This window comes from Erpetoichthys calabaricus, assembly GCF_900747795.2.
Source record: "Erpetoichthys calabaricus chromosome 1 unlocalized genomic scaffold, fErpCal1.3 SUPER_1_unloc_25, whole genome shotgun sequence".
In the NCBI taxonomy this organism is placed as follows: domain Eukaryota; kingdom Metazoa; phylum Chordata; class Cladistia; order Polypteriformes; family Polypteridae; genus Erpetoichthys; species Erpetoichthys calabaricus.
This window is the reverse complement of record NW_026261591.1, coordinates 2,137,599-2,255,469: the sequence shown is the minus strand read 5'-3', so window position 1 is coordinate 2,255,469 and position 117,871 is coordinate 2,137,599. Positions and strand designations below refer to the sequence as shown.

The 117,871-nt window shown below is 42.1% G+C and overlaps 1 protein-coding gene and 1 long non-coding RNA gene across 2 annotated transcripts; one reads left to right on the top strand and one right to left on the bottom strand.

Annotated features, from left to right (window-relative positions):
• Positions 1 to 21,642: 21,642 nt before the first annotated feature.
• Positions 21,643 to 85,127, bottom strand: LOC114644830 (NACHT, LRR and PYD domains-containing protein 3-like). Its single transcript, XM_051921813.1, has 13 exons — positions 84,976 to 85,127; positions 74,466 to 74,632; positions 74,091 to 74,265; positions 73,150 to 73,215; positions 69,160 to 70,885; positions 59,266 to 59,439; positions 53,426 to 53,599; positions 48,767 to 48,940; positions 43,975 to 44,148; positions 38,623 to 38,796; positions 32,668 to 32,841; positions 27,518 to 27,691; positions 21,643 to 26,165 (listed from the first exon to the last, which is right to left on the bottom strand). The coding sequence occupies exons 1-13, from the start codon at positions 85,058 to 85,060 to the stop codon at positions 26,057 to 26,059; spliced, it is 3,546 nt and encodes a 1,181-aa protein (XP_051777773.1). The 5' UTR covers positions 85,061 to 85,127; the 3' UTR covers positions 21,643 to 26,056.
• Positions 28,491 to 50,750, top strand: LOC127526401 (uncharacterized). Its single transcript, XR_007933973.1, has 3 exons — positions 28,491 to 29,521; positions 40,729 to 40,992; positions 50,549 to 50,750. It is a non-coding gene; the product is annotated as an uncharacterized LOC127526401 (long non-coding RNA).
• Positions 85,128 to 117,871: the final 32,744 nt, after the last annotated feature.

The window sequence follows — 117,871 nt, the reverse complement described above, 5'->3', positions numbered from 1 at the left end:
TACTACAGTGGTGTGAAAAAACTATTTGCCCCCTTCCTGATTTCTTATTCTTTTGCATGTTCGTCACACAAAATGTTTCTGATCATCAAACACATTAACCATTAGTCAAATATAACACAAGTAAACAACAAAATGCAGTTTGTAAATGGTGGTTTTTATTATTTAGGGAGAAAAAAAAATCCAAACCTACATGGCCCTGTGTGAAAAAGTAATTGCCTCCTGAACCTAATAACTGGTTGGGCCACCCTTAGCAAGCAATATCTGCAATCAAGCGTTTGCGATAACTTGCAATGAGTCTTTTACAGCGCTCTGGAGGAATTTTGGCCCACTCATCTTTGCAAAATTGTTGTAATTCAGCTTTTATTTGAGGGTTTTCTAGCATGAACCGCCTCTTTTAAGGTCATGCCATAGCATCTCAATTGGATTCAGGTCAGGACTTTGACTAGGCCACTCCAAAGTCTTCATTTTGTTTTTCTTCAGCCCATTCAGAGGTGGATTTGCTGGTGTGTTTTGGGTCATTGTCCTGTTGCAGCACCCAAGTTCGCTTCAGCTTGAGTTGGACGAACAGATGGCCGGACATTCTCCTTCAGGATTTTTTTGGTAGACAGTAGAATTCATGGTTCCATCTATCACAGCAAGCCTTCCAGGTCCTGAAGCAGCAAAACAACCCCAGACCATCACACTACCACCACCATATTTTACTGTTGGTATGATGTTCTTTTTCTGAAATGCTGTGTTCCTTTTACGCCAGATGTAACGGGACATTTGCCTTCCAAACAGTTCAACTTTTGACTCATCAGTCCACAAGGTATTTTCCCAAAAGTCTTGGGCAATCATTGAGATGTTTCTTAGCAAAATTGAGACGAGCCCTAATGTTCTTTTGCTTAACAGTGGTTTTGCGTCTTGGAAATCTGCCATGCAGGCCGTTTTTGCCCCAGTCTCTTTTCTTATGGTGGAGTCGTGAACACTGACCTTAATTGAGGCAAAGTGAGGCCTGCAGTTCTTTAGACGTTGTCCTGGGGTCTTTTGTGACCTCTCGGATGAGTCGTCTCTGCGCTCTTGGGGTAATTTTGGTCGGCCGGCCACTCCTGGGAAGGTTCACCACTGTTCCATGTTTTTGCCATTTGTGGATAATGGCTCTCACTGTGGTTCGCTGGAGTCCCAAAGCTTTAGAAATGGCTTTATGACCTTCACCAGACTGATAGATCTCAATTACTTCTGTTCTCATTTGTTCCTGAATTTCTTTGGATCTTGGCATGATGTCTAGCTTTTGAGGTGCTTTTGGTCTACTTCTCTGTGTCAGGCAGCTCCTATTTAAGTGATTTCTTGATTGAAACAGGTGTGGCAGTAATCAAGCCTGGGGGTGGCTACGGAAATTGAACTCAGGTGTGATACACCACAGTTAGGTTATTTTTTTAACAAGGGGGCAATTACTTTTTCACACAGGGCCATGTAGGTTTGGATTTTTTTTCTCCCTAAATAATAAAACACCATCATTTAAAAACTGCATTTTGTGTTTACTTGTGTTATATTTGACTAATGGTTAAATGTGTTTGATGATCAGAAACATTTTGTGTGACAAACATGCAAAAGAATAAGAAATCAGGAAGGGGGCAAATAGTTTTTCACACCACTCTATCTATCTATCTATCTATCTATCTATCTATCTATCTATCTATCTATCTATCTATCTATCTATCTATCTATCTATCTATCTATCTATCTATCTATCTATCTATCTATCTATCTATCTATCTATCTATCTCAGTATATCAACCTTCATTCTCTCCATCATATCTGCTAACTTCTGGCACAAGGAAACAAACTGGTTTGTGCATCCCCAGTGGCTGGGATGTAATAATGACCTGGTGCCGTTCCTTTTTTTATAACAATTACCTCACTTTCTAATGTCTTTCTCCTAATAATAGTGAATATTTTCACAACAATCATTAGGACTCAAAGGTTTTACTGTCGGCCTGACCTGGAGATGACCATCATCGGATCATGTTTTACATTCCCAATCTTGAGCTAATAAAAATTGGAGGCCTTTTAATTTATCAGCGCTCATCATTAAGTTGGATACAGGATGACCCACATATGAAAAACTGAACTGTTCAATTAATACTTGCTTGTTGCACCAGCATCCTGTAAGACTAAAAGCATGCAGCTTTATTGATAGGAGCTAAGCTGCTGCAGCTGGAAGCAGGCAAAAGGACTTGAGTTAGCAAACACAGTGTTAAAGCCTTTATGAATGAACCCTTACATTTTTATATTGCTCAAAGCAGGCTGATATATTATGGGTTGTTTTACCTTGATTAATTAAGATATTGATTCATGAGGAAGCACTGACATAGGAACTTACATGCTATCCAGAATGTATGTACAGTAATCCCTCACTATATCGCGCTTCGCCTTTCGCGGCTTCACTCCATCGCGGATTTTATATGTAAGCATATTTAAATATACTGTATATCGCGGATTTTTTGCTGCTTCGCAGGTTTCTGCGGACAATGGGTCTTTTAATTTCTGGTACATGCTTCCTCAGTTGGTTTGCCCAGTTGATTTCATACAAGGGACGCTATTGGCAGATGGCTGAGAAGCTACCCAACTTACTTTTCTCTGTCTCTCTTGCGCTGACTATCTGTGATCCTGACGTAGGGGGTGTTCACACACCTAGATGATAGGGATGCTCGTCTAAAAATGCTGAAAGATTATCTTCACGTTGCTACCTTCTGTGTGCAGCTTTTAAGTGTGCTGCATGGTGCTTCGCATACTTAAAAGGTCAAAGGGCACGTATTGATTTTTTTATCTGTCTCTCTCTCTAACTCTCTCTCTCTCTCTCTCTCTCTGCTCCTGACGGAGGGGGTGTGAGCTGCCACCTTCAACAGCTTTGTACCACGGTGCTTCGCGTACTTAAAAGCCAAACAGCCCTATTGATTTGTTTGCTCCTTTGAAGAGGAAGATATGTTTGCATTCTTTTAATTGTGAGACTGAACTGTTATCTCTGTCTTGTTAAACTTTTGAAAAAGAGACAAATGTTTGTTTGCAGTGTTTGAATAACGTTCCTGTCTCTCTACAACCTCCTGTGTTTCTGCGCAAATCTGTGACCCAAGCATGACAATATAAAAATAACCATATAAACATATGGTTTCTACTTCGTGGATTTTCTTATTTCGCGGGTGGCTCTGGAACGCAACCCCCGCGATGGAGGAGGGATTACTGTATACAGGCCAATGTTACAGCCTGAGAGCAAAGACTTTCCAATACAGGGGCTGACCATTTCATCAATTCTTAATGCTTCTATATAATTCAACTAACTAATAGAATACAGCTTGCTTTTAATCTGATCATCTAAAATGTTCAAAAGCCCTAATAAATAAATTCAAATGCTAAAATGTTTATATGTTTAAAGTGTTTATATGCTATCATACAAGTTTACTTAGTTACCCCTAAGTTTACTTAGTTACCCCTAAGTTTAAGGGAGCTGAAGGTTTCTCCAAAAAACTTTAGATACTGGTTAGTCCAAATGTCCATCAGAGTCGCCTGGTCACAAAACAAAAACTTTCTTCAGTTCCCTCAAAAACACAGCATCCTCAGTTCTTAAAATTCAAGGCCAGTGAAAAACATGCCGGCATGCCATATTAAAAAATGCAGCGGCCCGTAATTAATAGTGCCTCACTAAGCCACTTAAAGAGAAGTCAAGCAGCTCCTTTTAATAATCAATCATTCTAAAACCAATAACAAGGCATATAAACGTAAATGCTGTCAGAATTAAATATAAATGTGCGTGTTAATATATGAGCCCAGTGCTGTTAAGTTATGGCATGCAGCTGCACTGTGGTCTGACAGAGGCCAGGCTACTGCTTACATCATGGGCACATGTTCAAGAAAAAGTCCCTAACTTTTGACAATCAACTCTTAATTCCATATAGTGCTCAAACTAACTAATATCATAATATACAGCATTGTGTTTTAATCTTATTGCCTAAGGAATTGAAGAACCCTAAATGCCATTTGAGTGCTAATATGTTTTATGCAATAGCAGGAGCGCTTTCCCCTCACTCACACAGACAAAGGTCCTACTCGCAGTTTGTTTAGTCTTCTATCAGCACTTGCATCCTCAAGACAAAATATACCTGCTTGCTTCCTAAAAGAACATGATGACCTTGGCTCACAGCTTGATTCACAGAAACTCAAAACAAAGCAAATGTGAAGGACAAGAGGCCTATCTAACAAAATAAATGGTGTCTTTTTAAAGTTGCTCCAGGCCTAGGCTTTTCATAGCTGGAAGCACTAAAACTAATAATAAAGCATATTGATCCTTAATCAAAATTCTCAACAGGTAGTGGCACCAAGTGCCACATTTGAGTACCGAGAAGAGAAAAAGAATAGGTGAAGGTTAGTAACAAGATATAACTATCACATTACTTATGTTTTAGTGCTAATGACTAACAATAGAGAATAAGTCTGTTCAGTTAATCAGCAGCTCTAGTCAGGGTGTGCTAAACTGAAGTAGTGAGTTCTCAGCCAGGATTTAAAACATTAGACCAAAGGGGCATCTCTTATGGTAGCAGGCAGACCATTCCACAGTTTAGAGGCCCTATAAATAACAACTTGACCTCCCACTGTTATTTTATTAATCCTTAGAATCATAAGCAGACCGGCATCTTGAGATCTTAATGTGCGTTCTGGTTTGTAAATAATGATTACTTCAAATAAGTAAATTGGACCTTGACCATTTAATGCTTTATATGTTAAAAGGAGGACTTTGAAATCTGCCCCATAAACTTAACCGGTAGCCATTTTAAGGATTTAAGACTTAGAGTTATGTGTTTAATTTTTTTAAAACAATTTTATTGATTTTATTGTATTCATTCCATACAAATAGATCAATTTTTACAAAAAATAGAATTGAAAACAAATCAACCCCCACCCCTGATAAAGAGAGCATGGCCAATGGAGTAACACTTAAAGCTTGTAAAAATACCTAAATTGATGAGTTTAATAGGCGGATAAAGATAAATGGAGATGTAAAAGAAATGCGAAGAGAATTACTTCCTCAGTGATTTAAGAGCTTATTCTAAAATATTATTGATTAGATCCTGCCAGGTTTTGAAAAAGTTCTGCACAGATCCTCTAAGTGAGAATTAGATTTTTTCCAATTTCAAATAATATAAAACATCAGTTACCCACTGACTTAAAAGAGGAGAGTTAGGATTCTTCCAGCGTAGCAAAATAAGTCTGCATGCCATTAGTGTAGTGAAGGCAACCACAGTTTGTTTGTCCTTTGTCACTTTAAGCCCCTCTGTGAGCCCACCAAACACAGCTGTTAATGGGTTAGGAGGGATTGTGACACCAAGGCTGTCTGAAAGGCACTTAAACATTTTGGTCCAGAATGATGTTAATTTGGTGCGCGGCCCAAAACATGTGACACGGTGAGGCTGGGACTTGATTGCAGAGTTCACATGTTGGATCTTGCCCTGCAAAAACATTTTGGACAGTTTTAAGCAAGAGTGATGTGCTCGATATATAATTTTGAGTTGAATAATTGTATGCTTTGCACATATGGAGCTCGAGTGAATTCTCTGCACTGCTACTTTCCACTCCTTTTCTGATATGTTGAGTGAGAGATCTTTTTCCCATTGCCCTCATAGATCTTTGAAAGGGAGGAATTGTAAAATATTTTTATATATTGCAGAAATGCTGTCTGAGTCCTCAAAACTGAGCAATATTTTTTCTAGCATAGAGGAAGGTGTGAGATGAGGAAAATTGGGCAGGTTCTGTTTAACAAAGTTTCTAATTTGAAGATTGTGAAAGAAATGTGTTGCTGGAAAGTTAAATTTGGAATGTAATTGTTCATAGGATGCAAAGATGTTCTCTATATAAAGATCTCTAAGCAATTAAATCCCAAATGTTTTCCAGATATTAAAAACTGCATATGTTTGTGAGGGTTGAAAAATGTGGTTCTCATGCAGAGGTGCCACAGATAAGATTCTCCATCTTGAAATGTCTTCTATATTGGTTCCATATTCTGAGTGAGTGAAGCACAACTGGGTTATTAGTATATTGCCAATAACTTGTACTTATTGGGGTACAAAGCAAGGAATATAAAGAAGTACTGCAGGATTTTACTTCTATTGCAGACCAAACCTGTGTGTGCCCATCTATTTGTGTCCAGGTTTTTATAGCTTGTATGTTTGCTGCCCAGTAATAACACTGAAAGTTGGGTAGAGCCATGCCACCTTCTACCTTAGGTTTTTGTAGGGTTACTCTTTGGATATGTGGATGTTTTGAGTTCCAAATAAATGAGGTTATGGTTGAATCTAATTGCTTAAAAAATTATTTGAAATAAAATAGAAGCTTAGGAAGGATATTTATCTTAACAACATTATTTCTTCCAGCTAGAATGAGATGAAGGGTTGACCATCTATATAAGTCTTGCTTAATTTTTTCCATACAGACGGCAAAATTTTGTTGATAAAGAGCTTTATGTTTACTTGTGATATTTACCCCTAGGTATTTAAACTGATCTGCAATGATAAAAGGGAAGGTTTCCAATCTAATATTGTATGCTTGAGAATTCACTGAAAAGAGCACACTTTTATTCAAATTAATTCTGAGACCAGCGATCTTTTGAAATTCTGTAAGTGCTGTTAGGACTGCAGGCACAGTATTTTGTGGTTCTGCTATATACAAAACCATATCATCTGCATATAGAGAAATTTTCTGTTCCAGTCCTTCTCTGATAATCTCCTTTTATCTGATAAGCATTTCGACAGTTAACTGCCAGTGGTTCAATGGTGATTGCAAATAGCAGTTGTGACAAGGGGCATCCTTGTCTGGTACCATGTTCTAGTTTAAAGTAGTCTGAACAAATGTTGTTAATACAAACTGAAGCTTCTGGATTGGTATAAACTAGTTTGATCCATGCACAAATGTTCAGGCCAAACCCAAATTTCTCTAATGTAGTGAAAAGGTAGTTCCATTCAATCATGTCAAATGCTTTTTCTGCATCCAACGATAATAATACCTCTGGGTTGTTTGACTTTGCTGGTGAATATATTACATTAAACAGGCGTAGAATATTGGAAGATAAATGTCAGCTTTAATAAATCCAGTTTGCTCTTGTGATATTACCGAAGGCAGCACTTTCTCCATCCTTCTAGCTAGGATTTTTGGGAGGTTCTTAACATCATTATTCAGAAGTGAAATTGGCCTGTGTGATGCACACTGTAATAAGTCCTTATTTTGTTTAGGGAAGACTGTGATTAATGCTTGGCTAAAAGTTTGAGGTAGAATTTGATTGTCTTTGGCTTCTGTAAATGTTGCTAATAAGAGGGGAGCTAGCTGAGTGGAGAATCTATACTAATAAAAGGCAAAGCCCTCATTGACTCACTGACTGACTGACTGACTGACTGACTCATCACTAATTCTCCAACTTCCCGTGTAGGTAGAAGGCTGCAATTTGGCAGGCTCATTCCTTACAGCTTACTTACAAAAGTTAGGCAGGTTTCATTTCGAAATTACACGCGTAATGGTCATAACTGGAACCCCTTTTTGTCCATATACTGTAATGGAAGGCAGCAAGATGGCCGTAGGAGACGGAGTTGCGTGTCGCGTCATCACGCCTCCCACGTAATCATGTGAACTGACTATGAACTCAGTACGTAGAAAACAAGGAGGAGCCCCAAAGAGCGCTGAAGAAAACATTCATTACACAATTGACAAGGCAGCGAAACAATAAGAAGCGAGTGAGTGACGCATACAAGCATCTTCATAAGACACGAGGTATAAAAAAGCACGGTGTAAACCGTAAGTTTAAATTAAGTTTATAGAAACGCTCCCGCTGCCGTTTGCTATACCATATTCGCGAGATACAAGTTTAATGAGAAGACACGAGGTATAAACGAGAGTTTGGATCACTTTGTAACAGAGTTAAAATTGCTGTAGCGAGAAACTTTTAACTGCCGGGTCTTAGCTAACATTAAATAAACCCGTGGACATCGCAACATCACACAAGAGAGTGGCTCATGTGAAGTGACTGAACGCAGCAGGAATGATCACTTTGATGAATCAAACCTGTTCAAAAAACACATTACACAATTGATAAGGTAGGAAAAGAATATGAAACAAAGCACGGTATAAACCGTAACTTTAAATTAAGTTTATAGAAACGCTGCCGTTTGCAATACCATATTCGCCCCTGCGAAGCGCGGGGATTTTGCTATATATATTAAACTATTTCAACCATTCTATGATCTGCTTCTCGCAACTGAAAGAGGGCACCGTGGCAGAAGTTAGCCGACTTGCTCACCAACCACAAGCGTTACCTGGTAGGTAACCATCCATACAATCAGATTGTGAATCAGACTACGAATGCCTGCAATGTAATTACCCCGATCTACATGCTGTCAAATGAACGAACCACATGCCGTGGCACAACGTTAGGGGCTTCGCCTCTAGCGCTGACGTCCGAGATTCGATTCCCGTAAGGGGGTGCAGTGAGTGTGTACACCTGATGAGCCCACAATTACGGCAAAACATGTGTCGCGTACTATGCATCTTCAAAGCACGGTGTAAACCGTAAGTTTAAATTGAGTTTATAGAAATGCTGCCGTTTGCAATTCCATATTAGATGACTTTGTAACAGAGTTAAAATTGCTGGAGCGATAAATTTTTAACTGCCGGGTCATGTCGCGTGTTCTCCGGTAGGTACACCAAAAAATGTATACATTTATGCATGTAATGGGCAAACAAAAAATGTACTATACCCGAAAGCACTACAGTAGTACTCAATGTATCTTTACTTCTTAAATGTTAATGTTTTACTGTTTAATAATTTATACGCTTCTTATATGTTGTTCAGATTCTTTTATCAAAATACCAGGAACAGCGCACTGCGCGATAACGTGGAGTGAATACACTTGACATGAGCATTCATGTTATTTATCCCCTTTCTCTGTACGTTTACCATTCGTTTGCTCAGAGGTTGATGCGCTTGCTGCTTAATGAGCAGCTCTTCACCCTAGCGTCCCGCTGCTTCTCTTCTTTCATCAGCATCTTTCCCCGTTAAAACTGATTTTTTTTAAAACTTAGTATGTTTTCTTTAATTTTTCAGTTAAGCTGGCACTTAAGTCTTCAGTCTGCCTCAAGAATGATTAGCAAAGGTGGTAGGGAATGAAAACGGCAGCCGTACGCATCCGCCACGGACGCACTGGTGCGCGCAGTTGTGAGTTGATTCTACAATAAAATAAAATAAAGATAAAAAGAGTAATAACTTTCAGCACCGCTATTCAATTACACTTGCCTAACGCCTCTCCTAAGGGGAAATACTGTGGGATCTGGGCATCCGTCAAAGCACCAATCACAGGCCCGATTAGAAAGCGGGAAGCTGTGATTTGTTGTCTCTCTCCCATGTAACAATCACAGCCCGTGTTGCAACGCACTATGTATGTATGTGTATATATGTGTATGTGTGTGTATATGTATGTGTATATATATATATATATATATGTTGTTATGTGTGGGAAAGCGAATAGTAGACGTGACGTAGTATATGTGTACCAAATTTCAAGTCAATAGGTGAAACGGTTTGCGAGCTACAGGTGATTTAAAATCCCGGACAGACGAACGAATAGCCACGGTAACGTATTATAGAAGAAGATTTTACTGTTTAATAATTTATATTTATATGCAATGTGCTTCTTATATATTACTTCATATTCTCATATGATAATGATGTTAATGTTGTTTATATTGATTTCTGTGTTATTGTAAGTGCTCTTTATTTGTGGAAAAATAAATTTGGCAATTAACAAACTTATTTTATACATACTACATTTTATTTTTTTCTCTTGCACTCAGTGAGCGAATCCACTGGGTAATCAGCTATATATATATGTACATGACAGCAACACTCATAACAATAACAACACAATTACATTGACAATCATGTTACGTTATTTTTAAAATGTTTCCTTTTCTTTTTCATAACCTCTTTAACACACTACTTCTCCACTGCGAAGCGTGGGTATTTTGCTATATATATATATATATATATATATATATATATATATATATATATATATATATATATATAGATATAGATAGATATATAGTGTAGCAGTTGAGGCGTGGAGCCACCTCTCGAACCCTCAGGTACCACTCTGATGACTAGGTGAATGTATAATAATATTTTATTATAATATTATACTGTGCACAAAGCACCCTCCACTCCACACTCATTAAACAATAAACAATTCTCTAATTAACAATCCTCCACTCCCAGACACGTCGCCACCCTACCTCCCAGCTCAGCTCAATGTTCTGGGCTTCCCAGAATCCTTTTATAGCCCCTGACCCGGAAGTGGCTCCAAGCCAAACCCACAAGTCCGTTTTCCTTCCGGGTCAGGGCAAAGTCCTTTTCTTCATCCCGGGAGCACATCACTTCTTCCAGTCACGTGACTGGGATGCACTCCCGGGTTATAGGGCATGCCAGAGCCCACTAGCCCCCCTACAGCGACTCCTGGCGGCCCCCAAGGTATCCAGCAGGGCTATGTCAAAACACTACAAAGTCCATGAGGCCCTGCTGGAACTCGGGGCACAAATATGCTGTCCGGAGGGCTCCTCCTAGCGGCCTGGGGGTGATGACCGGAATCCCTAGCCGGTCGTCTGTCACAATAGATAGATAGATAGATAGATAGATAGATAGATAGATAGATAGATAGATAGATAGATGTGTATATATGTAGATATGTATATATATATGTGTATATATATGTAAATATGTATATGTATATATGTGTCTGTATGTGTGTGTATATATATGTATGTGTGTGTATATATATATGTATCTGTGTGTGTATGTGTATGTGTGTATGAATGTGTATATATATATATATATATATATATATATATATATATATATATATATATATATATATATATATGTATATATATGTATGTGTGTATGTATGTGTATATATACAGTGGGTAGGGAAAGTATTCAGACCCCCTTCAATTTTTCACTCTTTGTCATATTGCAGCCATTTGCCAAAATCATTTAAATTAATTTTTTTCCCTCATTAATGTACACACAGCACCCCATATTTTCAGACAAAAAAAAGAATTTTTGAAATTGTTGCAGATTTATTAAAAAAGAAAAACTGAAATATCACATGGTCCTAAGTATTCAGACCCTTTGCTCAGTATTTAGTAGAAGCACCCTTTTGAGCTAATACAGCCATGAGTCTTCTTGGGAAAGATGCAACAAGTTTTTCAAACCTGGATTTGGGGATCCTCTGCCATTCCTCCTTGCAGATCCTCTCCAGTTCTGTCAGGTTGGATGGTAAACATTGGTGGACAGCCATTTTTAGGTCTCTCCAGAGATGCTCAATTGGGTTTAAGTCAGGGCTCTGGCTGGGCCATTCAAGAACAGTCACAGAGTTGTTGTGAAGCCACCCCTTCGTTATGTGCTTAGGGTCATTGTCTTGTTGGAAGGTAAACCTTCGGCCCACTCTGAGGTCCTTAGCACTCTGGAGAAGGTTTTTGTCCAGGATATCCCTGTACTTGGCCGCATTCATCTTCCCTCGATTGCAACCAGTCGTCCTGTCCCTGCAGCTGAAAAACACCCCCACAGCATGATGCTGCCACCGCCATGCTTCACTGTGGGGACTGTATTGGACAAGTGATGAGCAGTGCCTGGTTGTCTCCAAACATACTGCTTAGAATTAAGGCCAACTCTCGCATGGAGTTTGCTAAAAGACACCTGAAGGACTCTGAGATGGTGAGAAATAAGATTCTCTGGTCTGATGAGACCAAGATAGAACTTTTTGGCCTTAATTGTATGTAGATATGTGCATATGTAGATATGTATATATATGTATATATGTTTATGTATATATATGTTTACATAACCTCTTTAACACACTACTTCTCCGCTGCGAAGCGCGGGTATTTTACTAGTTTCTTATAAAATTCTACAGGGTAGCCATCAGGGCCTGCTGCTTTCCCGCTCTGAAGTGACTTTATAGCATCTAGTAATTCTGATAGTTCCAGAGGTTTATCCAATTCCTCCTCACTAAAAGTATCTATTTGTGGTATCTGTAATGTATCCAGAAATGCATTAGATTGTGTGTTATCTTCTTTAAACTCAGTAGAATATAATGATTTATAGTAGTCTCTGAATGTGTACATTATATTTTTATGGTTAATAATTTTATCTCCATTTGTGTTGGTGATTGCTGGGATTGCATTGTGAACTTCTTGCTTGTGGATTTGTTGAGCTAAGAGCTTATTAGCTTTCTCTCTATGTTCATAGTAATGATGTCTTGAGTTACAAAATGAGTTGTTCAGTTTCTTTGGTTGTTAAGAGGTTGAGTTCTGAATGCAGAGCCTGCCTTTTCCTATGAAGAGCCTCACTTGGACACCTGGCATGTTCTTCATCTATTCTAGTAATTTCGCTGGTTAGCTCTGATACCTTCTTGGTTTCTAATTTATTTCTGTGGGAAATATATGACATAATCTGTCCTCTTAAGAAGGCCTTTAGAGATTTCCCAAAATATTCCTTCTGAGACCTCTGAGGATGTATTTGTCTCTAGGAAGAAACTGATTTGTTTTGATATAATATCTGTACAGTTCTCATCTGCTAATAGAAGTGGGTTAAGACACCATCTGAGAGATGAGTATGTGGGGCATAATGATTTCAGCTCCAAGATCAGAGGGGCACGGTTGGAAATAACAATAGCATCATACTTGCAAGATTTAATCTCAGGCAAGAAATTATTATCTATAAAGAAATAATCAATGTTGAGTAGCAATGATGCACTGGTGAGTAGAAGGAATATGTTCTTGAGTTTGGGTTTAGAAACCACCAAGGGTCTGATAGGTTGTGTTCAGTTGAAAACTGTATAATTGTCTTTGCAGTGTTAGATGTCATCATCTCTGTGACAAGAGACCTATCTAAGAGTGGATTTAAAACACAATTAAAGTATATAGCCATTATAATTTTATGAGTGTTGACATTGGGAATGGATGAAAATACATTTTGCATGAATTCCCCCTTCATCAACACTGGGTGCATAAACATTTATCAAAATCACTTTATAATTAAATACGTTGCCCATGACAATCACATATCTCTCTTTAGGATCAGATACTACATCTGATAACACAAATGAGACTGATCTATGTATAAGAATTCCCGCACCTCTAGTTTTCTTTGTAAAGTTGAAATGGAACATTTGGCCAGTCCAGTCTTTTTGCAGTCTCAACTGATCCTTGCTTATTAAGTGGGTCTCCTGTAAAAATACTATTTTAGCATTTAGACCTGTTTAGATGAGAGAATACTTTGTTTCTTTTTAATTCATGATTCAGGCCTTTAATATTTAAGCACATTTGAACCCGAAGCCGATGATTATTGCCGAGCGACCCGAGTCAATGGCGGACTGTATTGCTAAGCTAAGGCGGCTTGTCATTATGGTGAGGGCTCGTGTGCGGGCTTCACAACGACAGCAAACACAAACGGCTCCTCACAGAAAGAGATTTAACATCACAGCGTACAGGAAATGGCGATTTCAATGGAAACAACGACAAAAGACGCCTTAGGATTTTAGAGTAAAGAGACTCCACAGTGCAGCCTCAATAAGGTCGTAGAAAGCACCTGAGAAAATGCCATCCTGTTTTAGATGTGGAGTAAAATCGCATGTTTCGACTGAATGTTGGTTTAAAGATAAAGAGTGCAGACAGTGTAATAAAAAAGGGCACATCCAGAAAATGTGCAGAATGAACGAAAATAAAGGGAAGCCACATAAAATGGGTAATAAAGGCAAAAATATGCATGAAATTGATGAAACCAACACCAGTGACTCGGAAACTGAACATTTGTCTTGTCTAGAGCTCCATTCCATTAAACACATTGACCACAGAATACTATGGGTGACACCCAAAGTGGAGGGAGTGACATTAAAAATGGAGTTAGACACCAGATCAGCCCTGTCAATTATTTCAGAAAAAGATTATAAAGAAAAACTTCCAAATGTGAAACTGAAAGGCACTTCAGTACTAAAAACATAGACAGGTGAAAAGATTGCTGCCATTGGTAAACTTAAGGTGACAGTTGTGTGTGAAAGCCGGAGACCTCTGCTGGATTTATATGTGCTACCAAGAGGAGGTCTTCCCTTATTTGGACGTGAATGGCTAAAAAGTATCCAGCTTAACTGGCAGTCCATAAACGAAATGCGGGTCACCTCAGGACTGAGCACATGTCCTAAGCAAGAAAAGCTGAATTCACTATTGGTTTACTATGCCCAGGTGTTGCAAGAGGGAATTGAGGGTCTCAAACACATCAAGGCACACATTGCAGTGGAAGAGGATGCACAGCCAAAGTCCCATAAGGCTCGCCCTGTGCCATATGCTATTCGCATTCCCTAAGGTTGAGGCAGAGCTGAAGCGTTTAGAAGGGCAGGGTGTCCTCTCCAAAGTCAATTGGTCTGAATGGGCAATGCCCATCATACCCATGATCAAGAAAAATGGTGCTGTACGCATCTGTGGTGACTTTAAAGTCACAATCAATCCTGTACTACATGTCGACTGATATCCTTTACCACGCATAGACGATATCTTTGCCTCACTTGCTGGTGGCGAGTACTTTTCAAAGATCGATTTGTCCCAAGCATATTTACAGATGGAATTAGAGGAGTCCTCACTATTAATACTCACAAGGGACTCTTTCGTTATAACAGACTGGTTTTTGGAGTTTCGTCTGCTCCTGCTATGTGGATCAGGTGCTACAGCGCATCCCTGGTACTCAGTGTTACTTAGATGACATAATTGTGACTGGCACGGATAACAGTGCACATCTGACAAACCTTGAAGAAGTCCTTACTAGGCTGTCAGAATTTGGACTGAGAGTAAATAAAAGTAAATGCCAATTCTTTAGAGACTCCTTAGAATACTGTGGACATACAGTGGTGTGAAAAACTATTTGCCCCCTTCCTGATTTCTTATTCTTTTGCATGTTTGTCACACAAAATGTTTCTGATCATCAAACACATTTAACCATTAGTCAAATATAACACAAGTAAACACAAAATGCAGTTTTTAAATGATGGTGTTTATTATTTAGGGAGAAAAAAAAATCCAAACCTACATGGCCCTGTGTGAAAAAGTAATTGCCCCCTTGTTAAAAAATAACCTAACTGTGGTGTATCACACCTGAGTTCAATTTCCGTAGCCACCCCCAGGCCTGATTACTGCCACACCTGTTTCAATCAAGAAATCACTTAAATAGGAGCTGCCTGACACAGAGAAGTAGACCAAAAGCACCTCAAATGCTAGACATCATGCCAAGATCCAAAGAAATTCAGGAACAAATGAGAACAGAAGTAATTGAGATCTATCAGTCTGGTAAAGGTTATAAAGCCATTTCTAAAGCTTTGGGACTCCAGCGAACCACAGTGAGAGCCATTATCCACAAATGGCAAAAACATGGAACAGTGGTGAACCTTCCCAGGAGTGGCCGGCAGACCAAAATTACCCCAAGAGCGCAGAGACGACTCATCCGAGAGGTCACAAAAGACCCCAGGACAACGTCTAAAGAACTGCAGGCCTCACTTGCCTCAATTAAGGTCAGTGTTCACGACTCCACCATAAGAAAGAGACTGGGCAAAAACGGCCTGCATGGCAGATTTCCAAGACGCAAACCACTGTTAAGCAAAAAGAACATTAGGGCTCGTCTCAATTTTGCTAAGAAACATCTCAATGATTGCCAAGACTTTTGGGAAAATACCTTGTGGACTGATGAGTCAAAAGTTGAACTTTTTGGAAGGCAAATGTCCCGTTACATCTGGCGTAAAATGAACACAGCATTTCAGAAATAGAACATCATACCAACAGTAAAATATGGTGGTGGTAGTGTGATGGTCTGGGGTTGTTTTGCTGCTTCAGGACCTGGAAGGCTTGCTGTGACAGATGGAACCATGAATTCTACTGTCTACCAAAAAATCCTGAAGGAGAATGTCCGGCCATCTGTTCGTCAACTCAAGCTGAAGCGATCTTGGGTGCTGCAACAGGACAATGACCCAAAACACACCAGCAAATCCACCTCTGAATGGCTGAAGAAAAACAAAATGAAGACTTTGGAGTGGCCTAGTCAAAGTCCTGACCTGAATCCAATTGAGATGCTATGGCATGACCTTAAAAAGGCGGTTCATGCTAGAAAACCCTCAAATAAAGCTGAATTACAACAATTTTGCAAAGATGAGTGGGCCAAAATTCCTCCAGAGCGCTGTAGAAGACTCATTGAAAGTTATCGCAAACGCTTGATTGCAGTTATTGCTGCTAAGGGTGGCCCAACCAGTTATTAGGTTCAGGGGGCAATTACTTTTTCACACAGGGCCATGTAGGTTTGGATTTTTTTTTCTCCCTAAATAATAAAAACCACCATTTACAAACTGCATTTTGTGTTTACTTGTGTTATATTTGACTAATGGTTAAATGTGTTTGATGATCAGAAACATTTTGTGTGACAAACATGCAAAAGAATAAGAAATCAGGAAGGGGGCAAATAGTTTTTCACACCACTGTATTATTGATAAGAATGGCCTCCATAAATCCAGGACAAGACTGATGCTGTCCTGAAGGCACCTCAGCCTGAAAATGTGACCCAGTTATGTTCTTTCCTGGGCCTTGTAAATTACTACCATCAATTTTTGCCAAATCTTTGAAAAGTGTTGCATCCACTAAACTGTTTGCTACAGCAGGGCAGTAAATGGGAATGGTCACGAGATTGTGAAGAAGTGATTAATACTCCCAAGCAACTGATCATGTCTGATGAAGTGCTGACACATTTTAATCCAAAGTTGCCATTGCGCCTGGCTTGCAATGCATCACCGTGTGGCATTGGTGCTGTTCTTTCTCACAAGGTGTTTGATGGCACAGAACAACCAATTACTTTTGCATGAAGGTCTCTAAGTCCTGCTGAAAAGAATTCTGCACAGATAGACAGGGAAGGTCTAACCCTGGTGTGGGTGGTGAAGACATTGAATCAATACCTATATGGTAAACATTTCACATTAGTTACTGATCTTTCAGCCCTTAGTTGCTATTTTCAATCTTCATAAGTGTGTTCTGACCATGGCTGCAGCACGCTTACAATGATGGGCTTTGTTTTTAGGCGGCCATGACTACCAAATTGAATTCAGAGGCACAAAACAACATGCGAATGCTGATGGACTTTCCCGTCTACCTTGTGAGTTTAAGGGAACTCAAAACCTTTCCGATCCAGCTGAACGTTTCTATCTAACACAACAGGAGCCCTTACCCATTACAAGTGCTCAAATTCAGAAAGAGACAAGTCAAGATCCCACTATGGCCAAATTATTTGACTTCATAGTAAAAGGTTAACCTTTTGGAAATGATGCTGATCATACTGAGTACTCAAATCGATGGGAACAGTAATCAGTTTGTCAAGGATGCATTATGTGGGGCACAAGAGTGATTGTACCACCCAAACGTCATACACAAATACTTGAGGCACTTCATAAAGGTCATCTAAGTGTTGTAAAGATGAAAAGCTTCGCCCGAAGCTACATATGGTGGCCTGGAATCGACCTTCAAGTAGAGAATCTGGCCAAGTCATGCACAGGATGCCAACAGACTCAGCGACCGCCCCAAAGCGCTCCCCTTCATACCTGGGAATGGCCAAGCTCTGTCTGGCAACGACTTCACATTGACTATGCAGGACCTTTCCATGATCGAATGTTTCTGGTTGTGGTTGATGCACATTTAAAATGGCCTGAAATTTTTGCAGTGAAAAAGGCAACATCTTCTAAAACAGTAGATATACTCCACACCTTATTTGTACATACAGGACTTCCAGAACAACTGGTCAGTGACAATGGAACTCAGTTTACTTCTGCTGAGCTCCAGGCATTTGTAAAAAGAATGGCATTAAGCACATCACCTCTGTTCCTTACCATCCTGCAACAAATGGTCTAGCTGAATGTTTTATTCAGTCCTTCAGACTATCTATGAAAGCCATGGAAAAGGAAAAAGAGTCGCTACAGAAGAAGATGGCAAACTTCTTTCTAGCCTATTGAAACACAGCTCACTCAACCACAGGTCAGACTCCAGCACATTGAAATGTCAACAGTAACAAACAGCAGAATGTGAGCTCAATGAGGCCAGTGATTAAAATACAAGGCAGGACACAAACCTTTTAGTTTCTTTTCATAATTGGTGACAAGAAATGCCCCCCAAACAATACCTTAGCATGTTAACCCTTGCATTATGTGCACACCCTGCAATACTCACCCCTGGGACCCTCAGCAGTGACAGGCTGCACACTTCTGGACCTACAAATTACAGTCTGGACCTTACGTTTGGCTTCACCCAGTTTGTCCACTACTGTGAGTGCCACACAAAGATGACCAACAGGACGTGAATCAGATATTAAAGCAACCGCTAATGTCTCTGCGACTTGTGTCATTGAACACAAGGTTGTGTCAGTGAGGAAAAAACAAACTTTATTTCACCTTAACATGCACAGGTTTGTTCTTCAGAGAAACAACTCTTATCAAACACTAGGACTTCATTAAATGAAATAATTTCATTCACCTGAATGGTTCAAATTAATGTCTACACAGCAGGCTTCGTGTCAGGTGAGCTCCCTCGAGCAGTTACAGAGCTAGGAGTCTTTTCTTCTTGAGACAGCCAAATTGCGTTTGATTGCTGGAACGCTGTTGTAAGCTTAATAATGTCCAAAAATAAACAGAAAAGAAAAAGTGTCCCCAAAGCCACTCTTTTATAGAGTGCCTTGATTATGTTAGAAAAGTCCTGGTAAAGCGAGATGACACAGCGAGTCACCTATCTTACATAAACCCAGAGTTACACCCTACTAAAATCAAGCAACAGATCACCTGTCACTGGTCGTGTTCCTCATTAGTGAGACCACCATGAGATATTTAATACAACAAAGATTATAGTCATCCTCACTAGATGACACTCCAGTCACTTGTTTTATATCTCCACACAAACACACACAATGGTGATTTATTCTGAGTGTTCAGCTCAAACAATCTACACTCCTGGCACTATATGAACATTTACTCTCGATGTGCGTAACGCCCAACAGGCCACAGACAGTTCACCATCTGCTGACATTCCTGTCTACAAACACTTCAGCTCGTGTCAAACTCCTGTCAGATGTAACGTCACTCACAGAGTCAGCCATTGCATTATGAGCTCCACGGTCTTCTTTACATATTTTATCAATATACAAGCTGCATCTCATCTACAGTAATAATCTCATCTAATAATATTATATTCACACCACACGCATTTTAATATCACAAGTCTTTGTTTGCACATAGTGTCAAAAACATTATTCTAAACCTTTTATACCTTGTCATGTAAAAACACAGAGCATCAGTATGCCCTTATAATAATAATATTTATGTTTCTGTTATTTATTTTTCTCAACACAAATTTGACACCGTTGTTGCATTACAGAGAGATTTAATTTCTGTGGTATGAAAATATAATCGATATTCCCCCCAAATCCATCTCAAAACCTGTGAAAATAATTAAAGTAAGGTGACATTTATGAGAAAGGTGACATGGAGAGAATGCCAGAGACAAGATTGTGAGGAGAAAGGACCACAGTGCTAGTCTTAAATGTTGACATGAAAATAATGAACGTGGCATAAGAATTTGACCATTTTTCTGACTTTTGTGTTTGATGAAACAATAGAGTGAGGTACTGTATATACTGTATAGTGCTTTGGTGGGCTTTTATGCTAAATGTGTCCATGAATTCTTTCATTTCTATCATTTTTGCATTCTCCATTAAACACACATTGGACTGTGACTACTTGGTGATAACGACTGGACATTTGCCAGTGATGCTTTGACTCTTCAGTTCTTTTTGGAGATAACCAGACGTTAAGTTGATAGTACAACTCAAGCAATTGCAAACACTTCTCCAAATCCAAGACATGAATTGTGATCCACAACCTGCAATGATTGATGAAGGAAACTGATGTAAACCCATAAAGGTAGTTTTTAGGGGGAATGAAATGAACGTATGAAGAAAAGTGATTAACTACTATCAGTAAAGATGTAAAACTCTTAGAAGGAGACAGATCTGTGATAAAGTCCATAGAAACATTCTGCCGTGGTTGAGATGGACCAAGAATGGGCTGCCATAACTTTACTAGAAAACCCAAACTTTGCTAAAACATCATCTCTTGTTTCTTTACACGTATTTTCCCATTTCCAAAAACTCTTTAAAGTGGCCAAGCCATGGTGAAGACAACTCTCTAGGGGAAGAACATCCCAAAATCAGTGTTCCAGGTCCTCCAGGTGCGTTGAGCACAAGGCTTACAACCCAATCTCAGAAAACAAAAGTTAACGTAGCAAAGTCAAATAATGTAACAGGTGGGATGGCAGATCAGAAATGAACCGAGTGTAGGTGAGAAACAACGTGTGGCTGCTGCTATAATTTACACACGTCCAGTCCTTGGGGCTTCACATTCATTCACTCCATTGTTGTGTAAATCAAACAACGTTTATTTTCTAAGTTATATATTTTCACAGGCATAATATGAAACTTTAAGACAGACACGGTAAGAAAACTGTGTGCTTCTATGGCTTTATTAATCCACACGCACCAACTTATAAAGCTTTCTGTTCACATTAACCCCTGCAACCCAGCATCCCATCGTAAAGAAACAATATCCCATTAAAACAGAATCATTATCGACCCCTACTCTTAACACAAAAGCTAATCTTGAACTACAAAGTAAATTCAACTTAACAGGACATAACAAACATCAATGCAAAGCCTGACTCACACATTCCTGGCCCCTGATTGTTTTCTGTTCCTAGAAACAATTACCATAACACACAAATCAAAGTCATTAGAAAATTAAGAAATATGTCTCACTCTGCTTCTTGCAGAAGACAGATCTTAGTGATTTGTCTACCAAATGTCATTGTCATCGTCTTCACACAAACTTTACAGACAAATCCATGTTCATCTGGAAGGACTCTGTTTCTAGGTAGGTCCGCCATTAGTTGGTGACCAGTTGTGCTATGCAGCCTGCGACAAGTTTTACACTTAGACAGGACTCTCCTGTTTCAGGAATTAGCATCGGGAATCTGGGACCTTTGACACAATTGAGAAGTATATGATAGCACCCATTGTGACATATTTCTTTAGGAATCTCTTGTAGTATTAACTGTGACACATGATGGTCTTTTGCCATGACAGCAGGGTACTTGGCTTTCTCTGGCATGGCCGAAAACTGAGTCTCCCTCCAACACAAAGAGTTCCATCTTGAGGTATCAGATTTAGATTGTAGATGTTACGTCTATCAGCACATGCTCCCAGCTACTCTTCTTCATTTGTAGAGCTGAGATTTCCTCTTTATACTGACAATGATGGATCATTTCCATCTCAGCTTGCATAAGCTCCTCAGTTCTTCTTTAGTCGCATTTGAAAAGACAACCTTCCTTGGTGCAGCTGGCGTTGTTGTGGAACTTTGTCTGTTTCACTCTGTGCTCTGTTTGCACTTAGCTCCTCTCTCATTTTGGAGTGGTTAAGTAATATCATTTTTAATCTAAAGGACCATGCCACTGTTCTTTAAGTGTCATCCATAAGAAGAAGTACTCTATCAGTGGATTAACTCTATCTACCCTTTCATTAGCCACAACTGAATTAACCAGGACACTTCTCTTTATCTCAGGGTCTGTTGTAGTCAGGTCTGCCAGGGGATCTCGACATTCTGCCCTTCATTGGTTGGTTTGGTATGAAAGTCGGGCCCAAACAGTCAAACCTTGTTCTGCATAAAGACATCCACATTTTGGTCATTAGATGCATAATCAGCAGGAATGATTTGAGAGCTCACATACTTCCGTTGAGACCCCTTTGACGTTTGTAGAATAGCTGATCCCTTATTAGCCACAAATGTGCAGAATCTTGTTGTCTCGTTGTTAATATATTTAGTTACTGTCTGTCCAAAACACAGAATGTTGTAATGGCAGCTGTAGTTCCTTCCTTAGCATTCTGTCCATGCGTACTGCTAAAGTTGATGATGTTAATTCTAATCATGGGATGGTTATGAGCTGGACTGGCCCAACTCTAGCGTTTTCACTAACAAAGTAGTTTGCTACAGTTCTGTTGAAGTAGACATGTGACTGTGTCATACCCTACTTGACTAGCACCAGAGAAATGATGCAACGGAGCAGAAACCGCTTCACCAAAGCATGCTGGCTTGAAACATCCATCAAGTCCAAATTCACCTAACAGATGGAGATCTTACATCCACCTGGACCACTGCTGAGCATATATTGTGGCGGACAGCCGGGACCTATGCCAGGTTGGGAAGCCCCTTTAGTACTGGATCTGGGGGAGAAGCCATGGGATGCACACTACGTCCCCCAGAACACTTGCTGGCAGCCTCCCTGGGTTACATCAGGGCCACAATTGTGTAACACCGGAGCTCATCCCTGTTGGACTCCGTGGCCACCGCCAGGGCAAGCTGCACAGCTTCCTGAGCACATCTGGGCAGCAATACAGTCACATCGGGAGTGCAGCCTTAATTAGGTTAATTATCACCTGACGCACTTCTGGGTGGGCTATAAAAGGAGCCTGCAGCCACTACTTGGAGCACCAGAGTCGAGAGGAGGAGGACAAAGCTGCCTAGGAGGAGAGGAGGAGAAAGACAAGTGACATTTGTGGTGTTTTTCTTTTGTGTGTGTTTTGGGGACTCTGTAGGGCCTGTGGGACACGAGGAAGACAAACATAAAATCTTTCTGTTCATTTTAATATGTGCCTCCATTTCAGTCTGTGTCGGGTTGACGCCAAGAGAGCGCTTTTGCACAATACATAAAATCCATCGTCTGTCTGTATGTCCGTCCACTCTTCACGAGAGAACTACTTAACGAATTTAGATCAGGTTTTTTTCTAAAATTTGCTTCAACATTCCTGTTGATTTTTTGACATCTCTCATTGCACTAAGTATCACAGTTCACTTGCTGTACCGATTTATTTGTGCAAATCCGAGAGGAGAGATGCGGGGCCCTCCTCACTCACGTGCCAGCCTCTGAGCTTACCTTACCTCCGCTTAGCTAGCGAACGAGAGAACTACTTAACAGATTTAGATCGGGCTTTTTTCTACAATTTGCTTGAACATTCTTGTTAATTTTGTGACTTGCCTCATGGCGCTAAGAATCATAGTTCACGTGTAGGAGGAATATATTCTGCTAATCTGAGACTGAGGCTGTGGGTCGACGGTGGGGGGATACGTGACGTCAGCAGTGGGGAGCCAGGCGGGGCCCTCCTCACTCACACACCAGCCTCTGTTCAAATCTCTCTTCCTCTGGTCACGTTTACGAGTGTACCTTACCTCCGCTTAGCTAGCGATACCTGTTTGATTTTTAAAGTTAGTCCTGTTTCACTACAACACTCATATATATATGTAGGTTAAAGAAGCATTTAAGTTTATATGTTTGTGCCTCTTTATGAATAATAATAAAGTTACAGAAGTGTATACTAAACCAGTTTTAAACTATGTAAGCATTAATTGTTATGGGCCTGTGCTTTTATTTCAAGTAGTCAAGAGGCACCACGCCAAGCTGTCCACAGCGTAGTCCTTACCAGTGAAGCTGCGCACTGCCACCTAACTGGCATGGCTATCCATTATGTCAGCCATAAGAGATGCTAGTGCAATGAGTAAACATTAACTGAGTTATTAATTAAGCAGTCCAGTTTACACAGGTGGGTTCTATGGAGTGAGTGGTGAGAACTAATTAACTAAAAGCCATCAATCTTTAACAGCTCAGGATTAGGGAGGAGTGATCAGGTGACGCTCACCTCAAAGAGGTAAATACGTCTTATGAGCCAAAGGGATTTTAATGAAGAAACAGATAGTGAAGGGTAAATTGTTACGAGAAAGTTTATGACGGCAGGATATTGTTATGAGAAAGTCGACAACATCTGGTGATTGTTATAAGAAAAGGTGCTGAGCGAGGTCATCATCATGAGAAACCCTGGAAAGCAGATGATGGGAATCTGTGTGAACGGGAGATATTTTGTGATGAGAACTGTAATAAATCTGAAGCTCACAGAATGCTCAGGTCTCAAGTCATCTGAGCTGAGTTTGTATGTGCGCCGTACAATAAAGTCTGATTCTGCTGCCTGTCCTGAGACTCCGAGTGCCTTCTTTTGGGCTGAGGGTGCCCGAGCTGCCTGATCTGCTTCAACACTTTAATGTAGCATCAAATAAATGCCTGCTGTCCTCGGCACATTGTCTGAGAGCATAACTAGCACAGCTTGGTGAGGAGGTGGCACCAAACAATGGAACTTGCATTCCTTTAATGTAACTATCTGGCCACCATAAGAATTGGAGTAAATCAGCATCCTCTGAAGGAACACTAACCTGGAGGAACATGGCTTCCACATCAGCCATTAATGCCACAGATTCTTGACGGACCCTCATAATGACACCAATCAGTGTGCTAGTAAGGTCTGGCCTCTGAAGAATCTGCTCATTTAGTGTGGTCCTTTGAAAAGAAGCTGCACAATCGAATACCACATACACCTTGTGTTTCTTGGGCTGGTATACCCCATGATGCAGAATGCACCACATATTCCCATCTCTGCGACTGCGGTCTTTATTTGGATCTTTTTACTGCATAACCTTCAATGGCTATTAAATGTCATGGATTTGCTTGAACCACAACTGAGGCAGAGCAGAGTCTTCTTGTCCACAAAAATCTTCAACCTTCTCACCACAGAAGTGGGTGCAGATGGCCATCATGTCTCCTTCAAGGCCGCTGACCTTGGAAAGAAAAATTCTTTGCTCCATTCGGATGTGACTCAGCTTTTCCTTTGTTTCATTTTAAAATGGCCTCTTCCTTCTCTCCTCCATTTATTGTCCCCCTCTGTCCTATTTGACTCTCCCCTTCTGTCCCCATCTGTCCCCTATCTCTCCAGTCTCTCTAACCATCTTTCTCTTTGTAGTTCTTCTTCATGCACCATTGTTTGACTCTCTGTATTTTCTCCTCTGCCACACTCAAAGTCCATCGATCCAAACTGTGCTCTTTGTCCAGCTTTCCAGGAGATGCCCACCTTCAAGCTAAGGTCTCACGCTCCATCATCCAGGCCCACAGCAACTGGACTCTAATCCCAGTTCCACTCTTATTTCTTATTATGTGTTTTGTGTCCTCCATCCCTCCATTTTCTGAACCCACTCAGTCCAGTTCAAGGTCAACATTGGGTTCAATACATGAGATTCAACCCTGGGTGGGCCTACAGTCCCTCACACTTTCTTCACCAGCAGGCCTGAGTTCTCCTCGTCTTGTCGATTTGTTCTCATTTCTTTTAAAGTGGTTCACTTGTTCAGGCCACTGCTCTCTAAAGATGACATGAGTGGAGGTGACAGCGAGGTGACAATGAGGGAGTGACAAAGAAGACAAAGAGACCTGAGCCTTGTGTGTGTTAAAGTGTCACAGAAGTCCAAATCAGCACATGGTCGTGTCTTTTCAGTCACAAACAGAAGATGACATGAATTGTATATAAATGGACAATTGGACAAGGAGTGGAGCAGACACGGGTTCAAACAACACCACATGATGTTGAGGAGCAGTGGGTTTATGAGGTTTCAGCTCAGAGGACCATCAGCTTGACCTGTGATGGCCTGGTGCCTGTCCAGAATTTGTCACCAATGCCAGGATTAGCCTCACTCTCCATCACCCTACAACTGGACTGTCCACCCGTGTTTGCTCCTGCTTCTCCCCTCGGTGGGCTTTGTGACCCCCGCTGGATTCAGATGACAATTCCCACTGTGGTACTCTGGCTGGTTTGAACTTGTGGAGTTTAGTGACAAGTTCAGGGTGACAGGATGGAGAAGCACAAGTGAGTTTAAAGAAGAAGCACAGAGGGTGAGAAGAATTAAATGTGTAGGAGAGCTGAGGAGATTATAAAAGAATAAAGAGAAGAATTCAGAGAGAGTGGACGAGGGGCACTGTCACTGGGGTCAGTTGATCAACATGTTCAGTATTCTCCTGTGTAGATATTCACCTGCCGTCCAGTCCTGTTCAGCTCCTCCTGTAGTGACCTCAGGTTTTTCTTCTCACTCTTACTGATCTCATTAGGCCACAGCCTGTGAAGGACAAAAGTGTGAGTTACAAACATAAGAGGACCCCACCTCACACACTGTACTATCACAGTGACACGCCCACTCAGGTCAACTTCCCAGAATTCTCCTCAGTGTCCCTAAGTCACATGACATGTGTGTCACCCTGCTGGTCGCTCAGTTCACTCTCCAGTCACGTCACCATCTTCTGAAGGCCTTTTGGTTTCATCTCATCTCAGTGAAGGTGTTCTAGTCAGGCCGGGGGTCCTCTCACATTCCTTAGAATTTTGTGGTTTGATCCCAAGACGCAGGACCACCTGCCCCCCAACTCTCTAAAGGCTGCGGCTCATTTGACTGCTCTGGTGATTGGTGGTCTTTGTGAGTATTTTGCTCTTTTGTTTTTAATTCTGATTATTGTCTTTGAACCTTTGGATCTTGAGTTCAGATTCTCTTACAGTTTGTGCTTTTTGTATGTTGTTAGCTTTGGATTGCCTTTGGCAGCCCCTTTGGCTCTTTTGTTAATAAACCTCGTCTTTTATAAAGACCACTTGTGGACTTGTCTCTGCTCCAGATGGAGTTTTCACAGTTCTCCCTCTGGTCAGACTCACTTCATGCCTCTGAGACTCTTTTTGATTTCATTTTGAATTTAAAAGCCTGAGCTCCTTTCTGAGGCCTAGTCGGGCCTGAAGCCTCCTGTTTGCCTGGGGTGGGCCTGCCTGGGGGTGACATTTGTTTGGTGGGCTATTCTAGAGGCCTCACCCCTTTGTTATATTGTGCTGTTAGAGCAATCACAACAGAAGGTGGTCTGTCCAGGTGACATGCTGGTGACCCCTCTGTGGTCACTTCCTGTGTCCTGCTCTATTAATTAATGTCCAGTCTCTCTTTCTATTATTTTCTTTCCCACTCCTCCTTACTCTCCTGTCTTCTCTCATTTTCTGTCCTGTTGTTTCTTCTTGTTGTCCCCTCATCACCCTGTCCACTGACATTGGTTCTTCTCTGTCTTATTAGTTCCAAGTAACCCCTATAACCCTGTCCACCCTCTCCTCCTGTCAACTCTGCATGCTGTCCTCATCCTGTCACCTCTCCTCCCTGTGTCCTTGTCCCTCTGTCTGCCCACCTTTTCTACTATTCGTTTTCTCAGCTCATCTCACACTCCTCCTCTTTGTTGTTCTCTTTCCATCGTCTCTCATTATCTTTCTTGTCCTCAAGGTCTGTCACCTCTGTCCATCTCCACTTGTCCACTGCTCTTTGTCCTTCTCGTCCCTCTGCCTGTCCTTCTCCTTCCTTCAGTCAGTCCATGTGGTGTTCTGTGATCAGTCCGTCTATCAGGTGGTCAGCTGTGACTACATAACCCCACACACCTCACCCTGTTTACTCACTTCAGTGTCTTTAATTTACAGTTTGGGGTCCGCAGACCCTCACACAGCTGACGAGCTCCTGAATCTCCTAGTCTGTTGTAGCTCAGGGTCAGTTCAGTCAGCTGTGAGTTTGGAGAAGATAGGACTGAGGAGAGAGATGAGGAACATCTGGAGGTGAGACCGCATGAGTTCAGGCTGTTGAGATAAAGAAAGAGAAGTGAGGACATGAGGATGGACAGACAGACAGACAGAAGGCCACAGAGCTCAAAAGCTCAATGACTGCTGGCATTTTTACTTTTTACTGAGCCCGTTTGAACCCGAGACCACCTCTTTTCTTATAAGTAAGGCACCAAACACCTGAGAGGGTCTCCTGTATTCATGCTGTACTGACAGGTGAGAAGTCATTGAAACGGACACATGGATATTAATATTAGACATGAACCTCAAAGAAATGAGACTGACAGTGTCCTGCACTTGAGAGGCCACATGGACTTGAAGAAGGTGACAATGGGATGGGGGGGGTGACAAAATGGGATGTCTTGTGTCATTCAGGATGTGTAGACATTTTGTGATTTGTAGGACATCATGCAAAGACAACTGTTAGACATTCTGGTTACTGCAGAGCTTAACACTCAGCTGTTTGTCACGATGGACTCTCCTCACGTCACAGTAATTAGATGATGACAATGACACTCTGTTGGTTTAAAAGGACAAACACTGGACCTGACTTTAGGGGTGATGACATAATGGACATGGAGGACAATACTGACATGTGACACTTCTGTCCTCGGCCATTCAGACCTCACATACTGACCAGTGACATTGACTAGCTGACCTTTGTCCACTAAATACCTCAGTGGTGTTGAGCTCAGTTTTCTTATTCCTTCTACTAATTTGTAGTACTAGGGTGTTGTGCCGTGTTAGCCATTATGAATGTAGAGAAAAGCCAAGCAAAATAAAAAATTAAATCTTGCCTGAAGAAGGGGCCTGAGTTGCCTCGAAAGCTTGCATATTGTAATCTTTTTAGTTAGCCAATAAAACGTGTCATTTTGCTTGGCTTTTCTCTACTTCTACTAATTTGTAATAAAGTAGGAGGACGAGCTTCAAATGGACTGTCAGTGTCCCAAAGTCCAGTCCAGTGGGCACAGAGGTGGTCTGAATGGTCTGTGAAGAGACCCCCATGTCTGCTGACCACTGCTGTCCATTCACAGCTCTGTCCATAAGTGATTTGATCAAAATGATGACAAAGGAAATCCACAGGACTTTATCAGCTGACTTCACAGGACGTGTGGGGGTCACATGAGTGACATGTTTGTGTCCTCAGTTTGAATTTGTCACAACAGCAGCTCATTTCTTTATATCCTGCCTTTTCAATGACGTCTGTTTATAAAAGTCAGGACAGGACAGTGGACAGTAAGGGGGTGGAATAAAGATGGTGGGTTCTTTACAAGCTTTTATTAATAATATCAGAAATATTCAAACAAAATGTTAAAAATGTTAAAATCAATGGAATTTGGTTCAAATTGTCAGTGAACACCAAAGGCTATCAGTCACACAGACGTCACCAAACCTGCAGGTCCCCAAGTCCTCTGCTCTGCTCAGCTCTGCTCTCTGGTGGTGACACCCTGTCACTTCTCTCATTCTATTTATTCCCAGCTCTCACTTCTTCTCCTTTTTCTTCTCCTCTTCACTTCCAAGTCCTGAGTCAAGTCAGGCAGTTTTGAGTCAAGTGTTAAATTTGAAATCCCAAAGAAGTCATAATGTGTTTTACACCAAACTTACATTTGCTATTTCTTAAATTTACAAGAATCATTTAAGACATTTATTATTACATTTCCAAACTATCAACTCCATGTTAATACAAAGATGAACAAAAATGAAGTGCAAATAAACATGTAATGAGAATCAATTCTCAAAGTGCTGCTGAATACAACAATACAAGCAGTACAAACAAATGAGCAGGCCAGTTCTATGTATTGTCACACATGTGTGCCCACCTGGAGATGACCTTCCTGTCTCTGTGAGGTAAGTGATACCACTCTGAGACGAGAGGGGGCGCTCACACTGACTGTCTCTCCTTATCACCTGCAGCTCTGAGAGGAAACAAAATGAGGGGAACTGACTCAGCCGCAGTGCCCAGAGCTGCCCCTGTCCTTCTGGGTGGGACTCTGAAAAACTGCTGACCCCCAGAGGATGGAGTCTGCTGTTGGACCCGGAAACTCAACATGAAGCAAGCGCCATCGTGTTCACACAACTGCAAAGGAAATTTCTCTTTTGGGCTGAAAAGATGTGTTTTGTTGGGCCATCGCGTCCAATTTTGTTTTGTTTCATTTGACTTCATTAAAGGGGGACACCCAGTTGGTGCCCCGACATTAAAAAGCAACTTGTGCAGGTCTGTCCTCCAGTCACCATATCAGCAGAACAATATTGTCTGTTTGGATTATGTGTATTGTCCTTAATTATGTCCATTATATCTGTTCACCGTTGTAATTATCTATCACTTTATATAAAGTGATCAAGTGGGGTAGCTTGAAGAAGAGAGATGGTGAGCGTATTGACAAGCTGATCAGGTGCGCAGGATCTGTGGCTGGCATGGAAATGGACTCTCTGGTGACGGTGACAGAGAGAAGGACACTGTGTAAGCTGCTATCTGTTATGGACAATGAACATCACCCACTATACACCACCATAATTAATCAGAGGAGTTTGTTTAGCGGTAGGCTGCTATCACAGAACTGCAATATGGACAGATACCAGAGATCTTTAGTCCTCAGAGCCATTAGACTCTTTAACTCTTCATTACAGGGGGTGGTGGTTGAGTTCTGGGCCTGACGCTCCTTCTCTCCTCCTAAGCTGTATTGACTGTATTAGCTTGGCACCACATCTGATATCTCACTATTGGATCACTGCTCTAGAAGTTTGATTTTGTTTTTTTTTTGTTGTGGGTCACTTCAAACATGTTATCATATCAGCATAAGTCATGTCACTTTATTTTATTTTACTTTAATGATATGTCACTTTAATATTTGTAACATTAATATTATGTTTAATGTCATGTGCCACCTGTCACTTTGAGAGTAGTATTATTGGCACAATTCTCACTGCACTGGCATTATTGTATGTAAAAACAACAAGAGTTTCTGTGCCACCTAAAACTGACATCTCCTCTGCTTACCATTTAAGTTCTCCTCAGGAAGCCAAGAGACCACCGGCAAGGGCAGTCATCCTTCACATCAGCTTCTGCCCCAGCCACCTTAGCTGGTCACCGCTGAGGACCCAAAACTCAGCTTGTGTTCCCACCACAATCCCATGGCCTTCAGCAGGGGGCCTCGTGAGACCTTCTCCTTTATCCTAACGCCATCCCTCAGCCTTCAGCAGAATCCCACTCGGTGCAATTGGTCACTCTTGGTCCTTGGACACACAGTAGGTTTTGACCTCACCCCTCGAGTGCCATGTGCTCACTCCTCTCACAGCCACTTCTTCTCCAATTCTGCATTTACTTTATTTCTCATTTAACCTCCATCTCCATCTTTTCCTTTTTCTTTCCTGTTCAGTTTTGTTCTTGACTATCTTGCTCAGTTAATTTTAAACTCACTGGGGTACAGGTGTCTAATTCCACACCCCAGAACACTAATGAGGACACTGGCTGAACCACACGTGTCTGCAGGTGTAAAGTGCAATCCGCCAATTCACCACCAACACTCCAGGGCTGCTCTGCTCCCCCACACTACCACATCCACCTACGCCCCTCTGAGTCCACCATTTTAATTTAAAAACCTGCACACAACCACTGACCCCTGACATGTGTCACCACACAGCTTTGTATTTAGTAGTAAAGAGAATCACGCAGTGACCAGAGTGACCAGTGGAGCACAGGACTAGTGTGACAGGTGTCCTTAGTGACGTCAAATTATTCACATCACCAGTTGATTGTTTGATTGTCTGCTGGCATTGAGGAAGACCATGACTGAGTGAAATGACAAAAGAAGGATTTGTGAGGCAGAGGGTGTGGACCTGTGATGACATCAGTGAAGACCACGTGTGTATAAAAATATCAAAAAGGCTCTATATACTGGATTATTGAGAAAGTCATGTGACAGCCTACACTGATCATGTGGTGAGATTCTTGTTTTAATGTCCCACAAGAGACACAAGTGTGAGTTACAAACACAAGAGGGCGCCACTCCTCACACTGGAGTATCTCACTGACACGCCCACTGAGGTCACCTTCCCAGAATCCTCTCAGTGTCTCTGACGTCTGCTGCACATGATGTGTGTGTCCACCTGTCGGTCACTAAGCCCACTGACAGATATATGTCGATGTCCCATGTAGACCTGGGGTCATGTCTTGTAGAATGATGTCGGCCTGTTCAGTCCACTTGGCTATAATGGCGGTCACTTCCTGTGTCTCCCACCTTACTGTCCACACTGCCTTCAGTCCTAATCCTCTCCTCCCTGTCACCTTCTCTTTCTGTGTATGGCTGGCTGGTCATTTCTACTGCTGCTGTCCACCTTTCCTCCTGTTCCTCTATCTGTCCTCCTCTCTCTCCTTCTCCTTATCCTCTGCCTTGTCCTCCTCTTTTATTCGTCCTTTTCTTCATTCTGTTCATCTCCTTCTCTTGTCTCTCCTTATCTTTGCTATTCTATTCTCTTTGTTCCTATCTGTCACTCCAGTCCAGCTCTAGCTGTCCACTCCTCTTTGTCTTCTGTCACTTTAGTCGTCTCTTTTCCTCACACTGATTGTGTTTCTCCTCCTTATTCTATTTTAGTGATTTTAACAAACTTTATTGAGGACATCAGAGGAGTGTAAGGGGGAAAGTGACAATGGAGGACAGGAACAAGTATGAGATTAAAATAAACAATGGACAGCGTGGGCTTGTGGGACAAGAAATAAAACAACAGTCTGGACAGAGAGGATGAGGAGAGTGACCAGTGTGGTGGAGGGGCTCAAGGTCACAATGCTGTCTTTATGAATTGAATTATTAAAAGGAAATCTGCAGTTGTGTCACCTCACGTCCATCTGTCTGTCCATAAGGGACACTGCAGTCTGTGCTGATTAAACACAGCGTTTGTGTTGTTGGAGTGGAAAAGTCAGAGCGATAATGTGACAAGAAATAAAATTAATGAGACACACACACACACACACACACACACACTTGTTGTTCACTCACCTCAGTTTCTCTAATTTGCAGTTTCCACTCCTCAGCCCCTCACACAGCTGATCCACTCCTGAGTCCTCCATGTTGTTGCTGCTCAGGTTCAGTTTAGTCAGTCGTGAGTGTGGAGAAGAAAGAGCTGAGGAGAGAGCTGAGCAACATCTGGAGGTGAGACGACAACGATACAGGCTATGGAGAAGAAGGGAGAGAAGTGAGGACATGAGGAGAGACAGACAGACAGACAGAAGGACAAACAACACAAAGGTTCAATGTCCACTTGTATTCTGACTTTTCACTGAAGTGCATTGTGAACACGAGACCACTGCCATTCTTATAAAGTAAGGCGCTATATACCTGACAGGGTCTCCTGCCTTCACGCTGGACTGACTGGTGCCAAGTCATTCAGACTGACATGTGGACATCAACACTGGATAAGAACCTCACACACATGATACTGACGGTGTCCTGCACTCATGTGACCAGATGGACTTGTCACAGGTGACCATGGGGTGAGGATGACAAACTGGAATTCTGGTCTGTCATTCACCACTCAGGACTAGCAGCTCTAGTGGTGACCAGCAGCAGGTCTGTTTGTCTCTGTCTTTGCTGAAGTTTGTTTTAATTTTTTGATTAATTTTTATTAACAAGTTCATATTCTGAAGAGGAATAAAGGAATATCTGTGTCCCTGAAGTGTTATGGACTCTACTCTTTTATTTGTTTGTATTATTTTGTGATACTTTTTCACTTCACTTGCTGTCGTCCCGATGCGTCTTCTATTCACCTGAGTGATTCAGTTCAGCCAAATATAAATACAAAATGGGAGACACTGAGCTACAGGAGGAGACCTCTGAAGAGCATTTAGGGGTTTACGTTGACACAACATTGTCATTGACTAAGTAATGTACAGAAGTAATTAAAAAGATTATTTAAAATATGAGGTTATATCACAAAAACTGTTGAATTTAACTCATGGGACATTATACTCTTACTATATAATACACTATTGAGAGCACATCTGCTGCAGTGGTCTGGTGTCCTACCCAAGGTTTGTTTCATGCTTTGCTCCTTGTGTTCGATGGGAATGACTCCAGCAGACCCCCATGACCCTGTTGTTATTATATAGCGGGTTGGATAATGGATGGATGGACAACATCTGAAGTACTGAGTGCAGGTCTGGTCTCCTCAGTACAAGAAAGACATAACAGCACTTGAAGATATGAAGAGCTGAGCAACCAAGTGCATTATGGGACCGTCATCATCAAGTTCTTCCATATGAACCCTGAATACCACGAGGACTGACTGAGGTCACTGATGTTAGGTAGAATGTCTAAGGGGGCTGGGTGGTCTCGTGGCCTCGGACCCCCAGCAGATTTTTTTTTTTTTCCAGCCGTCTGGAGTGTTTTTTGTTTTTTCTCTCCTCCCTGGCCATTGGACCTTACTTTTATTAATGTTAATTAGTGTTCCCTAATTTTAATTCTTATTTATTTTGTCTTTTTTTCTCTTTCTTCACTTTGAGCTCCATTATTTGTATGAAAATATGATAAAGAAATAAATTTTGTTAGGTAGGTTTTGAGTCAAGTCTTACATTTCAAGTCCCAAAAAATTAATGTGTTTTACACTAAATTTACATTTGCTATTTCTTAAATTTACAGGAATCATTTCTTACATTTATTGTTACATTTCCAAACTATCAGCTCAATGTTAATACAAAGATGAACAAAAATGAAGTGCAAATAAACATGTAATGAGAATCAATTCTCAAAGTGCCGCTGAATTCAACAATACAAGCAGTGCAAACAAATGAGCAGGCCAGTTCTATGTATTGTCACACATGTGTGCCCACCTGGAGATGACCTTCCTGTCTCTGTGAGGTAAGTGATACCACTCTGAGACGAGAGGGGGCGCTCACACTGACTGTCTCTCCTTATCCACCTGCAGCTCTGAGAGGAAACCAAATGAAGGGAACTGACTCAGCCACAGTGCCCAGAGCTGCCCCTGTCCTTCTGGGTGGGACTCTTGAAAAGCTGCTGGCCCCCCAGAGGATGGAGTCTGTTGTTGGACCCAGAAACTCAACATGAATCAAGCACCATCCTGTTCACACAACTGCAAAGCAAATTTGTCTATTGGGCTGAAAAGGTGTGTTTTGTTGGGCCATCGCGTCCACTTTTGTTTTGTTTCATTTGATTTCATTAAAGGGGGACACCCAGTTGGTGCCCCGACATTACAACGCAACTTGTGCAGGTCTGTCCTCCAGTCACCATATCAGCATACCAATATTGTCTGTTTGGATTATGTGTATTGTCCTTAATTATGTCCATTATATCTGTTCACCGTTGTAATTATCTATCACTTTATATAAAGTGATCAAGTGGGGTAGCTTGAAGAAGAGAGATGGTGAGTGTATTGACAAGCTGATCAGGTGAGCAGGATCTGTGGCTGGCATGGAAATGGACTCTCGGGTGATGGTGGCAGAGAGAAGGACACTGTGCAAGCTGCTATCTGTTATGGACAATGAACATCACCCACTATACACCACCATAATTAATCAGAGGAGTTTGTTTAGCAGTAGGCTGCTATCACAGAACTGCAATATGGACAGATACCAGAGATCTTTAGTCCTCAGAGCCATTAGACTCTTTAACTCTTCATAACAGGGGGTGGTGGTTGAGTTCTGGGCCTGACGCTCCTTCTCTCCACCTAAGCTGTATTGACTGTATTAGCTGGGCACCACATCTGATATCTCACTATTGGCTCACTGCTCTAGAAGATTTATTTTGTTTTTTTTGTTATGGGTCACTTCAAACATGTTATCATATCAGCATAAGTCATGTCACTTTATTTTATTTTACTTTAATGATATGTCACTTTAGTATTTGTCACATTAATATTATATTTAATATCATGTACCACCTGTCACTTTGATAGTAGTATTATTGGCACAATTCTCACTGCACTGGCATTATTGTATGTAAAAACAACAAGAGTTTCTGTGCCACCTAAACTGACATCTCCTCTGATTACCATTTAAGATCTTCACAGAAAGCCGTGAGACCACCAGCATGGGCAGTCATCCTTCACATCAGCTTCTGCCCCAGCCACCTTAGTTGGTCACCGATGAGGAGCCCAAACTCAGCTTGTATTCCCACTACAATCCCATGGCCTTCAGCAGGGTGCTTCGTGAGACCTTCTCCTTTCTCCTAACACCATCACTCAGCCTTCAGCAGAAGCCCACTCGGTGCAGATGGTCACTCTTGGTCCTTTGGCACACAGTAGGTTTTGACCTTACCCCTTGAGTGCCATGTGCTCACTCCTCTCACAGCCACTTCCTGACCTCCACTCCACTGTATCAGCTCAGCCACAATTCTACATTTACTTTATTTCTTATTTAACCTCCATCTCCTTCTTTTCATTTTTCTTTTCCTGTTCAGTTTTGTTCTTGACTATCCTGCTCAGCTCATTTTAAACTCACTGGGGTGCAGGTGTCTAATTCCACACCCCAGAACACTAATGAGGACACTGGCTGAACCACACGTGTCTGCAGGTGTAAAGTGCGCTCCGCCAATTCACCACCAACACTCCAGGGCTGCTCTGCTCCCCCACACTACCACATCCACCTACGCCCCTCTGAGTCCACCATTTTAATTTAAAAACCTGCAGACAACCACTGACCCCTGACATGTGTCACCACACAGCTTTGTATTTAGTAGTAAAGAGAATCACACAGTGACCAGAGTGACCAGTGGGGCACAGGACTAGTGTAACAGGAGTCCTTAGAGACGGCAAAGTTATTCACATCTCCAGTTGATTGTTTGATTGTCTGCTGGCATTGAGGAAGACCCTGACTGAATGAAATGACACAAGAAGGATTTGTGAGGCAGAGGGTTTGGACCTGTGATGACATCAGTGAAGACCATGTATGTATAAAAATATCAAAAAGGTGCTTTATACTGGATTATTGAGAAAGTCATGTGACAGCCTACACTGATCATGTGGTGAGATTCTTGTTTTAATGTCCCACAAGAGACACAAGTGTGAGTTACAAACACAAGAGGGTGCCACTCCTCACACTGGAGTATCTCACTGACACGCTCACTGAGGTCACCTTCCCAGAATCCTCTCAGTGTCTCTGGACGTCTCCTGCACATGATGTGTGTGTCCACCTGTCGGTCACTAAGCCCACTGACAGATATATGTCTATGTCCTGTGTAGACCTGGGGGTCATGTCTTGTAGAATGATGTCGGCCTGTTCAGTCCACTTGGCTATAATGGCGGTCACTTCCTGTGTCTCCCACCTTACTGTCCACACTGCCTTCAGTCCTATTCCTCTCCTCCCTGTCACCTTCTCTTTCTGAGTATAGCTGGCTGGTCATTTCTACTTCTGCTGTCCACCCTTTCTCCTGTTCCTCTGTCTGTTCTCCTCTCTCTCCTTCTCCTTCTCCTCTGCCTTGTCCTCCTCTTTTATTCATCCTTTTCTTCATTCTGTTCATCTCATTCTCTTGTTTCTCCTTATCTTTGCTATTCTATTCTCCCTGTCCTTATCTGTCACTCCAGTCCAGCTCTAGCTGTCCACTGCTCTTTGTCTTCTGTCACTTTAGATAGATAGATAGATAGATAGATAGATAGATAGATAGATAGATAGATAGATAGATAGATAGATAGATAGATAGATAGATAGATAGATAGATAGATAGATAGATAGATAGATAGATAGATAGATAGATAGATAGATAGATACTTTATTAATCTCAAGAGGAAATTCACTTTCTCCAGGAGCAGCATACTGATAAAAAAAACAATATTAAATTAAAGAGTGAAAACAATGCAGGTATACTGACAGACAATACCTTTGTATAATGTTAACGTTTACCCCCCCAGGTGGAATTGAAGAGTCACATAGTGTGGGGGAGGAACGATCTCCTCAGTCTGTCAGTGGAGCAGGACGGTGACAGCAGTCTGTCGCTGAAGCTGCTCCTCTGTCTGGAGATGATCCTGTTCAGTGGACGCAGTGGATTGTTCATAATTGACAGGTGTCTGCTCAGCTCCCTTCTCTCTGCCACGGATGTCAAGCTGTCCAGCTCCGTGCCAACAACAGAGCCTGCCTTCCTCACCAGTTTGTCCAGGCGTGAGGCGTCTTTCTTCTTAATGCTGCCTCCCCAGCACACCACCGCGTAGAAGAGGGCGCTCGTCGCAACCTTCTGGTAAAACATCTGCAGCATCTTATTGCAGATGTTGAAGGATGTCAGCCTTCTAAGGAAGTATAGTCGGCTCTGTCCTTTCTTACACTGAGAATCAGTATTGGCAGTCCAGTCTAATTTATCATCCGGCTGCACTCCCAGGTATTCATAGGTCTGCACCATCTGCACACAGTCACCTCTGATGATCACGGGGTCCATGAGGGGTATGGGCCTCCTAAAATCCACCACCATCTCCTTGATTTTGCTGGTGTTCAGGTGTAGGTGGTTTGAGTCGCACCATTTAACAAAATCATCGATTAGACTTTAGTCAGCTCTTCTCCTCACACTGACTGTGTTTCTCCTCCTTATTCTATTTTAGTGATATTTAACAGACTTTAGTGAGGACATCAGAGGAGTGTAAGGGGGAAAATGACAAAGGAGGACAAGAACAAGTACGAGATTAAAATAAAGAATGGACAACGTGGGCTTGTGGGACAAGAAATAAAACAACAGTCTGGAAAGAGTGGATGAGTAGAGTGACCAGTGTGGTGGAGGGGCTCAGGGTCGCAATGCTGTCTTTATGAATTGAATTATTAAAGGAAATCTGCAGTTGTGTCACCTCACGTCCATCTGTCTGTCCATAAGGGACACTGCAGTCTGTCCTGATTAAACACAGCGTTTGTGCTGTGGGAGTGGAAAAGTCAGAGTGATAATGTGACAAGAAATAAAATTAATGACATACACAGACAAAATCACGGACACACACACACACACACACACTTGTTGTTCACTTACCTCAGTTCCTCTAATTTGAAGTTTCCACTCCTCAGCCCCTCACACAGCTGATCCACTCCTGAATCCTCCATGTTGTTGTCGCTCAGGTTCAGTTTAGTCAGTCGTGAGTGTGGAGCAGAAACTGCTGAGAAGAGAGCTGAGCAACATCTGGAGGTGAGACCACATTGAGTCAGGCTGTGGAGAAGAAGAGAGAGAAGTGAGGACATGAGGAGAGACACACAGACAGACAGAAGGACAAACAACACAAAGGTTCAATGGCCACTTGTATTCTGACTTTTCACTGAAGTGCAGTGTGAACACGAGACCACTGCCATTCTTATAAAGTAAGGCGCTATATACCTGACAGGGTCTCCTGCCTTCACACTGGACTGACTGGTGCCAAGTCATTCAGACTGACATGTGGACATCAACACTGGATAAGAACATCACAGACATGAGACTGACGGCGTCCTGCACTCAGGTGACCAGATGGACTTGTCACAGGTGACCACGGGGTGAGGATGACAAACTGGAATTCTTGTCTGTCATTTACCACTCAGGACTGGCAGCTCTAGTGGTGACCAGCAGCAGATCTGTTTGTCTCTGTCTTTGTTGAAGTTTGTTTTAATTTTTGGATTAATTTTTATTAACAAGTTCATATTCTGAAGAGGAATAAAGGAATATACAGTATGTGTCACTGAAGTGTTATGGAGTCTCCTCTTTTATTTGTTTGTATTATTTTGTGATACTTTTTCACTTCACTTGCTGTCGTCCCGATGCGTCTTCTATTCACCTGAGTGATTCCATCCATCCATCCATTTTCCAACCCGCTGAATCCGAACACAGGGTCACGGGGGTCTGCTGGAGCCAATCCCAGCCAACACAGGGCACAAGGCAGGGAACCAATCCCGGGCAGGGTGCCAACCCACCGCAGGACACACACAAACACACCCACACACCAAGCACACACTAGGGCCAATTGAGAATCGCCAATCCACCTAACCTGCATGTCTTTGGACTGTGGGAGGAAACCGGAGCGCCCGGAGGAAACCCACGCAGACACGGGGAGAACATGCAAACTCCACGCAGGGAGGACCCGGGAAGTGAACCCGGGTCCCCAGATCTCCCAACTGCGAGGCAGCAGCGCTACCCACTGCGCCACCGTGCCGCCCCTGAGTGATTCAGTTCAGCCAAATATAAATACAAAATGGGAGACACTGAGCTACAGGAGGAGACCTCTGAAGAGCATTTAGGGGTTTATGTTGACACAACATTGTCATTGACTAAGTAATGTACAGAAGCAATTAAAAAGATAAAATAAAATGTGAGGTTATATCATAAAAACTGTTGAATTTAAATCAAGGGACATTATACTCTTACTTTATAATACACCAGTGAGAGCACATCTGGAGTACTGAGTGCAGTTCTGGTCTCCTCAGTACAAGAAAGACATAACAGCACTTGAAGATATGAAGAGCAGAGCAACTAAGTGCATTATGGGACCGTCATCATCAAGTTCTTCAATGTGAACCCTGAATACCACGAGGACTGACTGAGGTCATTGATGTTAGGTAGAATACCTAGAGGGGGCTGGGTGGTCTCCTGGCCTCGGACCCCCTGAAGATTTTATTTTTTTTCTCCAGCTATCTGGAGTTTTATTGTATTTTCTGTCCTCCCTGGCCATCGGACTTTACTTTTATTAATGTTAATTAGTGTTCCCTAATTTTAATTTTTATTTATTTTGTCTTTTTTCTCTTTCTTCACTTTGAGCTCCATTATTTGTATGAAAATATGATATAAAAATAAATGTTGTTAGGCAGGTTTTGAGTGAAGTCTTAAATGTCAAGTCCCAAAGAAGTCATAATGTGCTTTACACAAAACTTACATTTGCTGTTTTGTAAATTTACAGGAATCATTTCTTACATTTATTGTTACATTTCCAAACTATCAGCTCAATGTTAATAGAAAGATGAACAAAAATGAAGTGCAAATAAACATGTAATGGGAATCAATTCTCAAAGTGCTGCTGAATACAACAATACAAGCAGTGCAAACAAATGAGCGGCCAGTTCTATGTATTGTCACACATGTGTGCCCTCCTGGAGATTACCTTCCTGTCTCTGTGAGGTAAGTGATACCACTCTGAGACGAGAGGGGGCGCTCACACTGACTGTCTCTCCTTATCCACCTGCAGATCTGAGAAGAAACCAAATGAGGGGAACTGACTCAGCCACAGTGCCCAGAGCTGCCCCTGTCCTTCTGGGTGGGACTCTGAAAAGCTGCTGGTCACCCAGAGGATGGAGTCTGCTGTTAGACCCAGAAACTCGACATGAAGCAAGCGCCATCATGTTCACACAACTGCAAAGCAAATTTGTCTATTGGGCTGTAAAGGTGAGTTTTGTTGGGCCATTGCTTCCACTTTTGTTTTGTTTCATTTCACTTCATTAAAGGGGGACACCCAGTTGGTGCGCCGACATTACAAAGCAACTTGTGCAGGTCTGTCCTCCAGTCACCATATCAGCAGACCAATATTGTCTGTTTGGATTATGTGTATTGTCCTTAATTATGTCCATTATATCTGTTCACGTTGTAATTATCTATCACTTTATATAAAGTGAGAAAGTGTGGTAGCTTGAAGAAGAGAGATGGTGAGTGTATTGACAAGATGATCAGGTGAGCAGGATCTGTGGCTGGCATGGAAATGGACTCTCTGGTGATGGTGGCATAGAGAAGGACACTGTGCAAGCTACTATCTGTTATGGACAATGAACATCACCCACTATACACCACCATAATTAATCAGAGGAGTTTGTTTAGCGGTAGGCTGCTATCACAGAACTGCAATATGGACAGATACCAGAGATCTTTAGTCCTCAGAGCCATTAGACTCTAACTCTTCATAACAGGGGGTGGTGGTTGAGTTCTGGGCCTGACACTCCTTCTCTCCTCCTAAGCTGTATTGACTGAATTAGCTGGGCACCACATCTGATATCTCACTATTGGCTCATTGCTTTAGAAGTTTTATTTTGTTTTTTTTGTTATGGGTCACTTCAAACATGTTATCCTATCATCATAAGTCATGTCACTTTATTTTATTTTACTTTAATGATATGTCACTTTAGTATTTGTCACATTAATATTATATTTAATATCATGTGCCACCTGTCACTTTGATAGTAGTATTATTGGCACAATTCTCACTGCACTGGCATTATTGTATGTAAAAACAACAAGAGTTTCTGTGCCACCTAAACTGACATCTCCTCTGCTTATCATTTAAGTTCTCCTCAGCAAGCCAAGAGACCACCAGCAAGGGCAGTCATCCTTCACATCGGCATCTGCCCCAGCCACCTTAGCTGGTCAACGCTGAGGACCCGAAACTCAGCTAGTGTTCCCACCACAATCCCATGGCCTTCAGCAGCGTGCCTCGTGAGACCTTCTCCTTTATCCTAATGCCATCCCTCAGCCTTCAGCAGAAGCCCACTCGGTGCAGTTGGTCACTCTTGCTCCTTGGGCACACAGCAGGTTTTGACCTTACCCCTTGAGTGCCATGTGCTCACTCCTCTCACAGCCACTTCTTGACCTCCACTCCACTGAAACAGCTCAGCCACATTTCTGTATTTACTTTATTTCTCATTAACCTCCATTTCCATCTTTTCATGTTTCTTTCCTGTTCAGTTTTGTTCTTGACTATCCTGCTCAGCTCATTTTAAACTCCCTGGGGTGCAGGTGTCTAATTCCACACCCCAGAACACTAATGAGGACACTGGCTGAACCACACGTGTCTGCAGGTGTAAAGTGTGCTCCACCAATTCACCACCAACACTCCAGGGCTGCTCTGCTCCCCCACACTACCACATCCACCTACGCCCCTCTGAGTCCACCATTTTAATTTAAAAACCTGCACACAACCACTGACCCCTGACATGTGTCACCACACAGCTTTGTATTTAGTAGTAAAGAGAATCACGCAGTGACCAGAGTGACCAGTGGAGCACAGGACTAGTGTGACAGGTGTCCTTAGTGACGTCAAATTATTCACAACTCCAGTCGACTGTTTGATTGTCTGCTGGCATTGAGGAAGACCCTGACTGACTGAAATGACAGAAGAAGGATTTGTGAAGCAGAGGGTTTGAACCTGTGATGACATCAGTGAAGACCACATGTGTATAAAATTATCAAAAAGGCGCTATATACTGGATTATTGAGAAAGTCATGTGACAGCCTACACTGATCATGTGGTGAGATTCTTGTTTTAATGTCCTACAAGAGACACAAGTGTGAGTTACAAACACAAGAGGGCGCCACTCCTCACACTGGAGTATCTCACTGACACGCCAACTGAGGTCACCTTCCCAGAATCCTCTCAGTGTCCCTGGACGTCTACTGCACATGATGTGTGTGTCCACCTGTCGGTCACTAAGCCCACTGACAGATATATGTCGATGTCCTGTGTACACTAGGGGGTCATGTCTTTTAGAATGATGTCGGCCTGTTCAGCCCACTTGGCTATAATGGCGGTCACTTCCTGTGTCTCCCACCTTACTGTCCACACTGCCTTCAGTCCTAATCCTCTCCTCCCTGTCACCTTCTCTTTCTGTGTATGGCTGGCGGGTCATTTCGCCTGCTTCTGTCCACCTTTCCTCATTTTCCTTTGTTTGTCCTCCTCTCTCTCCTTCTCCTTTTCCTCTGCCTTGTCCTCCTCTTTTATTCATCCTTTTCTTCATTCTGTTCATCTCCTTCTCTTGTCTCTCCTTATCTTTGCTATTCTATTCTCCTTGTCCTTATGTGTCACTTCAGTCCAGCTCTACCTGTCCACTCCTCTTTATCTTCTGTCACTTTAGTCGTCTCTTCTCCTCACACTGACTGTGTTTCTCCTTCTTATTATATTTTAGTGATTTTTAACAAACTTTAGTGAGGACATCAGAGGAGTGTAAGGAGGAAAGTGACAATGGAGGACAGGAACAAGTACGAGACTAAAATAAAGAATGAACAGCGTGGGCTTGTGGGACAAGAAATAAAACAACAGTGTGGACAGAGAGGATGAGGAGAGTGACCAGTGTGGTGGAGGGGCTCAGGGTCACAATGCTGTCTTTATGAATTGAATTATTAAAGGAAATCTGCAGTTGTGTCACCTCACGTCCATCTGTCTGTCCATAAGGGACACTGCAGTCTGAGCTGATTAAACACAGCGTTTGTGTTGTGGGAGTGGAAAAGTCAGAGCCATAATGTGACAAGAAATAAAATTCATGAGACAAACACACACACACACACACACACGCACACACACACACACACACGCAAACACACAGACACACATACACACACACACACACACACACACACTCACACTCACACTTGTTGTTCACTTACTCCAGTTCCTCTAATTTGCAGTTTCCACTCCTCAGACCCTCACACAGCTGATCCACTCCTGAATCCTCCATGTTGTTTTCTCTCAGGTTCAGTTCAGTCAGTCGTGAGTGTGGAGCAGAAAGAGCTGAGGAGAGAGCTGAACAACATCTGGAGGTGAGACGACATGACCATAGGCTGTGGAGAAGAAGAGAGAGATTGAGGACATGAGGAGAGACAGACAGACAGACAGAAGGACACACAACACAAAGGTTCAATGGCCACTTGTAATCTGACTTTTCACTGAAGTGCATTGTGAACACGAGACCACTGCCATTCTTATAAAGTAAGGCGCTATATACCTGACAGGGTCTCCTGCCTTCACGCTGGACTGACTGGTGCCAAGTCATTCAGACTGACATGTGGACATCAACACTGGATAAGAACATCAAAGACTTGAGACTGACGGCGTCCTGCACTTGTGTGACCAGTTGGACTTGTCACAGGTGACCACGGGGTGAGGATGACAAACTGGAATTCTTGTCTGTCATTTACCACTCAAGACTGGCAGCTCTAGTGGTGACCAGCAGCAGATCTGTTTGTCTCTGTCTTTGTTGAAGTTTGTTTTAATTTTTGGATTAATTTTTATTAACAAGTTCATATTCTGAAGAGGAATAAAGGAATATACAGTATGTGTCACTGAAGTGTTATGGAGTCTCCTCTTTTATTTGTTTGTATTATTTTGTGATACTTTTTCATTTCACATGCTGTCGTCCCGATGCGTCTTCTATTCACCTGAGTGATTCAGTTCAGCCAAATATAAATACAAAATGGGAGACACTACTGGAGGAGACCTCTGAAAAGCATTTAGGGGTTTATGTTGACACAACATTTTCATTGACTAAGTAAAGTACAGAAGAAATTAAAAAGATAAAATAAAATGTGAGGTTATATCATAAAAACTGTTGAATTTAAATCAAGTGACATTATACTGTTACTATATAATACACTAGTGAGAGCACATCTGGAGTACTGAGTGCAGTTCTGGTCTCCTCAGTACAAGAAAGACATAACAGCACTTGAAGATATGAAGAGCAGAGCAACCAAGTGCATTATGGGACCGTCATCATCAAGTTCTTCAATGTGAACCCTGAATACCACGAGGACTGACTGAGGTCATTGATGTTAAGTAGAATGCCTAGAGGGGGCTGGGTGGTCTCCTGGCCTCGGACCCCCTGCAGATTTTATTTTTTCTCTCCAGCTATCTGGAGTTTTATTGAATATTCTCTCCTCCCTGGCCATCGGACTTTACTTTTATTAATGTTAATTAGTGTTCCCTAATTTTAATTTTTATTTATTTTGTCTTTTTTCTCTTTCTTCACTTTGAGCTCCATTATTTGTATGAAAATATGATATAAAAATAAATGTTGTTAGGCAGGTTTTGAGTGAAGTCTTAAATGTCAAGTCCCAAAGAAGTCATAATGTGCTTTACACAAAACTTACATTTGCTGTTTTGTAAATTTACAGGAATCATTTCTTACATTTATTGTTACATTTCCAAACTATCAGCTCAATGTTAATAGAAAGATGAACAAAAATGAAGTGCAAATAAACATGTAATGGGAATCAATTCTCAAAGTGCTGCTGAATACAACAATACAAGCAGTGCAAACAAATGAGCAGGCCAGTTCTATGTACTGTCACACATGTGTGCCCTCCTGGAGATGACCTTCCTGTCTCTGTGAGGTAAGTGATACCACTCTGAGACGAGAGGGGGCGCTCACACTGACTGTCTCTCCTTATCCACCTGCAGCTCTGAGAAGAAACCAAACGAGGGGAACTGACTCAGCCGCAGTGCCCAGAGCTGCCCCTGTCCTTCTGGGTGGGACTCTGAAAAGCTGCTGGTCACCCAGAGGATGGAGTCTGCTGTTAGACCCAGAAACTCGACATGAAGCAAGCGCCATCATGTTCACACAACTGCAAAGCAAATTTGTCTATAGGGCTGTAAAGGTGTGTTTTGTTGGGCCATCGCGTCCACTTTTGTTTTGTTTCATTTCACTTCATTAAAGGGGGACACCCAGTTGGTGCGCCGACATTACAAAGCAACTTGTGCAGGTCTGTCCTCCAGTCACCATATCAGCAGACCAATATTGTCTGTTTGGATTATGTGTATTGTCCTTAATTATGTCCATTATATCTGTTCACCGTTGTAATTATCTATCACTTTATATAAAGTGAGAAAGTGGGGTAGCTTGAAGAAGAGAGATGGTGAGTGTATTGACAAGATGATCAGGTGAGCAGGATCTGTGGCTGGCATGGAAATGGACTCTCTGGTGATGGTGGCATAGAGAAGGACACTGTGCAAGCTACTATCTGCTATGGACAATGAACATCACCCTCTATACACCACCATCATTAATCAGAGGAGTTTGTTTAGTGGTAGGCTGCTATCACAGAACTGCAATATGGACAGATACCAGAGATCTTTAGTCCTCAGAGCCATTAGACTCTTTAACTCTTCATTACAGGGGGTGGTGGTTGAGTTCTGGGCCTGATGCTCCTTCTCTCCTCCTAAGCTGTATTGACTGGATTAGCTGGGCACCACATCTGATATCTCACTATTTCTTCACTGCTATATAAGTTTTATTTTGTTTTATGTTGTTATGGGTCACTTCAAACATGTTATCATATCGGCATAAGTCATGTCACTTTATTTTATTTTACTTTATTGTTATGTCACTTTAGTATTTGTCACATTAATATTATATTTAATATCATGTACCCCCTGTCACTTTGATAGTAGTATTATTGGCACAATTCTCACTGCACTGGCATTATTGTATGTAAAAACAACAAGAGTTGGTGTGCCACCTAAAACTGACATCTCTTCTGCTTACCATTTAAGTTCTCCTCACCAAGCCAAGAGACCACCGGCAAGGACAGTCATCCTTCACATCAGGTTCTGCCCCAGACACCTTAGCTGGTCATCGCTGAGGACCCCAAACTCAGCTTGTGTTCTCACCACAATCCCATGGCTTTCAGCAGGGTGCCTCGTGAGACCTTCTCCTTTCTCCTAACGCCACCCTCAGCCTTCAGCAGAATCCCACTCGGTGCAGTTGGTCACTCTTGCTCCTTGGGCACAAAGTAGGTTTTGACCTTACCCCTTGAGTGCCATGTGCTCACTCCTCTCACAGCCACTTCTTGTCCTCCACTCCACTGAATCAGCTCAGCCACAATTCTGCATTTACTTTATTTCTCATTTAACCTCCATTTCCATCTTTTCATTTTTCTTTCCTGTTCAGTTCTGTTCTTGACTATCCTGTTCAGCTCATTTTAAACTCACTGGGGTGAAGGTGTCTCATGACACACCCCAGAACACTAATGAGGACACTGGCTGAACCACACGTGTCTGCAGGTGTAAAGTGCGCTCCGCCAATTCACCACCAACACTCCAGGGCTGCTCTGCTCCCCCACACTACCACATCCACCTACACCCCTCTGAGTCCACCATTTTAATTTTAAAACCTGCACACAACCACTGACCCCTGACATGTGTCACCACACAGCTTATTATTTAGTAGTAAAGAGAATCACACAGTGACCAGAGTGACCAGTGGAGCACAGGACTAGTGTGACAGGTGTCCTTAGTGACAGTCAAATTATTCACATCTCCAGTCGACTGTTTGATTGTCTGCTGGCATTGAGGAAGACCCTGACTGACTGAAATGATAAAAGAAGGATTTGTGAGGCTGAGGGTTTGGACCTGTGATGACATCAGTGAAGGCCACGTGTGTATAAAAATTTCAGAAAGGCGCTATATACTGGATTATTGAGAAAGTCATGTGACAGCCTGCACTGATCATGTGGTGAGATTCTTGTTTTAATGTCCCACAAGAGACACAAGTGTGAGTTACAAACACAAGAGGGCGCCACTCCTCACACTGGAGTATCTCACTGACACGCCAACTGAGGTCACCTTCCCAGAATCCTCTCAGTGTCCCTAGACGTCTACTGCACATGATGTGTGTGTCCACCTGTCGGTCACTAAGCCCACTGACAGATATATGTCGATGTCCTCTGTAGACATGGGGGTCATGTCTTGTAGAATGATGTCGGCCTGTTCAGTCCACTTGGCTATAATGGCGGTCACTTCCTGTGTCTCCCACCTTACTGTCCACACTGCCTTCAGTCCTAATCCTCTCCTCCCTGTGACCTTCTCTTTCTATGTATTACTGGCTGGTCATTTCTACTGCTGCTTTCCACCCTTTCTCCTGTTCCTCTGTCTGTCCTCCTCTCTCTCCTTCTCCTTATCCTCTGCCTTGTCCTCCTGTTTTATTTGTCCTTTTGTTAATTCTGTTCATCTCCTTCTCTTGTCTCTCCTTATCTTTGCTATTCTATTCTCCTTGTCCTTATCTGTCACTCCAGTTTAGCTCTAGCTGTCCACTCCTCTTTGTCTTCTGTCACTTTAGTCGTCTCTTCTCCTCACACTGACTGTGTTTCTCCTCCTTATTTAATTTTATTGATTTTTAACAAACTTTGTTGAGGACATCAGAGGAGTGTAAGGAGGAAAGTGACAATGGAGGACAGGAACAAGTACGAAATTAAAATAAAGAATGGACAGCATGGGCTTGTGGGACAAGAAATAAAACAACAGTCTGGACAGAGAGGATGAGGAGAGTGACCAGTGTGGTGGAGGGGCTCAGGGTCACAACGCTGTCTTTATGAATTGAATTATTAAAAGGAAATCTCACACACACACACACACACACACACACAGACACACACACACACACACACACACTTGTTGTTCACTTACCTCAGTTTCTCTAATTTGCAGTTTTCACTCCTCAGCCCCTCACACAGCTGATCCACTCCTGAATCCTCCATGTTGCTGTCACTCAGGTTCAGTTCAGTCAGTTGTGAGTGTGGAGAATAAAGAGCTGAGGAGAGAGCTGAGCAACATCTGGAGGTGAGACCACAACGAGACAGGCTGTGGAGAAGAAGAATGAGAAGTGAGGACATGAGGAGAGATAGACAGACAGACAGAAGGACAAGCAACACAAAGGTTCAATGGCCACTTGTATTCTGACTTTTCACTGAAGTGCAGTGTGAACACGAGACAACTGCCATTCCTATAAAGTAAGGCGCTATATACCTGACAGGGTCTCCTACCTTCACACTGGACTGACTGGTGCCAAGTCATTCAGACTGACATGTGGACATCAACACTGGATAAGAACATCACAGACATGAGACTGACGGCGTCCTGTACTCATGTGTCCAGATGGACTTGTCACAGGTGACCACGGGGTGAGGATGACAAACTGGAATTCTGGTCTGTCATTTACCACTCAGGACTGGCAGCTCTAGTGGTGACCAGCAGCAGATCTGTTTGTCTCTGTCTTTGTTGAAGTTTGTTTTAATTTTTGGATTAATTTTTATTAACAAGTTCATATTCTGAAGAGGAATAAAGGAATATACAGTATGTGTCACTGAAGTGTTATGGAGTCTCCTCTTTTATTTGTTTGTATTATTTTGGTGATACTTTTTCACTTCACTTGCTGTCGTCCCGATGCGTCTTCTATTCACCTGAGTGATTCAGTTCAGTCAAATATAAATACAAAATGGGAGACACTGAGCTACAGGAGGAGACCTCTGAAGAGCATTTAGGGGTTTATGTTGACACAACATTGTCATTGACTAAGTAATGTACAGAAGCAATTAAAAAGATAAAATAAAAAGTGAGGTTATATCATAAAAAACTGTTGAATTTAAATGAAAGGACATTATTCTCTTACTTTATAATCTCGTGGCCTCGGACCCCCTGTAAATTTGATTTTTTCTCTCCAGCTATCTGGAGTTTTATTGAATATTCTCTCCTCCCTGGCCATCGGACCTCACTTTTATTAATGTTAATTAGTGTTCCCTAATTTTAATTTTTATTTATTTTGTCTTTTTTCTCTTTGTTCACTTTGAGCTCCATTATTTGTATGAAAACATAATATAAAAATAAATGTTGTTAGGCAGGTTGTGAGTCAAGTCTTAAATTTCAAGTCCCAAAGAAGTCATAATGTGTTTTACACCAAATTTACATTTGCTATTTCTTAAATTTACAGGAATCATTTCTTACATTTATTGTTACATTTCCAAACTATCAACTCCATGTTAATACAAAGATGAACAAAAATGAAGTGCAAATAAACATGTAATGAGAATCAATTCTCAAAGTGCCGCTGAATACAACAATACAAGCAGTACAAACAAATGAGCAGGCCAGTTCTATGTATTGTCACACATGTGTGCCCACCTGGAGATGACCTTCCTGTCTCTGTGAGGTAAGTGATACCACTCTGAGACGAGAGGGGGCGCTCACACTGACTGTCTCTCCTTATCCACCTGCAACTCTGAGAAGAAACCAAATGAGGGGAACTGACTCAGCCGCAGTGCCCAGAGCTGCCCCTGTCCTTCTGGGTGGGACTCTGAAAAGCTGCTGACCCACAGAGGATGGAGTCTGCTGTTGGACCCAGAAACTCAACATGAAGTAAGTGCCATCGTGTTCACACAACTGCAAAGGAAATTTCTCTTTTGGGCTGAAAAGGTGTGTTTTGTTGGGCCATCGCGTCCACTTTTGTTTTGTTTCATTTGATTTCATTAAAGGGGGACACCCAGTTGGTGCCCCGACATTACAAAGCAACTTGTGCAGGTCTGTCCTCCAGTCACCATATCAGCAGACCAATATTTTCTGTTTGGATTATGTGTATTGTCCTTAATGATGTCCATTATATCTGTTCACCGTTGTAATTATCTATCACTTTATATAAAGTGAGCGAGTGGGGTAGCTTGAAGAAAAGAGATGGTGAGTGTATTGACAAGCTGATCAGGTGAGCAGGATCTGTGGCTGTGGCTGCCATCTGGTGACGGTGGCAGAGACAAGGACACTGTACAAGCTGCTATCTGTTATGGACAATGAACATCACCCACTATACACCACCATAATTAATCAGAGGAGTTTGTTTAGCGGTAGGCTGCTATCACAGAACTGCAATATGGACAGATACCAGAGATCTTTAGTCCTCAGAGCCATTAGACTCTTTAACTCTTCATAACAGGGGGTGGTGGTTGAGTTCTGGGCCTGACGCTCCTTCTCTCCTCCTAAGCTGTATTGACTGTATTAGCTTGGCACCACATCAGATATCTCACTATTGGCTCAATGCTCTAGAAGTTTTATTTTGTTTTTTTTTGTTATGGGTCACTTCAAACATGTTATCCTATCAGCATAAGTCATGTCACTTTATTTTATTTTACTTTAATGATATGTCACTTTAGTATTTGTCACATTAATATTTTGTTTAATATCATGTGTCACCTGTCACTTTGATAGTAGTATTATTGGCACAATTCTCACTGCACTGGCATTATTGTATGTAAAAATAACAAGAGTTTCTGTGCCACCTAAAACTGACATCTCCTCTGCTTACCATTTAAGTTCTCCTCAGCAAGACAAGAGACCACCAGCAAGGGCAGTCATCCTTCACATCGACTTCTGCCCCAGCCACCTTAGCTGGTCACCGTTGAGGACCCCAAACTCAGCTTGTGTTCCCACCACAATCCCATGACCTTCAGCAGGGTGCCTCATGAGACCTTCTCCTTTCTCCTAACGCCATCCCTCAGCCTTCACCTGAAACCCACTCGGTGCAGTTAGTCACTCTTGTTCCTTTGGCACAAAGTAGGTTTTGACCTTACCCCTTGAGTGCCATGTGCTCACTCCTCTCACAGCCACTTCCTCACCTCCACTCCACTGAATCAGCTCAGCCACAATTCTGCATTTACTTTATTTCTCATTTATCCTCCGTCTCCATCTTTTCATTTTTCTTTCCTGTTCAGTTCTGTTCTTGACTATCCTGTTCAGCTCATTTTAAACTCACTGGGGTGCAGGTGTCTAATTCCACACCCCAGAACACTAATGAGGACACTGGCTGAACCACACGTGTCTGCAGGTGTAAAGTGCGCTCTGCCAATTCACCACCAACACTCCAGGGCTGCTCTGCTCCCCCACACTACCACATCCACCTACGCCCCTCTGAGTCCACCATTTTAATTTAAAAACCTGCAGACAACCACTGACCCCTGACATGTGTCACCACACAGCTTTGTATTTAGCAATAAAGAGAATCACACAGTGACCAGAGTGACCAGTGGAGCACAGGACTAGTGTGACAGGTGTCCTTAGTGACGTCAAATTATTCTCATCTCCAGTTGACCATTTGATTGTCTGCTGGCATTGAGGAAGACCCTGACTGACTGAAATGACAAAAGAAAGATTTGTGAGGCAGAGGGTGTGGACCTGTGATGACATCAGTGAAGACCATGTGTGTATAAAAATATCAAAAAGGCGCTATATACTGGATTATTGAGAAAGTCATGTGACAGCCTACACTGATCATGTGGTGAGATTCTTGTTTTAATGTCCCACAAGAGACACAAGTGTGAGTTACAAACACAAGAGGGCGCCACTCCTCACACTGGAGTATCTCACTGACATGCCCACTGAGGTCACCTTCCCAGAATCCTCTCAGTGTCTCTGACATCTACTGCACATGATGTGTGTGTCCACCTGTCGGTCACTAAGCCCACTGACAGATATATGTCGATGTCCTGTGTAGACCTGGGGGTCATGTCTTGTAGAATGATGTCGGCCTGTTCAGTCCACTTGGTTATAATGGCGGTCACTTCCTGTGTCTCCCACCTTACTGTCCACACTGCCTTCAGTCCTAATCCTCTCCTCCCTGTCACCTTCTCTTTCTGTGTATGGCTGGTTGGTCATTTCTACTGCTGCTGTCCTCCTCTCTCTCCTTCTCCTTATCTTCTGCCTTGTCCTCCTGTTTTATTTGTCCTTTTCTTCTTTCTGTTCATCTCCTTCTCTTGTCTCTCCTTATCTTTGCTATTCTGTTCTCCTTGTCCTTATCTGTCACTTCAGTCCAGGTCTAGCTGTCCACTCCTCTTTGTCTTCTGTCACTTTAGTCGTCTCTTCTCCTCACACTGACTGTGTTTCTCCTCCTTATTCTATTTTAGTGATTTTTAACAAACTTTAGTGAGGACATCAGAGGAGTGTAAGGAGGAAAGTGACAATGGAGGACAGGAACAAGTACGAGACTAAAATAAAGAATGGACAGCGTGGGCTTGTGGGACAAGAAATAAAACAACAGTCTGGACAGAGAGGATGAGGAGAGTGACCAGTGTGGTGGAGGGGCTCAGGGTCACAATGCTGTCTTTATGAATTGAATTATTAAAGGAAATCTGCAGTTGTGTCACCTCACGTCCATCTGTCTGTCCATAAGGGACACTGCAGTCTGTCCTGATTAAACACAGCGTTTGTGTTGTGGGAGTGGAAAAGTCAGAGCGATAATGTGACAAGAAATAAAATTCATGAGACACACACTCACACACACACACACACAGTTGTTGTTTCACTTACTTCAGTTTCTCTAATTTGCAGTTTTCACTCCTCAGCCCCTCACACAGCTGATCCACTCCTGAATCCTCCATGTTGTTGCCAATCAGGTTCAGTTCAGTCAGCCGTGAGTGTGGAGCAGAAAGAGCTGAGGAGAGAGCTGAGCAACATCTGGAGGTGAGATAACATTGATACAGTCTGTGGAGAAGAAGAGAGAGAAGTGAGGACATGAGGAGAGACAGGCAGACAGACGGAAGGACACACAACACAAAGGTTCAATGGCCACTTGTATTCTGTCTTTTCACTGAAGTGCAGTGTGAACACGAGACCACTGCCATTCTTATAAAGTAAGGCGCTATATACCTGACAGGGTCTCCTGCCTTCACGCTGGACTGACTGGTGCCAACTCATTCAGACTGACACGTGGACATCAACACTGAATAAGAATGTCACAGACATGAGACTGACGGTGTCCTGCACTTAGGTGACCAGATGGACTTGTCACAGGTGACCACGGGGTGAGGATGACAAACTGGAATTCTGGTCTGTCATTTACCACTCAGGACTGGCAGCTCTAGTGGTGACCAGCAGCAGGTCTGTTTGTCTCTGTCTTTGTTGACATTTTTTTTAATTTTATGTTAAATTTTTATTATGAGTTCTTTTTCTGATCAGTTATAAAGGAATATCTGTGTCCCTGAAGTGTTATGGAGTCTCCTCTTTTATTTGTTTGTATTATTTTGGTGATACTTTTTCACTTCACTTGCTGTCGTCCCGATGCGTCTTCTATTCACCTGAGTGATTTAGTTCAGTCAAATATAAATACAAAATGGGAGACACTGAGCTACAGGAGTAGACCTCTGAAGAGCATTTAGGGGTTTATGTTGACACAACATTTTCATTGACTAAGTAATGTACAGAAGCAATTAAAAAGATAATATAAAATGTGAGGTTATATCATAAAAACTATTGAATTTAAATCCATGGACATTATACTCTTACTTTATGATACACCAGTGAGAGCACATCTGGAGTAGTGAGTGCAGTTCTGGTCTCCTCAGTACAAGAAAGACATAACAGCACTTGAAGATATGAAGAGCAGAGCAACCAAGTGCATTATGGGATGTCATCATCAAGTTCTTCCATGTGAACCCTGAATACCACGAGGACTGACTGAGATCATTGATGTTAGGTAGAATGCCTAGAGGGGGCTGGGTGGTCTCCTGGCCTCGGACCTCCTGAAGATTTTTTTTTTTTTTTCCAGCTGTCTGGAGTTTTTTTTTGTTTTTTCTGTCCTCCCTGGTCATCGGACCTGACTTTTATTAATGTTAATTAGTGTTCCCAAATTTTAATTCTTAATTATTTTGTCTTTTTTCTCTTTCTTCCCTTTGTGCTCCATTATGTGTATGAAAATATGCTATAGAAATAAATGTTGTTAGGCAGGTGTTGAGTCAAGTTTTACATTTCAAATCCCAAAGAAGTCATAATGTGTTTTACACCAAATTTACATTTGCTATTTCTTAAATTTACAGGAATCATTTCTTACATTTATTGTTACATTTCCAAACTATCAACTCCATGTTAATACAAAGATGAACAAAAATGAAGTGCTAATAAACATGTAATGAGAATCAATTCTCAAAGTGCTGCTGAATACAACAATACAAGCAGTGCAAACAAATGAGCGGCCAGTTCTATGTATTGTCACACATGTGTGCCCATCTGGAGATGACCTTCCTGTCTCTGTGAGGTAAGTGATACCACTCTGAGACGAGAGGGGGCGCTCACACTGACTGTCTCTCCTTATCCACCTGCAGCTCTGAGAGGAAACAAAATGAGGGGAACTGACTCTGCCGCAGTGCCCAGAGCTGCCCCTGTCCTTCTGGGTGGGACTCTTGAAAAGCTTCTGACCACCAGAGGATGGAGTCTGCTGTTGGACCTGAAAACTCAACATGAATCAAGCGACATCGTGTTCACACAACTGCAAAGTCAATTTCTGTATTGTGCTGAAAAGGTGTGTTTTGTTGGGCCATCGCGTCCACTTTTGTTTTGTTTCATTTCACTTCATTAAAGGGGGACACCCAGTTGGTGCCCCGACATTACAAAGCAACTTGTGCAGGTCTGTCCTCCAGTCACCATATCAGCAGACCAATATTGTCTGTTTGGATTATGTGTATTGTCCTTAATGATGTCCATTATATCTGTTCACGTTGTAATTATCTATCACTTTATATTTAGTGAGCAAGTGGGGTAGCTTGAAGAAGAGAGATGGTGAGTGTATTGACAAGATGATCAGGTGAGCAGGATCTGTGGCTGGCATGGAAATGGACTCTCTGGTGATGGTGGCAGAGAGAAGGACACTGTCCAAGCTGCTATCTGTTATGGACAATGAACATCACCCACTATACACCACCAAAATTAATCAGAGGAGTTTGTTTAGCGGTAGGCTGCTATCACAGAACTGCAATATGGACAGATACCAGAGATCTTTAGTCCTCAGAGCCATTAGACTCTTTAACTCTTCATAACAGGGGGTGGTGGTTGAGTTCTGGGCCTGACGCTCCTTCTCTCCTCCTAAGCTGTATTGACTGGATTAGCTGGGCACCACATCTGATATCTCACTATTGGCTCAATGCTCTAAAGTTTTATTTTGTTGTTTTTTTTGTTATGGGTCACTTCAAACAGGTTATCATATCAGCATAAGTCATGTCACTTTATTTTATTTTACTTTAATGATATGTCACTTTAGTATTTGTCACATTAATATTATGTTTAATGTCATGTGCCACCTGTCACTTTGAGAGTAGTATTATTGGCACAATTCTCACTGCACTGGCATTATTGTATGTATAAACAACAAGAGTTTCTGTGCCACCTAAAACTGACATCTCCTCTGCTTACCATTTAAGTTCACCTCACCAAGCCAAGAGACCACCGGCAAGGGCAGTCATCCTTCACATCAGCTTCTGCTCCAGCCATCTTAGCTGGTCACCGATGAGGACCCCAAACTCAGCTTGTGTTCCCACCACAATCCCATGGCCTTCAGCAGGGTGCCTCGTGAGACCTTCTCCTTTCTCCTAACGCCATCCCTCAGCCTTCAGCAGAAGCCCACTCAGGGCAGTTGGTCACTCTTGCTCCTTGGACACAAAGTAGGTTTTGACCTTACCCCTTGAGTGCCGTGTGCTCACTCCTCTCACAGCCACTTCATGACCTCTACTCCACTGCATCAGCTCAGCCACAATTCTACATTTACTTTATTTCTCATTTAACCTCCATCTCCATCTTTTCCTTTTTCTTTCCTGTTCAGTTTTGTTCTTGACTATCCTGCTCAGCTCATTTTAAACTCACTGGGGTGCAGGTGTCTAACTCCACACCCCAGAACACTAATGAGGACACTGGCTGAACCACACGTGTCTGCAGGTGTAAAGTGCGCTCCGCCAATTCACCACCAACACTCCAGGGCTGCTCTGCTCCCCCACACTACCACATCCACCTACGCCCCTCTGAGTCCACCATTTTAATTTAAAAACCTGCACACAGCCACTGACCCCTGACATGCATCATGTGAGCGCTGAAGTCGAAATCAACAACGGGAGTCTAAAACCAATTTTTAATAAAAAACAATTTCTTTATTCTTTTGTTCTTTATTCTTGGTTAGTAAAAAAACTGTGAGACTGCCCTTTTGGAGAATGTGGGCAGACTGCAAAAACAAAAAGTGTTTCCCCTTTTATCACCTATCTTGTTCATTTAGCTAAAGAGAGAACAGAAAAAAAACATAACAGTTCATTTTGAGGTCATCCATAGATTAGGGAACATCTTAAATTTATGACATAGGAGTACAGAATAACAAACAGCAGTACCAGGCTCCTACATTATCTAAAGAATGTGCCCGTCTCAGTACAAACCCACTTTAAGCAGTTTTCTTAAAGTTCATTGCATTAGTTATAAAGAGATTACATTCTTTTAATTTTAATATCTTCATTAGATTATATTTGTTTGATTAATTTAATAATTCTTATTTATTAATTCATAAGTAACTTGTTTTCTTATAATATTAAACAAGAGTAAAGAAAGATCACATTGAATTATAATATCACAGGGTGTTCTGTTAATATCAAGAGGTTAGCACTTTCACATAGAAAAATTAAATCAGTCTCATATTCTGTGTATAAATATAATTCATTTCCTACCTAAATGCAAATAAAATAATTTAGAATTATAAAATCATATAGTGCTCTGCAGCATGATTAATACAAAATTCAGTCATTGGTATTTTGTGAGTTAAATACTTATAATCATCTGTGGTGGGCTGGCTCTCTGCCCGGGGTCTGCTTCCTGCCTTGGGCCCTGTGTTGGCTGGGATTGGCTCCAGCAGACCTCCGCAACCCTGCAGTTAGGATATAGTAGGTTGGATAATGGATGGATAGATGGATATTTATAAACATTACAGTTAATAATGTTTTTTCTGCGTTCTCAGTTACCACACAGCTTTGTATTTAGTAGTAAAGAGAATCACGCAGTGACCAGAGTTACCAGTGGAGCACAGGACTAGTGTGACAGGTGTCCTTAGTGACGTCAAATTATTCACATCTCCAGTCGGCCATTTGATTGTCTGCTGGCATTGAGGAAGACCCTGACTGAGTGAAATGACAAAAGAAGGATTTGTGAGGCAGAGGGTTTGGACCTGTGATGACATCAGTGAAGACCATGTGTGTATAAAATTATCAAAAAGGCACTATATACTGGATTATTGAGAAAGTCATGTGACAGCCTACACTGATCATGTGGTGAGATTCTTGTTTTAATGTCCCACAAGAGACACAAGTGTGAGTTACAAACACAAGAGGGCGCCACTCCTCACACTGGAGTATCTCTCTGACACGCCCACTGAGGTCACCTTCCCAGAATCCTCTCAGTGTCCCTGGACGTCTACTGCACATGATGTGTGTGTCCACCTGTCAGTCACTAAGCCCACTGACAGATATATGTCGATGTCCTGTGTAGACCTGGGAGTCATGTCTTGTAGAATGATGTCGGCCTGTTCAGTCCACTTGGCTATAATGGCGGTCACTTCCTGTGTCTCCCACCTTACTGTCCACACTGCCTTCAGTCCTAATCCTCTCCTCCCTGTCATCTTCTCTTTCTGTGTATGGCTGGTTGGTGTTTTCTACTGCTGCTTTCCACCCTTTCTCCTGTTCCTCTGTCTGTCCTCCTCTCTCCTTCTCCTTATCCTCTGCCTTGTCCTTGTCCTTTATTCGTCCTTTTCTTAATTCTGTTCATCTCCTTCTCTTGTCTCTCCTTATCTTTGCTATTCTATTCTCCTTGTCCTTATGTGTCACTCCAGTTCAGCTCTAGCTGTCCACTCCTCTTTGTCTTCTGTCACTTTAGTCATCTCTTCTCCTCACACTGACTGTTTCTCCTCCTTATTGTATTTTAGTGATTTTAACAAACTTTAGTGAGGACATCAGAGGAGAGTAAGGAGGAAAGTGACAATGGAGGACAGGAACAAGTACGAGATTAAAATAAAGAATGGACAGCGTGGGCTTGTGGGACAAGAAATAAAACAACAGTCTGAACAGAGAGGATGAGGAGAGTGACCAGTGTGGTGGAGGGGCTCAGGGTCACAATGCTGTCTTTATGAATTGAATTATTAAAAGGAAATCTGCAGTTGTGTCACCTCACGTCACTCTGTCTGTCCATAAGGGACACTGCAGTCTGTCCTGATTAAACACAGCATTTGTGTTGTGGGAGTGGAAAAGTCAGAGCCATAATGTGATAAGAAATAAAATTAATGAGACACACACACACACACACACACACACACACACACACACACACACACACACACACATTTGTTGTTCACTTACTCCAGTTTCTCTAATTTGCAGTTTTCACTCCTCAGCCCCTCACAGAGCTGATCCACTCCTGAATCCTTCATGTTGTTTTTGCTCACGTCCAGTTCAGTCAGTTGTGATTGTGGAGCAGTAAGAGCTGAGGAGAGAGCTAAGGAACATCTGGATGTGAGACGACATTCAGACAGGCTGTGGAGAAGAAGATAGAGAAGTGAGGACATGAGGAGAGACAGACAGACAGACAGAAGGACAAACAAGTCAAAGCTTCAATGGCCACTTCTATTCTGCCTTTTCACTGAAGTGCAGTGTGAACACGAGACCACTGCCATTCTTATACAGTAAGGTGCTATATACCTGACAGGGTCTCCTGCCTTCACACTGGACTGACTGGTGCCAAGTCATTCAGACTGACATGTGGACATCAACACTGGATAAGAACGTCACAGACATGAGACTGACGGCATCCTGCACTCATGTGACCAGATGGACTTGTCACAGGTGACCATGAGGTGATGATGACAAACTGGAATTCTTGTCTGTCATTTACCACTCAGGACTGGCAGCTCTAGTGGTGACCAGCAGCAGGGACATTATATTCAAACTATATAATACACTGGTGAAACCACATCTTTAGTGTTGTGTGCAGTTCTGGTCACCATAATATAAGAAAGACATAACAGCACTTAAAGCTGTACACAGGAGAGCAACCAAGTGCATCATGGGACTGAAGAACATGTCCTACTGTGACAGACTGAGAGAATTAAACCTGTTTATCTGAGCAGAGGAGACTGTGTGGGGACCTCATCCAGGTATTTAAAATCCTCGAAGGCATCGATAAAGGAGATCCTGCAGAATTCTTTCAGCTTAAGGGTGAATCTCATACTTGATGACAGCAGTGCAAATAAAAAGAAAGTGCATTTAGGACTGAAGCCAGGAAGAACTTCAGTATGCAAAGAGTTGCATGATTCTGAAACAAACTACTAAGACATGGAGTTGAAGCAGAAACCTTGATGAGCTTTTAGAAGAATCTGCATGAGCTATTGGGACAGCTTAGCTATTACTAAACACACGGCCTTGATGGACTGAATGGTCTCCTCTCGTATGTCAAGTATCTTATGTTCTTATGTCACTTTACTTCATCTCTTGTATGTCCCCTTATAGAGCACCAAGACTCATGTGAGGCTCCTGTTTGTTGACTTCTCTTCAGCGTTTGACACTATTCAGCTTCACCTTCTTACACAGAGACTTATTAAAGAATTTAATTTTGACTTCAGTTTGGTAGGATGGCTGATTGACTTTTTAAGAGACGTGACTTAAAGAGTGAAAGTCAATGGCTGTCTGTCTGACATGTTGTCCTCATCCACAGGTCCCCTCATGTCTGTTCTTTCTCCTCTTTTGTACTCCTCTACACTAATGGTGGTCTCAGTAAATTTGAGGACAGGTTCATCTTATTGTTAGCCTACTGAGTGTGAATGAAACCAGTCCTGGTCTAGTGGGAGATGACTTTGTGAACTGGTGGGATGAGTCTTTTCTAAACCTCAATGTTACAAAAACTAATGAACTAATAAACTTAGAAGCAGCACCAGTCACCAATAAAAAACAATCACCAAAGAGCAGGCAGTGGAGATCATTGACAGTCATAAATATCTGAGGACAATCAAAGACTCACAGCTGACTTTTAAGGGAAGCACAGAAGCCATCGGCACAAAGGGACAGCAGCAGCTCCACTGTTGTGGATCACAGGGGTGTGTACAGCCGTCCTGACCACAACACAGACATGCTGGGCACAAACTGCCACAGAGCACACCTTTATTAATAGGTGGAGAAGCTTTGCTTCTTTGCTTCCTATGAAGAACACAATGTCCTCAAGACATAAACACAGTTTCTTTCTTTCTTTCTTTCTTTCTTTCTTTCTTTCTTTCTTTCTTTCTTTCTTTCTTTCTTTCTTTCTTTCTTTCTTTCTTTCTTTCTTTCTTTCTCAGTTTATTCAACTCCTGGGTGTGCTCCAGGTAGATCATCAGTATTTCCTGGACTCACTCCCAGGTGTGTTGGAAGTCCACTTTAGGGCTCTGCAGCTCCCCCTGGCACCCCCCATAAAACCCAACAGGGCTTCACCAAACTCCAAGTCCCAGTGTGCCCTGCGGGAATCCGTGATGTCACAGCCACCCAGAAGGGCTGCCCTCTAGCGTCCCAGAGGAGGTATTGCCTCACAGTTGCTCTCTCCCCCCTGTCCTTCCAGCCAGGTGATGGCCAACGCCACCTGTCACATTGTTTAAGGAAGCCGAGTCTTTGTAATGTGAGTTCTTCCATGATGACACTCTTTTATAAATCTTGTGTTGAGTCTGCTTGTATTGATAAACTGCTAGCCTGGTTTGGAAATCTTAATGTCAAAGACAAAAAGAGAAATAAACCAAATTGTAAAATAAATTAGTAAAATAACAAGGACTGGACAGTCCGATCTCACAGATGTGTTTAACCAGCAAGTGGTACAGACAGCAAAGGGTCTTCTGTCAGACACGACTCGTCCGCCACATTCACAATTTCAGGTTTCACCATCAGGTCACAGCTTGAAAGTTCACAGGATAAAAGGCAACCAGTTCAAATTCTGTTTCACTCCAACTGCTATTAATGTTTAAAATAAATTCATTTTTAATAAACACCTGCAGTCTTAAATCATGGGATGATGAAGAGCAGCATTTGCATCAATCATCAGTTAAAAGTAAATGTTGGTTTAATTCTGATGTCTAATATGTTCTACCAGAAGTATTACACTCACTGTTATATTTTATTTATTTGTACTAAGTTTATGTTTGATGGCTGTGTACTTTGTGACGTGTCCTTAACATTATGTTGTGGTCTCCTCTGTAAAACCTGATGAAAAACTAAATTACCCTCTTAGGACAATAAAACTGATTTGAATTGAAGACCCTTTGTCTTATTTGTAGGACGCCATGCAGAATGAGGGTTACTGCTGGACACTGGAGAGCTTCATACTTGACTGTTTATCCTGATGGACTCTCCTGATGTCACACTAACCAGACGATGAGGACACTCTGTGTGTTCATTGTGACACCATTAAGGACACTGACTGGACTGGACTTTAGGATCAATGACATAATGGACAGTGAGGACAACACTGACATGTGACACTTCTGTCCTCGGCCATTCAGACCTGACATGCTGACTGGTGCCATTGACCAGCTGACCTCCATCCAGTAAAGATCTCAGTGGTGTTGAGTTCAGTTATTTTAGTCCTTCTACTAATTTGTCATAAAGCAGGAAAACAAACTGCAACATAAAACATCAGATAGAGTTAAAGTTCAACCTTCAATCTAATCTTAGTAACAATCCCAGTAAATAATACTAAGCATGGCGTCACATACACAAGAACCTCAGATGTTGTGCCACTTCATTCACTCATTTCATTACAGACATACGAAAGTTGATCAGCTTTATTACTGAGGTGTAGAAACTGCTCTTAAATCTCACTGTTCAGATGTTCGTAGTTCAGTAGCACCTGTCTGATGGAAGGAGGGAGACAGATGTCCATGCTGTGTGACTGGGGTCCTTTATGATTTGTTTTCCCTTTCCTAAATAAGTCTTGGCATCATGGATGAAGTTTCTTCCAAGATGACAGATCAAACACATCAAACTTTAAACTCTGAGATTACAGGTTTAAAAATTCTACCACTGACACTGTGTGACCACAAGAGAGTCACTTCACCTGCTTGTACAGCGTGGGTCTCAATAAGTGACATGATGACTACAAGCAGAGCTGGATGCTCAGGTGTGTCACTGAACAGCAGGCTGCTGCTAGCATTTGAACTGAAACACAATTTGAACTCCACACCAATGCTGCCCTTCAAGGCGCTATATATCTGAAGCATCTTCTGTCTGTCAGGTTACCCTGAGTGATGAGAGGACGCCAGCCGTCACACTGGACAGGAGTGTCACACAGCAGGACTGACCTTGTCCTCCACTTGAGTGTTCAGATGCACTTCTTTGAGTTGGTGACAGCTGAGTGACAAACTCAGATTTCTGACCATCATTCAGGACTCAGGGTGACGACACAACTGAAATGATTGACAGGAGGCCATTTACAAATGCCAGCCTCTCCAGATGTTCAGTGACAGCAGCTGTAAATCAGTCAGCCTTTATTTTATAGAGCGCTAGTCACAAACAAACAACACAAACAAGAGGAGAAATAAACACAACAAGCCCAAAGATAAATAAGTGACAAGGGAGTGGTGACAGGAGAAGTGATGGGACACAGGAGGATGTCACAGTCCAGTCCAGGAGGGACACACAGAGGGTCACCAGCTGCTCACAGTGACGCTCCACTCTGTCCAGTTATCTTCTCTAAGGCCTATCAGCCACCTGAGCTCAATGGACAAACTCCACTCAGCTGGCTGGTGACACGGGTTTAAGGTGACGGGCTTGTTGTGTCATAGTGAGTGTCTCTCTTACTGTCACTGCACACACCAGCTGTCACGGACACGGTGGACTGAAGAGCTTTGGTGGTTAGTAGAGTGTTTGGACTCCGGACAGGCCTCCACTCTTCATGGACACTTACAGTAAGCACCAAAGTTATAAAACTGAATAATAAATAGCAGAGAGGATGAAATAATAAGACATAGAAAAATCAAAATCAAATAAAGAATAAAAATGTGTTTGAGTGTCACTGTGACAAAGTGGACAAATGGACGCAGTTTACAAAACAGGATTTGTGTGCAAATATAAATGAAGACATTCCAGATAAAAAATATGAAGAGAGACAAAGCCATCCCCTTTATTTTATATAGCGCCTTTCAATCCAAAGTCACTTTACATGCCCAGCTCTCTCCTTGTACTCTGCGCACAGACAGGTGAAGTGACTCACTCAGGGTCACACAGCATGTGACAGGCAGGAACTGAACCCGCGTCACTGGGATGTCAAGTGCGGCACCTCAGCCACTGGGCCACAGAACTGGGAATCAGGATTGGCCAGAATGACAGAGGAGGCGGGACATGAGCTGTCAGTCAGCCTGAGAAGGTGTGAAGAGAAGGCGGCCATCTCAGTGAATTTGATTATCAGGCCTTTGGTCAAATGGGACACTTTGGTGTCTTTAGATGAGCTAAAAATGTCGACTGACTGAAGTGTTTGATTATTGTGTTGTTAAACATTTGGTCAAAGTGTGAAGGCTAAGGAGGGCTGAAGTGACACACAGACACTCAAATGTGTGACATGAACAGGACAGTGGCACAGTGGTTAGACACATCAGGGACCAGGGAGTAAATCTGAACACACGGCTGAGCTCTCGGCTCTTGCTGCTGATTCTTTTTTCATTTTTATGCTGATAAGACTTTAGTGGTGTTGGTGGCTTCACATTTATGAGTCAAGTACTCAAAGACGTGGTGACTATAAACCTCTAAAGTAAAATGTGTACAAATAAGAGTGACATACAAATGACAAGGGCCACAAATCAAATGTCATTGGACAAACTCTGAATTGTCACAGATCTACAAACACTGAGCTCAGTTTGTGTGCTCAACTCACAACTGAAATCTTCTTAATGGCCGACGAGAAGATGAGCCAAAGACGAAGTCAGCTGAGAAGTCAGCGCCACATTTCAGGCCATCGTCAGGCTGTGGACTGCAGGACTTGGGTGGCATCGGACTTTTCACTCCTTCAAAAGCTCCAAGGCTGAGGTGTGCTCAGTGGTCTTGTACCCCATGTTTGTATTATTGTGTTATTGTTAAGATTTGTATTTATTTTTTTTTAACTATGTGAATATTGCAAAGTTATTCTTGTTTTTGTAATTCTTTAGTGTCATTTGTGTTATTTCTGTTATGACTTCTTCTGAATTCTTTACACTTTGAGGTAGTTGATGATATTTTATATTTTCCTGTGACGCCATCTTCAGTTCTTGTGTGTCACTATTCTGTGTGTCTGTTGTAATGGAGTTGCTACAAAGTGACACTCAGGGTCACACTAAGTGTTTTGTCAAAGATCAAGGAGTATAAAGTTCAGTCCATTGGACTTCTGTGTTATCTGAGTTTGTGGATGTGACATAAAGAATAAGCACACGTGTGTTTAAAAGTCAGACGTCACAACTGGTGCTTTGTGTTTGACTGCGAGTTTGGATTTCACTTTCAGTTCTGACACTCGGCTTTGTGATCTTTCAGTTCTGATCTCCTCTTCTGGCTCTCGATTCCCATCTTTCTCTCAGTCCCTTTTCTTTCTGCCATTTTGTTTGTAGTCCTGATTTAAACTCGGATCATTTAAAATGAGTGAATCAGTGAGAGAAGACGGGTTTATAAAGATATGAAGCCCCTCTAGGGAGAGGTTAAAGATTTAAAGACGCCGATGACACAAATCATAACTACTTTGTGACAAACTCTAACTGATCTTTCTACTTCACATGTTCACATAAATCAAGGTGCTGGTGGTCTGCCAGTAGCTGCTGGGAGTCACGTAAAGGACCAGCCATTCACCATGTGATTTGTTTTACTGGAGACCCTAAAGATGGAGGGGATGTTTGAATTAACAAAGGACGTGTTTGATTGTCAGCCAAATCCTGATTCTAAATGTCAGCTCATGTTGGTCATTTGATGTCACTGCTTGATGAGAAGCCACCTGAATGGACATTCACAATGACAAGACAAGTCAGCAGTGCTGTCCATCTATTGAGGATTTGGTTTGTGAATTTAGAAACATTTTAAATATGGCTGTCAGATTAGAGGTGGCAGTCAGTCGATTACTAGAATTCACACAAGACATTCAGTCAGTTAGTAATATAAAGTGACATGATGACCTTCTCATGTCACTGCTGAGCACACAAAGCTGGCACACCACATGGTGTCAGGGCTGCCAGTCCAGATGGTGTCGACTCTCAGGTGTGACTCCATCACAAATCTGCTGCTAATGTCCTGCTGTCGTATGGACAGGCCAGTCAGCTACGTGACGATCATCGGGGGGTTTACTTCTGAACTGCTTTACACCCTAAAGACCTTAAGTAGTCAGTGAAGAGGGTGGGATTTGACCCTGCGGCCTGGAGATGTGGGGTAGCAGTGCCCACCTCTGTGCTGCCCCCCGTGAAGGGATCACTTTGACTAAAACGAGTTCCAGAGGTGAACTCCATATTTCTACAGTAGGAGTGCGGACAGCCGGAGTTCAGAGGTTAGGATTGTTAATGAAAACTGCAACTGAAGTGGTGAAAAAGTGTTATGTTAAACAAAATAAAAGTGAAAATAAAAGAGTGAAAAATAAAAACTAAACTGAAATTAAAACTGCAAACAGAAAACGAACTGAAATGAAATACAAATCTGTTTTTTTCATTTTTGTATAACCAGACCAGAGTTCAACAATCAATTAGTTGACAGATTTTGTTGTTTTCCATTCCTGTAGCTCACTCTCTCCGTTGTTTTCTGTGTGTTTTACAAATCTGTTTCTTTACTTGTGCTAATTGTATATTTATGATCATCAATACTCACCTGAGAGTCTGTCCCTGCGCTATACACACACACACTGTATGCTATTGTATTGTACTCCGCTCAGCTCTGGGCGACACTCCAAGGCTGGACCTTCACCTCCACTCACCGGCGGGCGGCCGAGCACTTGGACTGACGGACTTTAGCAGCACAGAAGGGTCTCTGAAGTGTTTGAGGGTCAGTGCTGTCTCTTCATGGCGCCTCTTCATGGTCGGAGCGGACTCCTTCATCACCGACTGATCACCACAAAGATTCTGCTACAGGCTGTTTATTCTCCGCCAACTCTACACTCTTTATAATCAGCATTTTAATTTATAAAGATATCACTTTACACTTTCATGACATACTATCTATCTATCTATCTATCTATCTATCTATCTATCTATCTATCTATCTATCTATCTATCTATCTATCTATCTATCTATCTATCTATCTATCTATCTATCTATCTATCTATCTATCTATCTATCTATCTATCTATCTATCTATCTATCTATCTATCTATCTATCTATCTATCTATCTATCTATCTATCTATCTATCTATCTATCTATCTACTGGGCACAGGATATAAATTACTTTAAAAAAGTATTAATATGACTGCAGCGCACGTGAAATAACTGAGCACTCACGTATGATTACTTTACATTCTACAGCACACGTGATGTCAGCGACAGACGACGACTCTTCTGTGGAGGGCACTGGGACAATGGCAGCCCCCTCAGACTGGCACTTCAATTATTAGATGAGCCATAGTGTGTTTTATAATGACTTTATTAAAAAAAAGAGATTTTTTTTATAGAAAATTGTTAACAAAGTACGATAATTATGGAACTTGTGTTTCCATTAAAGAAAGTTTACATTTTGAATCTTTTTGTCTATACAAAGATGTTTCAGTGTTTAGGTGTGAGAGGCTGCAGCCCCACTTGTACTTAAAATGTTTTATCAACCACAAATACCGAGACCACCTTGAGTTAGTAGCGAGTTCTTTCGTTTCCTTATTTTTGAAAGTATTTACTTTACTTTGTTGTCTTAATTAGTCAGAATGATGTAAGTGGGGCGTCACTGTGATTTGATTTGGGGGCTCCACATTCCTGACTACACCCGCGGTGCATGTGAAGGACGAAGCTGCTGCCATTGGACACCAATATGAGGCTGCTGGTGATTTGTGATTGACGAGTGATGAGGTGAAATAAAACAAACTCAGCAATCGGGGAGAGACGACCGGCCGGAGGAAGTTGGTTTGTTGTCCCTTTAGTTCTTAGAGGAGTTCATTAGTGCTAACCGTGTTATTCTTATTAATGGGGGACTCCCAGAATGCATAACAAGATGGCCGCATGTTAATTTAGTGTAGCAGACAGCTGGTTCATTTACAAACCTGTGAAAGAAGACTGAGGGGGGATTTTCAATTCAGGAGGGGAACTGATTTGGGAGAAGCGGCTCAGGTTTAGTGGACGGAGCGCTCAGGTCAGACGGCTGTGGTTTGTATCGCCATTGGGAGCCACTTTAGTCAGCTGATGGCTGCTGGGCTCTTAGAGATTTATTTATTTTATTTAATGTTTTTTTTTCCAAATTATCGATTTGAATGAGTGCAACAGGTGAATATTTATTCTTTGCTTTGGCGTTTTGCTATTGGTTGGTTTTTTATATTTTTATTTTTTTCCTGTGTTTAATGTTTTCTTTATTTTTTGAATGAAATGCATCTGTTGCTACATTTGTCCTAATTCATAATTGTGCCATCTCTGACCAGTGTCTGACCCCGTCACCTACCTGATGACATCTACTATGGGGGCTAAGGAGTGTTTGACTCGCTCATCTCCTGCCACACCACACACCGCAGTTTATTTATCGATGAAGACCCCACGCAGGTTGTGTCCCCGTCACTTGTCTCTGTTCTGTGGACACTGAGGTGTGTTTGATCTTTCACATTCTCCATGATGAAGGAGAGTCTCATTATTACCTGTGAACTTCTTTATACAAAAGTGAACATGCTATACAGATTTAAAAACTTACATATTGTGATTAAAGTTATTCATTCCTTCAGCTATTAACAAAAATTGTTTAAAAAATAACACACTAAAAAAATTACAAAACAGGCTTTCAATGCACAGACATATCTAACAATAACATGAAAATGACTTTTCTAGAACTTTCTAATCAGTTGTTATTTTCTCATTTCATAACAAAGAGGGTCTAAGAGTAAACTTCTGTGCTGAAAGATTCATTCATTCAAACATGGCGAGTATAAATTATTATTTGATTTCCGTTGTTATTTAGCTGCTGTTGTGTCTTTCACGCAGCACTGTGCCACACAGCAGTGTATGTTCTGACATGGACCCTTGTCTAATTGTAGGCCTGACACCCCCTGATGGACACACTAATGTCACCCTCAGTGTCCACAGACAGTCAAACTAAACTCATGAAGGTTTTATTACTTACTTGACACGTCTGCAGCAGATGAGCCCCAGCGCCAGTCTCCTGATGCACTCTAAGGTCAGTGGTGTCATTGACAGGTTGAGCTCCTCAAGTTCTCCACAGCAGCTGATGACAGAGCCCAGCACAGCACAGTCCAGAGGAGATAAAGTCGTCCCACTAAAGCTCATCTTTAAATCCTTCCCAATGGCATCTCTGATTAATTTCTTATTCTGAGTCTCATAGAGCCACTGACACACTCGCAGAGCTTCACTGTTATCTCGTCCATGTAGTGCCTCTTCAGCTTTCTTCTTCACCCACTCCAGTATTCGCTTTGCTGTCTTCATCTTAAACTCCCCCATGACTCCCCCCAGTGTTTTAAACACAGAATATCTGGCCAGTCCTGCCATGAATCGAATGAGAATCTCAAACCGGCCATCTTTACACGACTCCAGCTTCTCAAGGACCTCCTCAATACCCCCTGATGGATCAAGATAGAAGGAGCAGGCAGCTATGAACTCCTGCAGGGTGAGGTGGTAGAATGTGTACGTCGTGTGCTCCAGAGTGCTTTCCCTCTGAAGGATTTCTTTGAGGAACCCTGAGAGAAATGGAGAGGGCAAAACTGGCTGGAGACCAAAAGTAGACATCTCAAACTTGTCATAAAACACAAGAGTCCTGTTCACCACCCCATAATAAGCCATCTTTCCAAGTTTGACCAGAATCTCTCGCTGGTCTTTGGCTTCTCGCTTGTGATTGGTGAGGATGTTGTGAAGGAACATCACAAAGAGCTCGGTGACAGTTCTGGGGGCAGCTCCTCGGTCTTCTTCAGGTGTCATGAAGTGTCTCTTCAGCACAGAGCAGAAAATCGAGCAGTATGAGGGGTTGAAGCACATGGTGTACAGGATGGTGTTCTCCTCCACATACTGAAAAGCCTCAGAGCCCTGATCAGCATCACCAAAGAACTTTTTAAAGTACATCAGCCTTTGTTCAGGGAAGAACCCCAGGATCTCTGCAAATCGATCGACTCTCTCCATGTCCAGGGTCTCCAGGGCTGTTGGTCTGGTTGTTATCAGGACTGTACAGCCCTTCAGTAATGTCCTTCTGACCAGGCTGGTGACCAGGGTGTGGACAGGGAAGTAATCATCTGGGTTTGAGCAGAGCCTCTCCTGTGTAAAGTCCAGTTTGTGTTTGTACTCATCCAGTCCATCAAATATAAAGAGGAGAGATTCGGGTTTCTGCAGGATTTCTCTCAACTTTGGGTCATTGAGATATTTATAGTGCCTTACAATCAGCCTTGTCAGGGGCATCTGTGGTTCCGTCTCTGTGTCTAGTAGGTTGAGCTCCCTGAACTTAAACAGGAACACAAATGCAAACCTCTGGTACTGAGTGCCTCTGGCCCAGTCAAACATGATCTTCTGGACCATGGTGGTCTTCCCAATTCCAGCCACCCCATTGACCACTATAATGCTGGGGAAAATCTCACTTCCAGGACTCCTCCTAAAAAGCTGCTCTGTCCAGATTCGCTCACATTTCTCTTTTGTCCGCTCCTCTATTAGCTTTGCATGAGTTTTCCCCATCTTCTCAAGTTCATGGTGCCTCTCACTGTAGGTTCTCCTGTACTGACCAATGACCATCAGCTCTGTGTATCGAGTCTCAAAGATCACAGCTCTGGTGTGTGGATCTCCAGGAGAATCCTGATCCTCCAAATTTCTTGTAGATTCAGACACACCACCTCTGTGTGTCTCATGGAGACCTGAAAGTGATAAAGAGAACTTAAGAAAAAAAAAAAAAAAACTTGCCAGCTGATCCAGCTCCTTGTAGTCAGGGTCACTGAACTTGAGGAGGCAGCTAACCTGTGGTGCAGTAGGAGATTACAGATCTTTCCCATGTGTCTTTTAGGAGGATAGCGTGCACCCAGTATATGGTCAGACTGCCTACCTGATGAACAGTTGGGACACCTCCATGGAAAAGTGAACCAGCTGCTGGCAATGGAAGGGGTGGATTTAGATCTCATTGGCCATACAGGAACAAAAGACAAATGTGTGGGCAGAGTGACACTTTGACAATCCTGGAGTGCCAAACTTAGGAGTGGAACTGACATGGTGTTCATCTCTGAAGTTCTTACTTTTCAGTCCATAAGACTGAGGGGATTAGAAAGTTTAAACGTGTGGCTCATCTTGGGGTAGGATAGAAGGGCACAGGTTTATGGGGCATTGGGATGACTTGATAAGATGCATTTGATCAGGAGGGACACCAATGTGGGAGTGTGTGGGGTGTTAGGTAGGACATATAAGTAGATAACTCAAAGATGAGGGTGGGGGAGAAGGTAGCAGGGAGGTCAGGACATTCCTGGTTTCATATAAATGGAAAATACATAATTTCACATAAATTTCTACTCAAAGAGTCAAAGATAATTGAGTAATACATTTAAATCGCTGGCCTTAAATGCCATAAAAAAATAATAAACTGTATGAGTAGTTCTGTGTAACTGAACAAACAGTGGACTGAGAAAGTATTCTGACTCCATCCATTTCTGTAAATTTTACTATGTTACAGATTTAATTTTAAATAGATACATTTTTGCCTGTCCATCAACAGGGGAATAACCCATAATAACAAAGTGAAAACATGATTTAATAAATATCAAAAACCGTAATCTCTCATTAATACAAGTGTTTAGCTACTTAACTAAATACTTTGAAGATGCCCTTTGGCAAAATTTCCAGTTTCAAATCTTCTTGCTAAGTGTCTAGAAGCTTTGCACACCTGGATTTGGTCAGTTTATCCTATTATTCCTGGTAGATCCTCTCAAGCTCCATTAGATTAGATGGTAAATGTCTCTAAACTGCCATCTTCAGGTTTCTCCACTCATGTTTTATGGGGTGTAAGACTGGGCTTTGGTTGACCCACACAAGGACATTCAGAGACTTGTCCAGAAGCCACTCGAGAATTGTGGACTTTATGCTTTGGGTCACTGAACAGTCACCCCAGTCTCAGGTGAAGTGATCTCTGCAGCAGGATTTCTTTATTGAACTTTCTGGATTTGTCTGCATTCCCTCAATTCTGGCCTGTCTCCCTGTCCCTGCACCACCAAAGCAACATGTTGTCACCACCAACCTTCAGTACTGGAATGGTGCTACACAGATAATGAGCAGAGCCTGGTTTGGATGAGGAGATCGTGTCTCACTAGTGAGGTGAAGTTGTATGAGGAAGGAACAAAAGCAGATGACTAGAGAGGTGTAAAAGAAGTGAGAATAAAGGGCACAGTCGGTCAATGAATTGACTCAAACACAAGAAGTAAAGAGATGTGGGGTGAGGAACCTTAGTATTATGTGTAGGAAATAAACATTTTAGATTAAAATACACAATCAGAGGTCAGAAACTTGAAAGAATAAAGTCCTGGGAAGTGTAGTTTAATGAACATCACTTACATCAAGACAGTGGACAGAGGCCATGAATAAGCAACAGGATGCAGGTCATATAGCGCCCCCATGTGGAGTACAAGTCACGTTAGGTTATACTAAAGCTTTATGACACACTGGTGAGGCCTCATCTGGAGTGTTGTGTGCAGTTTTGATCTTCAGGCACATAAAGTCTGTTATAGCAGTAAAGAAAGTCCAGAGAAGATCAACAAGGCTGATTCAGGACTGAGAGGTCTACACTGTGAGGACAAACTGAAGGAGTTGAACCTTTCCAGCTTAAACAGAGGAAGATGAAGATGTCATAAATTAAGTTTTTAACGTTATGAACATTTTATTTTATTATATTAGATGGAAAGTTGATAAGGGTAAATATCACACAGATGTTAATGTTTTTCTCCAGAAAGAGAACAACCGACATAAGGAAAAAGTGTGGTGGAGAGTAAGACTTTAGGACCCTCAGAATCTGACAATTTTGGAAAATATTAAAAGAATAAGATTAGTGAGCTTATTGAGATGAATGGCCTGATCTCGTCACAATTGTTCTAAATTTCTAACTGAGGAGCAGATGACCGGAGACACAAGACCAGTGGCTTACCTTTAATACGAGCGTCAATGGGAGTGGGCTGGAGACTGGCCTGAATGTTCATCAAGAGGTCTGGTCCTGGTGAAATAAGAAGAAGAGTCAGTTATAACAGTAAAGGGGAAAATTAACAAAAGTATACAGAAGTACACAGTGAGGTACACAACTAGAAAAATATCACAAACAAAGGTGCACATTGTCTGGCCACAATGAAGAGTTAACACCTAAAGCATAAAGAACAAATCACCAATGTTTGTCCATATTGGGAGGTCTGCAATTAACTGTCCAGGAAAAAAAAACAAGAAAATGACAAACCAGACAGTATTAGGAACAGCAGACATATTGTGTGTTTATCATGCTGAGGAGATCAGGATGCAAAGTAGAGAGCAGGGACTCTTTACTGAGGCCTCAGGGGAACAACAAGCTTCATGGAGATCTGAGGGAGAAACGTCTGAAAATACAAACATGATGAGTATGAGTGTGGGCATCTGGGGACATCTAAAGCTGATGTTTACACACACGGACATCAATGGTGTCAGAAAACAACAGAATCTGTAACTTCCTGTTAAAGAAAGAAAAATAAAATCTTATTACTGATCATCCTGGAGGGCTGTAGGTATAGGCTTATAAAGTGTAGAAGGGGAGACATGCAAGTCAAATGTGCTGTCATGATATGTGGCACATAGGTGACAGTAGCACACCAGTTACTAAATAATATGGTGGGACCACTGACCCCTTGTAAAGACTTTAATAAAACCTAAAAGATATTAGGAAGTCTTGACATTGACAGCCATCAAGCAGACATCTCGGTGTAAGTGGCGGACCTGACAGTTGTGTGTCCAGTGGCCTACAGACAGTAATGTCGTGTTTTGTGTTCCTGTGACTCTCACGTTGTCTCATTCTGTGATTTCTACACATTCATTGTTTTGTTCTCTCTCAAGACTCCATTAACTCACCACCCTCTGTCATCTCCTTCAGTATTCTTGTCATGTTCGGTGAAGGAAATCTCACAAGTTCTTCAGCCAGCGCCTCCCACAGGCTCACCAGTACCACACTGTCCATCTTCATTATGTCACTGATGAAGGACTCCACACCTGCTCGCCCCTCAGACTTTTCCTTGGCTTTGAATCTCTGAAAGACAAGCAAGTGACCAGAGGGCTACTTTAGAAAAGACCACTGAAGGAGCAGAGCAGAGTGGTCAGTAGGGTCTGATGACCTCACAATAGCAGAAATACCTGCTATGGAGGGTCAGGCAGTCTCAGATGATTCTTCTGAGCTCACCATCTCTGCTCAGCTCTCTGTGCCTCGTACTGACAGGGAGAGCCACCTACCTTGGCCTCATCGTTAGTGAGGATGTTCTTGGTGGCCAGGTTCTGCAGGATACTCGTGATGTCATAGTCAATCACATAAGCCAGGTAGGGCTTGTAGAACTCAGTGATCTTGAGGAGATCCTCATGAGAGAAGGTTTGCATTACTTTAGAAAACTTGTGTGTTAAACCTGAAATGGAAAGAGAAAAGATGAAAATTCAGAGATGAGGTTGTGTTGGAGGCTCAGGGATCAGAATTCAGTCTGACATGACCACCTCTTTCAGTCCTAACTAGTGGCCTCATCTATTCACACAGTAAATATGAGAGAATAACATTAATGACAGGCTGGACTGGTCTCATAACACAGTGGAGCTGCTGTATATAAGAAAGCAGACTGTACTCCTTTAATATGAGTTGTGATGTCCTTTACATGTTCTACAACTATGTGATGGCCAGTGTGGTGTGCTCGGTCAGTAATATCACTTCAAAAGAGGACCACCACATCAATAAGCTTACGACTATAACTATACGAAATGAAATGCTAGTTATTCATTACAGAATTAATATTCTTTATACTTACACATTCATAGTAAAATAGCTCTTATTATGGATAAGCGTTACAGCTGAATGCGTTGTTGTAAAGACCAAGAAATCGATGTGAGAGGAAGTGCCGTGTCATTAAATTTAACTTAACTTAAATGTGTTCAATTCACAGTTTAGTTTTTTTACTTAGAAAAAGTTATAAAAAATGTTTACATTTTAAGAAAAATAATAAGTTAACATTATTCTTAATTTTTTATTGAATTAGAATTAAATAATCAATAAAAAGGGTAAAACCCATTTTTATTAATTAAAGTAATGATTATTTTGCGTATAGTTAGCCATTTTTTGTTATTATTTTTCACACATGTAAGGTTTATTTTTTACAGTGAGTGGTGATCAAATTGAATCAAAGTCCCTTCCAGTTACTGATCCATTGCTTTATTTTGTTTATCAGGTTTAGTGAGAGTTCAGTTTGGGGTTTCAAGCCTAAAACATGAATGTCCTTTTGGGTTCCTTTGTTGTGTGAAGGCGTCTCCACAGACAAGTCAGCTCATCCTTGACTTTTGTCTTCATTCTCATATGACTCAGATGACCACAATGTTGGTAGAGTTGCAGTTTTGCCCTTCGTTTTACCGTTCAGGTGGTGGTAGTGCAGTCGGCTTTCTGCTCCTCTTCTTATTCTGATTAATTATCAGGCCTTGGGTGCCACAGAAAGCCAAGCCAAATGGGACAATGCCAGCTTGTCCTACAGTGGAGTGGAGCTACTGGTGCACATCACACACAACTTCTGCTCCAGCAGTAAATGTTTTTTTTTCCAACTCTTTCATCAGTGTATGTGTATGCCTTATGTTTTTGTAACGTCTATAATTGTGTTTAACCTGTGAACTCATTACAGCACTCTGAGCCTACACTCTGTGAAGAGCGACAGACAAAATAAACTGAACTGAACTGAAATAGTGACGTCACAGGATCTGCTTGTCTACTTAAAGCAGATTACTAAGGTGCTGCTGGTCGGCTGTTCCCATGTTTGAAAAGTGTGGTGAGTGCAAATTCAATGTCATCTGATGTTGATGCATCCAATATGCTTGGCCTCCTAGTTTTCCTCTTGTTCTCTGGACCAATCAAAATGCACACACAGCAGGGGTGAAAATGAGACTCAACTGCCAGAGTTGGCTTTTGGGAATACCCATCATAAGAAGTTTGGACTTCTTGAAAAACAGGCCCCTGTTCTTTAGACAACTGGCTGCAGTGCCTCTTTTGTATGTCAGGTGATTTTTAAAGTTGTCTTGTTGTTCTCTGAGCAGTTGGCTTAATGAATCCTGCATATGAGGGACTGAAGGGCACTAACAAGTATACCTCTCTTGCCTTTTACTGGTACAAATTTACTTAGCTGTACATTTATATTAGTAATAAACTAGAAGAGCATTTAAAGGTAAAGGTGTTCAGGAGTCAAATGAGGTCTCTGTCTCTCTCTCTTGTGTTTTTGGATTCATTGTGACTTGTAGAAGGAAACCAACCAACTGCTGGGCCATTTCCTAAGCAGAATTTGGAATTTATAAAACACAAACTTGATGCAGATGTTGGTTTAAAGTTAGAGAAGCGTGTGACCATCTGTAAATCACACTCAGACTATTGTGGTGTTGGCATTTTAGGTATTCTAAGCAGCAGGATAATGAAGTGAACAGAAAATCATTTTTCATTACACTTTTCAATGTCAAATCAGTTACACTGTGATGTCAGTCTATTCATCAATACATCTGTTTTCTATACTCGACTCTCCTAAACCCATAACTGAACTGGGATTGAGCCATTCATCTTTGATGGTCTCTAGAATGTCAGCTCCAGGATGTCTAAATCAGCTAGTAAGTCAGTCATCATCATGCAAAAACAAAACATATACCATTAAAAACATCTAAATGGCAGAAAATCTTATATTTTTTGTCTGTTTGTCGATGTGTTTTAATTGTGGTAAAATGAACACTTTCTTATTTTAATACAGTCATATGAAAATGTTTCGGAACCCCTTAATTCTTTGGATTTTTGTTTCTCATTGGCTGAGCTTTCAAAGTATCAACTTCCTTTTAATATCTGACATGCCTTATGGAAACAGTAGTATTTCAGCAGTGACATTAAGTTTATTCGTTTAACAGAAAATATGCTATGTGCATCATAATAAAATAAGACAGGTGCATAAATTTGGGCACCCCAACAGAGATATGACATCAATACTTAGTTGAGCCTCCTTTTTCTCTTTTGAGCCTCTAGATGCTGTCCTCCTATAGCCTCTGATGAGTGTCTGATTCTGGATGGAGGTATTTCTGACCATTCTTCATACAAAATCTCTCCAGTTCAGTTCAATTTAATGGCTGCCGAGCATGGACAGCTTGCTTCAAATAATCCCATAGATTTTCGATGATATTCAAGTCAGGGGACTGTGACGGCCACTCCAGAACATTGTACTTCTCCCTCTGCATGAATGCCTTTGTAGATTTCGAATTGTGTTTTAGGTCATTTTCTTTTTGGAATATCCAACCCCTGCGTAACTTCAACTTTGTGACTGATGATTGAACATCATCCTGAAGAATTTCTTGATCCATCCATCCATTATCCACCGCTTATCCAAGGTCGGGTCGCAGGGGCAGCAGCCTAAGCAGGGAAGCCCAGACCTCTCTCTCCCTGGCCACCTCCTCCAGCTCCTCTGGGAGGACCCCAAGGCATTCCCAGGCCAGCCGGGAGATATAATCCCTCCATCATGTCCTAGGTCTGTCCCATGGCCTTCTCCCAATGGGGCATGCCCGGAACACCCCCCCAGTGAGGCGTCCAGGGGGCATCCTAACCAGATGACCGAACTACCTCACCTGACTCCTCTCAATGCGGACGAGCAGCGATTCTAGTCCGAGTCTATCCTGGATAACTGAACCCCTCACCCTTATCTCTAAGGGAAAGTCCAGCCACCCTGCGGAGAAAACTCATTTCGGCCGTATCCGTGATCTTGATCTTTGGTCACTACCCAAAGCTCATGGCCATCGGTGAGGGTAGGAACATAGATCGACTGGTAAATCGACAGCCTCGCCTTTTGGCTCAGCTCTCTCTTCACCACAACAGACCGTTGCAGAGCCCACATTACTGTGGATGCCACACTGATCCATCTGTCAACCTCCAACTCCATTCTTCCCTCACTCGTGAACAAGACCCAGAGATACTTGAACTCCTCCACTTGATGCAGTAATGTGTTCCCAACCCGGAGAGAGCATTCCACCCGTTTCCGGCTGAGAACCATGGCCTCGGATTTAGAGGTGCTGACTCTCATCCCCGCCGCTTCACACTCGGCTGCGAACTGCTCCAGTGAAGCCAATAGAACCACGTCATCCGCAAAGAGCAGAGAAGAGATTCTGAGGTCACCGAAGCAGACTCCCTCCACTCCTTGGTTGCGCCTAGAAATTCTGTCCTAAAACTTATGAACAGAATCGGTGACAAAGGGCAGCCCTGGCGGAGTCCAACCTCAACAGGAAATGAGTCTGACTTATTACCAGCAATGCGGACCAAGCTCCTGCTCCTCCTGTACAGGGACTGACTGGATCATAACAATGAGCCTTGTTCCCCATACTCCTGGAGCACACCCCGCAGGATGCTTCGAGGGACACGGTCGAATGCCTTCTCCAAATCCACAAAACACATGTGGACAGTTGGGCAAACTCACATGCCCCCTCCTGGATCCTAGCCATGTTGTAGAGATGGTCCAGTGTTCCATGGCCGGGACGGAATCCGCATTGTTCCTCTTGAATCCGAGATTCAACCATCGACCAAACTCTCTTCTCCAACACCTCTAAATAGACCTTATCGGGGAGGCTGAGGAGTGTGATCCCCCTATAGTTGGAGCACATCCTCTGGTCACCCTTCTTAAAAAGGGAACCACCACCCCAGTTTGCCAATCCAGAGGCACTGCCCCCGATGACCATGCGATGTTGCAGAGACATGTCAACCAGGACAGCCCCACAACATCCAAAGCCTTAGGGAACCCAGGGTGAACCTTGTCCACCCCAGGGACCTCGCCACCTTGGAGCTTTTTAACTACCACGGCAACCTCAGCCCCTGATATGGACAGCAAACCCCCCCCTGCAGTCTGCAGTTGAAGTCAGCAGGACTCCATCTCCACTGTACACAGTGTTGGTGGAGCACCACTTTCCCCTCCTGAAGCACCTGATGGTTTACCAGAACCTTCTCGGTGCTGACTGAAACTCGTTTTCCATGGGTTCCCCAAACTCTTCCCATGCCCAAGTTTTTGCCTCTGCAACAGCCAATGCCACCACATGCTTTGCCCGCCGGTACCCCTCAGCTGCCTCTGGAGTCCCACTCAACCAAACCCGATAGGACTCTTTCTTCAGCTTGACGGGCTCTCGACGGCCTTAGGTATCCACCACTGGGTTTGTGGATTGCCGCCACGACAGGCACCGACAACCTTGCAGCCACGTTCTGCTGCTTCGACAATGGAGGCTCAGAACATGGCCCATTCAGACTCAATGCCTTTCGCCTCCCTCGGAATGAGGTTGAATTTGTTGATATTGGGTTGAATTCATCTGACCCTCGACTTTAACAAGGGCCCCAGTCCCTGAACTAGCCACACAGCCCCACAGCATGATGGAACCTCCACCAAATTTGACAGTAGGTAGCATGTGTTCTTCTTCTGCCATGCAAAGCGCTTTTTGTTCTGACCAAATAACTCAAGTTTTGTCTCATCAGTCCAAAGCACTTTGTTCCAAAATGAATCTGGCTTGTCTAAAGGAGCATTGGCATACAACAAGCGACTTCTTTCTCATCACCCTGCCATACAGATGTTCTTTGTACAAATTGTGCTGAATTGTAGAATGATGTACAAATACACCATCTGCAGCAAGATGTTTTTGCAGGTCTTTGGAGGTGATCTGTGGGTTGTCTGTCACCATTCTCACAATCCTGCTCATATGCCGCTCCTGTATTTTTCTTGGCCTGCCAGACCTGCTGGGATTGACAGCAACTGTGCCTGTGGCCTTCCATTTCCTGATTCCATTCCTTACAGTTACAGAAACTGACAGTTTAAACCTCTGAGATAGCTTTTTGTAGCCTTCCCCTAAACCAGGAGACTCAACAATCTTTGTTTTCAGATCTTTGGAGAGTTGCTTTGAGGATTCCATGCTGTTACTCTTCAGAGGAGAGTCAAAGGGAAGCACAACTTACAATTGACCACCTTAAATACCTTTATATCTCATGATTGGACACACCTGTCTATGAAGTTCAAAGCTTAACGAGCTCATCCAAACAATTTGGTGTTGTAAGTAATCAGCATTGAGCAGTGACAGGCACTCAAATCAGCAAAATTACAAGGGGACCCACATTTGTGCACAGCCAGTTTTTCACGTTTGATTTAATTTCATATAACTAAATACTGCGTCACTAAAAATCTTTGTTCGGAAAACACCGCAGTACTCAGATGTTCCTGGGAAATGAAAGACAGACCACTGTTATCTTTTTTGTTGAAAGGAGAGTCAATTATTATGCAGCCTGAGAGGGGTTCCCAAACTTTTTCTTATGACTGTGTATATATATATATATATATATTGTGAGATATGGCTGGCTATTTATCCCGGCCAATACCCCCAGGCCACCAGATGGGGCCCTCCTTGCAGCATGTAAGTACCCCGAATGCCAGCAGGGAAGTATGGACAGTGGACTTTTAATGCACAGCCCTGCTGGATACCACTGGGGCTGCCAGGAGTCGCTGCAGGGAGGACCAGGGATTGTTATTTGCACCATTACCCGGAAGTGCGTCTTAATCACAGCAACACAAGGAATGACGTGCTTCCAGGGTGAAGAAAAAGGATTTTTATCAGACCCGGAAGTGTCCCATGTCACGTGGACAGAGAAGGCAAAACACTTCCGGGTCAAGGACTATAAAAGGACGATGGGAAATCCCAGACGCTGAGCTGAGTTTGGAGGCAGGGTGGCTAAGCATCTGGGAGTGGAGGATTGAGTATAGTTTATTGTAGTGATTATTGATTTATTAAAGTATTGTAGAGAGGAAGGTGCTTGGTGCACTAATTTATAATAAATATTCATTTTGGATTTTTATCTGGTGTCTGACGTCTGGTCTGAGGGTTCAAGGGGTCACAGGGACCCTTAAACTGTCACTATATATATATGTATATATATATTACAAACTATATATATATATATATATATATATACACGCCAGTGGTGGACCGTCAGGGCCTGTAAGGCCTTCTCTGCTGGCCTAAAAAATATCTGAATCACAAACTGATGTTAATTATATTTTGTCCATGAATACTTATTAAATAATTCCAAATAGTCTGTCTGCTTCCTTTCATAGCTTTTCCGATGGTTGTGCTGCTTCCAGACATGTATTTTCGTATTAAAGCATTTACCCAATCACATTTCAGCCATCATTTGTTGCCAGGCAGGGTCAAAGTCAAAGAAGTCTGCCAGGAGGTCTTCACAATCCATTCTGCAGACCCTCTAACACAAAATAAATGTCGATTAAACCGTTGCTTCAACCAATCAGATTTTGAGTTGGTTTCACTAGGGCCCTCCAGCAGGCGTACAGCAACGTCACCGTATTCAAACCCATTGATTGGATAGACTCTATCCAATCAATGGGTCTGAATACGGTGACATTGCCGTACGCCTGCTAGAGGGCCCTAGAGAGGATGTTATCTCTATCCGATAGAGAAGAAAGATGCTCTAAAGGAACTGTTTCATCACATTCTGGAGCATCATGACGAGTATGATGAGGACACAGTGCGCTGTGCTGATGGATTTAAAGCACGTCTGGATGATTTTGAGTTTTGTTTTTTGCTTCACACATTAAATGGCATTTTTGAGTATTCAGACGTGCTCTTTTCAATACTACTGGACAAAAAACTGGATGTGCAGTTTTGTCTGTCTAGGGTATAGGAATTTTGTGACACTGTTGAGCGAGATAGAAGCCGATATGAGGAACTTTACGAGGCCACTGAACGCACCACAGGCGCTCTGAATGCACGAAGAGGTCAAGTGCAAGGTCCTCACATGCACTACTGCCAACTCCATGGCAGGATTCTGGACAATATTATTTACCAGACACAGACCAGATTTCAAGACCACGAAAAACTGATGTTTGTCACGCTCCTCGACCCCCAAAAGTTTTGGGAATACAAGAAAAATTTCCCACATGCAGCCTTCTCCAGTTTAACACAGAGCCACGGAGCACTTTTTGATCTGTCTCGTTTAAAAACAGAACTGCCTGTAATGTATGCCATGGATGATTTTGCAGGAAAATCTCCCACTGATCTCCTTGACTTCCTTCATTAGAAAAATCTGAATGAGAGCATCATGGGGCAGCTGTACACATTGGTATGTTTTTGGCGGTGAGCATTCCCGTGTCCACTGCTTCTGTCGAGCGGACATTTTCAGCCCTAAAGTGAATTAAAACTTATGCCAGAAATACGACAGGGCAGGTTTGACTTTCAGCATTAGCTTTAATGGCGATAGAAAGGGACTTCGTGATGGAACTGAAGTGCACAGATAATCTGTACGACAGAGTAATTGAACTGTTTTTGAGGAAAGAGAGGAGGATGGATTTTGTTTACAAATAATCCGAATTTTTGGTGAGTAAAATGTTGTGATTTTCCTAAATAATATTGCAAGTTTATGAGTTATTATTGATGTTTTTTATGTGTGTCGCGGCTGTAGCTGCAGTAGAAAGGAACTTATTCACCCCTGGTTTGTCTGTTCAATAAAGGCATTTATTGTGGCTACAGGAGTTATCTATCTGCAATGCAACAGCTCTTTATACTGTATTTCTGCATATTAAGATGGTTTTTATAACCATAAATTAGTTTCTGAGGGGTGGGTTGATTCAGACGGAGCACTACTGTAGGCCTAGACGTGAAATGCACGGTCCACCACTGATATACACACTGGGCGGCACAGTGGCACAGTGGGTAGCGCTGCTGCCTCGCATTTGGGAGACCTGGGGACCTAGGTTCTCTTCCCCAGTCCTCCCTGCGTGGAGTTTGCATGTTCTCCCCGTGTCTGCGTGGGTTTCCTCCGGGCGCTCCGGTTTCCTCCCACAGTCCAAAGACATGCTGGTTAGGTGGATTGGCGATTCTAAATTGGCCCTAGTGTGTGCTTGGTGTGTGGGTGTGTTTGTGTGTGCTGCGGTGGGTTGGCACCCTGCCCAGGATTGGTTCCTGCCTTGTGCCCTGTGTTGGCTGGGATTGGCTCCAGCAGACCCCTGTGACCCTGTGTTTGGATTCAGCGGGTTGGATAATGTATGGATGGATATACACACACACACACACGTGCACACACACACACACACGTGCACACACACACTATATCTTAAATAGTCCTTGTCTTAAGCTGCGGCTCACCACACAAGTAGCTAGGAGGGAAGTCAAACCTAACGACTGCAGTTGCTAGATCACCTTGAGCAGGGTATTGCACGGGATGGCAAAATACACAACTCACATTTTAGAGCCCATTTCTAAAGTATTGCGCACAACATGTGCCACATTCTGAAAGTCAATGACATGATGCCTGGTGTTTAGTATGGCAAGTTGTGCATCAATCTCAGTCCTTTCTTTTTGTTTTCTCCATTCTCTGCTGGTGTGATAAGCACAAGACAAGCCTCTCTTTCCTTCTTTATTTGCAGTCTCATTGTATGCCTTTTACTTGTGGATGAGGGCTCATTGATTATCAGCTCTCGCAAATACACAGAAGAGTCTGGGCCTACAACAGGGTGAGTCTCAGATCAGTCTGACTGAGTCAGTGGGAATGTGAAACTGCATGACTGCCATCATGAGAGGGTCTTGTAACTGTCCCTGACTTCCTAAGGTTATGCAAATGAAAGCTTTCAGAGTTTAAATTACAAATCTTTAGATCAGCTGCGTTACATTTTGGAGAGTGCGATTAGCTTACTTCCGCATGTCACAGTTTACCATCTGCTCTCAGACATTACACTCGATTGAAGTTGGGTCCACCGCACTCACTAGTCAGCCAGCCACACTCATAGCAGGTGTGTTTTTGTGTTTATTTTTTTGTGTTTTATTTCTCATCTATCTATGGCTGTAACTGTAGCCTACTCTTAGCAGTTTTCATGATAAACACTCCAATTCACTTTATATATTTTTTATATGATGCTCTGAATAAACGTCTTCAAAATGACTTGTGATAACCTAAAGATCAGTAAACAACATTTTAAAGTCTTTACAGTGCAGCATTTCTTGTAGTGAGTTCAGTTGCTTCATTTGTAAACTCAGAAAAGTTGCCCTTATTTTATAGAAAAGAGAGATGGACAGGTAAGGGAAAAAGAAACAGAGCAGAGGATAAGAAAACTGCATGAGAGTGCTTTAAAATGTCTGAGTAATCCTGCCTGATGTGCAGTGCTCTTCTTATGTAGATTACTTATAGAAAGAGGCAGCACAAAGCCCCCCAAAGGCTCCGGACCCTCTTTGACGGCGTCACGCTGAGCTCGCACTGAGGCCTACTTTGTAAAGGGCTGTGATTTTAAAGGTCGCTCTCATCTGAAAGCTGTGGTGTTTCATGTGTGTCTTTTAAGGAGCACTGCAGAAGCACCAGGAGCAGAAAATTAAAAGAGTGATAATAAAGAGCACACTAATATGACATGAACTTACTGTTAACGGCACATATAGAACATTTAAACAACATTCACCTATGGAGTTGTAAAAGCACTGCTCAGGGGCAATCAGATGTGAACTCACAAAGATTTAAACACAAACAGCAAGATTTCAGTACAGTGAGTGATAGAAGTCAGAAGTCCACACACTCAACATTCACAAAACAAATAACATTTAAAAAAAGAAGCACACACACACACACACACACACACACATACACACAAGGAATTTGTTTTTTAAATAAAGTCTGTTGCTTTAAAACTGTTCTGGATGAAGATTTTGAAATTCAAGGAGGAAGTCACCAAGTTTTTCTCACCAGACAGAGCAGCAATGTCTTCATCTGATCTTCTTTTCCTGGAGATCATTGACGCAAACTTCTCACACAAGCCATCGTCGCTCATCTTTAGGCTTTATGGTTTAAATGACCGTTTGTCTCTTCTAAAGACACTTTCACTTTCACCAAAGTTCAAGTGAGCTCTCAGCAGGCTACAACTGTGGAAACAAAAAAAAAAAACAATAACAACAATAGCTGAGTAGGGAGACGGCAGATTTAGGCGTGTCACTCATTTGAACACTTAAAGGACATGATCTCCATGTGAAGGTCTACAAAGATCTGAGTTTTTATCAACTTAACAAGAAGTTCAGTAGCTGAACTCCAGTTTTGAACCCTGAGTAAATAAACAAAAAACATTTTTGTGACATGTCAACCCAATGACCGTGTCCTCACCTGATCACTCTGGAGCCCCTAAAAGTTCTCCAGTGGATGTGGGAGCCTGCAGGTGTGACGTCACAGGAGGTTCTCCATACGTGACAGTCTTAACACCTTTGGTCAAAACACAGCTGCTGCAACTACACAGAGAAGCTTCACTTTCACTGTCAATCACAATAAATGGTGAAGTAACAACCTCTGTTAGGATCTTCATTATAAAATCAGATACATTACTTTGCATTAATTGGTATTTCATTATTTTATTATTAACTTCATTTCAAAAACAGTAATATGGCTTCATTTTTGACTTCCTCCAACATGTCCCTTCCTTGAGACATTCATAGATGTTCGACACAATGTGCTGTGAGGACTCAGCTGTAGATAAATTATCTTTTGACAATGATGAACCAGAATATTTTCCCATCAACACCTAGCAGTGAGATTTCTCAGAAGTGGTCAATCCTGCTAAAGTCAGTTCTATGGAAACAAAGTAGCCCTTTGGAAGAAAAAGTAGGAACCTCAGCTTTGGACACTGGCAGATTGCCTACAACACCTTAGATATCCTCCTCAGAACCTGCAGACAGTTTTTGTAGGTCTTATATGTGGTGCCCGATAGTCCTGGTGTAGATTTTGCTCAAGCTTTTTCCACTACTGCCCTTACTTCCGTACTAACCCTGACTTTCTCTGCTGTTCTTATTCCGTTTTTTTGTGGTGGTAATCTGCGCCACCACCACCTGATCAGGGCAACGTGCAGTCCTTACATTGATGGCTTGAAGGCCAGAGGTCCACACAACCATCATCATCAAATTCCCAGGCATTGGACCTTACTTTATTTTTTGTTATTTAGTATAGCCTAATCTTATTTTATATTTTTTTGTTTTAATAAACTTTTCTTTCTTCACCTTGTAAAGCACTTTGAGCTACAACCATTTGTATGAAAATGTGCTCTAGAAATAAATGTTGCTATTGTTACTTCCTCATTGGTGAAATCTGCCATGCTGTAAGGAGTGTGTGGCCTAAAAATTGGTATTCGAAGAGGGCATTCCCTGCTGGGGTCACCATGTGCTGCTACTACCTTGTCTTCAACTTCTTCTTACACCACACCAGTTTCCCACTTCTTGGCTTTTCCAGGATTTTTTTTCTCTGAACTAAAAGGGGTTCTTGATAAAGGCTTTCCTCTGCCGCCTCTTCTCTCTCTGCTTTTTTGATGTAAGGGTGGAGATGTGCTTACCTGGACTGAGGATGTTGTCTGGGAGTGGAAAAGAACACTTTGAGGAGCTCCTGACCCCAATGGACATGCCCTCTGTAGGGGAAGCAGAGCCAGAATCTGAAAGGATTAGCCGAGGTAGTTAAACAACTCTGCAGTGGCAAGACCCCAGAGATGGATGAGATCTGCCCAGAAATGCTGAAGGTTCTGGACATTGTTGTACTCTCATGGCTGACAAACCTTTTCAATGTTGTGTGGTCATCGGGAGCTACCGGGGTGGTGGTTTCCATTTTTTAAAAGGGGAACTGGAAAGTATGCTACAACTATTGGGGTACAACATTCCTCAGCCTTCCTGTAAAAGCTTATTCTAGGGTACTAGAAAGGAGAAACCACCCAATCGTGGAACCTCAGGGGATTGGGGAGGAAATGGTTGAGTGTAACTGCAGTATTTGACTAATCTGTTTTTGCACATCCCTTCCACAATCGGCCTTCTTGTAATTTTTAATGTTTAGCTTGTTATCTTAATTAGTATAACTTATATTCACTCTCCCCGTGACCCTGTGTTCGGATTCAGCGGGTTGGAAAATGGATGGATGGATGGATGAATATACTGTATCCACTCTCCTTCACATTGTACTTTGGCAAAGTTTTTCTGTTCTATGCAGTGGATATTAAACTTTTGCTTGCTATGTTATGGGAGTCTGCTGAAGAAATAACATTAAATAACTGGTTGTTCTATTTGTTTTGTGTTGTTTTGTTTTGTTTTCCATTATTTGTCTTAAAGTTCAAACAAGAGGCATCTGCAGCTATACATCTTCAAATATGGAGGTGCCTATAACGTCAGTGCCAGGACTGCAGAAAAGCCCTGCCAGTTCAACAAATTATTCATTTACGTATTTTGGTATTTTACCTTGTATTAATCCCTGAGGGTAAATTGTCTTTTTTCATAACCTTTGGAGGTCAGAGTGCAGGGTGAGCCATTGTACAATACCCCTGGAGCAATTTTCAGGTTAAGGGCCTAGCTCAAAGACCCAACGGAGTAGGATCCCTTCTAGCAGTAATGGGATTTGAACCAGCAACCTTCCAGATGCTAGTTAATATCTTTAGTCTCTGAGTCACCAAGGAGTTTTATTATTACTGTTTAGTTTTATTATTTAAATTATCTTTTACTTTAAGAACAATTACCTGTCCTATATAACTAAGACTGCTTCACGTTTGATGTTAGTACAAAAGAACATTGAACGGTCAGAGAGCTTGTCTGGTTCTGAGTCAGGCACTGCTTGTGACCTTTACATCAACGCCATCTTATTTAATGTCTGCTAATGAAATCTGTCAGTATCCGCTCTCAGAATGGGGTCTCCCTACACATCAGTCATAAAGAACGACTAAAGTGGGTTTTGAAACCGGTGAACTGTTGAGATTTCACCTTTCAAAAGGACACAGCATTACAAATGGAGAGGGGAAGAGCAGACTTGGAGAAACCATGTCTGTCAGAACTCACTTGTTTCACATTTCACTTCACTGGTAGATGAAAACTAAGCTTCTACGCTCTGACGAGTTCAATCCCAGCTTCATCCGAGTCATTTCCAGGTGATTTCAACTTAATTATTATAGAGGCCAACACAGAAGAAAGCTGTGAAACATCAACTTTAAACTAAAAGGATCATTTTATAAGTGACATGAAGTAAAAAAGAATCAAAACCGATATTGACTTTAATCTATATAGCATGTTTGATTGAAGTCTCAGGGTATTTGTGTAAAGACCAAACAAGGCCAATAACAACTAGAAACTGCCTGCCTTGAAATACAATGAGCGATGAATTGGTGCAGGGCCTGTAACAGCTGTGATCTGTCAGAACTGCACTCAAATAAGATCAGAAAAATGGGATTTACAGGAAACACACGGCTGGATCTCAAGTTACAAGCAGGGACTTCTCAGGTACTGTAATTATTATGGGCCACTTCAGGAGTCTGTGACAAAGCTATCCATTTGTAACACAAAAAGCACACTGTGGATGTGTTCAGGAGGGGCATAACTGTCACATATTCACGTCACTTGGGGTCTGACTTATCAGAGGTTTGAATGAACAAAATGGACTGTCAGGCCCTTCAAGCACTGCTGTAGTCAGCGAGTGAGCACAATGAACACCAGTTTGACTAAATAGTGAGGTGGGCTACAACCACATGGTGTTCACTTTGGACTCAGAACAGAACTTCACTACACAGCACCTTGTCTGTCTGTGCCACACTTATGGGGGATTTCAGAATCCCTAAGTCATCAGTGCTTTAATATGAACAGTTACATGGATGGAGCCTCAGATTCACAGTAAGCATTTCCTTCTTGCACTGTTTGTGAGGATGTGATAAACCAAACACTTATAAAAGATGACCAGTTCATGAAATTTCATCCTACTTTGCAGACCCCCCAACTTCAATGATTTCTTTTCAGGTAAAATTGCCCAGCATCTCCACTCAGGTCCTCTTTTTAACTGTGTTGTCCTCATTTTATCACAGCTACATAATAGAAGCATGCACTACTCTTTTCTTGTTTTACTTGAAACCATTGCTCAGGTGTTAACAGTCAGCCATGTACATCCTGGTCTCCACTGATCCTGACCACTCTCTCTGCCATCTGCCATCATTCAAAAGTCTTTTCATCCAAACAACAGCACATATTTCTAACTGGGGTGTCCGCTCCATGTCATCCTACTTCCCATGATAACCTTGACATCTTGCTGACATCCTTATTTATTTTTCTTTCTCTTTTCTTTCTGTCCTGATGAGCTGCTCCTACTTCTTCTTGATGGCCTAGATTGCATCCTCATACATTAGCACTGTTTGGACTTCTGTCTTATGTAACTTACAGTTATGTTTTCTTGACAGTCTTTGACTATTTGTATCTCCTCCCACTTTCTTCCATTTTTCAATCCTGCATCAGTTGCACGATGGCTGTTTGACAACCACCTCTTGTGTTAAACACCAAGGCCAGATATGCGACTTGGTTTATTTGTTTCAGCTCGACATTTCGGCTGTCTATGGCTCTTATTCTCTCATTCTTGTTTTATTGAAAAATATTTCTTATAATATCTAAACTTTAAATTACAAGATTTTCCTTATATATATAAACGCCACTCTATACTACTAAAAAATGAAGGGACCAGAGGTTTTCTTCAGGGCAATGCCACAGGGGAATCATTTTTGGTTCCCTAAAGATCATTCCACATGAAGGTTCCAGAAATAACTATTTATTTAAATCCATAATCTGCTCCATGCAGTAAATAACCATAAACAGATGGTAACAGCCTTGTGAAACACCAATTAAAAGGTCTCTTGCTGTGTTTCATATCACAGGCCAAGTTCTGGTTTTCTTGATCTACGAATGTCCTGCTAAGTAGTCTGCCATACAGTAAACACTTCATTTTTTTCAAATATCAGGCACAGAGTACAAAGAACCAACTTTATATGCAAAGAACCCTTCTCACTATGAACTGGCGTGTTGACATGCAGTGGTTCTACAATGATCCACACAACCCACTAATGAATTATAAAATACTAAATAGGGGCCACCACCAAGAGCATTTAGCACATAAGCCGCATTTAAATCGAGATGCTATTCTGAGCCAACATTGGTACCACCAAAGAGGATTAGTGCAAGTCACGCTTGGCAATCAAGAAAATTAACTGTCAACATTTAGCCTGGCATATGCCAGCGTAAAAGTGAAGCTAAGCGTAATGTAGTGGAGTTCACAAAAGTCCTGTTAAATGAGAAAGTAAACCTCAGAGAAATTAGGCATTGTTTTTGTTCTTTGTAAATTGTCTAATTTTGTTTATGTTTTAAAAATTAATCTTACATGTTCACAAAATAATAAAAATCAAAATAATAAAACATCATAGCCTAAACTAGGGGTCACCAACCTTTTTTCTCCTGAGAGCTACTTTTACAAAACAAAAAATGGCTGAGAGCTCCTCATGTTTTCTAATGTTTATTCTCATAGCTTATTTCAATCCAAACAAACTGAATACGCTTGTTTTGCCTGAACATTTACAAAATGTTGGTGTCCACAACTCACATCTTGTATTAAAACATCACAAAAAATATTGAGTTCACCTGCAAGTGTATTTTGGATGTCTGTATGCATTTTCTAGTGCATCTCACACTACTGAATTAAAACATGAATGTTGTCAAAACAAAACAATGCAATTCCAAATCCACAGATCTGACTTCTTCATTTATCATTTTGTCACATGTCACTGTGTCACTTTATTCACATGTCCAGTCACATGTGCGATGTGTTGTTTAGTCAGTCAGATGACTGGCACTGAGGTGTCTGGTGTAGTGGAGCCGCTCAGGTTCACTCTTATGGAGTCATTTAAATGTCCGTCTGTCAGTCTTGTTCTGAACTTTGATTTCTATGACATTCACGTCAGACTCACAGAGGTATGGAGACCCAAACAAAGCAGACATTTTCAGAGCTGCTTGGAGAAGACTCCTATAGTTATCTGGCTCTACTAAGCTCCAGAAATGCTGAGAATGATATTGAGACTTTAACTGCACATTATTTTGAAGGTTTACTGATATATAATATTATAAAATCCAATGTCTTGCTGTCTGTCTGTCTTTCTGCTTTTCACGAGAGAACTACTTAACGGATTTAGATCAGGTTATTTTCTATAATTTGCTTGAACATTCCAGTTGATTTTGTGACTTCTCTCATTTCACTATGTATCAGATTTCACCTGCGGTACCGATTTATTTGTGCGAATCTGAGAAACATGCAGCGGGCCGAAGGGAGGGGCCGTCCTCACTCAGTCGCCAGCTTTGGGGTGCGGTCCTTAACTCTGCTTAGCCAGCGAACAAGAGAACAATTGAATTCAACTTTGTTTGATATTTAAAATAAAGTGTTATTTAGGTCTTGATGAGTTTGAGTCTGGATATTCTCTTAAGTGTATGCTACACTTAAAAGAGAGATTGGCAATTCAGATTGTGGATCATGTTATGATATTTTAGAATGATTGCCCAGCCCTAATGTGACTAATCAAGTTTTCAGATTTATGGAGGATTCATTAACCCTTTGACAAGCTACTTGGAAAGAGGTGGAGAGCTACCGGTAGCTCGTGAGCGACATGTTGGAGACCCCTGGCATGCTTCAAGTCGACCACCATCATACCAGTGCTGAAGAAGTCATCAGTGACATGCCTGAATGACTACCAACCAGTTGCACTCATGCCATTCATCATGAAGTGCTTCGAACGGTTAGTCATGTCACACATAAAGACTAATCTCCCTGCCTCCCTTGACCCTCTTCAGTTTGCATACCGCTCAAACAGGGCAACTGAGGATGCCATATGCTCTGCCCTTAAACTCTCCCTGACACATCTGGATTAAAAGACACATATGTCAGGATGCTTTTCATAGACTTGAGCTCCACCTTCAACACAATCATCCCTCAAAAGCTGATTGTAAAACTGAACACCACCCTCTGCAATTGGATCCTGGACTTTTTGACAGAGAGGCCCCAGTCAGTTCGGATGGGCTGCAACACTTCCATCATCATCACACTGAGCACTGGAGCACCACAGGGCTGTGTGCTTAGTCCACTGCACTTCACCCTGCTGACTCACGACTGCACTGCCACGCAAAACTCCAACCACATCATCAAGTTTGCGGATGATGTGACGGTGCTGGGACTGATAAGCAAGGATGATGAAACAGCATACAGAGATGAGGTGGAAAGGCTGTCTGCATGGTGTGAAGACAACAATCTATCTCTCAATGTCGACAAGACAAAAGAGATAATTGCGGACTTCAGAAAATCACATTCTGCCCACATCCCACTCAGAATCAATGGTTTAGACGTGGAGACTGTTAGGAGTACCAAGTTCCTCGGTGTGCACATAACTTTCGTGGACACATAACACCTCATCACTAATTAAGAAAGCCCAGCAGAGACTAAACTTCCTGAGGCGACTGCAGCGAGCAAATCTTTCCCCTTACATCCTCACCATGTTCTACAGAGGCACCATTGAGAGTGTTCTGTCCAGCTGCATCACGGTCTGGTATGGCAACTGCAACACATCTGACCACAAGCGCCAGCAAAGGATAGTGAAGACAGCAGAGAACATTATTAGGGTGCCTCTCCCTTCACTACAGGACATATTTTACAAACGCAGTGTCCGCATGGCCTGCAGCATTGTGCAGGACCCCTTACACCCCTCACATGGACTTTTCACACTTCTGCCATCCAAGAGAAGATACTGCAGCATTAGAGCCAGATCTGCCAGGATGCAGGAGAGTTTTTATCCCCAAGCTGTTAGACTCCTTAACACCAGGCTGCCCCCTGGGATCTTCCACACGGCCTCAACCAACTCTAAAAACAGAACTTTTATACATGTGAGCTACTGTCCTGCAAAGATGAGTGTGCAGGTAGAGAAGAACTGAAGATCTCATACTGACCATTAAGGGTTTGGACACTCTTGATATCCTTATGTTGTGAAACATTCTGATCTGTCATTGTTTACACGTCTTAAACAACTATCATCATACACTGATAATTTCTGTATTATCTACGAGGGAAATCCCAAAAGTAAGGTCTCCAAAGCGGTGGGGACGTAGAGGAACTGTTCGTACAGCTGTTGGCCACATTGTTGTGATTGGTGCTTCCTCCACTCCCAAACAAGCATGTGCAGCTTCGCTGGGATGCTCAATCTTGGCTTGGCAGCCCTTGAAAATGGAGCTCCCGTTGAACGCTACTGCCAAGTGCAAAGTTCGCGCAGGAGACCGTCAATTTCCGATGAGACAGTCGTGAAGGTTGAGGAAAACATGCGTAAAGATCAGCGGTTGGAACTTCATCACCCACCCACCCTATAGTCCGGACTTGGCACCCAGTGACTACCACCTGTTCCCTAAGTTGAAAGAACATTTGTCCGGAAGGCGATTCTGCTCCAACGAAGAGGTGAAAGATAAGGTTCAACGCTTCTTGAAGGACATGGCGGTGAGCTGGTATGACATGGACATTCTAAAACTACCACAGCGTCTACAAAAATGCATCGACCAAAATGGCGATTATGTAGAAAAACAAATAAGTCTTTAACCTTTAAAATGATGTAAACATTATTGAAAATAAATGGTTGTTTGTATTTCTAAAAAAATAGGAGACCTTACTTTTGGGATTGCCCTCGTATAACTATTATTTATTTATTATATTACATATTTAATGACTATATTTATGTATCTAGATTGCATAATACCATACATTGCATCAATCTTGTCTTTGCCCAATGTCTTGTCTTGTTTGTGCTTTTATTTTAATTTTAAATTTTAATTATATTTTTAATTTAATTTTAATTTTTTATTTGTACTTCATGTTGTTACACTGTGGACCCTGAGCTTTGTAATTTCGTCTGTCTGTATACTGTATATGTTTGAGATGACAATAAAGTTAGCCTTGACATTGACTTCACTTTGACTTAAGACAAATGCAATTGGTCGCCCCAATATCTGACACAACAGCACCAACACCATAAGGGGATCCATTACATGCTTGATGAATTGGTTAGCTGCGGTGGGTTGGCACCCTGCTCAGGATTGTTTCCTGCCTTGTGCCCTGTGTTGGCTGGGATTGGCTCCAGCAGACCCCCGTGACCCTGTGTTCGGATTCAGCGGGTTGTGAAAATGGATGGATGGATGGATGAATTGGTTAGGATGGGTCAAATTGTGTGAAGACTCCATCATTTGATTGTCCATCAATAAAACAGAATATTGCAAGAAGCCCTTCAAAACATGGACACTTTTATCTGTTGCTTCCCTACATGATAATCACATTTTTCTACCCTCTCAAGCCTACACAGTATTTAATTTTGGAAAATATCTAGGATTAAACCACTTAAAGAATTGTATATAGATAATGTCTTTGCATCTTATGAACAATTACACTTCAAATTTAACTTCCCGTCAACATGTTTCTTTCTCTTTTTTCTCTGAGTGCTTACTAGGCAGCCTTCGTGTCACAATCACTCCTAACTCATTAATAGCAGCGTGTGGTGGGCTAACAGAGGGGCTTAAAGTGAAAAAGAACAAACTGATTGTAATGGCCGACACCACACTATTGACACATAGACTTATCCTGATTAATTAGAAGAATCCCAGCCCATCTTCTGTATTAAGTCAGTGGGTATCTCAAGGTTTAAGGTTCTTTTTATTTGCCATTTGTGCGTAGAACCAACAGTCAAAGCACATTAGAATTCTTGTGCAGAGCTCTGTCCGAGTCATAGTAAAACATTTAAAAAAATTTGAAAACAGTAAAACAATATAATAAATAATATAGATTATACCAGCACTATACAGAAAGGTGGTAATATCTACACAAAAAATACAATATATTGTAGGTATTGCACAGTTAAAATGTTGCACATTTTTCACTCGTCATTTACATGACATGTGAAGTGAGGTAGTGTGGCCCATTGTGTTGTGGCTGTACAACTTGACTCATTTTAAGCTGGAGAAGCTGCTCTCTACACCTGCTGATGGCGCTCCAGGTGTTGCCACTAAAGACAATAGCTTGTATAGCTGAGGCATTGCACTCTCCAACTCTATCCATCCATCCATCATCCAACCCGCTATATCTTAATACAGGGTCATGGTGGTCTGCTGGAGCCAATCCCAGCAAGTACAGGGCACAAGGCAGGAACAAACCTCGGGCAGGGCGCTAGCCCCCCACATGGCAGAGACACACACACACACCAAGCACACACTAGGGACAATTTAGGATCACCAATGCACCTAACCTGCATGTCTTTGGACTGTGGGAGGAAACCCACTCAGACACGGGGAGAACATGCAAACTCCACACAGGGAGGACGCAGTAAGTGAACCCGGGTCTCCTTACTGTGAGTCAGCAGCGCTACCCACTGCGCCACCGTGCTGCCCTCTCCAACTTCATGTCTTTAAAAAACACCAAGAAATCACACAGCTAACCCCTGGCTGGCTAGTTCCCTTACCACCCTCACCCACCATTCAGCAACCAGTTTTAAATAAATGAATGAACTTTACTAAACTGAAACAAGGAACAAATTCAAAAATGCTATATTTATGTTTTAATTAACAGTAGGATATGTACAAATGAAAACAGCAAATAACAGACTACAAGCAGCAACTCCACTTGCCAGAAATCCACACAAGACTGAACTAGAAATGCTCCAATGCCAAAATGCTGTCAATCAAAAAGAGGTCCACCCACTTTGACAGTTCCTCCAATCATCATGCAGCAGTCCAGCACCCTGGCCCGCCCACTGCACTTTCACTCCTAAACAACAAGCTGATTTAAAGTGATAGCTCAGTTACAGGAGACACTCTGGACCCCTGGACGTTGTGAAGGTGGTGAGAATTAAAACAAAGCTGTTATGAACAATGCTGCACATCCTCTCTCTCACACACTAACGCTGAGGATTTTCAGCCAACAAATCATTCAGCAGATGTGGGTCAAGAAACACAACTGGGGTCTTCTTTATAGCAACAGCAATACGCCTGTATAGGCCTCACTGGGTCTGGAACTGCTAAGCTAGAACTTTTCTTTCTTTTAAATTTTCTTGCATTATAGTCATTGCAGTGTGTGTTCAGATCTAAATGTGTGTGTGTGTTTATTTATTTATTTGTTTGTTTATTTATCTACTTATGTATTTGTTTATTTAAATATCTTCTGTAAAAAGCCAGCTTTCCTAAATAAAGTCAAAGTTCTACCTATGACATTAGAAGCTAAATAAAGTCATAGCTGCAACTTTTCTAATGATTTTTTTCTTGTAACCCTGATTTACATATTGTTAAGAAAATCACGGCAAGCTTCAGGGGGTCACAGCATGCACCCTTACTACCGGCTGTCTAGCGCAACATCTCAAACAAGTCAGTCATTACACTCTGCAACTTACTACAACAAATCAATCAAACTAGTGTTACTGTCTCTTAGTGAGCCGCTAGTTTTATCAGAAGGCTGTTGAGTTTGTAAGAGTTAAATAACGAATAAGCACACAACTGGATGTACAATATGATATGAACTTTAGAGTTCCTGAAACGTCCAGGAACGTCCCACTAAGTCCCACAAAGTAGCAAAAGCCTTCAAACCTGTCTAGTAACAAGAGCAAACAGAGAATCTTTATCAGTAAAAAGATTTATTTTTTACAAAAGCCTTCTGTTATAATGAGAAGCTCAGCAGGGCACAAAAGGAAAAAAGAAACTCCCTATTAAAGACAAAGGCAATCCGAAGTGAACAATACCAAATCAAAAAATACAAAGAGTGATCAAAAATACAACAATCTACAAAGCAGAAATAAATCACAAAGCACAAGAACTCGGCTTTCCAAAGTGCATTTGAATGAACTGCAAGGAATTGTGGGTCGCCCCTGCTTTTTGTACAGCTGAGGACAGTCACTGGCAATGATGGGCAGGTGACTCTGCCAGTTGGAGACCACCCACAAAACAGGGCATAATGAAAGCATAAGAAACATAAAAAATAATAAACAAAGTAACTTTATCAAAAATCAAAGGTACAGCAATGAACAAATAAAGACGTAAAAAGAATTTGAACCTAAGCCAGGGAAGGAGCCCCGGCAGAAATACAACACAATATGTGCAATAATGGGGGTTATAAGGAAAAGGAAAAAAGAAACAACAGGAGAAGCTCATCAAACTTTAAAGTTTGTTGTATTCTGATAAAGTGCAAAAAGAAAAAGAAGATGAACCAAGGTGGCACTTTATTCCCATGTTCTCCATGTAGGTCGGCTGTCCATATGAGGCAAGTTTAAGGTACACTGTGGTGTAATGGTTGTATTTTTACCAAGATACATTGGACCAATAAAACCTGTAAACTGCCTGCCTTGAAATACACTGAAAGGAGAACTGAGCAGGGTGGTCTGTAACAGCCATGCAGGCTTCAGGTGAAATCACGTGAACTATGGGAACTGTGCTCAAATAAGACCAGGAGAACTGGAATTACAGGTAAGACACGGCTATTGTGATAAAATAAGGCTGCGTCTCAAGTTACAAACAGGAACTTATCATCTAGCACACTTATTCTGAGCCACCGCAACAAGTTTAACCCTTTAATGTAAGGAAATTATCTGTTAGGATATGCCTTTGGTTCACAACCTCTTTTAAAGGGTCTCCCCCTCTCCCTGTCTCTCACAAATTCAGAAGTAGAAGAGCAAAGTAATTGTAACTCTTTGATGCATAAATGTAGACAACATCCTGTTTATTTTGTCAAAATCCTTCTCTGGGTTATAAATACACCCTGTGGGAAAAGCTGTTTTGAATCAAGAATGACACTGGACCAGGGTGTTGTACTTCCTGCTCCCAGAATATTCAGATTAAAATATAAACTTGGCCCCACTGGATCAGTAATCTCTTTTTCAAAGAATCAGAGAAATCTCTAATTTACTAGGATTCTACAGTTGGCATAGACAAGCAAAACAACAGCTAACAAAAGGGACCCTGACTTTCTGTCCATAACAAAATAACCAGCCTACACAAAATGAGCTGAGGTGCCCCTTTTAGATATTTTCCTATCCCCCTCATCTTGACAGAAGTGTTGTAAAGTGGTCCACCTAGTAGCTTGTGGTATGAATGAAAGAGATGGACCCCATAATTCATTAAACTAGAGAATTCATTGGGATAGAGTTCAGTGAATACACAGTACTTGAGATGAGTCCTTTTACTAATCTATAGAGTTTACAGAATGGCGAGTAGCCAAAGGTGTTCAACAGGGCACCGCTAGAAATGGTGAGTGCAGCTCATCACGAGGAGGTTTGCCTGCTCACTTGTAATCGACAGATCACCTCACTGAAGGGCAGCGTTAAACATCTTATCATCACCTCATGACAGAGCAGAGCTTGAGACCCCGCTGATGTGCTTACTTACTCTCCACATAAGAATACGCAGCACGAATCATGGAGGGAGAGAGCGGAATTAAGCATGCAAGACATATGACAATAAACGTAAACTAAACTAACTAGGGATTCATACGTGCAAGGCTCATTTGTAACTTTTATTTTTATTTTGAGTTCCACATGTGTGAGAATGTGCTGTGAAAAGAATTGTTGTTGTTTATGATCTCCTGATCAATAAATCTGCTCTGCTCTGTCAACTCTTCATAATTTAGCTTCTTTGTTCCTAACAGGTTAACAAAATATTCTGAGTTAATGTACATCATCTGCAAAAATAATAAAAATTACTCCATTCAGTTCTCTTTATACTTGGCACTTTATCTTCAGGTCACCTTGATGATGATTCTACTGCGAGGTTGACCGTCCATGTTTTAATGTTGCATTTCAACCTCAGCCTTGGTTTGTGAATGTACCTCACATTCTCATTACACAATTTATTTTAAAGCAGCGTTGAGGTGGCCATCCATGATTAGCTACTTATAAATAAAGCTGTGAGCCTTGAAATATCGTTTTACTTGAAACAAAGCCTGACACAGTAGGGCCTGCACAGCCCAAAGTCTCTTTATTCTGACATTTGCTTACATCCCCTTGAGCACAGACCTCTTCTCCAGTTCCACTGGCTTATCTGTGCCACACTCACCAAAATTAAGGAACATTCAGCCTCTCAAATAAACTCAGGAATAAAAACTGAAAGACTTGACTTACAGCATCAGCAGCAGGCACCTCGACTCCTGTAGATGTTGTCATTGTGAATTTCCCATCGGGATTAATAAAGTATCTATCTATCTATCTATCTATCTATCTATCTATCTATCTATCTATCTATCTATCTATCTATCTATCTATCTATCTATCTATCTATCTATCTATCTATCTATCTATCTATCTATCTATCTATCTATCTATCTATCTATCTATCTATCTATCTATCTATCTATCTATTTGTAAAGCCGCACCTCAGACTGTGGCAGGAATCGGCTTGTCTGTCAGCTCCCTGGCTGCTCATCTACATTACAACAAACCCGGAAGAAGGGAGGTGAGTGTAGTGAAAAAGTAAACAAAATATAATTAGTCCCACAGGTGCCACTATGCCTCTCAGCACTCCTCTTTCACAGGTACACATTTATAATAGTGACATTTGTAAGGTTCTTTGGATCAGACAATAAATATAAGAGACACTGTTTTCAGTATGAGCAGATTTTGAGAAGTCTTTTGTTCTGAGGGTTAAAACTGACGTCAATGTAAAGGTCCTGAATAGAGGAAGGAGAAAAGTATAATAAGAGGGTGTGCCTGACTTACAGTACATGTGCAGAATAGCAGGGATCCATGTGCCAGTCCCATTCTGTGCCATCTTCACCATCTTTTGTAGCACTTCTAGCCGTGAGCTGAGTAGATTTGGACCATCATGTTCTGCAGTAAAGCTAATCTCAATGGACTCCACTGTGCTTTTGAAAAGCCGGTGAGCACAAACAAAGACATGTGGGCATCCCTTTGATGTTTTTGTGATGGTAAGTGAGATGTGCTGTTCCCACATCATTGATGGAGACTTTCAAGACTTTTTAAGCTGCTGACCTTTTCCACAGATAGTGGAGTACTCTGCCTTCTTCTTCTTCTTCTTCTTCTTCTTCTTCAAGTCTCTGCCCAGCTCCTTGGCTTTGCTGACATGGCTGTTCTACTGGCACCATTAACTCAGCAGGTTCACCTTTTCTCTGTGATTCATCTTGTAATGGCTGGTGATCAGCCTAGGCTGGTGGTATCACCTATGAAAAGTCCTTAACTGAAGCCATGACAGCTTTTATCCTTAATGATTACATTTGTCAACTTATAGTGTTTTACTGCTGCTAAAACACATGTTCTATAATTTTATCACCCTCTTTCAAATCCCTAAGCACACTACTAAAAACTCTAACTTTATTCTCAAAAAAATGCATCTCACCTGTCAAAGACCAACAATTGATTCAAAATTTTGTTAACTCTGCTCAGAATAAAAACTTGACATCCAAACACATGAAAGTTTTTTTCTGATTGCTTACACACAATTTCTGAAGCTATAGCACATTATGCACAACTCTGCAAACAAACACTGAAAACACTAGCAGAAGACCACAAAACTCTTAAGGAAGCACACACTTCATTCAAAACCATATAAACCATTACAAAAAGAATATTATTACATCCAAACTTTATATGCAAACTATCAAATGAGTACGCCATCCTAATAATGAATAATGTGCAATGCACAGCAGTCTTCTGTAAATGGTTCAAAAATGGCATTTAGGGATTTCTTCAAAGCACATGCATGTAGTCAATTAAACATACAAAGGTGTCACAGGTGGCTGGGTGCGGCCCACAATCAGCCGCCTACTTAAGGAGCCACCGCCCTGAAATCAGGGCTGGAGTCGGGTAGGAGGAGGACAAGGCCGGCGCAGAGGGGGCGAGGAGAGGCCCGAGTGTATTGTGTGAAGAAGAGAGAGAAGGCTGAAGGAGCGAGGACTTTGGGAGACTGTGGGGGGTTTGTTGGTGTGGTGCACATAGAGACTTGTATTATAGTAAACTGTAAAATAAACGTGGTGATGGAGGAAAATGTGTCTGCCTGCCTGTGTCCGGGACGCACCCTTTCACAAAGGAAAAATCAAGTTTATTTTTCCAAAAACAAATACATTTATCCCTTTGTTTGGGCAATAAAATACTGTATAGTATGCTTCTAGGCAATACATTCAGAAGGTGATACAGAAGAAGAAAGGAACGAACTACAAAGGGATACAATTAGGCAGCATCCTGTCTCCTGTTTGGGTTTAGCCACAGCACCTCATCTACATCACTTGAAATGTTCTACCTGGCAAGACAGCAGGGAAAGTGCCTTCTGGAGTGACATATCCACCCTTGGCATGCCCCCACATCTATATCTCCACAGGTCTCATCCATTGTCTGGAGAAGTGGCACACGTCTATATGGCTGGCGATCATACAGATACATCTTTCAGCTCCACTTAAGGAGAATTCTTCAATTGAGTTTAAAAATGGGGAGTATGATGGTAGAAGCAGCACAGATATTTGTGGATGGTTTATAAATCAATTTTCTACCACAGCAGACTGGTGGAAACTCTTCTGATGGTCATCAGGAATTAGGATGTTGTGTAGGATGTTGAGAAATGTTATGATGCGGTCAGCATTGTATGGGCCAAGAATGGCATGGTGATGTAAGACCCCATTTTGTCCCATGGAAGCACACATAGTAATGTTACCCCCTCACTGTCCTGGTACCTTGATACTGGCACGTTGCCATATGACATTTCTTCCCCTGCGTCTTGCTCTGTTTAAGTTGAAGCCAATTTTGTTAACACAGATGTACTCTTGATGCACTTTGGCAACTTCAAGCTCCATGATTCTCTGAAACAGACAAGGCAAGAGCTTTACAGAACACTCTGTAATAATGTGCTGTTACTATATACAGTAACTATAACAACAATGAGAGCAATGACAACAAAAGCTAGAAACAAAAGCTCATCTACATAAATTTAGAGCTCAGTTGTGTTACTTTTGCTTGAGTTCCTCTCATATCGCGCTCTGTCCAGCTGCTTCATTCTGATTTGATGGCCGTTGAAGGAGATGGGACAATGCTGACAAACTGACCCATGTGATATGAATGAAGGTGGTGGTGTCTGAAGGAATATGATTTTGAAGTTCTCTCAATCAAATGCCTTTTTTTGCCAAGACCATATTTAGCAAGTGGCCATCTTTCAATTCTGCATAACCATGATGAGATTGGCTATTGTGTAAGATGTTTTGCAGCACGAAATGTAATGTTGTACATTTACTCTAATTTTTATGTCTAGACAATACTCATTATGGATCTACCATAGATGTGGTAGTACTACTGTACAGTATGTACTGATGTTAAAATGTATCATTGCACCATAAAGTCTGTAGGTTGCTTACCTGTTTTCATTTCTGAATGTTCAGATGACATCAGCTACCGTGAAGCAGATAAGGTTTGCTGGATTCTTTGTCCAGCCTCCCACATATTCAAACCATGGTTGACCACATGATTAACTGGGGTGACACGTGTTTCATTAGTTATGTGCCTTTTCAGTCTTATTCCTTATCCACATTCTCCTCTTACCCTCACACCTCTTCCTATCCATCCATCCATTACCCAACCCGCTGAATCCGAACACAGGGTCAGGGGGTCTGCTGGAGCCAATCCCAGCCAACACAGGGCACAAGGCAGGAAACAATCCCAGGCAGGGTGCCAACCCACCACAGCACCTCTTCCTATCTGAGCAATATTTGCCTCCATTGTTGTCCAAAGTAAGATGATGCACCTGTTTCTCATGCTCTGCTATCTAATTGGAGAAATTAGCTGTGAGTGTTAGCCAGTTAACCAAGGAGTGTTGCATCTTGAGTGCTGTGTTTTCCAATGAATACCCAACATGGCTCCGTTTTGTAAACTAGGTGTAGAGAACTGTGTGAAATCCTTTGCGAAATGTCTGCTTTGAAATTGCTGATCAGAGAATGAGCATATTGTTCTGCAGTCTTGGTAAAGATATTGTGGCAGACGGCTGAGGGTGGCACCCAGCCGGGACGCCCAGGAAGACAGGAGGAGGGCTCATGCCTCCTCCAGACCACGAGAGGGCGCCCGCCCTGGTTCCTTTAGGGGCCACGGGTGCAGGGCTTGGAAGCCCAACCCTGTAGGGGCCTGTGGTCTCCGCCAGGGGGCACCCCCATGCCTGAAGGACCCGGAACCCCAACTCTTCTGCCACACCAGGAAGTGCTGGGGGAAGAAGACTGGGAACACCTGGAGGGCTTCCGGGAACACAGCCGGCACTTCTGCCACACAGGGGAGTGTCTAGGGAGTGTTGAGGATCACCTGGAGCCCATACGGGCACTTATAAAAGGGGCCGCCTCATTGCAAAGAAGGACTGGAGTCGGGTGAGGAGTGGACAAGGTTTTGGAGGCAGGAGAGAGGAGGCGGCCTGACGAGTAGGCAGAGAGACTGAGAAAGGCCTGGACTTTGGGGAGATTGGTGCTGGAGGCACTGGATTTGTGCACATTTTGGACATATGTATAATAAACGTGTGGTGGACTTGAGAATGGTGTCCGTCTGTCTGTGTCCGGGCAGCTTATCACAATATTTTGTACATGAGGTGATTGTTTCTGTGATCAGGCCTCAGGTTCCACTTTTTGTGTGTAAGCAATCAGAAAAAACTGTAAGAGAAAGTGCACAAGTGGATATAAACTGTGGATGAAGAAAGAACACAATGAAGACAAACATCAGTGGTTTAGCTTTTATTCAGTAGATGCAAAGGTGTTTATGGAATACAAATGTCTTTTTACTGCAAAAAGAAAACAAACTAGCAAACAAAATACAAGAGAATATGAATAAACTAAGCTATAAAGTAAAGTAAAAAAACTTTCCTGTTCATGAGGGTGTCTGTCATACTCCTTCCATCGCCATGTTGAGAAAAGTTTCTCAGCAGGGTTGAAGAATAAAGAATAAGGAGGAAGGCACACAAGTATGAGTCTGTCATTAGTGTCTAACAATTCAATACTCCAGTGAAAACTGATGCTATTGCAAATGATCATGTGGTAGAAATTAAAATATTAATTAAAGAAAGAAATGTATCCTCAATGTTTTTGATAAAACCTCCCAATATTACAATTTATTTTCTTTCCCTTGCTCTTTCTGACAAACTTCTTTCCTCTGAATATTTATTACACTAAATCTCGACAGTCTTACTTGACTTATGGTTTTCACTGTAAAAAGCTCATGGTTGAATATATAATATGTAATGTCCTTTTGCAGGCCTGAGAAATAAACTTCACAGGCAAGTAGATGCAGCAATCAAAATGGTTTTATTGTTCTTTTAATTTAACTGAACATGCAAACTTAAAACAAAGTGTCATCCAAACAAGCACAACCACGTGTACACACCACCAAGATAGTTCTCAGATTATTTTGTTGTTTTTTTCTTTTTGCTGTTAAGAACTTTCTAAGTTTTCAAACTGTTGATAACGAGTTGGTAATCAGATGACTAGTCTGTGCTGTCCAGTAAATGTGGCGCCATCTGTAGAAAGTGATTTTTCACCTGTTATTTCTGATTAATTTCCCAATCGGCTGGCACCTTGGTCCTTTCTTCAGCACCTCACCTTCCCTGGTAAGGAGCCAACCAATCCTTATGCAGGAACATCTGGCATGCCCCTGGTGACATCTGCACCCAGTACACCAAGCACTTTTAAGTTTTAGTGAGCGTCCTTTATTCCGTCATGGACTACACACCCACACTTAATCACCGGAGTAGTATGGGGTTTCTCTTGCTCTGATGTCATAATGCCACTTTTAGGTTAGTTCAGCCTTGTGCAGATGGTCCCACACAAACAGGTGGACCTTGTAGATTTGGTCCGATACTTGAGTCCAAGGATAATTGGGTTGCTGCCCTCCCCTTTCCAGTGGCAAACCATATTTGAGAGGGGTTGGGGTCCTCAACATCCAGCCCAGCATTAACGGGGCAGGGGTCTGGCATGCCAGGAGAACATAGGGCCAGTTGCTGATCCCAGTCACATTGGTCCTTGTCGATCACCATAGCTAACTGAGCTGACAAGGTACAGATGAACCGTTGAGTCAAATAATCACTCTGGGGTCTGGAGTGAATGGTGCATGTTTTTCGAATGTTAAAGAGGTCACACAGATGATTAAAAACTTTACTCTCAAAATTACACCCCTGGTTCAAATGGATTTCCAGCAGTATGCTGAATCTACAAACATGACCTCAACTAGGGCATTAGCCTGGATTCCCATTTCCTGATTAGGGAGAGGGTGATACTCCAGCCACTTGGAGAAATAGTCTACCAAAACTAGGATATACTTATTTCCCTCTCGAGAATGGGGGCAAAAGCCCCAGTATATCTATCCTGCTTCATTGGCAGATCAACTTAATATTGTCAGAGGGGTGCAATTGATTCTCCAGAGGTCCCCTTGCAAGCTGTGCACACATCACAGCAGTGGCAGTGGTCTTCAACATCTCATTAGCACTGTCCCCAAAAAAACACCTTTCAGTGCTGCTTCAAACTGTCTAGACCCCACACTTCCATGCACCAACGTATGAACATCATCCTGTGTGCCCTTTGGTACTATCACCTGCCAAGTGACATCTCCAGCTGCAAGGGCTTATCATTTTCTCCTCAACACCCCCATTCCCAATGGCCAAATTGTCCCACTGCGCTCAGAGTCCCTTAACAATCAAATCCTCTGGGGCTACCTCCTCCCAACTAGGCCTGCAATTGCCTGCCACACAGGCTCTGACTTTCTTTATCTCCAGGTCCTAGTCCTGCCAAATCACCTAATTGCATCATCCCTCAGGCAACACTAAGATGGAACAAATGTGTTCCACCTCCTTTGTCTGCTCTCAGTCCTCCTGACAGTGGCAGTAGTTACAGTATGTCTGGGCACACGACCAGCAGGATAGTACGTCTGTGTTATAATGCTGACCTCCCCGGTGATGTTGATCTTTAAATTGAAATGACAGACATCTTGCCACCTGCTCCTCTGGTTCCCTAAAAGACATTAGCCACTGCAAGATCGCTGCTCAGTGTAAATGCAGTCCCTTGTCAGTAGGTTCAGAAATGCCAGATCACCTCCACTACTGACAGGAGCTGTTCCCATGTGACGCAGTGATTTTGTTCTTCTCTGCTTAAGGATCGGCTGAAGTAAGCAACTACTTGTTCTCCCTGGTGGTGTGGGTGTATTAGGACGGCCCCCAGTCCTACATTCCTGGCATCTGTGTCTAGGGAGGATGGCAGGGCAGGGTCTGGCAGGACCAGGATGGGAGCCTGGCACAAGGCATCCTTCAGGGCTTGAAAAGTGCATTGTTCCTCTGCTCCCAACAAGAAATGTTGACCTTTCTTCATGAATCAGTAGAGGAGGGCAGCCACAGTAGTGAACCCGGGAACAAACTGACGATAACAAGATGCTAATTCTTGGAATCCCCGGATCTGCTGTATGTTAACTGGTGTCAACCAGTTCTGGATCACTTGGGTCTTGCTGTCCACAATGGCCAACTCCCTTTTACTTACTCAATGCCCCAAGTTAGTGACCTCCCGGATCCTCAAATGGCACTTATCAGGGTGTAGTTTAAGTACAGCCTTCTGTATTTGCACTAGCATGGTCTGCAGGGAGTGAAAAGTGGAATCAAACGTGGTCCATAAGCCTTCACATCCTCCAAATATACCAGGCATACAGAATTAGAGATGTCTGTCGGGACACAGTCCATTAGCCAATCAAAAGTTGCCACTGCATTGCACAAACCAGATGGAAGCACTTGGAACTGCCAGAATCTGCCCTGTCTGCAGTTTTCTCCTTGGCTTCGAGGGTCATCTCCACCTGCCAGTGGACACTTTTTAAATCTACCATAGAGAACCAACATGATCCTGACACCAAATCAAGTACCTCATCAATTCAGGAAAGCAGATATGAGTCTTTCCATGTAACTGTTTTCAACCGGCGATAATGAAGACAAAAAAGCCATTCTCCTGATTTTTATATATCCAAAACAAAAGGGGATCACCCATTTGATGACTCAGTAATCCCATCATTCAACATGTCGAGTACCAGCTGATCTGCCTCACTCTGCTAAGCCAGAGGAACGCACTGCGGAAGTTGTTTTATTGTGTGTGCATTCCCAGTAGTGATGCTGTGCCGAAACAATCACCAAATCATTCCAATACATCACTATGTTGTTCTCACTATGGTTCCATCAGTTCCTGGAAGCTTCTTTTCAATCACCCACTTTTATTGATTGAGACAGTTGGAGAAGCTCCCAGTTGGCTGACAGAGTCAGGAGGAGAGCATGACCAAGGCTGACAGCTCATCAAATGACAACGTGTACAGCTGGGTATCAACAAGATCCCCTGGCCAGAGGCAATCTGAGCCTGGGTTTTAGTTAAAAAGTCTATTCCCAAGATGTAAGGGTCTCTGATTTTTGCTATCCAAACTGGGAATGTCCAAAGTGTACTTCCTGTTCTTAGAACGGCAGTAGTGCGGCCCTTCATCATAGCTTACACACCCATTGTGATAACAAATTGGCTGTAAATGGTTTGAAAGGGACAGTTCTTAGGCAGCATATTGTTTTGCACTACAGTTGACGTAGCCCCAGTATCTACCAAAGTCTTCACATCAGTGTTCCAAATCTAGATAAGCAAGTGACAATAATATCCACAGCCCAACTGTCCCATGGGGATCACCAGTTCATTCCAGCCTACATTTGTTGTTGGTTACAGTGGGATTGCTGTAGGGTCCGAAATCGTCCCACCTACTCTGAACCTTGGCTGTTTCCTGGTACTTCATCCAAGATAGTGATTGTACAGAAAAGGATAAAATCGTGAGAACAGCTACATTGGGGTGAGTCACTGTATGAAAATCTTAGCTGTGAATAAATGTGAACAATTTACATTACTTTTAACTGTTTAGTATAAGAATAAGTTTTCAGTTCTTGAGATTGGTTTTAGCCGTAGCTAGCAACTACCCATTAGACAGAAAAAGCTGTCCCAGGGCTGTTGAAAGTTTATATTAGCTAGCTAGCTAAGGAGGCCTTTGTTACCTTTGCCTCTACTTTATTCAGGGTTGTTGTGAGTAAAAACTATTTTTGGTCACATATACAGTTATACGTGTACAATGTGCAGTGAAATGTAAAATTGTTTGATTGCTCTAATCAGACTGTGCTTTTTTTGTTAACTTTGGAGTCATTTTATTTGCTCAACTTTATTGGTTTGAGTATTGACTTGAGTTAGTTTTGAGTTTCATGAATTGTAGGAAGGCGGTGGTAGTGATAATGAAGACAACCAGCTAAAAAGATCATCTGACAAGTAGACTCTGACTTTTGGCATCCATCTAATTGTTTTGACCTGGAAGGCAGCACACCGTGTGAAACTCTCTGTTTCTGGAGCAAACCTGAGCTTCAGTCCCCCTAATGATTGACTCCCCAACTACCAGTACCTCTCTCTGTCTAGGAACAGGTTTTTGAGGTGACCCGTTGGGGCTCATCATCCCTGCCTACCACCTCAGTATAATCAGAGACACCTGAAAATGGTATGACACTTCCTGTTTTGGGGTTGATGCCCTTGGACAGTGTGCACTCTTTACCTTACGCCTTGAGACCGTGACCCACCTATCTCTACCTGTCTGGTCTGGAATCACCTCCCGCGCCACCTTAGGGATGCACACTTTCTCTCTAAAGGACACCTGGGTCAAGTCCAACAATTCTCTATTACAACGCAAGACAGCCAACTCCTCCTTCACTTCAATGACCCTGAGCTCAAGGTGATGGATCAGCTGGCAGCTCCTGCAAATGGAGCCCTAATAGAAGACTACAGGCTCATTCAAGCCATCATCTAAAAAGTCCAACATCCAACAGGACTTGCACAAGTCATAAGTTTACAGAGGGAAATCCAAAATTGAAAAAAGAACATTATGATGGACCCCTACCTTCTCCTTTTCATCACCACACAGTTTGTCAGTTTCGTGAAGTAGACTTGGATAGTAAATTGATCGTATTTAAAACATGGAATGAGGTAGATAACCGTGTCAAGACTGGTGGATGCACTGCATTAATAGTAAACATTTTTGTGCAGTGAATATAAGAGAAAAGATACATTTTTATATACCCCATAAATTCATGTAAATTTGGAATTCACAGAGTATCTAATCATCAACTTTAAAAACTGTTGACTTGGATGAAAATATACAAAAGTGTGCCAGATTGCCATTCAAGGCAATGATGATGTGCCCCTCCTGCATTTTAGCACATGAAAATCTAACATCTGGAAGTGCTTGTTAGAAAGGCTCCCATTCACAATTGAAGAATGTCACACCTGCCCAAAATCCAGCAGATCAAGCATCCAGATAACTAAGCACAGAAAGCTTTCTCAAAAGTACCACATTGTCTCAATGTCCAAGTTTAATATTCAAGCCAGAACATGAGTGGCCAAAAAAAAACAGATCAACTAAAGATTCACTGGAGATAATCCAGAAATTAAAATCTGTGCAGTTGACATGACAAGAGTAGAGAAGGTTACTGAGCCCATCAATAAACTAATCACTTACTTTTCAGAATGGCTACTCTTGAAGAAAGCAGTGTTTTGGCTCCTCAAGTTTAAAGACATACTGCTGCACTTAAACAATGTAAAAAAAACATTTCAACTTGAACTCAGTTAATCTGGAAGTAATCCAGAAGAACAAAAAACATTCACCACGGATCACATGGAAAGGTACAAACTAACGTTAAAATCAAACCCAATTTCTTCATAAGATTTGGCTAAAGCTGAAACAGAGCTTATCCAACTCAGTCAACTACAAGATTTTCCTGAAGAATTAAAGTCTTCAAAGAAAAAGGCTTGCATAAAAAAGAGCAGTTAAATCTATAAACTTGACCCGATCATATAAGATGGAATACTGAGAGTTGGAGGAAGACTCAGCAAAGCTGCAGTGCGAGAAGAAGCTAAACATCCTGCAATTCTTCACAAGCATTCACATGTTGCTTCTCTCATATTACAGCACATTCAAATAGAAATCGGACATTGTGGGTGCAACTATATACTTGGACAGTTACGTCAGAAATACTGGATACCTCAGGCAAACTCAACTATTAAGAAAATCATTTCAAAGTGCACAACATGCAGAAGATGCCATGTGAAAGCAGGAGAGTAAAAAATGGCAGATTTACCAGAAGATCATTTCATACCTTATCAACTGCCTTTCTCCAATGTTGGAGTTGATTATTTTGGTCCCTTTCAAGTCAAAAGAGGACAAAGTCTGGTCAAGAGGTACGGAGTAATCTTCACTTTTCTAACAATCTGAGCTGCGGTCATAGAGATTGCACACAGCTTAGACACTGATTCTTGAATCCATGCCATACACCAATTTATTTGCAGAAGAGGAAAAGTTAAAATCATTTGCTCAGATAAAGGAACAAACTTTGCTGGAGCAAAAAGAGAGCTGCGAGAAGCCATTAAAAATCTTGACCAAGAAAAAATTAGTAGCACTATGATGAAGAAAGAAATCAAATGGATCGCTTGCTGTTAATGAAGACACAACCCAACATGCCCCCTGGACTCCTTTCTATAGATTACCAGTACACTTGAAGACGCCGGAAGCAAATTCAGTAGATGGCTGATTTGTTTGGAAAAATGTATTTGCCAATAATTCAAGAGCATCAAAAATGGTTAGCACCAAGAAGAACCAGGGGACATTGTTTAAATCGTAGATGATGCTGCACCCTGCAATTCTTGGGTTGAGTCATCAAGACAATGCCAGATGCCAAAGGTACAGACAGAAGAATTTGTGTACAGACCAAGACCAGCACTCTGGACAGACCCGTGAACAAACTTTGTTGCAAGAAACAAGTAAAATTTGAAATAAGAATTTTTTAAATGTTTGTTTGCAGTTAAATAACTAGTTATTTAGAGAATAAGAATAATTTATGGCTCTTATAAGTAAAACATAGTAATTGTCTCTGCTCCTGCATAAACAATTAGAGTCCAGAAGAAAGTTAATACTTTAAGTTAAACTCACATTAGTGTTTGCTTAATTCTTATAGAACATTACTTTCTAACAACTACTCAGAATATGGTGTAGCCTGTTTTTCCCTGTAAGTTAACATGAGATAAGTGCTTCGAAAGGTTAGTCATGTCACACATAAAGACTAATCTCCTTGCCTCCCTTGACCCTCTTCAGTTTGCATACCACTCAGACAGGTCAACTGAGGATGCCATGTGCTCTGCCCTTCACCTCTCCCTGACACATCTAGATAAAACACACACATGTCAGGATGCTATTCATAGACTTGAGCTCCACCTTCAACACAATCGTCCCTCAAATTCTGGTTGTAAAACTGAGCAGGTTGGGCCTGAACACCACCCTCTGCAATTGGATCCTGGACTTCTTGACAGAGAGGCCCCAGTCAGTTCAGATGGGCTACAACACTTCCAGCATCATCACACTGAGCACTGGAACACCGCAGGTCTGTGTGGTTAGTCCACTGCTCTTCACCCTGATGACTCACGACTGCACAGCCACGCACAACACCAACCACATCATCAAGTTTGTGGATGATATGACGGTGCTGGGACTGATAAGCAGGGATGATGAAACAGCATACAGAGATGAGGTGAAACGGCTGTCTGTATGGTGTGAAGACAACAATCTATCTCTCAATGTCGACAAGACAAAAGAGATAATCATGGATTTCAGAAAATCACATTCTACCCACATCCCACTCAGCATCAACGATTTAGATGTGGAGACTGTTAGGAGTACCAAGTTCCTCGGTGTGCACATAACTGAGGAACTTACGTGGACACATAACACCTCATCACTGAACAAGAAAGCCCAGCAGAGACTACACTTCCTAAGGCGGCTAAAGCGAGCAACTCTTCCCCCTTCCATCTTCACCATGTTCTACAGAGCCACCATTGAGAGTGTTCTGACCAGCTGCATCACAGCCTGGTATGGCAACTGCAACATATCCGACCGCAAGCACCTGCAAAGGATGGTGAAGACAGCAGAGAACATTATTGGGTGCCTCTCCCTTCACTACAGGACATATTTTACAAACACAGTGTCCACAAGGCCTGCAGCATTGTGCAGGACCCCTTACACCCCTCACATGGACTTTTCACACTTCTGCCATCCAAGAGGAGATACTGCAGCATCAAAGCCAGATCTGCCAGGCTGCAGGAGAGTTTTTACCCCCAAGTTGTCAGACTCCTTAACACCAGGCTGCCCCCTGGCATCTAAAAACAGAACTTTTATACATGAGAGCCACTGACCTGTAAAGACGAGTATTCAGGAAGAGAAGAACTGAAAATCTCATACTGACCTTTAAGGATTTTGACATTCTTGATATCCTTCTGCTGTGAAACATTCTGACCTGTCATTGTTTACACATGTCCTAAATAACTATTATCATACACTGATCATTTCTGCATTATCTATATCTATTATATATTTATTATATTACATATTTATTGACTATATTTATGTATCCAGATTGCAAATACCATACATTGCATCAATGTTCATATTGCTTACTACACGTCAATATTGCTGCTACTTCTTTGTCTTGTCTTGTTTATGTTTTAATTTTAAATTTTAATTCTAAATTGTAATTTGAATTCTAATTTTAATTAAATTTAAATTTTTCATTTGCACTTCATGTTGTTACACTGTGGACCCTGAGCTTTGCAATTTCGTCTATCTGTATACTTGTATATGGTTGAGATGACAATAAAGTTTGCTTTGACTTTGATATACGTATTACAGCGTGTTAATTACGTCAGTTTGGAATAGGTGAATTGCTAGCATGGTTGAAAGATCCATTTTCATTATGTAAATGGGATAGGAATACAGTTTTCTGACCATTTAAAATTGTTCAACTGTATGAGTAAACTTAAAGAAATGAAAAGAATTTTCTTTAAACAAGAATGTTTCTTTACTTTGCAATACCAACTTTTTTCTCTATTTCTGTGTGAACTGTTTTACTTTGAAGTTTCACTAAAGCTTTTAAAAGCGATGATATTTTGTCTGTGGAATCATTTTAACGTGTCACAATATTGCCAGAATCCCATGAAGCATACTAAAGCTGCGGAATTTTGGGTAAACGTAGTGACACTTTTTTGACTGATACAAGAATATGAACATTATGATAATTTTTTTCTGCTTTTTTAGAGCCGTTTATTTAGAGCAGTGGAATTTGAAGGCTCAAATGAGGTGAAGTTCATGCCTGGTGTGTGAGTGAAAAATGGCGTGTGCTGGACAATGTATGTATCAGCTTTTGAAGCAAAACCAATCCTTGTGAGACACACCTTAACTTACATTGTAGGTCCTTTCACATATAAATACCAGAATATTCCTGGGTTAAATTTTCAGGAAATCATGCCATAAACGACCTTTCACACTGGCCTCATTGCCATAAGCATAAAGTTCATTCAGTACAATGAATATCCCGGGAAGAACAGAAGTTATAAATATTTCATGCTGTTAGATGTGTAACAAAAGGGCTATTGTTGGATTTGTTTTCTTGCTTTTCTAGACTGAGCAGTCAATTCTTACCACCTGCTTACCATTCAGCTGGTGACAATGAGGATGAAGGAGGAGACAGCAGGGGTTCTCCAAGGTCTCCATGATTCAGCCCTAAATGTGGCTGGGCCACATCATCATCATGGTGTCCTATCAGAATGTAACGTGTATAACGTAGCTGTGGAAAAGGGGCAGTTAGTGATTTCTGTAGTCACCTCCTCAGGATACCACTGCATCCATGAGCTTTACTCCTGTAAGTAAAGTTGTTGTAGAAAGGGGAGGCTTCTCAAACTGTGTACACTGAGAAACACTCTCCATTTCCTCATACAATGTTGATTTTTGTATCCAAATCACTTATTTCATCTTTACATTTTCACCTTTTATTTTGCAAATATAATCTTTCTACACCCACCTTTGTTCCTGTGTTCTGTTGAAGCTGATCTTGCAGATCTGTAACCCCAGGAAACATCACAAAGAAGGGAGAATGTCCTTTCCTCTGATATAAATGCTTTTTTAAAAATGCTATCAATTAGATCTTGCCTATGTTTTAAAAAGTTTTGAACAGATCCTCACAGCGACAATTTGATATTTTTCAATTTCAATATCAGTTACCCACTGACTTATTACAGAAGATGGGCTGGGATTCTTCCAATTAAGCAGGATAAGTCTATGTGTCAATAGTGTGGTGTCAGCCATTACAATCAGGTTGTTCTTTTTCACTTTAAGCCCCTCTGTTAGCCCACCACACGCTGCTGTTAACGAGTTAGGAGTGATTGTGACACGAAGGCTGCCTGGTAAGCACTCAGAGGAAAAAGAGGAAAAATCATGATGATGGGAAGTTAAATTTGAAGTGTAATTGTTCATAAGATGCAAAGACATTATCTACAGTATATACAATTCCTTAAGTGGTTTAATCCCAGATGTTTTCCAAAATTAAATACTGTGTAAGCTTGAGAGGGTAGAAAAAGGTGATTATCATGTAGTGAAGCAACAGATAAAAGCTTCTGTGTTTGGAAGCGTTTCTTGCAATATTCTGTGTTATTGATGGAGTCTTAACACATTTTGACCCGTCCTAACCAATTCATCTAGCATTTAATGCCTCCCCTTATGATGTTGGTGCTGTTGTGTCAAATATTGGGACAAACAATTGCATTTGTCTTAAGTCAAAGTCAAGTCAATGTCAAAGCAAACTTTATTGTCATCTCAAACATATACAAGTATACAGATAGGCGAAACTGTGAAGCTCAGGGTCCGCAGTGTAACAACATGAAGTACAAATAAAAAATTAAAATTAAATTAAAAATAGAATTAAAATTAAAAATTAAAATTAAAACACAAACAAGACAAGACATTGTGCAAAGACAATATTGATGCAATGTATGGTATTATGCAATCTAGATACATAAATATAGTCAATAAATATGTAATATAATAAATAAATAATATAGATAATATATATTGTCTTGTCGACATTGAGAGATAGATTGTTGTCTTCACACCATGTAGACAGCCGTTCCACCTCATCTCTGTATGCTTTCTCATCATCCCTGTTTATCAGTCCCAGCATCGTCGTATCATCCACAAACTTGATGATGTGGTTGGTGTTTTGAGTGGCTGTGCAGTCGTGAGTCAGCAGGGTGAAGAGCAGTGGACTAAGCACACAGCCCTGCGGTGCTCCAGTGCTCAGTGTGATGATGCTGGAAGTGTTGCAGCCCATCTGAACTGACTGGGGCCTCTCTCTCAAGAAGTCCAGGATCCAATTGCAGAGGGTGGTGTTCAGGCCCAACCTGCTCAGTTTTACAACCAGCTTTTGAGGGAGGATTGTGTTGAAGGTGGAGCTAAAGTCTATGAATATCATCCTGACATATGTGTCTTTTTTATCCAGATGTGTATGCAAATTGAAGAGGGTCAAGGGGGGCAGGGAGATTAGTCTTTATGTGTGACATGACTAACCTTTCGAAGCACTTCATGATGATTGGCATGAGTGCAACTGGTCGGTAGTCATTCAGGCATGTCACTGATGACTTCTTCGGCACTGGTATGATGGTGGTTGACTTGAAGCATGCTGGGACTGATGACTGGCTCAGAGATGTGTTGAAGATAACTGTGAGGACACCAGCCAGTTGACTGGCACATTCTTTGAGCACACAGCCAGGTATGTTGTCAGGTCCTGCAGCCTTGTGTGAATTGACTCTGGACAGAGTCCTCCCCACGTCAGTTATGGAGAGACAGAGAACCTGGTCAGTGGAGGGAGATGTTGCTTTTCTCACAGGCTCTTTGTTCTGCACCTTAAACCTTGTGATAAAGTTGTTCAGCTCATCCAGTAGGGAGGCATCACCATTGCTGCTGTGTGGGTTTGGCTTGTAGTTTGTAACTGTCTGAAAGCGATGCCACCTACGACATGTGTCTCTACTGCTGCTGAATTGTTTGTTGATCTCCTGTGCATAAGCCCACTTAGCTCTTCTCAAAACGCAAGACATGATGGTGGCCTTGTCTCCAGATCTGAAGGCTGCATTTCTGATCTTGAGCAGCGTGCGCACTTCTCTCATCATCCAGGGCTTTTGGTTGGCTCTTGTGGTAACATCCATGGTAACAGTAACATCCTCTTTGCATTTGGAGATGTAGCCAGTCATATAGTCTATGTACTCCTCCAGATTGATGGAGTCACCATCCATAGCAGCCTCCCTGAAAATGTCCCAGTCTGTCAATTCGAAGCAGTCTTGGAGAGCTGAAACAGCACCAACCACACTCTGATGTTCTTGCGGGCTGGTTTAGTGAGCTTCAACATGGACTTGTATGCAGGAACTATAAACACACTGATATGGTCTGAATAGCCGAGGTGGGGGCGGGGTAGGGCTTTTTAGACGTCAGGAGCACTCGTGTAAACATTGTCCAGACAGTATCCCCCTCTAGTAGCAAAGTTCACATTCTGGAAGAATTTTGGGAGAACTGACTTCAAGTTTGCATGATTGAAGTCTCCAGCAATAATGAAAAATGCCTCGGGGTGCGTCATTTGCAATTTCCTAATGATCTCATAGAGTTCCTCTAGCGCCTGGTTAGCATTTGCGCTAGGCGGGAGGTAGACGGCAACCACCAGTACGCAGCTGTACTCCTTCGGCAGGTAGAAAGGCACCTTATCGATAAAACCTCTATCAGCGGGGAACAGTGTGGTGCGACTGCAGCAGTGTTTGTACACCACTCTCTGTTCACATAAACACACAGGCACCCCCCACGGGTCTTACCGGACAAAGAGGCGTCTCTGTCTGCTCAGAAGATGGTCAGTCAAGAACATTGGGTTTAGGTTTATTTGTCATATATAGGTTAACACAGGGTCAACATACAATGAAAGCAGCAGTATGACGAGAAAAACAAGTCACTCAGCCTAGATCCAATAAAGCTAAAAAATAATTAAATTACAAGTTAACAATAGACAAGCCATAAAAAATAAAATGTGTAAGTATAAAAGAAGTTATAGAGCAATATGAGTTGAATGAGTAGCAAGTACAAATAACAGTTATCGCACAGATAATGTTTTATAAGTACAGATGCATATTCCATAAAGTGCAGATGCATGTTCCAGTCAGTATTCAGTGTGTGTGCAGGTACAGTTTGTGTGTGAGTAGTGCAATGTAGGTGTGATGTAAGTGTATGTAAGTGTTCAGGTGTTGCTGTTGAGGAGTCGAAAGGCCTGGTGGTAAAAACTGTTCTTAAGTCTTGTAGTCCGAGCAGCCAGACTCCTGTATCATCTGCCAGACGGTAACAAGGAGAACAGCTGGCATGCTGGATGGCTGTGGTCCTTTATGATGCTGCGTGTCTTACGCAAGCACCGATGGAGGTAAATGTCTTCAATGGCAGGAAGACTCTTGCCCGTAATGTGCTCTGCTGCCTTCACCACTCTCTGTAGTGATTTCCGAATACTGGCAGAGCAGATCCCGTACCAGACAGTAATGCAGCCCGTCAGCAGACTCTCGACCACACTTCTGTAAAAGTTTGAGGTGATGTTGGCATTCATGCCAAACTTCCTCAGCCTCCTCAGTAAGTAGAGCCGGTGGCGAGCTTTCTTGACCACAGTGTCTATGTGAAGGGTTCACGAGAGATCCTTGGTGATGTTTACTCCGAGGAACTTGAAGCTGTTAACCCTTTCAACTTCTACGCCGCTGATGTAGATGGCCTGGTGTTCTCTGCCTTGTTGTTTCCGATAGTCCACGATCATCTCCTTGGTTTTGCTGACGTTAAGAGACAAGTTGTTATCCAGGCACCAATTACTCAATGCCAGCACGTCCTCTCTGTAGGCCG

Excerpts from the sequence above, each read along its gene's own strand:
- LOC114644830 (XM_051921813.1), bottom strand. The coding sequence starts at position 85,060 with ATGAGCGACGATGGCTTGTGTGAGAAGTTTGCGTCAATGATCTCCAGG. Across the intron at positions 70,886-73,149 it reads CATTGACGCTCGTATTAAAG|GTCTCCATGAGACACACAGA; the intron begins GTAAGCCACTGG and ends TATCACTTTCAG. Across the intron at positions 38,797-43,974 it reads TGCAAATTAGAGGAACTGGA|CCTGACTCAATGTGGTCTCA; the intron begins GTAAGTGAACAA and ends TCTTCTCCACAG.